Genomic DNA, 144,179 nt, shown 5'->3' with positions numbered 1-144,179 from the left:
CGACAAGTTGTACTAAATTTTTGATGGGCAATTGGTGGGGCTTGTATGGAGACTAATTTTATGACTCATTTTGCATAAGTATCTTAAATTCACTTAACACAGTGTCCACAATTAAAAAAAAACATAAACTATAACAACAATCAAATTTGCAAAATAGTAGAGTGTGGCTATCACAAAAATTTCTTCTTCATTTTTCTTATAATTGTCCATAACTTACAAAAACTAGCTACAATTTAGATTTGGTATTTTAAACTTAATAATTCTGAATACCAGATTGGCGCAATCTACCTTTTTGGAAGAATTCAATCTCAAATAAAATTTAAAATAAAATAGTCCCTTTATTAATAGTTGATCTGCAGCATAAAAAAAAATATTTCCTCATAATAGAAAAATCAATAAGGAGAAATAAAAATTGTTTTTTTTTTGACAGAAAAGTTCCAAAAAGTGCACTGAAACAGAATTATTAGAATTTATTTGGCAACTAAGAGGTAAAACTCGAAGGATAAAATTAAAATCATTAAACCTTTTTTGATCGCCAGCATAAAACTTATAGTGGCCAAACAGTATGCAGAACTATAATTTGTGCCATTGATAGACCTCAGAACAGAGGCGCCGACTTGCAAAAATTACTGAGGGGGCTAGACATCACCGGGTGTTTAGGTGGTTATGCAATTCCACGGAGGTCCCCCCCCCCTCCCAAATAAAGGTCAGATTTTTGTACCTTGAAAATGCCAATTTACATATTTTCTGGTGTTTAATTTAAACAAACAAATGTGACATGGCGTTTTTACCGTAAAACAATCTAAAAAATGGTATACAAATTTTCTAGTTCAATTAGATCATGTCACTTGTCTTAGAAAGACAGTTTTTTTGTTCTTTTCTACGGGGAGCCGTGCAGTGTCGTAGTGAGGCATTGAAAAAGGTAGGGCACTTGACTTGCAAGGAAGGGCATTCCTAGAGAGGTCGACCTAAAAAAAATATTGTGAAGTGCCCGGGGGGGGGGGGGGGGGGGGGGGGGTCTTGCCGCGGGAAATTTTCTAAATTTGAGATCAAAAATAGTGAGCTTCAAAGTTTTTTAAAGCATTCTAAAGTCATTTAATCAACATTAAAACCCCGAAAACTCAACAAGCCTGACACATAATTTTGGCTTTGAAAAAAGGAAATAATAAATACAAACACGCACAGTATTTTTGTAAAAAGGTAATTTAATTAACGCATGTTTTTTAAGACCACTTGTTTTTTCATAAGTGATATTGGCTGACATATTCAAGTGTAAACGCAGTTTCTCAATGTCTAGGTCATTTTTGAAAAACTCACTTGATTTTTTCAAATTTGGTTCACTTTTGTTTAATAAAAGCAAGCACTCTTGTTCAACTGCAATGACCTATGTGAGTCCAGTTGATGTAAAGCACCTAATAATGCAAGATTGTTCCATTTCACAAACCTCAATGTATTGCCTTGTAGTACTTAGGGATTTTGAAAGTGTGCTGTGAGCTGGCTTTGTTGTTTTCATACTTCTTTGGTATACGTCGATTCCGAGGAAGCGAAAGGATCATCATTTTGTGAAGGTTTTCCTTTTAAACACAATTCCCAAAAGCATTCAAAACTATCACGCCTCATATTTAATATACAAATCAAACCCTCATATATTTTTTCTAGATCAGCAACACTTAGAAGAGCGCGCTGCAGCGCTGCCCACTAGCAACAGACTTGACCCGTAAGTTCGCGCACTGGGACAAATTCTTAGTGTGCTTGCAGCAACGTAACACCATCATTATTCACACCACTCATTTTCAGTTAACCTGCTTACTACGATAATAATTATTTGTTTTAACTCATTACTGAATGTATTTTACAAGGTAAAGTATCTTCAAACAAGGAAAATAAAAGATAAATTTATGAGTTTAGAAAGCATAAAATGAGTAATAATTTTCTTGATTTATTAAGGGGGGGGGGGGGGGGCTCTGCCCCCTCAAAAATATTTTTGAGGGGGCTCGGGCCCCCTCACGCTTAATGGAGTCGGTGCCACTGCCTCAGAATCTGTGCCAAAAAGGTCATCCTCACAGATATTTTCCAAAAATGGCCAATACGGATTTAGCACACCTCAAAACAAGCAAATCTGCCAAAATTTGAAAATTTCCTCAAATCCACTGCCCAATTTATTTACAGATATGGCACAGAAGAAAGTAAAAAAACTTTGCAAGAGAAACCAGTGTTTTATCTCCCAAAAAGAGGAAATTCAATTAAAAAAAAAAAAGAGATTACATGACTTAACTAAATTCAGTTCTCATAAAACTTATCAGATCAATACAATATGAAGGTAACTCTGTAAATGCATAAATAAGAATTTTAAGTAAGAAACCTTTCATCACCGATATAAACACTTCCGTAAAATGCTGGTTGAAAAAAAAAAAGTTGACTTATAAATGATTGTTATTTAATTAAATAACTGAATTTTTACTAATGTATTTTGATTTTAAAATAAAATTATTTTACTCGAATGTTTCTGGGGAAAAAAGTTTTTGAAAACAAAAACATAGAGGGACACTCACTCATAAAGAGAGTTTTTAAAAACAAAAGAAACACAACAACCTTTGAATGCAAAATAAAAGTTTATGAATGTCCATCCATGATCACACATTTAAATTAATTAACAGTCAGGTGCATAGAAATTATAGATGAAAAAACTGTGAGTGGATAAAGACCTGCATAAAACAAAAGATGTGAGTACTGAAAATAATAAATGTCAATTTTACCAATAACACAAAAATATGAAGCAAAATGTGACGAAAATAGTGCGATAAATGTTAAGTAGCCTGCATAACAAATATTGACAGCCTATTTGTTAATTCAAACAAACTAGTTTATTTTGTTGCTCTTCGCCACTAGGAAATTTAGCGTAAGACTAATTATTATATTTGATTTTCTGCCTTTTTTTCATTTGAAAATAATCAGATTTTTGAAATGACTAGAATGAATAAAAGTGACCCTTTTTATAGATGATAGGTACAAACAGCTATTTAGAGAAAATGTTGCACAGATATCTATAGATTTTTCCAAACACCAGAAAACCATCTTTGGCAGTAACAGGCAATAAGTAACTTTCAACATAATTGAATATTTTGACCTATTGATAAAACTATAAAAAAAACAGGTGATTTTGTGATCATATTCTTGTGATGCCAATTATATGCAATACATCTCAATTTTAACACTGATAAATCACAGATGAGAAAGGATAAATATCTTTTTAAAAATTAATAATACATTGCACATTCATGACAATATTGGCACATCGGAAAAATAAAAAACTTAATAATTTATTTAAAATCTGAGTTTAATGCTCTTTCCTGTCTTAATATTGGCACATCATTCAACTTTTGTAATTTAGAAGAACAATCGCAATTTTTGGCACTCAAAAATATCAGCAAAAGTAGTATATTTTTAAAAAAATACTGCATGGCTCTTAATACTGTTTAAAACATTGTTTTAAGTCCCACAGCAGAATTTCAGGTTTAAAACTACAGAATAAATATTGAGATACATAATTACAGTTAAATTCATTATAGTTGCATGTAACAAAAAAATTTTAAGTGTAAGAAATACTCAATACATAATTTCATTCAAATTGAATAATTCTGAAAAATAAATAAAATAAAAACAAATTTGTAATAATTCCATTCATTTGTTTAGGTTGAATGAATAACAATCACTTTAGTGAAATCCTCATTTACAGATAAATATTCTTTTTTAAAATGCTTTAACACGCTAACTGTGAATAAACGTTTGGCAGAATTTTGGACAGTAAAGGAATATTTATAGTTAATTTGTTACACTTCACCATACTCAATTTTGGAATTCTAACATTTAGATATTTTTTCTGCAGTTAGCATGTTAAGAATGAAATTTACAATAAATACATAAAAAAAGAAAAACTAAATTAAAAGTAAGTTATATTAATGGTTTAAATTTGAAAGCATAAGTAACAATACAAACTAAACTAAAACTTGTTTAAATAATAAACATAAAAAGAATATCAAAATATAGACTAGCATTTTTGTAAAACTTTACAGTGTATAAGAGATTCTAAAAAATGATTATGAAAAACAAAATTTACGAAGCAATTGTAAACTCAACATAACATTTCTGAAAATAAAAATAAGAGAAGATCATGTACACAAATAACTCAAAAACAAAAAAATACCTTTAAAAAACTTTTCATGCAGAAAAAATGTTGCTTTTTTTATGTGTAGAAAGCAAAAAATAAATGAAATCATTACTTCCAGTTGGTTAACAAGTAAGTTTACAATTTTTCCAAACTTCTCAGAAAATTTAGAAAATAAAAGTTGATTTGTGATAAAACTCATATCTGAAAAACAATAACTTTAATGATTATTCTTTTAATCAGTAAAAATGGAAAGATTGGGTATGCATAACACAAAACTTTTAGACATTTTATGCAATGAAAAATAAAATCACATTGACAGAATAACAGTTTGGATAAACAAAGAAAAAAAAAAAAATATTTCCCAGGATAGCATAACTGAAAAACATTAATTTATAACTAAAATTATTTCTAAACCAAGCACTTTTGTTCCAGGACACAAACATTTAAAAAAAAAAAAAAAAAAAAAACTCATAGGCAAAATTTTTTTTTTTTTAAATTTCAAAAATATACATTTTTACTTTCATGAAATTATACAATTTGTATTTTTGTTTTAAATATATGTTTGGCATGAAGTAAAATTGTTTTGAAAAAAAAAAGCAAACACTTTTGCAAGATATACAAATCGTTAAAACTTTTTTAACAAGATTTTTTTTGGATTTTTTTTTCAAATGAAATATTACGAACTTTTGAGCAGTAGCTTGAACATTTTGTAACCTGTCAGGCTTACAGGAAACTATTTTAAGCAGCTGTGGGAAGCCAAGCTTACTCAATTTAAGTCTCGCACAAGTACAGGAAAATATTTGCTCAGTGCTCTTCAAAGAATCAGTAAAAAGAACACAATTGCCAGAAGAATTTAAAAATATTAATTTAGATTATGCTTTTATAGTCACGAACAAAATATTTTTTAAAATTATCTTCTCATAATTTACAAATAGTTCAAACTTGTACATACGTATTTCCTCAGTATACATTTCCAGCGCACATCTCTATAATAAAAGAAACAACCCTCAGTTAAGAAATAAATCTGACAATTTTTAATGTGCGTTTGTGCATTCTCTCTGTTTCAATTTACTTTTCTTCTTTAAGTTTGTGACCCCTTAGAAAGGATAGAATTTTGAAAAATGTGCATTCTCTCTGTTTCAATTTACTTTTCTTCTTTAAGTTTGTGACCCCTTAGAAAGGATAGAATTTTGAAAAATGTTTCAAAATAAGAACTTGCAAAAAAAAAAAAAAAAAAATCTAGTTGTCAATATTACTTTCAGAAAATTAAATATGCATTGATAAGGAAACAATAATGAAAATCAAGGCCACAACAGATTATAATAGTGAGAATAAAGCTAATTCCGTAATAAACGTTTTTTTACCAATACTTTTTTTTTTAAAGGTAAATATTTCTCATATGTAAATAACTTCATACTGATTGAGCTTTACTTCCCAACTTAACAACACTGATCAAAGATTAATATAACACATAAATAACAATAAACTGCAGCACAGTAAAAAAATTGAATTAGAAACACTAAAATTTACTTAATTACATTCATAGTAAATCTTTACATTAAATTACAGTCAATTTAGGGTAATTTTAAGCAACAATCTCTATTCTAAACTGCCCTTAAGCTGTTAGATACCTATTTTGAGGATTATCCACAAAATTTGCTTCTCCTTGGTTACCCTGTCCCCCTATTCCAAGGCTGATTGGGAGTTCACTGCATTAAAAAAAAAATAACTGATGCAAAGTTCTCCTAAATGACTAATTGTGCTACTTCATGACATATGGACAGCAAGCAGATTTAGGAATCAAAAATAAAGTTGTGGATCAAGTAGTAATTTAAATTTAATTTTATTTTTACATCAAATTTTTACTAAAACTCTTAAAATTTTTCCAAAAAGAGATTTATCAAAATGAAAATCATGCAAAAACACAGTTTTACAAAATAAGTAATAAAAGCATACTTACAATTTTTGACATCTTCTCAAATTCTACTTGATATCTACTCAATGATTGTAAAACATTATTAACATTAATGATGAAAAACACAAGAATTCATGACATATAATGATACATGCACTGGAGCATAAAAGAAACTGAAACATTTTGGAAAAATTAGGTTTTGCTTTCATTAAAAGGTGTTGACATTACTATTATTTTTTGATCTATTTAGTAGTGGAATGCAATTTTTGGTCTTTATTTATTTTGAACATCACTGATACTATAGAGGAACAAACTTTCTTTTACAAAATAATACATTTAGATTAAAAAATTGCAACTTATATATATATATATATATATATGTAATCACAATAATGTCATGCATGCTTCTATACTCATATAACAAGAATTAAAAAAAAAAAAACACACACACACACACACAGATTATTTAGGCATTAACACACTAGCTAACAAATCACAAATCTATATAAAATTTTTAAACCCCAACAATAAAACAAAAAAACCTCCAAAATATTTTATGCTTTTAAATATAAAATTACTTCTTAGAAATTTGTGGGTTAACTGATATTTCAAAATTATGTTTTAAATCATTCTCCAAAAAATTTCTACTTTCTCTTAGTAACAAACTATTTAAGTGTTATTATAGCATTCATTGCTAACAAGGAACAATAGCCACTTACAAAAAAAAAAAAAAAAGATAAAAAGATTTTTTCTTTTAAAATGGGCACTAATTACTTTGTATCTTTCTTTTCTTATTTAAAATGAGGACCTTTAACTGACAAATTTATAACAAATTTTAAGATATAGTATCGTACGTTTACACTTGTTGGCATTTCAAAACATTTTAAACTTGTTAACATCAAACATAAAGATGTTACAAATTCAAATTAGTCAGGTATTCAAAATTATTTATTTTGCATTTTTAACGATTTTTACATAAAATCTTAAGATTATTTACAAATATAACATTCAATATACAATTTTTTTTTGATCATGTTAAAAACATTTTGCACAATGGAAAACTTTCATAATTAACATGTGACACTTAAGAAAATTTATATTTCAGATTAAAAAAACAATCAAATTTTTATTTGAACACTTACTACAAGCAATGAAATTAGCATCTTTAGAACAAAACAAGTTAAAAAATAAAATTGAAATAAAAAGCTTCAATTGTCTTGATTAGTTAAATATTAATTAAATGTATTTTGCATCACATCATTAAGTGTCTACCAGCACTGAAAGAAGAAAATTACGGAGACTTTATAGTAAATAAAGTCCATGACAAAAATTAGAAATAAAACTATATGTCCTAAAATAAAACTATATTTTGTTATATGCTGGACATATGATGTTGTCCTTGCACCTCCAAAACCTAACAAATGTACTTATTATTCAGGAAGAATAAAGAACATTATCACTTTCAATTTTCTCAGTTTGAACTGCTACAAGTTTCTTTTCTTTTTTATACATCGCTGCAATTACGAGCTAGACTCTTGAATGTACGTATTTCCAGGTTTCCAAAATCAAGTATTTTTTTTCTTTATTGGTAAATTTTATTATTTCATTGAAGAGATTTCATTCCAAAATTCTAATCAGGCAAAATGCCTTTGTCTGGGAATTTCCAAGTTTTGATAAAATGTTGGGCCACATATACTTTGTTATAGAGTTTGGAGAAAGGCATTAAAGTTCGGAAGAATGAATTGGGAAGATTGGCAGCAATGTCATAATATAATAACTTTACCTAGTGTACCAGCATAAAAATTAAAATAATTATTCACATTTCATAATCTGATTATATGAAGATTCCAGAGTTCCTTAGGATGAAACTGATATCAATATTAAAAGTTTTACACAGATCAAACTCACAGTTCATGAATATACAAAGCTTAATAATAATAATTAAACTATTGTGCTACTTGATTAAAAAACAATTTTTTTCTGCAGCATACTAGTTTTATTTCCAACATTCATTTCACTGGATTAAACAATTGATAGAATCAGAAATGTAAATTCCTCAGTATTATTGTAATCTAATTAATTACTTAATGACCAAAACATTTTCAAAGAGAGACCAAAACTGTTGAATATAGTTTACTTGCATAGTACTATAAAACCAAACTGTGCAAAGGGTTTAAACGCAGCACTTACTTAAAACTGGGAAAGATTAATAGGTACTTTGGTGATACATTTCACCATGTTGCATGATTTTTAAAGGTTTTGGTAAAAGCTTGCATAAACTCTGTGTGGTATGGTAAATTATTTAGAAACTAAAACAAGGTTAAGATACTCGATAATATAATAATTTATGCACAACAAATTACTATGCTTTGAATCTAGCTCTAAATTTAAAGAAAATCGATCTTCATGAAAATGTTACTCCACGTTCTCATTAGAGTCATTAAAACAAGAAGAGTTTTTTAAATTTCCTTTAGATTTTACTAACATGCTAAATTATAAAATGAGAAAGAATACCAAAAGTAACATTGCTACTGAAAAAACCTCCTCTTACTCTGGATCTCAATGGGAGCAAAGAAATCAAAAGCAGCAATGAAAATAACTCATCTAATGAATTTTCTATTTAAATATTGCATGTGACCAATTCATGCAGTAGAATTGGCAAGCAAATTTATCTCCAAAATTGGTAGTACTTAATCAACAAGAAATACATTCTAATACCCCTAAAAATACATTTTATTTAAAAAAGAAAATAAAAAAACTTTAGGTAAGTATTCTTTTAGTTTGAGTGTTTCTCAAGCTCAATAAATCGACATACATTGAAAAAAAAAAAAATAAAGGAACCTAGTATGCAACAAGCAGGATTCAGATTTAACGAATTGATGAAGATATAGTTTTCAAATGAAAGTATATTATCTCATAAAAACTTAAAGAGACTTTCTTGACTCAGTACAAAATGAAATGTCCTAAGCCATCAAATAGCAAGAACATGATATAAAGTAAAACCATAAAAACACATTTGGTTAGTCCGGACTCCAAACTATTTTGTAATCTTCAAACTTTAAAAGTTGTTTCACTTAATGTTTGCTTGTAAGGTACTACTGCATATGTTAAAAATCTTTTTAAAAAACATTTTTCAGTTCAAAACAACATATTTACTAATCACTTTAACTAAGAATTATTAAATCCTGTCTTCCCTTTAAATGAATTTTGAAAAAAATTCTCTGATATATTTTTTTGAATAAAAATTTACGATCAAGCAGAAAACAGTTTGATAAATTGAACGTACACACATAAAAATATTTAGTTTTCCTTAAATTATATTCTTAGACCCATAAGCAGATAGCTTTTATAATTCATTACTGTTCAGATTTGTGTATCGTTATGAAAGTTGGAAAATATAACAAATGACACAATGCAAATGCAAAAGAAATAAATAAAATTTCAACAAAAGAATGAGCTATGAAATATATTGATCAACGTTTTCATACATAACAATAAAATTACTATGTTTTCTGATCACAGGTATTTCTGATCCCTGCTAATTAAGATTCTAAATTGGGAAAAATGAATTATTTCTAATTTTACTGGAATCATTCAAGTATATTTACTTTATGAACAGCTTGGTGCCTTCTAAATGCACTGGGATCAGAAAACCTTGATGGACATACATCACAAGCATATGGTTTTTCCCCTGTATGAACTCGCAAATGAATTTTATGATGCCATTTTTTGGTAAAAGATTTGCCACAGGTTTCGCAAGTAAAAGGCCTTTCCCCACTATGCTTAATGCTGTGCTTTTTCAGCTGATGGTAATGACTTGCACTGTACGGGCAAAGAGGGCAGTAATAACGTAAACTTTTTTCGTCATTTTCACTGTTCCAGTCAAAATTTACAACACTCAAGGAGCTATCCCTGCTTGTAGAGCTATTGACATAGTTATCACACAGTTCTGAAAAAAAAAAAAAAAGATTTAATGTTTGTGTAGATTTTTATCATAAAAGAAAAATCGCAGTCAAACTTTGTCATATCTTATAATTTTACATTAAATATTAAGAATCAAGGGATGTTTTAAAACATTTAAAATTTAAACTAAAACAAAAAATTTCAAAACATAAAAATTATGAAACTTACAACAGCATTTAAAGTCTGCAGTGTCAAAATTATTAATTTTTTGATTAATAACATAGTAAATAATAAAGTTAATCATGGTGAAGAGATTTTGATATCACTTTCCTACAGTAAATTCAGATTGAAAAAACATACATTCAGAATTATTGGGATGACTAAAGCTTTCATTGGCAAAAAACACATTTAATGAGTTGCTGCCATGATTAATAACTCAAATTTCTGACCATAATCATACACAAAAAAATAGTGGATGAAAAGTACATGTAACTACTAAAAATGTGACTGTAACTATTACTAAAAAATTTCAACTGGTTGGAATTTGGTAAAAAGATAATCATTCTGACTCAATGAATTTTCTAAAATGAATTTTACATGAAAAAAATGTTTCTCTTTTTTTATTACAGGAAGTTCACACAATGTAATAAAACTAAAACTAATACAAAAAATCAGAATTTTAATGAAAACAGAAAACTAATTTAAAAGCAAAGAAAACTTGAAATGAATTCTAGAAAAAATATACAACTAAAAATAAATAAACTAAAAAAATCGAAAAACCTTTGACACAATAAAAAATACTCACATAAACATCTATAAAATAAAATGAAGCAGATACTAGAAGCACAGGGATGTAAGTGCCAAAATTAAAAATTAGAGAACTCAAACAAATTTTAGGAGAAATGTCCATTATTGTACAAAAGTGGCAGAAGTAGCTTTTGGAAAACATGCTTTTAGAAGAATGTGTTAATGAAAGGCTACCTACAGTTTAAACTTTGCATGTAATTTTACGAAACGCTTTAAAAAGTCAACTTGCATCCTTTTGTTTCTGTCTGCCTCATACATATTGCCTCTCTGATTAGTTGCGCTCTGACTTTGAAAATGTTTACCTCTAATTGAGGTAATAGGGAAGGGTAATTGATGCTCAGTTGAATTTGGTTATTTTAATAGCAGTTTTGCAAAAATATTCCTACTTAAAGCGGCATGAAATAACATGTTTCATTTTCAATGAACTCCCCTAAAACAGGTAAACATTGTCAAGGTCATGGCTCAACTACACAGTGCCGCACTATACCATCCACATTTTAAGATATATTGCAAAACAGAATTCAATCAAAATAATCATAAAATTTAACTATTTTATTTGAGCTTTAAATCTGACAATAACTAAATAAATATAAAGCTACTTTAAAATGTTTAATAAATAAAATATCTAAAATGACCAACTTTACAGATTTGAAAGAAAATCTTTTTTAAAAGCATTTTCTCAAAGTATTCATCATTCATTCATTTGTGTAATTGAAAGTTATAAAAAAGAGCATAAGTTACCTTAAAATACAATGCAATCCTATTGCCAGCTAAGATCAAAAACATCAATTACTATATAGTCAAATAAAATTTATCTTAAAAGACATGATCAAAACATAATAAACAACAATTCATCTTGTTATTTCTTTAATGACAATTAACTCTTTACACACATGATGTAACATTTTGATATGATTTCTGATAAAAGAAAGCTGAAAAGTAAAAAAAAAAAAAAAAACTTAAATAGGCAGAAAGTTTGGTTATAAATTTTGCTTTAGGGGGTTCAGACTTTGCTAACGAAAAAATTCTCATTAAGGTTTTTCAATAAACAATTCTTACAAAAATTATTTCCAACCAAAGCAGAAAAAAAGCTAACGTTTCTAACTAGAAATTTGGATACCTGGCTAAATGTACTTAAGATTAATCTTCCATAAACACAAAACAGTTTTCAGTCATCTTTCTCCTCTAGTATAAATTCAAAAATAAACATAAAATATTCATAATTCAAACATTTCCAAGAAACACTTGAAACTGACCCTTATAATAAATAACTAGTGTTATGCCAGAATAGCAACTTTTTTTACTAGCAGTATTATATGCATAGTTGCACAAAACAGAAACCTCTATTCTAACCTACATTTTAAGAAGTTTTTTAAAAATGTGAAACATGGATTTTTTAATTATCAATTTTAAGATAAAATTTTTTTTTGTCAAACAATGTTTGACTTCATGCGCTAAAACTTGACAAGCAAGAATCAAAATAGAAAACAACTTACATAACAAGCAAAATTTAAATGAGAAAGAATCAAATGTTAGAGATGCAGAAAGCTTGTGATGTAGTTCAAAGAAAAAACAAGTGGCAGGTATCTTGAACAGGAACAGGTGTGCAAGCAAGAAGAGAAGCTTGGGAGGACAAGCCATCTCACTTATTGGCCATCCGTCCCGTGCATCTCGTTTTTTGAAGCGACGGACTGTCGACGAAAACACAGTAGGTAGCATTCACATATGGTCGTCGCACATCAATCACATAGCTGAACGCACCCACCAGAGAAAAGAGCGTGCTGCTTGGTGGGTACCAATGAAATGCTGTCCTACTTTTGACGGGCCGTCAGATATCAAGGTTCTTCTGATCAAACCAGTCCCGTCCAATATGGCTAGCTGTCATGGCAACCAGCAAAGAAAACCTGTTTTGGGAGGAAAAAACGTGATGGACGGAATGGACGGCCGATATGTGAACAAAAATTTATAGCTCCACACTGCCCGTAGGCAAACCTGAAATCTATGATCCCTTTTTTTTATTTCGAGGAGAATCAAACTCAGCTTCTCTTTGGAAATACTACTACAGTTAGCTTGGCCTCTTCACGCAACTTTATTTAGGGGCACTTCTACAGCTCATTCATTGTTATTTATGCTTGAAAAGTGTTTTATTTTCATGAGATAAATGAAATTATTCAACATTAGGTTGGACATGTTGGTACAGAAAATAAGTTAAATTTTTGTTTTAAGAACAGCAATAAAAAGCAAAATATTCCAATTCTAAAAACTTCAACCTCCAAGCAGCACCTGCTCTGTTTAAATTGAAAATTCAGTAGTATTTGTGGAACCCCGCATCACAACTAATACCAATTCCAATTAAATTTAATCAGTTCTTCATTAGAATTAAAAAATAGTATTAAAACATGTTTGCAAACAAATAACTTTTCAATTTAGACCAAGAAAAATTACTTTTAGTTAAAAACTTTTAGAAAGCATGAAATTTCAAACAGTTAAATTTTGATACACATTCGCAATAGTAATGAGATGAAAAATCATAAAGAAACACATTGCAACTAGGTGGATTATAGATCATACTTGAATAAAAGCATTAAAATATTTCATGCTTTCTTTGATGCTGCTTCAAATGAGTAAGTCGCACGAACTTTAGAGAGCATTGATTGCAGCTGAAAGGTTTTTCCCCAGTATGAGTATATATGTGATTTTTCAAAGTATCTTTATGGTTAAAAGATCTTCCACAGATTGAACAACGAAATGGACGTAACTGAGTATGAGTTAGTAAATGCCTTTTTAAATGTGCAGTAGATATTGCAGCATATGAACAATTTTGGCACTTGTATCGACGATTTTCTTGATGCTGCGATGAATGTCTTCTTAATAAAAACACAGAGGGGAAATGCTTCCAGCAGACAGGACAGTAACATCCTAACAAAGAGCCTGAAAAAATTATCAAATAAAAAAAGGAGCTGTAGCTTTCTAAATCATACAATATTTAATGAACAATTTGTACATTAGCACCACTTTAATGCATTCATCCAGATCCTGTTAAACAAAATATAGGTTTTAACTTTTCTTTTTTTAAATTTGTTCTCTTATGAGCTTTCTTCCATGAAAAATAGACCTAGAACATCATGTGCACTGCACTGTATTTCAATTTACAGTTCAAAAATTTTAGTTAAAAAGCAAAAACTATAGAAATCTGATCAAGACATTTATATTTTTTACGTCTAGTCCAAGAGTTGTAAGAAAAACCTCAATATGTTATGAAGCTCCACTTTGTGCATGGAATTTTAAGAAGAGATAAGTAGAGGGGGTGGAACCCTATAGTCTTGAAATCACAACCCCCAAGTCACAGGGTAGCATACAAAATTTTGAATGCAAAAGGATTCTTTCGTTAATTTCTCGCAAAACATGTCGACCAAATGTTGTATTAAATCAAAGTAAAATGGGATCCTTGGTTTTTCCTAACTGAAGTATTGGACCTCTAGTTACTGATTCCTGCTTCAAAGTGCAGACCAATTATAAATTTTAGAAAAGAGAATATTAAAAACATCCTACATAACTTTTTAGAAATGCCTACTAAACATGGAAGGGTGAATGGGTTCAGATATGGGGCATTCCAAGGTATTTTTGACATTTATGTAGAGTCCGTAACGTGACCTTTTTCGCCATAACTTTTTAATTTACTGTTTGATTAGCATGTTATTTTATTTTGATCTTTTCCTACCAACACACTAGCTCAAATTAAAATAATTTGCAAATCAAACCGTAAATTAAAAAGTTATGGCAAAAAAAGGTCACGTTACGGATTCTACATAATGTCCAAAATACCTTGGAATGCCCCATATGCTTAACATCAACATTTGAATGAAAACAGAAAATGAAGAAATATTTTAAAAGTTTAATAAGTTATCTATTGCACAGCTTATTTTTCCATTAAAAATGTCAGCAGTAGATTTAACAGTAATTGATATAGAGAAACTGAACTGAAAAAAACAATACTTTAGGGAAGTTATTTGAGATTTGTAATAGACTAAATAAACAAATATTTTTGATAAAAATACACAAATTTAAACTGAAGGGAAATTTTACTTTTGTTCTAAATGTGTTTTTGGGTTCAGTTGGACAACGTAATACTTCTTTTACTATTCACCAATTATAAACCAATTATACTTATGAAACTTTTTTTAGAATGCACTTCATTAAAAAAATATTTCGTGTGAAATAGGACACATTGTAATAAATTAAATACAATTCCAAAGTATAAGTAAGTGAACTAAAATGAGATGTTAACTCATTCTAAAATGTTTTGAAAGTGGTATTTGAATTTAAAGTTAAAAAATAGAATAAAAATGTAACACATTCCATTCCATTAATAAAAGCAAATTTGTTTTGAACAAAATAATAAATACAAATATATTTTAGTATTTTAGATAGAAAAATTATTTTCTTTACAAAATTAAAAATTTTTGTACATTATGCAATATTTTAAAACATTCTTAATTGTATTATTACTCATGAAGCTCACTTAATTCAAATTATTAGACAAAACAGGTCATTATTAATTTTTAACTCTATAACTTGAATATGCAAACTTCAGACAAAATCAAACCAAATGATTTAATAACATTTAGAAAAGGAATGTTTAAATCGCAAATGAATTTTTTTTCCTAATAATGCAATTCACTTCTAAATATTTTCTACAGAAATAATTAAAAAAGGGACTTTTTTAAAAAAGAAATGTTCTCATAAACCAGAATGAAAATTGTAATAATATGCTCCAATATGGTAGAATACTTCTAATAAATAACACTATATTTTAAAATAGCAAAATAGTAAATGATTAATAGGTAAATGAAATACAAAAGTTTATTTACAGAACTATAGTAAAAATAAATAAACAAATAACCTTGAGATTCAAAATAAAATGATAAAAAATAATGTCAAAAAAGCCCAAAATTGGCAAATAATTACATACACATAATTGAAGGTAATAAGGACCTCTCCTCCAAAGCGAACACATGCAGGTTTATGGATGGACCTCCTGTCAGATTTTTCCATCCATAAGTGTAATTCTATCTGCACTGAAAAACTCGTTTCCTAGCAAGCCCAAAATTATATGCATGTAATTGCATGCAAGGTTTGTGCTTTAATAACATTATCATCTGAAAATAATTTTTACAATAGCTGTACTATGTTTAACATAAACAAATATATTATACTATGCTCTAGGGTTAAAAAAAACACTTTTTTTTTTTAAAATTCACTCTTAAAGAAGCCATTTCAAATGCGGTGGTGCTTTGATACAAAATGAGATTTTAAATTAACTTTTTGATTGAAAGCTTTTCCACACACTGGACAGACAAATGGGCGTTCTTGAGTATGTGTTAAAGAATGTCTTTTGATATCTGCAATACGATTTGTTGCGTAATTACACACTTCACATTTATAACGTTGTGAAAGGGTTGATCTTCTTCTGATATGGGTATACTCATTATGCATCTCAAGATGATTAAAATATTCTGCATTCTGAGAAAAAACCTGAGAACAATGCTGACATTTATACACTTCAGACCCTAAAATAAGAAAACTAATTTAAACAAATTGGGTAAAAAACCTTAGAATTGTCGATAAATGCAGAGTTATACAACAATACAGATTCATTATACCAGATTTTCTATGAATTTTCATTTAAACATAGGTAGCATATTTTAGCAAGAAAAACAAAGGATACTTTTGAAATGTTATTAAACTTGTTTGGGAGGGGGGTGGGGCAGAAATTGAGGAACATTGTATTTTTATATGGAGAAAGACTTACAGCCAAATTTTAAACACATACAAATAAGAAAATGCAAAGAAAATGATTTTAAATATATATTTTTTAAATGACTCAGAAATACCACAATTAATAAGAACTTTTATTGGTAATGTTTAGAAATGCAGTGAGTTTTTAAATTTGCTTTCTGGTTAAAAGCTTTCCCACAAACACTACAAACAAAAGGGTATTCTTGAGATGAATAAGTAAAGGCCTTTTTATATTTGATAATCGATCTGTTTTATAATTACAAATTTCACAATAATAATAACGAGATTGGAAATTATCTACAAATTCTCTGTTTTGATTGTTACTGTACTTTAAGATGGCACTTGGACGGCGCAGAACCTAAAAGTAAAACATTCTTTAAACCAGCATAAAAACTATACATTAGAATACATGAGTGCATGATTATGAATAGATTTTCGAAATTCGGTAGAGACAGAAAAAAAAAATTAAAAAAAAAAAAATCTTTTAAAGTTTACATGTTAGAAAGCATTGGTATATGTAGGTTGGGATTTGAGGAAAAACAACAAAAACTCTTCAGTTGGTTGTTTCTGAAAAAGAGAAAAACAGTTGTGTGTGTGTGTGGGGGGGGGGGGCAGTTGAAAGCAAAAAAAAAAAAAGGTGTAGAGCATCTGAGAATGGGGAATAAAATTTAAGGCAACTTTTTAGTTAGAAGAAAAGAAAATAAAAATAAAAATAAATGAATATAAATTTTCAAATCAGGGTGGCGACAGGAACTGCGAAAAAAAATTCCCTGACTTTTCCCCGATTAAGTTCACTGAATTTCTAGGATTTACGTTACCAAAAATAATGGTTTCCTTCCTTTATATTACCTGAAAACCATTGTATATTGAATAAAATACAGTGTTTAAAACATTTTAAGCTGTATTAATACCACTCTTAAAGACATATCTAATTATGATAAAACTAAAAAGTGTATTTGGAAATAATTTTAAACTGAATTTTCAAGCAGTATAATTGTTGCTGCTAGAATAACAAGTAATAGTGAAAGTATAGAGAAGTAATGCAGTTTTATTTACATAAATAATAGAAATATTTATGTAAAACAAATTGAAACCTTTTAAAAACCAGTCATATTGAGCTAAGCTCTAATCAATAACTTAGGTTTTAATGAAGGAATACAGCATTTTAACTATTAAAAAATAGTAAAAATATTTACTTATGTTCACAACTCAATTTCAAATGATTTCATTATTAGTCAATAAAAAATTCTTTTGTAACAAACATTGAAATGCAAAAAACAATTATTAATTTCAGAATTTATAGTACATAACTTGGTTTTAAAATAAAAATTTTTAAGTCGGAAACCCCTACCACCCCCCACCCTTCGTATAATCAGAGGCGACAGCAAATAGTACAATGGCAAAAAACAAAATTGATTTTCATTTAATATCCAATGTTAGCAATTAAATCGAAAATGTCAAGTAATAGCTTTTAAGCTTTTATCAGTATCAATTTATAAAAACAAGGATTCTTTCTTGAAATCGTGATTACAGTATGCTAATAACTTCAAGACAATGAGTAAAAGCAAAGGAGCCAAGTCATTAATGACGGCTTCCTCTTGGCCTATAGGGTTGTTTATTTTACTTAGCAAGGAGAGCATGGCAGAAAAATTCAAGCTACGTAAAACAACTTTGCACACCCACAAGCTTAGGAAGTTCAATCTGTGGTTAATAACTTAAGATTCAATATTTTGACCTTAAAGAAAAAAGAGGCACACATATGCATCATTGTATAAACACACATCACTATTTTTATTTTTTTCAAACAAATAATTGGCAGAAAATGCACAGGAAAAAGTGGTATTTAACTTTGCAAAGCAATAATATAATTTTTTTCTCGTTTTATCAATTTTTTTTGAATTATTATTTTTTCGAAATTCCCTGATTTTTCCCTGATCTGTCGCCACCCTGCACATATACATGAACTCATTTCTTAAACAGTTGTAGCAATCCGATTTTTTTTTCATAAGCTACAGACAGTCCTGTTTATTTTTATTATTTTTTATGGGTGAGAGTTGCTCTTACGATACACCCTCTTTTATCCAGACTAAGCAATAAATAACGGAAAATTCGTGTAGTAGGGCAATAAGCTAAAATAATTCTTAAGTAAACATATTTACTGCTTATTAAACAAAAAACTATGTTTCACAACAAAATTACAAAGAATTGTTTACGAGATATTAAAAACTAAAATGTTCACATTTCTAAACAAAGAACTGGTCTACTGTCCTTCCGTTTCAAGCACATATGGGGTTTGAATGAAGCATGGTTATGCAAACAATTATTAACGATTCAGCTGCAATGGTGCAGGGATGACACTCTAAGTAAGCCATGATGTTAGATTACCATAACTTTTTGTACAATCTATGCAGGAGTTTAATCAATCATGGATAGTGATGTGGATCGGGTAAATACCCAGCGGGTAGGTAAATATTTTTTGGGTATTTACCACGGTATTTACCCAAGGCCTGGGTAAATACCCAAAAACTGGGTATTTTACAAAAAAATGCAAAAAGTGAATGGGATTTTTTTTTTTTAAATCTTAATATGAAATAATTGGTAAAACTGATACATACATATGTATTACACAGTTTATAATATTTTTAATTGAAAGACTTGATGAAATTATGAAAGAAACATATCGTGAACCAAAGAATCTTTCTTTTCAATGTCATAATTGGAGAAGTATAAGCAATTTAATGATGAACTCCAGGATTTCAAAATCACAATCTAGGTTAGTCATATCCAAAATGAAAAAACAAAAGGAAGCATGAGGGATGTTTGGAAGAATAAACAGAGAAGTTATTAAGACTATGTTATTTATTTTATTGCTGTTTAAGTGATAATGTGGCAAATATAGAAACAGTTTTCACATTAATAAGCAAAAAAAAAAAAAAAAAAACATCAAAATATTGCTTTTTGTTGCCTTGCTCATTTGCATTTGCTCCCCCGTACTTCATGATGAAAATTTATTCAAACTATTTTTAATACACCAAATTAGTGATGTAGGGTGGGAAGATAAATTTCTTTTTAGGTATTTATCCAAAGGCAGGGTAAATCCCCTAGAAATTGCGCATTTTGCAAAAAAAATTTAGGTGGTATATCAAAAGGTGTTTTTTTTTAAACATAAATCAAAAAAAGGAATGATTAAAAATATAAAAAATTATGTATTATAATTTTTTAACTAAAGGCTTAGTTAAATCTAAGGCTTAATGAAAAAATGATATGCAGAATACGCCTGAACACTTGAACTAGGTTTGGAGGAAATTTCTGTAAAAGTTATAGATAAATAAATAGTAATAATAAATTGAGCGACATTTCGTCATATTTTGATATCATGCAGGGACAAATTACTGGGTTATAAAAGACTAGGACCTTATTTTTTTTTGTAACCAGTTAAGCTTTTTACTTTTTGTAGAATGGCTTTTTTATATCTGAAATTTGGCTATCAACATTGATTGGACATATCCAACACATTTAATGTGAATATCATATTTGATTGCTAAGTTGTACCACACAATAACTCTTTAAATATGTGATCAAAATACAATTTTTGGGCAAAAATTTATTGTTTTGTATATGGTTGGTTATATATATACATATTGGAATACATATAGAAAACTATTTTAGTTGAATATAAATTTTTTAAATAAATACCCGGTTAAATACCCATTTTGGGTATTTACCCGGGTATATACCCTGGGTATTTATCCCTAAAAATAAATACCCGGGTATTTTACATCACTAATCATGGAGCACATTTAATAAAAACAAAAAGGGAATGTTTGGTATATTTATAGTTAAATTCTTGCTATCATAATTTCAAACTAATATTTTGTGAGTGTAACATTAAAAAAAAAGTCTTCATTCCATTTTGATAGGGATGAAAGGGGGCTGATAAACAAGGTTCAACTGTACTTTCAATTACAGTACTCACTTCCGTGAAATCATTTTCTTACATTGTTTCTTTGCAATGGATTACATTTTCGGGTATGCTACTTCTCTTTTGCCAATTTTAAAAAGATTTTTTGGGGAAGATTTGAATTCAGTAGAATGAATTTTCTTCAAGAATCAAACATAAATTTGAATTCTAAGATTTTATTAAAATGCATTGTATTAAAGGATAAATTTTTTTAAAGACAAAATGAAAGATGGCATGGGAAAGAAGACATGTGTACCATTTTGAGTTTTTGTTTGACATTTTGTGTCTATATATATACAATACATAATAAAAAAAAAAAAACCCCTCCAAATTGCTTTTTTTTTTTTCATTTTTGTTTCCAAAGATGCTGCAATTTTATTTGAAAGTAGCTGCGTCGCCTGGCTTTGTCCGGTCTACTTTGAAAATAACAATTGTGTCAAGTGACGTATATTCAACAATCAGGCTAAAATAAAAGAAAAAAAAAACATCATGCAAAATTTCCCTTCCCAACAATGGCAACAGACATTAAATTTTTTTAAGAATAAAATGAGAAAGATGGATTTACAAAGCGTAACAATGGAGACACAAAACAAAATAAATTTTAAGAGAAAGATGGAAAGAAACAATGGATTCAAAAAGGGTAACCGTGGAAATGCGAAAATAAAATGGTTAACAACTTGAATGCAGATGAGATTTTTTGAACTTGATTTTTTTTAAATCATAAAAGAAATCAAATAGTAAATTTTTTCTTTTGGAGATAGAAGCTTAATTTTTTGATCATAGGTCGAGATAGATCTAGAGTAAAAAATGTCAATTTTTCCAATGGTGACAAAAAGAAAACTCTCTGATAATTTCTTTACTTTTAGCGATATATTTAATGAAGAAAGTAGAGCCTAAATTTCAGCTAAGCCTAAAAAAAATTGAGCTAAAAACGAACATAACTCCTGCTGTAATTAAGGTAGAGGAAACAAATTGCGTAGAATGCGGAAAATTCTAACCTTTCTAATGATAAGTAACATTAATATGTGCAAGTAATTTTTCATCCCCATATTTGAGAATTTATGTGAAAATTGGGCCTAAATTGGAATAAAAAAAGAACTATTCATCAGATTTATTTTGAACTGGTCTGCAAACTCTTCTGGTACTGAAAGAAAATTACTGTGAAAATTTCAGCGAAATCTACGGGATAGTTCTCAAGTTTTGCACGTTCACACAGACGTTTTTTGGAGACTTCATTTTATACTATGTAGAGATGCAAAGCATGAAAATACTCTTGACTAGAGATTTAAAATTTCTCAACTCGAGGCAGTTAAAACAAACCAGTGTTTTCCTGTTTTTATCTAGAAAAATCGATTTTTAACAAATAAAAATGTATTTAATAGCTAAAGTTTCTTACAAGACATAAAAATTGATAAATATTTAAAGATATAGACAAAGTTCATTTTATTTTTTAATTTTTTAAAGAATTTAATGAAAACTTTCACTAATTGAAAAAAGTAGCCAGCAGCTTGCTCTGTTCAAAACACTAAAAACTATCAGAACTAGACAAATCTATATAAATAAAACAAAGAATATGTATGTTTATAGTTCCCTAGAAAAATCCAGCTTACGTCGGATGTCAACCAAATTTGGCAGGGAGATATTTGGGCAGTCGAGAAGGAACATAGTAGTGTTTTTCAAACACTAAAAAAGTTCTGAATTGTTTGAATTTTAGTTTTAGGACTCAGAAATGGCATTAAACAGCTTTCTACCAGAAATATTTATCCAATTTTTTTTTTCAGTTTCATTCGAAAGGCCGCGAAAAATACCCATGAAGTACATTTACTTCCATTGAATTTCATAAAAACCAAGGCTGTAAAATTACTCTGAGAAAAGTTATAAGCATTTTTAAGTAATGGAAACATCAATATTAAATTTGAAAGTTATCCTCTGCCTCGAGCTCAGTTTTAATTAGGGTGAAATAAATCAATGAGAAGAAAGATTGTTTTCCCTTTTTTTTTGACTGTGGACAAATAAATTCTTGCTTTTTGTCGAGGCTTTTCCCCTAATCGGAAGATTTGAAATTTTAGTTTTTTTTCCCTTCAAGGCGGATTGTTGAACAGGCGTCACTTGACATAACTTTAATTTTCAAGGTAGACTGTACAGAGCCAGACGACATGGCTAGTCATTAATAAATCATTAAAATTTTAACCATGATGAGATTTTTCTACATTGTTAAATCAAATGTTTTGACAGAAATTTGGTATTTTTGTGAATTATAAGACAAAAAGTTTCTTTTTGTTTAAGTGTGTTACAAGCATTCTTTATATATATGTGCATACATAAAATGAATTTTACTCAAATAGTTCCCATAATTGATATTGATACACTAATTCTGTTCTGTGTGTAGATTTACAGTGTTAATGAAAAAAGAAGCAAATACTTTGATATACAGCCCTAGCACAAGATGGTTGTTACACTGTGGAAAGAAGAGCCAAAAAAAAGTCAGTTTTGTTAAGGAGCAAAGGACATTAAAATTTCTAGAATTTTGAAAAATTAGCCAAAATGAACATGTAAACGAAGTTTTTAATTTAGAGTGACCAGCCGAAACAAATATTTCAGAAATAACTTTGCGTAGTATAAAAAATGTAAACAAAACAATGACAAGACAAAAACAAGGACATAAGGACGAACACTAAATTAAAGACAAAAGCCAGTCTTCTGACAGGGGAGGGGGAACAATTTTGGATGTGGGGTGTCCCCTAACAGTTCCTTCAAAGATGGATGGAGCTTATTGAAAAATTTAAAATGAACATGATTGAAATTTGGACAAATGGAGAGGATATGCAACACTGTCTGATTGGCATTGCATGTGTTGTATATTGGAGTAGATTCGCGGCAAAAGAGATGCTTGTGGGTGAATCTTGTATGACCAATACAAAGACGGGCTATTACAACTTGTTCTCTTCTGGTGATCTTTGATGACTTGAAACCTTTGGTCGAGGGCTGGATGGAGTGCAATTTATTTTGAGTCTTTCTATTCCAGATCCGCTGTCAATAGTTATCAAGACAATTGCTAATTGAATTTTTAATGTCATCAAAAGGATCAAGATCATCGACCTGGGCACTTGGCCGCCTCAGGATACACCTCAGGACCTAACTAAACATACCAATTTGTTCATGCCGATTATCATTTCGTTTCAATGTTTTGAATGTCTTTGGATGTATTAATGATATTGATATTTTTTTGTTCACTCAAAAGCTTTCAAAAAAAAAAAAAAAAAAATCAAGTAAGCAAGTATTATTCTTACAATGTTTTTCAAAGTGAAATCTCCCCCTTTTTTCCCCCAAAAATATTTTACTCCCTCCATTCTAAAATGTTGGATTAACCCTAAGGCACAGAATCAATTGGATGCAATAAAATGGTTTATTGCAGTGCGAGATCTAGGGGGAACAAGCTCCTACCCTGGGCGGCAACTTCTGGGGGCATCAAAAGTATCCCATTTCAGCGTTTGTTTCATTGAAATTTAGCATAAGAACTTGAAAAATGATAATTTTGGGCAGTAGTTATAAATTTTGCCACACCTCGGGGGGAAAAAAATCGAAGATTCGGCACTGGTTAATTGTAATATCAAAATTCAAATAACTAGAAACAAACAAATGCAATTTTAAATGTTAAACAATTTATTTATGATAAATGTCACATATCTTTAATATGGTGACTGGACTGAATGAATTTATGCAATTAAGCAATAATTGTTTTTGCAGCAATCGTTAGCTATGTTGCAATAAAATTTTTCATGCACTATCAGCCTACACATACTTTTTTTTAACTAGAAAAATAAATGCAAGTTCCCATAACAACATTTGAACAAATCTAAAAGTCTTATTGACAAAACTAAGATATGGATAGATTTTAATGTTAAATAAAAAATTGATTAGCCTGTGCACCTAAATATTTTTTAAATGTTTCTAAAAGGCAAAAATTCATAAAAATGACTTTGCCGAAATTAATTTTCATTTTAACATATTATCAAATGATGATAACAATTTAAAATGCATTATTTTGCTTTCAAATTAAATTTTTGTCCACAATTTTTGATCTTAAGAAGTATCTTAGAGCTTTAAAGCAGGGTCAAATACATCTCTTTCCATCTTAGGAACTCATGCACATTAAAGTTCTCATTTAAAATTTTTATATAATTCAAGAAAAGCGATTAAAGTGTAACTGGCCTTTAAGAAATAAAGACAACTTGAACTCTATACATTAAGTAGCAGAAAACCATAAGTAAAAACACAGTACATATACAGAGAGGCTTCTCCAAAATGTACACATTCTTTGAATGCCAAAACTGCCAAAAATTTTTTTTTCAACTGTGATGGCTTAAAATTAATAATATATCAGTACTAAAATTTTTATAAGAGACAAAACATGTATATACTATCAATTAAATAACAAAAATGAATAAAAGAATATGAACAGCAAAAGAATTTCTTTTAATACTTAAGAAACATATTTGGAATGATTTTTAGGGTGATTCAATCTAATGAATTCAAGAGAAATAAGTTTCATAGAAGTAAAAATTGTAATTACATTCTAATATTAGGTACAGTAAGTCTCATACCTCATCCTTAGCAAAATACGAGGGGGTTTCAGTAAGGTAACAAAACTCAGATGGGTGTGCAGATTCTCTATATGAATAAAAATCATAATGAAGATAACGAAGATGATCAAAACGTTCTAAATGTACCAGAACATTAAATCCAGGTCCAAAGTGATTTCCATCTTTTTGGACCTTAAAAGGAACACTTAAGAGGTCAGAGGTTAAGCAAGCTATCTTGTTATGTTATTGTAAAAAAGTAACGTAACAAAACTCAGATGGGTGTGCAGCTTCTCTGTATGAATAAAAATCACACTGAAGATAACGAAGATGATCAGAACTTTCTAAATGTACCAGTGGATAGAGCTGGGTGTTCACTAACAGGACAAAATGTCAATTAGGAGTTGGCTGCCTTGACAAAAACATGTCCTGCCAATGAAACAAAAAGTGTGATAAGGTTATTTTGTTGGAAGATATTGGATCATCCTCTTTATAGTCCAAACTTAGCACCAAGTGATTTCCATCTCTTTGGACCTTAAAAGGAGCACTTGAGAGGTCAGAGGTTCAACAATCCATCTTGATCTGTTTTTTCATTCTTGACCATGATTTCCTCCATGCTGGACCTTCGAGTGTTTTTTTAAACGTTCAAAGAGATGAAAGTCACTTGGAGTGAGGTTGAGACTATATGAAGGTTGGTCTAATACCTTCCAGCGCCAAAACCTTATCAAACTTCTTGTTTCATTGGCGGGATGTGTTTCTACCATCGCAGCCATCTGCTGACATTTTGTCCTGTTAGTGGATACCCAGTTCCATCTACTGGTAGTGTTTTTGAAAGCTCTGTATTAATTTCAACATTATTTTCATTTATACAGAGAATCTGCACACCCATCAGATCTCTTGCTACCTTACTTGTCCACCATCCCCACATAACTTTAAAGACAAACACTAATCACGAGTTAAGTTTCCTTTAATGAAATGATTCATATCATGATAGCTCGATGACATTAACAAATAACTTTTCAAAAGAACCTAAGTAATAAATGCTCTTAAATTTACAACAAGTAGTTTTGAAATTGAAAAACATTCTAAGAAAAACTCAAGTTGTATTTTGATAATATCAGCTTAAATACAGAATGAAACCAACAGGATTAAAGAAATTCAATTTTAAGACAATATTTATACGAAATTCATTACACAATATTCCATATAATTTCATTTTGCTGTCTCTCAAAAATACTCAAACACACATTGCGCCCAATTTCAAGAAAAATCGAAAAAAATGAGAGACATTCACAGCAGAAATCCTATGCCTCATAATATGTATTCTTAAAATTGATTTCTTTTTGAATTGCATGTCACAGACTTCGCATTTGAAAAAGTTTTTGTTTAAAGGATTTGCAGAATGTATTTTCAAACTTAAAGAATCGGCAAACAAAAATGGGTTATCATGATCATCGAATTTAGCAGAGAGGTTGGATGATAAATTTCGTCTTGAAAATCCAGGTCTATATTTAATTTGATCACCACTTTCACCATTAACTTGAAAATTGTTACCATAGCTCTGCAGGTGACAAGGAAGGGAAATTGATGTTACAAATCTTTCTTCACGTGAAGTGTAGAAAATATCCATTTCAGAATCTGAAATATTTTAAACCATGAGTTACAATGGCAAAATTACATAACTAATTGCCCATTTTTTTAAAGTGTTTAATGGACATAAAAATTAAGATGCTTAACTGGCTAGAATTTGATCACTGTCTAAAGAACTTAATTTATTAATTGGATGCCTCACTTGCAAAATCGATTAACTCCAAAAAAGAAAAGTAGAGAAAAGTTATGAAGAAGATTGTATTATCCATAGGAGTAAATAGGACCTTGTGTTACATTTTCTGCCATCACATGGTCAGAAATGTACTGAACCAAAACCTAAATATAAATTCACATGCTAGGTATTTATTAAGCACTATTAAAGCAGAAAATATGATTTTTTAAAAAGTGGAGTTAATTGCTTTGGTAACTGAGGCATTCAATTATCACTTGCAACATAAATCCTAAAATTTGACTTAAAATAACTGCAACAAAACAATTAAATAAAGAGTACATAAAAAAACATGAAATTGATCAAGAGTTTTAATAATATACACTTAAGAGATTTAATTACATATAACAGAATTGAAAAATTTTTCAGAAGTATTGTAAAATAAATACCTATCAGGGTTTCTGCTACAATCGCAATTTTTGCAATATGCTAAAATACTATTTAAATTATGAAAACCAAGAGGGGAAGCGAGTCTGATAATAGTGAACTTAATCTGACTATGAATTTTTGCCGATATGTTTAAACTACAATTAAATTCAACAATACCTTCGTCTTAATGGTTATTATGTCTTCCAGAATAAAAGCATTATTGCCGCTTTTAAATCAAACTTGCATTATCTCAGTTTAAATTTTTTATAAAAATATTAGCTGCTGTCTATTCTTTCTTTAAAGATGTTTTGGTCAAATTTAAAATTTCACTTTCAACTGGTGATGAAATACATAAAGGCAGTTTACAAAGATATATAGACATTTTAGCATTTTGCAAAATCTTTTTTCCCAATTTTCGCATTTTTGCTGAAGAGCTTTTGAACTCTGCTTAAACCCTGATACGTATGAAAGTAATACATTTTCATGGTTAAATTATAATGAAATTCATAAGGATAGATGGAACTATATTTTCCTCTAATACGGGGGCTAAAAAACAGGACCGGATGGTGGGATTCTTTCCAAAAATTTTCAGATTCTCGTCTTGAAAAATTGTGCGTGGAAAAACACAAGTTTGGAGAGGAGTCCACCACTTCAAAATATAAAATTAATAACTTGGATTTTAGCCCCTGTTGTACAAAGTACATAGTTAAGATAACTAAGATGAAATATTCTACACTTAATTTTCCAAAATACAAAAACTCCTTGAGAAACAGAAAAAGTTGCATTTACAAAACAAAAATTTCAATTTTAAATCCCATAAAAACCAAATACTGATAAAAAGCATATGCTGCAGTTTAAATCTATATAAAATGTACAATAATTCGAACGCAAAGTATTCAAATTTAAAATTTGACTATTATTTCAATATGAGCCAGAAATATTGAGAAAAGGAGAAAGAAAGAAAACCTAATATTTAAAAATTTTTCATTAACAGAAACATTTATATAGCATTCATTTTCATTCAGGTTTGGCATTGCATAATTGCATCCAAAAACTTCAGAGCAGGAAGAAATTCTAAAAAAGAAAAATATTTTGAATGAAAACAATAAAGATGTGAAAAATTAGTTATATTAAATAGGTAAGAAGAAATCCTTTAAAACTTTATGATTGTTTCATTATAGTTAGTGTTTTTCTTTTTTTTTGAAAAGTTATATTCAACGCACTAAAAAATAACTGCAGTTAAACATGGACATAAGTAAATGATAGTAAATATTTCTGCTACCTTATTTTGTAGTATTTTAAGAGAAATACTTTTTTCTCTGTAAAAACCCTACCAGTCTGCGAGTCAGAAGAGGTTGAGAAATGCTGGTTAGGGTCAGTCTTTCACTAAGACAATACGGGCTCAATCCAAGGAATAGAAATGAACCTGTCTTTTGCTATGAGGCAATCCCAGGCTTTATATTAAAAGGTAGGGAGTTAATGGATGCATCTAAAGAGGAAAAAATAAAATAGAAAGTTTGCTTCTGCTCTAAAGGCTCCATGAGAAAAATTATTCCTTCCTTAGTCAAAGAGACTTGACCATTTGAAATATCCAATCATTACAGGCACTTTTTACACCAAATATTTAAATGTTAATTTGCAAGATGGGGTACTAATTTCAATATATAAAATAATGGATTGCATTGAACTCTTTCTCTGGACGTATTGAAAACCATGATTGATGTAATAAGATAAACTGTAAACTAGAAGAGGAGAGGGGAGTATTCCCCTTTCCTTCCTACTTTGAAAAATTGAGATTTTTACATAAGAGCTTGTGGCTTTTGGCGTTGTTCCGTGAAATTTGCATTGGGTACACACTTTATGCCCTTTCTGGATAAATTCAAAAAGACAGGCCAGCATCTAAACTTTTACTTTGATGCCTAAAAAACCTACATGAGACATCATTCTGACTTAAACATAAATTTTTATTGCTAACTCTGATCTTGATAAATTCAAAGCGCACAGAATATGATTTGAATAAGCATTGATAAAGCTCTATAAAAACCTTTGGAATGTAAATTAAAGTTAAAAAATGTTTTTAACTAGCTAAAACTCAAATTTTTAAAAGGAGAGGAGAAGTGTTAAAAATGAGTGGTTGTTACATACATTTTATGACCAAATTTTTGATTCAACACCTAGATTTCTAAACCTGGGAGTCAAATTAGAAGTCTAAAGTTTTGGATTGCATTGAAACTTTTCAGGACAAGAACATTGTCAAGACTGGTTCTTGCCTTCGGCACAATATAAACTCTATCATTCCCTGTGCACTTTGTTACACACAATGGTAAATTTGTTAGAATAATAAAATAAATCAATTTTTTCCTTAAAAAGCATTTTCTTCCACATATTTTATTGATGCTACTTGCAATGTGTATAAAAATTTCTATTAAATAGGTAGAGATTTTTTTTTTACATTATGATATGTACATCCCTATTTAACTTGAAAGACTTCTATTTTTGCTAGTCCTAGATGCATAATTCCATTTGTAATGGTGAAAATAAGGTGCAGAGTTAAGGTTGTTGAAAGTTTGAAAATGAAAAGAAAATTAGTGAAAAAATAAGAAATATAACTTTTTACACGGCTCCTGGGTCCCCTAACCTCTTTGCACATATATAATTTCAAACCCTTGTTTGTTACTAGATTCCTCTCCAATAAGTTAAGATTGCGAGTGTAAAGTGGTGTAAGTCATAAAACACTTAAGTTTAAAAATATCTGTGAAACTTTTAGTGTCTGAGTTGTTTTTTCATGCTTTTGATTTCCTTAAATGCAATGTAGAGGATTTGGAGACCGTATAAAAAGTTAGATTTCTTATTTTTTTTTGCATCGTACTTTACATTTCTTAATTTGCATCTTATTTGACCATCTTTGCAATTGCAAGTATACATCTAGGACTAACCATTGCAAAAATAGAGGTCTGGCCGGTTAAATGAGGACACATTGTATATTTGAATTTGTTAAAAAAGCAACCGTGATGGCTCATTCTGATGCCTAGAAATTTACGGCAGGCATCATTAAAATTAAATCCTTATTTCTAACACTAGAGAGAAGATTTCCCACAGGGGTGAATGCCTTAACTTTCAAAGACTGCAAAAACTCTGGAGACTGAAATCTGTCAACTAAAAAGGGGTGTAAGTCCCAAATTCAATCTTTATGAAATTCAATAATTAAATACGAAATTGTACACTTAGGAAATAAAAACTTTCTATGAGAAGTGTTGTTCAGAAATAGAAAATAAAGCTAAATAAATTGAAAAATTATTACTTAAGACACAAACTTAAAGCAAGTTACCTCACTTCGTAAAGAATAATTTTTCTTCATAATTAGCAAATTTGTAGATTTCTCTTTAATTAGCAATGCAAACACACATGGATAAAGGGAAAAGGAAGCACAATCATAAAAATTTATCGCAATCAATAAATAAACAAATAAATAATGTGGGTCATTGTATGTACATAAAAGAAAGTGATTAAAAATAGGTTTCTAAATGTAAAACGAAATATGGTCTCCATCTCTTATTAAAATGAAATAGACTAGGCTAATTCATGCAGACTTGAAATATTCAAGGAAAATTGGTGTTTACCAGCTATAAACTTTCTATTTATTAGGAGCTCTAAAGGAGTGGTCTGAATTTCCCCACACTTAAAAGTATTTTCTACTACATACGCGATCAACAATTAAAATGGAATAAGTTAAACATTACTAAAATTTAGAAGTTCAAAACTTATACATTAACTTGAGAGGGCGTTCAACTCTTGTCATAATCCACGACACTCGGACGAGGAAAGACTTTTTCGTTGAAACGAATTTTTCTAAACCCGAAATAATGTTTTTCCCTTATTTTCATAGAATATTATGACATGTACGTTATTAGAGCAGTTGACAACAAGCAGATTAATTTTTGAATTTGATATAATTACAAAACGATTTTCTTTCTCATAATTATAACAAAAAAAAAAAAACAATCAAGCAATTATTTACGGGCAAATGAAAAAACTTTCCAAAATGCATTTGTTTTCAAACCTGTGATTTACTTCAATGTTTTTAAAAAGAAAAACTTCGCCCCAGAAAAGGGAAATCGTACTCACGGATTCCATGCAAATAACACATCGCCAATGAAAAGTTGCCACAAAAGCCTGTTAAATAATTCATAAGCTTTATAATTCATACATGAAAAGTTTTCTCGGCATTAAATTGGAAAGAAAGAAAGATTTTTTAAAGAAACATCATTGCTAAGTTTATATCTAAACGAACTTCCAAATAAATATGTTTTTTTTACATATCACCCCCCCCCTCCAACTGTAAACTATTTTAAATTTAATAACTAAATAAAAAGAGTTACCAAAAAAGGGGAGAAAAACTGGTTTCAATAATTTAACTAATTATTGACTTGTAGTTTTTTCTGCCACAGAATGCAGTATTTAATATTTTTGAGGTAAAGCCTTGCAGAGAGCTTGGGAAGAAAACTGAAGTTGTTTTTTGTTGCAGTATGAAGTTGATGCTGATGGTGCGAAAGACCCAGAAAGACCGTTTATGTTGAAAATGACTAGTTGGAAATAATTTTATGATGAAGTTTAAAGATTGAAAGTTGTGTTAACAATTGTTGGGTGTTTACATTGAATAAAAGTTCTGAAGCACTGACTTTGAAAACTCTTTAGCCGGTGCTGTGCGTTACAAAATGCGAGAGAACATGGCTCTGGCATGGCAGCCTCAAGAGGAAGGTTTAAGGGAAATTTTAAAACTTTTGAAAGAGTCTCAGTCTCCTGATACTGCGACACAGAGAGCTGTTCAACAAGTATCCTTTTATCATAATTCAAACCTTAGTTCATAAAAAAGGAAATGTTTCCGTATTTAATCTGTTAAGCCTATTTGTGTTGCGTTGCTAATTATCACCTTATCAATAAAGAAATGGAGGTTTTTAAGTCTTATGAATCCATCTTTTTTCGAAGTAAATAAAAGTTTTGAATAAGCTACATACAAAATTCTTTTGTTCTAAACAACGATTCGAAGCATATATTTTTTAAGCTGCTTATCTTAGTTGCGTAGTGAACCGAAAATCTAGTGAGTAGGGTATTTGTTATTTACGCAGAAAGAAGAAAAGCTCCTCACACTCTAAGTAGCATGGAATTTATTTTATGCTAAGTTTTTTATTATGATTATTATGAAAAACAAATGATCTAAGTATACAGCTAGTAATCTTGATTCCAAATGCGTTGTGTTCATAATTTTAAATTGTAAATTTGCTCGGATTTAGTTAATAGACTTGCATGTGTGTACTGTGTAATGATTTTGTAGGCGTGTTTCAGTTAGTTCAGACAGTTTTGTACAAGCATTTAAAAAAAAATTGTCATGAAAAAATATCAGCACAATTTAATAAAAATGGACATTTTACAGTTGATAAAGCTGCATTTGCTATCTGGTAACTATCCTTCCTGATGGACAGATTTTTAAATCTTTTACATTTGATTCAGCCACAGCACCAGATATCCATCATGTTGAATCGAATTTCCAGTAGCGTAATTGGAAAAGAATCGCAAACTTAACAAAATCTTAGACCAACTGATCATGTGGCCCGTTGTAATGTTTATAGTTAATTCTAGAATAGGTGTTTCCATTGCCCCACCTCAAGAGCAATGGTGACTCCCCCCCCCCCCAATACTCAAAGAGCCCACGAAATAAAAATTCTTTCAAAACACCTTTCCGCTAAAAGTTTCAATGACATAGTCTGTGCCATGACCCCCCCTCCCTAGGTGGATACGATACCCGTCTAAAAATATATTCTGTAGTCTTTTAAAATAACCTATGACGATTATTTGGTATGAATGTTGCAGATTTAAAGCAAAGTTGCAGACTTTGATGGAAAATGACAGAATTGGACTCCAAACCTAACACTTAAAATTTTAAACCTTCGCCTCTTGAGTCCAGACTCGGATTCCTTTACCCCCAAAACTCATACTCTACAGTCCTGGTAAAATTCCCCTCTTTGATGTTGTTGTTGTTGTCGTGTCCAAAGAAGTGCAGAGTGCGAAAGGTTTAAATGGCTCCAAAAGTCTTAAAAACAAGATCCGCTAATTCTGGAGCCCGATGACTGTAAAGGATTTCATGTGGTGGTGTTCCAAGTTGGAGGAGGGAGCGAATAATGGCCTGGCAATTAAAGACATGGTCCGGGGTTAGTTGTGGAAAGGGACAGTGCTTGCAGATGGGATAGGATTTAATATTATTTGGTAGAATCTTCATGCCCTTGAAATGTCCAGTACGTAGCCTAGCTATTGTAGAAGAGAGGTTTCTTGGGCAGTGGAGGTCAGGGATTGTTGCCTTGCTGAAAAGCTGATTATAGATCCTTCGCCTGGCTGCAGCATTAACGTTTTTGAAGGTGACTGTTAGTGGTTGGTCTTGGTCACGTGCCTCCTTTGCAAGGGCATTTGCACACTCATTTCCCTCGATTCCGACATGAGCTGGGATCCACTGGAGAATGCAGGTTGTCTTGAGTGAGTGGAGAAAAAAATTAATTTCTTGTGTCAGTCTTGTCATACCGTTACGTATGGCTTCAAGTGCTGATTTTGAGTCGGAAAAAATCACGATTTCTTCTATTAGGTCTTCAGGAGTAGGGGAAGAAAGACAATGAGCAAGAGCCTCTTTAATAGCAACAAGTTCGCTAGTAGAGTTTGAGGCGATTTGGCCAGTGGGTATTTTAAGCTTGACATTATTTTCTGAGGGATAAATGATGGAGATTCCTGCACCACCTCTATTACAGTCAATGTCAGAGGAACCATCTGTGTAGATTAATACACTGTTTTCTTTTGCAAGTGAACGAATAGTATCTTCGCCTTTCTGTAATAACATTTGATTTGGTTCCGTCTTAGAGCATGGTTCAAGTAGGTAGGTATTGATTTTAATACTCTTAGGAGGTCTAAAAGTAGAGAGTGGTTCTTGAGTTATGTCCAGGGAGGAATGGGCAAGACCAATGGCTCTTCTGATATCCCTGTCTAACTGCAGCGTTGATGATCTCTGAAGCCTTGATGTGCCTGTCCAAGCGTTGAAGGCTCTGTGGGCAATGTGATCTTTATTGTGGCTTCTGATTTTATTTGTGAACTTTACAGTAGCAAGTTTCCGTCTGTTCTCGAGGGAAACAAGACCACTTTCGAGTTCAGCCTTGGTGTTATTAGCAGAGGATACTGCACCAATGATGATTTTGGAAGCTCTATATTGGACTGAGTCTAAAGTTTCTTTGGCAGATTCGGATGCATGTGCCCAAATGGGGCAACAGTACTAGAGTACTGGCCTGATGACGGTGCAGTAGGTACTTTTTAACGTTGATGATCTTGAGCCCCAGTTGGTGCCGCAGAGTTTGCAGAGGATGTTCAATTTCTTTAGACTTTTGTTTGCTGTGATTTTCGTATGTTTTGTAAATCTCAGTTCTGGATCTAGAAACACCCCTCTTTGATATATATATTGTGTGAAGGACTTTCATGTTGCTGTCGCTTAAAGATTCAGGGGTGCACACCTCATCCCTAAATATTGCAGAAAACTCCAAAAGCAAGACTTCCTCCCGGGGTTGTCTTATTTTGTCCACCCCGGAAAAAACCGTCCCGGACAAAAGGTCATTTTGTCCACTTTATCAGTAAACTAGAAGTTTTTAGTTAAAAATTTGAAGTTTGAAAACAAATAATTATATAAATTTTTTCCATTCAATTAATATTTAAATATAAAAATAACATACATGAACATGTGTATAAACAATTGATTGTAAACTAGTTTAAAGTATAAATTAAAAAGTAAGATCAGTTGAAGTTTATGTACAAACGCTTAACTGAATTCAAATTTAAAGTCCAATATTTTTTCATATCATTCCTGTGTCTTTATAAATGAAACCCTAGTTTTTTCAAAATATTGACAGATCTTCTATATGAAATATATTATGTTAATAATTTGTAAAGTAATTATTATCCACAAAGTTTTGAAGATTAAAAAAAAAAAATAAAAAAAATCTGAGTTAAATAAAAAATTCAACTTTTGATTTCTTAAAAAAATTTAAAAAATCACGAACCCTGATACACTATGACTAATATAGTTGAGAAAAGTTCTACAAAAAAAAAAAAAAAAAAATTCTAGAACAAAAGAAAATTGTTCAATATGTTATTTTACACTAACAACGTACGTGATGATGGAAACCTTTCCTTTAATCAAAGCATAAAACAATATCACATCTTGTTAAAGCATTATAACATACTTATAAATCTTTAAAATTTTACTGAATAATTAAAAGATTTTTCTTAATTTTAAATGTAAGCTGAATGGATTTATTTATTGTATTAAATACTGTGTTTATAAAGGTAAAGTAATATCTACACATTTTTGAAGATTTAAAAAAAAATCTTATTTAAATAAAAAAAATCAGATTTAAATCAAAAAATAATAAAAAAATTAAACTTTTTTTATTTAAAAAAAATTTAAAAAATCACAAAACCTGGTTTAAAATTTTACGTTAGGCATCATCACGAGGGCTGACCCTGATGAACTTCTACACTGATGAATGCAAATCCTCCTTCAAAATTTTTATTTATAAAATTTGAATTCCTGTTGATAACTTAAATATTGTAATGTACTATTTTGATTTACTTCTGATTTATGTCCAGAGAAAATTATTTAGTTATATCACTTTTAGCGAAGGACAATTATTAATGTTGCAATAATTTGTACTTTTAATGTGATGAAATTATGTTAAATATACTGTAGTAATATTACATTTCTTTGGTCATTGTTCTATTTTAACCTTAACATATTGCAGAAACTGGAAGAACTCAATAAATATCCGGACTTCAACAATTATCTGATATTTGTATTAACAAAGCTAACTTCAGAAGGTATTTTACTTTACATTATTTAAGCATTATGCAATTAAAATAATTTGCTTGTGTTTGCAAAACATTATTTTAAAACAGAATCGACTACAGGGCTCTTATGCTCTTTACAAACTCCTTATAAACTCTTGCTTTTTAAGAAGAAGGCCCTTAAAACTCATGAATTTTGCTATAATCTCTTTAAAAATTTCTTATTTTTTATTCTGTAAATTCATTCCCTTAAGTTTTCTTTTACTGCTGATCCTAAAGATTGATCTGTTTTCCCTGGTCAGTGAAACAAATTCATCAATTTTTTTTGAAAGAATTTGTGCAGAAAAATGGATCTTCCCATTCTAATAGCTTATAATTAAAATTACCCCTTCAAGATTTGGATGTTCCTTGATTTCCATGTGTGTAGGCCTATCTCAGTCAGTAGATCAAAGAAACCTTTCAAGTACCCTAACAAGATGCTAAAAACTGACAAAATGATTGACACTGAATGCTCGAATCACCATTCTCCCAATTTTGTCAAGAAACTCCTGCTTTTCAGACGAATCCTCCATTCTACCACTTAAAAGTTCATTCTTATGGAGTTTTTAATATCTTTTTAAAAATAAATTTTCCAATTTTTAAGTGCAAATAATTTTTTTTAAAAATATGTTTTCAAAAAATATATCTTTCAACTAAAAAGCAAACTTCTTAAAAATTGAAAAAATACCCAGCAAAACTCATTACTTTTAATTTTCAAAATAAAAAAACGTATAATAGGTATACGCCAATGTGTATTAGACTCTGCACGGACCAATTTGAAACACGTATAATTGATAAAAACGTATAAAACGGTGCTCTACTATATTTAGTTTTTATGATATGTGAATGAACGAGCTGATGTGTGCCTCACATGACTTCCTTTTACTCTAATTTAAAGATCATTTTCCCAATATTGGTAATTTTAATGTGATTCAATAGTTTACTCTCAAAATATCACCAACAGTGACCAAATTGAAACCAGATTTAAAAAAAAAAAATTGCCAAGTTAGCGACAAAACTTGGCGACCAAAAGACTGGCGATATATCGTCAAGTGTGCACCAAATTGTAACACCACTTGAGTTTACATCGAAACTAACAATGATTTCCCCCAAAAAAGGGGTATGCTACTCATACAAAAAGAGCCAGCTCTGCGCTTGATGAACCACAAAGGTTTCTGGGAGGAAATGAGGTAATATTGACATGCACATTAATGATAGAAATAATGATTGAATTTTAACAGAAATATTAAATAGTTATAACTAATATACAATAATACATAAAGTAATTTAAAAATCCAATAAGTTTTTTCACTGCTTCAAAATTTCTGAAAACTACATTCCAATTTCTTTATTTCTAGGCCATGAAAGAAAATGTATTTGCATTGCATTTTTAAACAATAAAATTTTTCTTTTCTTCCAGATGAACCAACTCGCTCATTGAGTGGGTTGATACTGAAAAATAATGTCAAAGCACATTTTCATCAATTTCCTCCTGAAGTGACAGAGTTTATAAAGTCGGAGTGCTTGAATAGTGTCGGTGATCCGTCTCCTCTTATACGAGCTACTATTGGAATTCTTATTACTACTATAGCATCAAAAGGCGAGCTTACAAATTGGGTCGATTTACTGCCACGTTTATGCCATTTACTCGACTCTGAAGACTACAATGTTTGTGAGGTAACTTTTATCCCTGCTCAGTTTATTTCTAATTCTATTTGTGCTGTTTGGTTTTAAACATTTTTAAAGCGAAAACAGTCTACTTTGTTACTTTTTTGGAAGTATTCTAGTGTAAACTTATACATTTTGTTTTCAATAGTATCTAAAAAACATGAAAGGCAAGACATTGGTTTTTAATGTTACAAATTTGTAATTGATATTACGCATTGAAGTTGGAGTAAAAGTTTACTGAAAAAAGTGTATTCCTAAAAGTAATCTGAAAAGAAAATCATAAGGTATATCAACTAAGATAATGCATACAGGGTTGCCACACCACCGGGAAACCTGAAAAAAACCCGGGAAAATATAGGAAATTTAAAAATCGTCTAAAAAACAGGGAAAATGCATGGAATTTTGAAATTCTTCTCAAAAACCGGAAGTATAGGGGTTTTTTTTTCAATGTAAAAATTGCCTATCATCACATAGAGTTTGAGACAACAGTCACAGCTCCATCCATCGCAGTCGTGACTTACTGCTTGCAGTTGCTCATCCCTATTGTATTCACTCCCCTTTTCTGAAAGGATTTTTCTGCCCATCTCTCAGCAATCTTTCTGCTATTTCTCCCCGTTTCACTTCTTGATTGAAACTGCATTGCGTTTGTTCAAATATGAGCTTTGAGTAGAGATAGGATGGAGCGATGAAAAGACACAAAAGAAAGAGTTTTAGCAATTATAAATTATTTGATAGATAGCAGACTTGGATAGCAGATAAAATTATTATTATTTTTGTACTTTGTGTGCTTATGGCATTGATTTTGTATTTGTCCTCTAACAATTGATAATAGATTAATATGATATACTGTATTTTTGTATCAATATTTGTTTTTCTTACATTTGAATTCATATAATTTACTGCTTCTTTAAAAATATTTGTTTTGGTTTGTAATTCATTTATTCTTATTTCAGGGTTCTTTTGGAGCTCTTCAAAAAATTTGTGAAGATTCTGCTGAATTCTTGGACTCAGATGCTTTAAATAGGCCTTTAAATATTTTAATACCAAAGTTTTTACAATTTTTTAGGCATACTAGTCCTAAAATTCGTTCTCATGCTATAGCTTGTGTTAATCAATTTATTATAAATAGGACACAAGTACTGATGCTGCATATTGATGCATTTTTAGAGGTATTTGAAATTTAATTTATTATATGATATATTAAATTTAGTAAATACTAAGTATAATTTTTGATATATTTAATTAAGTTTAGCAAATAAATTTATAATCACGTACATATTTTTGTGATTTTTCATAATTGTCAAAAGCAAAAGATTATAGAAATTAGAAATTTAACTAAGCTAAACAATGTGCCTCACATTTAGAAAAAACATGCATTTTAGCTGCCTCTCTTAGACACTTTTAGATTGGAGAATTCCTATTGCTAATGTGAAGGAACATTTTAAAAGGAGAATTTAAAGAGCAATGTTTTATTCTGTACTAGTTAGTGTTAAAAGTACTTTTTCATATTTACAGTATTTAAAACTGCGTAAACATTTTATATGCAACTGTAACTTTACCTCTTGTTCGAAATAATTTTGACTTAAAAAAAAAATAATAAATAAATAAAAATACTGATGCATTTTTTCTTCATAATTCAGAATTTATTTCATTTGGCTTCTGATGAAGATCCAGAGGTTCGAAAAAATGTTTGCCGAGCTCTTGTTATGCTATTGGAAGTTCGAATGGACAGATTGATACCACATATGCATCATATTATAGAAGTAAGCAAAAATAAGTTTTGAAAACTGATTATCCTGTTATTTATTTGCGTAGTATTATTTACATTTTTACAAGAAATATTACTTAAAATGATTTTTGGGCACTAGGAAACTTAAATGCAGAAATGTCTAAAAAAGACTTTTTCACTAGTGCTTCTTCTTTTTAGAAGTTTTCGTTGCTGATGTCAAAAAAACACTAGAGATTTATTTTACACTCATTTTTAAGTTAGTTTCAACTGTATGAACATGATTTGTTAATTATTAATTTATTTTCTTTACTATTTTTTTAGTAGGAGGAAAATGTCCACTTCTGACAAATTTCAGGTCACCCGGGTGACTAAAAGAATATTTTAGGGCTAACTTGAAGGCTAGTTCTTTTTCTTTCTGAACAAATTTTTTTAAAAGCAATGTTTCACTGAATTTTCCTTTAAAACTGAGAAATAATTTGGTCCTGCACATAAAATATTTTCCTGGCGCATAAGATTTCTCATTTTTCATCAGTGTCTGGTACAACCATGTTGTCAACCATAACCTTAAAGAATTCAAATAAAGATCCCTTTTTTTGGACCACGTTTTTAAGACTTCAGGTCATTTATGTCCCTTAGGAACAAGCTAAAAATATTTTTGAATGTGTTTTAAAATGATTGTTTATAGGTTTACTATATTCCAAATAAGTGGCTAACTTAGTGTTTTGCTACAGATTTTGTTGAAAACATGTATGTTTTGATTTCAGAAACTGTATGTAATTGATTTATTTCATTTGTTTATCAAAATAAAGTTTTTCAAAAATGTTGTGCTAAACAACTCCTTCATCTCGCCTTTCACTTTTTCTTAAAAGTTTCAAATATTTTTTTTCACTTACTTGGCGATATTTTAGATATTGTCTGTTATATATTGATTATAATTATTTTATTTATTTTGAACAGTATATGTTAATGAGAACACAAGACTTAGATGAAGGCGTTGCATTGGAAGCCTGTGAGTTCTGGTTGTCGTTAGCGGATGAACCTATCTGTAAAGAAGCCTTGTCTCCTCATTTGCAAAGACTCATTCCAACCTTAGTGAGAGGCATGAAATACTCTGAGCTTGACATTATTTTGCTCAAAGTAAGTTTTGCATGACTTTTCCATTCAGAATCAATTTTCATTTAAGTTTTCTGTAATCTCTCCCCCCCCCCCCCCCCCCGTTCAGAGGTTAATCTTGTATAAATTTTTGTATTTAATGTTAAACAATCATTCTCAAGTTAGTTGAATTAGCAATTCTTATTGATTAAATGTTTTGAAGTATTTGATTTGAAATGTTTTTATTCAAATTGTCTGTACAATTTTCAACTAGGGTGATGTGGAGCAGGATGAAATGATTCCAGACAGAGAAGAAGACATACGACCAAGGTTTCATAAATCAAAAACGCATAGTCAAAAGCATATGGATGATAATGCAGAGGTAAGAATTTACCTATACTGTCATCCCTACTGAATTGAGTAACAAATAATTGAGTTTATAACTTATAAGAATATAATTCTATAGAACAGCGGTTCCCTACCTTTTTAGTTGTGCGGCCCACCAGTTTTGTAGAAAACCCTATTGAAGCTCACTAAGTACTATCTGTTACTTGCACAGTCAAAATTTACTTTCGGGATGTGGGGGGGGGGGAGGCTTTGCTTATAACTTCCTTTAAGTAAATAATATACCGTATTAGGATTGAAAGTGTTAAAAGTAAAGTTCTACAGATGTTAAATCCCCTTCTCTCCTCATGCTGCACCACTGATATAGATATACTGTTCAAGGACAGTTTTCAAAATAATTTTTAAGAAAGAGAATAACTTAATTGCATTCATTCATGATATATATTTGCGAACCCTGACTCTTGGTATCTTTATGATGTCTGAAGTTAACAAAATAAAAAAACATGTGACATCTGGTTATCAAAATATCATGATATTTTCAAAATAAATATTGGATATATATCATGAGATATATCATGATATATATCGGCGAACCCTTACTCTTGGTATCATTATGATTTCTATAGTTAGCAAAATAAGACATGTGACATCTGGTGGTGTTGAGACTGTAATATAGAGCTTAACGTTCTCTTAAAAGCTGAACCTTCACAGTTTATCCCTTCATGTTATTGCCTTCTCGAATAAATCTGTGCTGGTTTGGGCGCTATGGGACAAAGGTCATAACATAAACTGAACTTTGGTACCGAAGTAGTGTGTGCTACTGTTGTTAAATAGTGAATGCAACTGACTAATTAATTCTTAAACTTGAACTGTGTTACCTGCAAAAATACTGTTAGTGCAAACGTTTGCTGGCAGATATCTTTTTTCTTTCTTACAAGTCTATCTCATATTTTCGGCACTTTGATCTTGTTTCAAAATTTAGAAATTGAATAGTATATTTCTACTCTAAAAATTTAAAGGACAGTATCTGCTAATGTTTTTTTTTTTTTTTTTTGCATTTTTGCCATCTATTCCAGAATGCCTGCCTTTAAGTATCTCGAACCCATTTCTGCATATACTGTCTTTTACCTTTCCGTATACCAATACTAAAACATTTGCGTCCATTCATATTATCATTTTACCACATGTTTAATTAAAGATGAAACAAATGCTGCATTTTAATTTGGCAAACATTTACAATTTTTAATTTTTTTTTTAAATATAGAATGACACTGAGTCAGATGATGGACTGGATGATGATTCATCTTTATCTGATTGGAATTTGAGTAAGTTTTTTACTCTAGTAATCTGTTTCGAGTGGTTTTGAAATGTAGAAAAATATCTCGCCTGATTAAATATTTTAGATACTTTGTTTATTCACTTGTTGTCGTTTGATAATTGTGAGTAAATAAACTAATAATTTAAAGCTTAATGAATACCTTTATTTTCATTTATAAAACAATGTCTTATAGATATTTAGGAACTATTTTTCAAATAGCATTAGTCCAAATCAAGACAATAAAATAGTTACCAAATTAACATAAGTTTGAAGAAAAACTAATGTTCAATCATTTCTGCAAAATAAAATTAAAATTTAAAATCAGTTTTAAATGTAAATCATTGTAAACCAAATTTTTGTATTTAGATTTCAGAGTAGGAATTCCTGAGCCATTAGCAATTTTGTGTCTTGTTTGAGCCTAATTTTAGTTCATTTTCTATCAAAAACTGAAAAATATACTTTTGCTTTAAATGTGTTATTTGAAGATTATATTTTTTTTACCCGGCCAATTTTCCTTGTAATGAGTCGTATACTCAAGTCAAAATACCATTTGAATTTTTAAGTTATTGATTGTTCCTTCCGATGTAATAATTTGAATTAATCAGTAATGGACGGTGTAGTTGCTTGAAGTGAAATTAAAAAAAAAAGAAAAATTGAAAAAGTGCTTGATTTTTTTTTTCGTATAGGAAAGTGTTCTGCTGCTGCTTTAGATGTACTAGCTAGTGTATTCCATGAGGATCTACTTGTAGTTTTGTTACCTATATTGAAAGAAACTTTATTCCATCAGGATTGGGAGATTAAAGAATCAGGCATATTAGCATTAGGTGCTATAGCTGAAGGTTTGTAAGATTTGTTGTTTAAATTTTTTATTTTTGGATACATTTTTTTTTCCTGCACGAAATTTTTCTATTAGTAAAATACAAGCTAAAAGTAATAAAGTCAAACCTCTTTATCACACCACACTTCAAACTTTCCCAAGGTGGTCATTCACTCTAAAAACTGAAGAGAATTTTAAGTTTCTTAAGGCTATCTTGGAATACTACTGGATAACTGGAAAAACTTGGGGAAATTCATGATAGATTCAGGAAAATTACTATTGGCATATTGGCAATGTATCGGCTATTACCGTAAGCACGGCCACATGATTTTCCACAAATAGGCCATTTGAGTGCGAAAAGTTTGTATTATTTTAATTACTTAAATATCAGATATACTCTTGTAAATGTCTTATCCTTCTGCTTTCAGAGAAAAAATCGGAAACTCGTGGAGGTCCACTCCATACTTTCAGAAAAAGGTGAAATAATTTGCCGAGTTTTTTTTTGGGGGGGAATTAAATGTTATAAAAAAAAAAAAAAAAAAACGAAAATAAAATATTTAAAACAGAATATGATTCCCCCCGCACCCTCCCAATTAGATCTTTGTTATGTAGGTTTTGATTTTAGATGGAGAATTTTGATAAACTGCTAGTGTTTGCAGTTACCATTTTTGTTACTTGCATTCTGAATTAATATCGATTAAATTTTGCTTTAATTTTTTGTAGCCATTTTGCAGTCATTATTTCAAAAATGAGTTCTAAGTTTTGCACAATCAATTATATGAAAAATGAGAGTCCGGCATTTCCCCCTGTCTGTGATAGTTAGTATTAAAAACATTATTCCTTCAGCATAAAATTAAATCCGACGGTGTCAATATTTGTTTAAAGTATATTTTATTAATAAGGGGGAAGCAAATTAGAAAACTTTTTTTTTTTTTGAGAGAGATTTCGAGGATTTTTTTTTTGTTGAAATTTTGCCTTGCTAATATTTGTTAAATTTTCGTTTAGTTATTGAATTGTTGACGAAAATTGTTGATGAGAAATACTGACTTGCATGTAGATAAAAACTATTTTTTTTTGTAACATATAACACATGTGTAACATATAACATTGTGGAAAGTTTGTTTCATTTTTTCAAGATTTCAGTCCTTTTGCATCCTGTTAATATCTTAATTACTTTAAAGTTTGAAAGTTTTTTTAACATAATCTACCGAACGTTATTTAATTCTCTTATTTGAATGATATATTTTTCTGTAAATGAACATTTCTTCCGTTTTTTTTTTTTTTTTTGTGAGCAAATAAAACAAAATGAATAAACTTTTAAAAAGCTAGTGTTATTTGTTTATGACATTGAAGATTCGTTCTGTATTTTTCGCTATCTACCGAAAGCCTTTCTTTAGCAAATTTATATTTTTTTACTAGTTTCAAATTTAAATTGTTACAACGTTCATAGTTACAAAGTACAGTCGAGTCCCGACTTACGCGAGGGATGCGTTGCAAGACTCCTTGCGTAAGTCGGAATTTCGCGTTGTTGAAAAATTTATGCATACAAATTTTTTAAGGCATACCAAATACTTATAAACACTCCTCAAACTGCTCTAAAGAATTCCTCAACTATACACTACAGTTTCTTGCATAAAGAACTGAACTTTTACTGTATTTAAAAAATAAAAACTATAATTCAACATGGAATACTTTAAGATGAACAAAATGAATGAAGAATGGGAATGAAAGACGTAAAATTAAAATGAAAAACTATAATATTACAGTAGATACAATACAATATTTAAGAGTCAAAAAATGAAGATAGTGATGATTTATGCTCCATGATCAGATCGTTATTCTTATCTAATTATACATTTTTAAATACGTTTGCTTCGCCTTTACAATGTTTCAATATGTGGCAACATCTCCTCTTCCTGATCTCTTTATTAATCCACAATACAAGAGCAGCTTCCATTTTCAAAATATTTACTTTTCAAGACTGCTCTGCAAGCTTCAACATTGAAACTAAGTTCTGAACTTTTACGGATATCTTTTAATTTTGACTTCTAATTGTACGTATGGAAGATTCACTCATACTTTTTCTTGCGCTACCATCGGAGTTTGTAGTTGTTCAAGCATATCGAGAATTTTAGCATTTTTTATTTTTTATCAGACACCTTCTTTTTCTTAACTTCACAAACTTTAGATGAAGGTGACACTAAGGTGCCATTTATATTTTAACAACTTTTGTTTTTAAAATGAAAAAAAAATAAATGAAAGATGCTGAGTGGTTTTTTAATGCACTAGACTAGTGTTCACTCTAGGAAAAAAAAAGGGCAGGGTGCTGGCCTTTGAAAGGGGCACTTTTTAAAAAAAAGGGCACTATTTCAACGCGGTGTCACGCAACCAAGACCAATGATGCATCACTCAAAAAGTACTGAACGCCCCCCCCCCATACCCCCAAAAAAATTAAGAGGAGAAATAACACTTAAAACACCTTGCAAAAATTGAAACAGTCTAGTCTGCACCATGACCCCCCCCCCCCCCTCCACCACCCTTGATCGCCGTCACCACTGACTTTAGTATTAAATATGGTTTCATCCAAAAAACGCACTTGTCTTCAGAATAGGGATAGCTCACCCCCCCCACACACACAAATGCCAACTAAGCTAAGCTTCCACACTCCATAGGAACATTTAGCTAATGCTAAAACTTGGCTTTGGGTGTTTTTCAACACTTTTCAGGCCATAATTTTAAATACCTATAAGAGTAAAAAAAATTCTAGGCATTTCAAAACCCTTTGAATTTCAATTTAAGAACAGTATTTAATTACTGATCTCCCCTTCCTACAAAAGAAACTGCTTAGTAATGGCATTGTGCCATTAAGTATTTTAGTAGACATCAAAATCGTGATGAGTGTAAATTCTCCTTTTTTAAATATTACATTTCAAATAGAATAAATAACTTAAAATACTGTATGCAGTGCTTCAAAAATGTAGTGGTAGCAAGTTGCAAGAACTCCCTGTCAATGCAATATGTTTCCATTTCAAACGGTTTTTTTAGATGGGGAGGGCGCTGGGGATGGGGGTTAAAAATCCAAGATATTAAAAAAATACCCTTGCATTTTAGCCCAGTGAGCTTTGTACTATGCTCTTCTTAGGAAACAATCAGAAAGTTAACTTCCCAGAAACAGATGTGAAAAGATTGTTACACAATCACTACCAATGCGCTAAAATTAGCTAAGCCTAATTTCCACGTGCAAACGAAAAACGGGCACAAAGGGCTGAAATGTTAGGAAAATGTCCTATTCCCTCTCTCATTGTTGATTCTCAGAAGATCAAGGATGGGAAGGAATGAAACAAAGATCTCTCTTTTCCCAGAGGACCCTACTCCTTCCCACAACCTTTCAAAAACCCACCCTCAGTAGAAGGAAGAACATGTCTTTGTTTCCTACTGATAAGCCTGTTTGAATTCTGAGAATCTCATCCCCTCTTTGCCTAGGTATTTGCTTCTTTTGTTTATGGGGCCGTTTTCATGGTGAAATTCTGGGAACAAGACTAAGGCATGGGCGTTTTTGCAGCCGATCGCTTTACAAATAAAATTGCCCCGATATCGTGGCAGGTCGAAACGATGGTTGAGGCATCTTTTTAAAAACACAGACTAATTTTTGAACAACAAAAACTTATTTTTGAAAAGGGCGGGGCGCATTTCGCAATCTAAAAGAAAGGCAGGGCGCGTTCTGCTGATATGGAAATGGGCAGGGCGCTGCGCCCTTCAAAAACGGCCTAGCGGGAACACTACACTAGACTAGTTTGGTGTGGGAACTTTGACTGTCAGTGATGCTGAAAGGAATGCAATAACATTCACGAAATCAGTATTTAGTCGCCAATAACGGAGCTGATACTTCCTTCCAAAATAATTCGTGTTGTGGGCAAAAAATTAAAGTTAGCTCTAAAATTTGTTACTCGTGAAAAATTCGCGTTATAGACATTTCGCGTAAGTCGGATCGCGTTGTAGCGGGAGTCGACTGTACTCGGTTTTATTTTTATTTTCACGCTTTTTAACTTTATTCAATTATGAAAATTAACTTTTTTTGAGGGAATATATTAAATTTTTAACTAAATTTTTCAAATATTTCTTTGAAATATTTTTTGTTTTTCCATTTAGAAACTTAATACAGTGAAACCTGTGTAAGTTGACCACTCGCGGTGCAGTACTTTGGCAGTCAACTTAGACAGGTGTTCAACTTATAAAGGGCGGTAATGTTTTTTTTAAATTTTTTGTCATTTCTTGCACCACGTATTCATTTTTTTTTTTTTTGAGGAATTCACCTTTCTGTTCAACTGCACTTTATTTGTTTAACATTATTGAAAGTGAAACAATAATTAAAAATACTATTCAAATACTTTTGTTATTTTTTGTTTTTAACTATATTAGACACTGTAGTTTTAGAAATTCCGTATATGCCAGCTAATTTTCTGGCTTTCTCCATTTTCAATTACTTTTAATATTCCATACTTTTTATTAATCTCAAGTTCCACTAACTTTCTTTTTAAAGCCTTTTTATGTAAAACTTATAGCACAAAAAGCAACTAGCTCGACTCTCCCATTTCATAAAGGCGAAATTAAAATGTCCCATCTCTTAATCCCTTGCACCAGAAACATGTAACTTTACTCATTACTCATTAGCAGGCCCAAATCTGCGTACCCGCAGTGCAAGGAGCCCGCGTCCTTAAAGGAGCTAACGGCTCTAGAAATTGAAGAAAAAAAAAAAAAACTAGCACTAAGGCTTATTCGTTTTACAAATAGACACTGCTGGTCACAAGGGAGGGGAACTACATATTTTGTTGCAGGGGGGGCGCAAAATGTATAGATCAGGGCCTGCTCTTTTTAGCAGAATTCCTGTGTTGCCACAACATATTGCAACTGAAAGAAAAGACTGAACTTTTCTACTGACACCTGTTTTCATAGAACAGAGTACAAAAAGCTATCTCAAATAGAACAACAAATGAAAAACAAGTTTGGAGAATAAAGAGCAGCATAAGCTTTATGCTGCTGTTTAGTTAGTAAAATGCTAGTATGTCATCAAAGCATTAAAAACATTCTTTGAAAGTTATCAAAAAAAAAAAAATTATTATAACAAACAAATAAATAAATAATAAAATAAAATAATATGCTGAAGAAAGTTTAAAAAAATAAACCAAGTGGTCAACTTACAAAGGGTTTTTTACAATACTCCAGACAAAATTTGGCGTACATTAGTGGTCAAAATAGACAGGTGATCAAGATGGAGAGGTGGTCAAGTTACAGAGGTTTTCCTTCATTATATGAGATTGGGCTAGTTCTGTTCCTGACAAAAGCGGTCAACATAGACAGGTGGTCAACTTACAAGGGTGGTCAACTTTACAGGTTTTACTGTATATGCATTTGAGCAAGGGTAGTCGATAGTTTTAAGAGGGCCATTGGTCTTCACTGTGGATTGTAAATTGACTAGGACCAGTCTAACTGGGCCCAGAGCCTGTTGCTGGTCGTCACTTTTGTATTTGTATTTATTTTCATTTCTCTTTAAAAAAAAAAAAACTATTTTATGGAGTGGGGATGAAAATATATGCTATTATAGTGGTGTAATTGTGTTTTAAAAACAACCACATTAAAATATCAAAATTGCATTTTGTGGTGTCTGGAATTTCAGAAATTTTAATGTAAAAAACCTGGAAATCTCAAAGAATTTGAATTTCTCTGGAAAGTGGTCACCTTAATTGCTTTCTCTCTATCACTTGGTTTCGTAAATATCTTGTGTGCACACTGCTGTAATACTTTTATTTTCATAGATTAGAGCTCAAATTTAAACTTTTAATTTTTTAAATCTAATTATCTTTTGCTTTTCAGGCTGTATGAATGGAATGATACCTCATCTTCCTGAACTTATTCCATATTTAATAACATGCTTGTCAGACAAGAAAGCACTTGTTCGTTCTATCACTTGTTGGACATTAAGTCGTTATTCCCACTGGGTTGTTGGACAGTCTCATGATTCTTACCTGAAACCACTTATGACTGAGGTAATATTTCAAACATGTTTTCTTCTAGGAATACAGAATTGGTTAAATCATTTAACTGTTGCATTGCATATTGTGGCCAATTCATGAAAATCCTGATTCTTTGATAAATTAAGGTTTTTAACTTATGCTTTTTGCACTGTATCTTTTAATGTAAATCACTCCTTTATGGTGAATGATACTCATCATTGCTTCAGTTTTCAAATAAATTTTTAACAATTTTCTTAACTGTAGCTTCTGAAGCGAGTTTTGGATGCCAATAAAAGAGTTCAAGAAGCTGCATGTAGTGCTTTTGCTACATTAGAAGAGGAAGCATGCACAGAGCTTGTGCCATACCTTGCATTTATCCTAGAAACACTTGTCTTTGCTTTCAGCAAGTATCAGGTAAGCTTTAAAAAAATGATTTTAATGTTTCAAACACTAAAAAAATAAAAATTCAAACAGGTAATATTTCCCAATTTTTTTTTTTTCAGCACAAAAATCTTCTAATATTATATGATGCTATCGGTACTTTAGCAGATTCGGTTGGACATCATTTGAACAAGCAAGTAAGTTTATTGCTGGAGTAAACATTTTGTAATGAAATTAACAATTTTTTGAAATGAAATCAACAACATTGAAAATTTAATTCAGGAACTAAATCTCCATAAAATGGTAGGGTTCGACCGATGGCATTTTTTGACCAATGCCGATTGTTCAAAGATGACTGATGGCCGATTGTTTTCTCCCAATGGCTGATGGCAAAAAAAAACATATTATCAGGGATTTAAAGGATCCTTCCCCCTCTCTTTCTTACCACCATTTTCCTGATGGTAAAAAAAAGAAAAGTTTTTGTTTTATTAGGAGGTTTTCAAGAAAATCTCTTATAAAGTGTTAACTTTTTCTTATAACGAAATGTAGGAAAACTTCATTGTTTTCTTCCTCGAGTTAACTTCTACATTAGAAAAAACATTGGTTCCATGATTTTCCTCTGCCTTCCCCCAGTGGCGTAGCTACGGTTCTTGCCACCCCGCGGCGGTTCCTCAATTTGCCGCTATTTAGTTGGGTGCCCACCTAGGAAGGATCATGCCGCAGATGGCGCCATTGAAACTTTTAGGGTGGAGGGGAGTTTGATGGGTATTTTTCTGTTTTTAAGGGGGGACTCTTGCTTTTGGGAGGGGGTCTTCATGATATTTAGAGGAGGTCACCTTTGTTCTTACGGGGGATTGGCACTCCTGCTTTGCATTTATTTCTGTATTTTTTTTAGAAGAAAAGGAGTTTATGACCGCACCCAACATTTCAAAGTTCAAGTCTGAAATCCCAATTTTAGGTAACATTAGCATCGTGAATGTAAAAGCATTTCTGCATGTACTTTGATGTTTTTTCCCCATAAAATACATTGAGTACATACCCTAACCCTTCCCCCCTTCCCCTGGAAAAGTTTGAAATGACTGGCCACATTAAGAGTCAGGAGCTACTCAAGGACATTTTACACTGGGGTAAATTTGCCGCCCCTAAAAAAGTGCCCTCCTGGGCAAACTGCACGCTCCACCTTACCCTAACTACGCCACTACTCTCACGTATTCCCCCCCCCCCCCCATCACCTCAACTATATTTGGTCAATACATGTATAGTGTAATCGGAGAACCGGGATTTAAAACTGAAGCAGACTATTGAGTGAAAGTATAGTAAGTTGGTAAGCAAAATGTGTATATATATATATATATATATATATATATATATATATATATATATATATATATATATATGTGTGTGTATGTATTACTACACATAACTTTATTTTGAGTGTGTTATTATTAGAACTCATTAAATCAAAGAAGCAAAAAAATAATTCACATTAATTTGAGGAAATCTATGATCTAAGCGAGATTGGCTTATAAGACCAGCTACATTGGTGGGAGGGCTGCCATTGTTTGTGATTGATAAATTTCTGAATGTTAGGTTGTAATTTTAACACAGTTCATCAGATTACTTTCAGTACCTTCTTCGATGCTTCGACTTTGTATGTGGTGCTAATGCTGAAAATTCAGATTCACTCAAACGTGGATGAAAATTACACCAACAACCTAGAAAAGGCGATAATGTCGAAAATATTCACATGTGACCACAAAGTTGAGCAAATTAAACTTTTACTTTTTCATTTTATTTTTTCTAAACATGCACACGTCCCAGGACACTCTTCTTCGCCCATTAGGGAAGTGTGCACCTCCCCTGCCTCAGTTTGAGAATCCCTGCCTTAGAGCAAGCAGAAAAACCCTTTTAAAACTTGCAGCCCAGTTTGTTTTGACGTGCAGTGGCAGATTTAAAATATCGCAAATGTTGCAATTGCGTGAGAGGCCCCATGGCCATAGGGGCCCCCGTAGGAGTTACAAAAATGCTTGATAATTGTTGTACAAGTTCCATGACAGAGAAAGAGAGTCTTAAAATGCATTTCGACCTGCTCCAAACTTGTAACGCCGCCAAAACAATACAAAAGAGACTGCATTACTGTTATTCATGTTACAAATATTGAAATATTAAAAATTACCATTGGTTCAACGGGAATCTAACAAAATGTCACAAAAAACGGTTTCGCCATCTCATATTTTTTTCCAAGTTGGTCTTCAATTCGGCAATATATCACCTAATGATTAGTCTTAGACGCTATATTAGTTTTGCAATGAAATAAGTAATTAGTAGTTACAAAAAAAATGAGTAAATATTCTTTTTAGAACACCCGATTGAAAACAGAAAGGTAAGTGCATAACTAGAACGTACTGGGACCCCACATACGAAATTTTAATCTTCTACAGCTTACCATTTTTGAGTTATGACTTATGAGAGATACATACGTACATCCAGCGAGAAAACAACGCAATAGTTTACTTGTTTGTACCTGAATGCAGTATTAAAAATTCTTTCAGGGGTGACTAAAATAGAAATTCGTACTGAAATTCAAGCAAAAAATTTTATATGAAAACAATAACTCCCGCTACTTTGCATTAAAAAGTAAAACAGCGAAAAGGTCCCTTTTTTTTCGAAAACATCGGCCAATTCCATCGGTTTTGCAATGTTTTTTAAAGTTGATGGGTGGATGTTTCCTCCAAGTTAGCATCGGCCGCCAATGCTGATGGCTAAATTGATAAACCATCGGCGCGATGCATCGGTCAAGTCCTATAAAATGGATGGAATTTAGAGTGCTTCAAAATATTTGGTTTTAATCTGCAACTAGTTTTGTTTTAGGACTTAAATATGATAAGATTTATGGTAATCTTAAATTCCTAATTTTTATTTATAGTTTACGTAATAGCTCTTTAAACACTCGCTTTATGATTTTAAAAGGATTTTTGTAACGAAAAATTATAGAAAGTTGCAATTTTGTTTTACTCATTAGGTAAATTGAATTTCCAACACATAAGTTAGTTTTATGTACATATCTTTTACTTTATCCCATTGTTAAGCAATAAACGAATTACGCTTCACTCTCACTTGATGTTCCTTTGATTTTTGAAATGTGTGTCTGTGAGCACTACTGTCCATGCAGGTATTGGATAACTCCTAGTCCTATGCCTCCTCCAACAGCACCATATATTGGCCTCGGCTACTCTTAGGCAAGGGCGCACATATAGGGAGAGCAAGGGGGCTCAGCACCCCTTTGAAATTAAAACTTCTTGCTTTTAGTACTTTTTTCTTTGCAAAAGTGAAAAAACATTTCTTCTCCAGCCATTAATGAATAAGTTATTAAAAATGTCAAATTTTAATGACTAATCTGTCCTGAAATCAGTTTCCACGGGGAAAATATTCAGCTAAACCACCGGGAATATATTTGAGCCCTTCTTGCAACTTTGCATATGAGCACCCATGCTCCTAGGCTGTTACTTCCATGTCCTAGACACAGCTATATGCACAGAAATGCCTACACTCGCATACTCTTACACCAGAGCTTCCCCCAGGGTTAAGAAAAGGCAGGGTGCTGTTTTTTAAGGGCACTTTTTCGAAACTAAAAGGCATGTTATTATATATTGTTATTCCTGGGTTCAAATGTCTTACTGTCGCAACAATAAAAACTTCGAAACATTCATGAATTACTTCCCAGGACATTTGAATAGTTAATAATCATTTTAAAAAAATTATGATTACTAATTCTTTCAGCTGTTACTAGCTGTAACTTAAGACGTTTAAATCCAAAAATAATAATTTCTCTTGGAGTTGACCACCACCATAAGGAAACAAACAGCAATAAACAGCGCCAGTTTGAAAGCATTTAGTATTTATTTTCAATAGTTAAGTCATTTGTTTTCAATTGAAATGTCCAAAATTACCCACATTTGGCTTTTACATGCTGAAATCTTTGTATTTTTGTCATATTTTTGTGCTTCTCTGATGCTACGTGTCACGCGAAATATTAGCGTTTTTGCTGTTAATCTGCAGCAGTCTTTTAGCATCTGCTTTCACTTTTTGATATTTCTTATTTTTTCAGTAGTACAGAATATGAAGAAAATTGAGCAAAAATACAAACATATTTTTCGGACCGAAAATTGCTCGGCATGCGTATAATGCATAATCGTAAAACAGAAGGTTTTTTCAGCTGAAACAACTGTTTCAGCTAATAACCTCAATTTATATTATTTTAGACTGAAATAAGATTAAATTCACTGCACAAAATAAAAAAAAAAGGAAAAAAAAAGACTAATTTTAGGTCGGATTTTTGGCGCTTCACTGCACTTGCTTAGTTATTATTCAAAATGTAAAAGCACTATTAAAAATATGAATTTGAATGCAAGATAATAAAATGCAGGGCTAACTTAATGTTTATCTGGCTGGAAGAGAAGAGTTAATTATCTTAAAACACATGTCAATTGAACAGAGTTAATTATCTTAAAACACATGTCAATTGAACAAAGAAACACTTCCCTTGTCATGAAGCGATAAGGAGGAAGTATGACAGCCAGTATTCTTTGCTGGAAACTAGTGTACCCCCCCCCCACTCCCATTATTAAAAAAAGGGGATTCAAACCCTGAAGCAAGGAGTAAGGAAGGGATTCTCGGAATTCAGCAGTGGCTTATCAGTAGTGTTCCCAAAGTGAAAGCTCCTTGGAAGAGCATTGTTTAGTCTCTTCAATGCCCAGGGCACTTTTTATCCCTTGTGGTAACTGATAATGGAAGGCCTGCTTTTCTAATAGTCAGCTGAATGGCCATCCAAGTTGGGAGAAGAGGGGGAGGGGCAGATGTGTACTATTTTCACTTAGAAGAAAGTCATTGTAGGAAAACAGGGGGAGGGTACACTGGCTCCCATCTTTTTCCTAATAAAAATCTTAAATCCAAAGGGTGCCAGTTTATGAACAAAAAGGCAATCAGGGTGCTCTTTTACATATAAAACGGCAAGTTGGGCGAGTTCTAAGAATCAAAGGGCAAGTTGGGTGCAGTGCCCTTGCCCAAGCCTGTGGGAGAGTCTGCTTACACACACATGCCACCACCCAGGAAGAGGGACATGTTCGCAAAGATTTGTTGTGTTCTGGATGCTGTATTTGTCTACGGAGGATTGTGTCAAGTTGAGGATAAGGCAGCGGTTCTCAACCTTTTTAGTTGTGCGGCCCACTATTTTTGTAAAAAAACACTATTGCGGCCCACTAACTACTATACATTACTTGCACAGCCTAAATTGACTTTCTGGGAGGGGGGGTATCATCTGCTCACAACTGTCCTTAAGTGTAAATAATTAACTGTACTAGGACTGAAAGTGTGTTAAAAATGCACCGGAGAGCTCTGGAGAAGTTAATCCCCTTCTCCACCGATTCTGCACCACTGATATATAGATATGATGTACAAGAAGAATATTCAAAATAACTTTTAAGAAAGAAAAAAAACGTTTTTGCATTCACTTAGCTGGTATAGCTGTAAGAAAACTCAAAAACAAATCATCGAAATTAAATCTCCGTGGGATTTTTGATGCTGTTTTTCCTGTACGAGGGAGTTGATATCTGGATCGAAACTGGATAGTTTTAGTCTCAAATATCCATCACAACATTCGATGTATTTCTATGTAATTTTTTTTTAAAGACTGCAATTGAGTAGGTATCTTGTGGAAACGCCCCTCAAGTGTCTCAATTCACTGCTTAGTCTTGTCAATTCCACAAAAGAGAAGCATTTTTAACTTGATGCTAATACTAGTTTCTTTGGCAATTTTCTTCAACGAAGTTTCAGATTCATTAGTGAACTTCGACGAAGTTCAGATTCGTCGTGACATCTTTTTTTAAGCGACGGTACATCTAACAAGTGAATTTTCGCAAAAAACGGAAGACCCTAACAGTGTTCGCGCTCAACTATCCGTAACCTGAGTCCCAGGGACCCATTAATGAAACAGATTTGGGTTCTTTGGTGGAAAAAATGAGTCCCTTAAATTTTAAACAGAAAATCTTACCATATAAATGAATAATATAAAAAGGTTAATGCTTGGGAAAAAAACTATCCACATAGTGATTTAAAAAAGTTACGAAATAAACTAAATTGGTTTTATTTTTTATGATTATCATTGTAAAATTATTTTCAAATAATACACTTGCAAGACTTAGTTATGTGAGAAACTATTTGGTCAGTTACAATGAGATAATCACACTCAAAATTTACTTTAAAAAAATTAAAGTTGGATTTTACCATAAAATACTAAACAAGTCCTCTGATTGATCAAGCAGAAAGCACTTCCTTTACCTTTATTTTCCTGGAATTTTTTCTAGATGAAAATACCAAAAAGCCCCCTCCCCCCTATCCAGCATGAACTATCATCAAGTATCATTGGGAATGACACAGAAATAGAAGAAAAAAAATCGCAAGCGAATGAACCCAACGCAAAAATCGCGATCGCAAAAACCGAACCATTCTCTCACATGAGTGTGAAAACTGCTCATCTTAAATCAGTACATTTGACTTAATTTTGACTCTTTCAAAATATCTGTTTTGACTTCCGTACTATTTTTAAAATCGCGCCATTTTCAGAATGGCGCCGTCGATTAATACCTGACTTTTGCAAGTCCAAATAAAAAAACCCATCAGAAAGAGATGAATTACTAGAAAGAGGACAAGCTTAAAGTGCTTTTGTATAACGTTCAAGTATTCATAAGCAATTTAAGAAGAAAAATGTGTGAAGTTCAGAACTTTGTGTTCAGCGCGATGGGGAAAATGTTCGCCATTTTTTTTCTCCTATCCTGTTTTTGGGGATGCATGATTTTCAAAAAATAATTCTGGTTACATGAGTGCCAAATAGATATATGCTTTTACTGTACAGTTGTCTTGTATTAACCCTGAAGGTTACATTGAAACCACACTCTTACTTTTAGTCTTGATTGCTGTTTTCAGGAAAGATAAAAGTTGAGGGAGAGCTTGTACAGTTTACAGTACAATGGACTATTTATGAATCTGCAATATTTTGCTCCCTGAGCTCAGCCCAGGAGGTCACTGTAAGTTCCAGTCTTATCACTAATAAAACTCCATTGACTGGTCAACAATAGGGGTGTGTTTTGAATAGTTGATAAAGAGATAGGGTCATTTTAATTCCTTTCTGTTGATTCTCCTGGCATGGGTGCAAGACCTTCCGTCTCAGGACGGATTTCCGTCTTGACAAAATTTCCGAGACGGAGGTCGGGACGGAAAGAAATTCGATGACTTTCTTTTAGTTTTTTAATGAAAAAAGAAAAATTGAGCGTTTGAAAAATATGCTTTAATATTACTGGACCGTTCCATAACCACGAATTTACATCGACATTCTCTCGGTTTTCCGCCATGGGCTCGTTTTGTTTCCAACGTGCTTTTGGAGGAGTGGCTTTTCGACTCGTGCCGTTTGACTTTTTTTAGGTGTAGCTCTGTTATTTCCAATTCACTGCATTGACCAAAGATTTGCTTGCTATTCTCCCTGATTTTCGAAGCAATCGGTTCTAATTGAAAATTTAGCCTTTTCTCATGCTATTTTCGATCATCCATTCGTTTTTTTCATTTACGGTTTTTTTTTTGCAAACTTTACACGCATAAATGAAAATTATGTACGCTCTTAAAATGTCTTAAGAGTTGAGATCCATCACCGATTGAGTGCGATTGCTGACAAGATGCAATATTTTCGCCACATCAAAGGCGGTCCACATACCAAGTAAAACGGAAACTATCAAGGATTTTGGAGATTACAATAAAAATGTAAATTTTGGAAATAATCGGGGGGGGGGGGGGGATTTCAAGCTGGTTGGAAACACCGATGGGCAACCATTCCTGCATTTTTGACGAAGACTTGAGGAAACACTAAATTCTGTCATTGAATCTAACACTCGCTAGAATGGGAATATGGGAGGGGGGGAGAGAAAGGAAAGAAGAAAAATAACGGAGCACGAGTTTGCGAAAAAACGCTGCTCTTGCAAAGAGAAGAGGGTTATCTGTTCGCAAATTAACCTGCGATACTGAGGTCTTAAAACGTTGATATCTTGGACAATCTGATGCGGGATGGGGGGGGGGGGGGGGTTACTCACGGGTTATAGTATAAAATATCGAGAAACTGAATTGAAAATATTTTTGAAGCTAGGAGTGGTTTGATATTTCTCCTCTGCAAACCCTTAAAAATTTATAAGTCAAAGTTTTGGGATGTCTTTAAAAATGTAAAAGTGGGGAGGGGGAAGTTTTAAAAAAAATCGAAGACTGGAGACTTAAAAACACTAATTTAGGCAATCTTTGGTGAATTTATGAGAGATGGTTTTGGTGTTCTAACATGAACATGTTTTGTAGCTGATGTATTAAAAACTATTTGAGGCTATACGTAAATGACTTAAGTTTAAGGCATTTGCGACCCTCTTCCGAAAAGTGTATGTAATTGAAGTCTTAAAACTTTTATGCTGTCTTTGGCACTGTCAAGAGGGAGTGAGGGGTCTCTCTTTAGGCGAAATTCCGAAGCTGGAGTCTTAACAGCGCAACTTTAGACCATCTTGGGGTTCGGGGTTCTCCTTTCCTAAAAAATATTCAAAGCTGAAATACTCAGCTTTAGGTAATCTTTGAAAGACTTAAGAGGGAATTCGAAGGCTTTCTCTCAATACGTTTTAGAATTTAAATTCTTAAATCTTCGGTGATGAAAAGGGGGAAACCGCAAATTTAAGTAAAATTTAGTACTTAGAGGAAAGAGTTCGGGGGGGGGGGGGGGGGATGGGTCTCTAACCCCGAAGTATTGAAATGCTATTTTAGCTATTTTTGAGTGAGTTAAGAGTTAGGGAATTGGGGGGTCTTTCTCGAAACGTTTTCGAAATTGAAGTCTTAAAACTTTGGGTTGTCATTGGCGATGTGTGAAAGGGAGTTGCTCTCTCAACAGAAAAATAGTGATGTGCCGGATCGTTAAAAAAGTAGATCCGCGGATCCGGATCATTAGTGTCAAGATCCGCGGATACGGATACGGATCTCAATTTTTTTTTTAAAACCCAAATCAACTATCCAAGCGTAAAATTTGTTACGGAAGGTATTCCTGTCCGAATAAAGGCAGTTTCTTCAAAAAATGTTAATTGCGGCAAAAATATAATCAAGACTATGATTTACTCTTAAAAGAAATCTCTGTTAAAATTGAGGGAGAGTTGGAAGGAATGGGTTAGCGCTGCATTAATGCTTAGATGGAATGTGAAAAATTATTTCTAGCTAACTCGATAGATGTAGGATACAAGAGCAAGAGTGTAAAGCTACTACTGAACAGACTAGAAATAGTTTTTCGCATTTTATTTCAGCATAAATGCAGCGCTGACCCATTCCACCGAACTTACTCCGACCGACGAAATACAAAGCCGGAACACCTTTACAAACAGTAAATAGAGAATTTAGTCTCATTTTTTTTGAAGGATGCCGAGAAAAAAAAAAATGAAGAATAACAGAAACCCCAAATCAATAAAAACTAATATTAAATTAAAAATTTAAAAAACAAAACATATCCCAGAGAGCCGACCTCATATTAAGATGAATTTCGCGGGTCAGATTACTCATTTGTGAACAAACATGAACTGACAGCAGGTAAAAATTTTTAATCATTGAGCTTTTTCTCCTTATCTTCCTACTATGACTTCTCTTTATCTTCCGACAAGATTATAGCTCCTTCTGTATATAACTTGGAAGTTTCAAATAAATATCAAACGCAGAAAACTTCGTTCTTTCAATTAGGGCCAACATATTTTTAACGTACGGGTAAATTTTTACTACCATAATTGTGAAAAATGTTAAGTCGGTTTTTAATTAATATCTCTCGGTAATTAAAGTTCTACAAAAACGAGGTCAAGCTAAGAACACTTTCAATCAAGTCAACTTTTGAACGAAAAATGAACTATCATAATCGGTTTATCTGTTTAGGAGCTACGGTGCACAAAAAGACACACTGATACACACTTTTAAAACTTAATTCCCCTTCCTTTTTGCAACGGGGGGGGGGGGGGGGGGATACAAATTGGCTTCTGAAATGATACCTTATAATTTAAATAGGGAATAAAACCTAATTTAAACGGAATTTAAGAATCTTTTATTCAAATATTTAGAAATTTTTAGAATCGAAATGATCCGTATAAGATCCGTCAAAAAAGTAACGGATACGGATACAGATCTTTATTTTTCCCTCGGATATCCGCGGATACGGATATACGGAACATCACTATAGAAAAAATAATTTTAAACAAAAACTTACACTGCATTTAGTAAACACAATGAGAGGGGGGGGGGGTATTCCGCACCCCATCCCGAAACATTTTCGTTTCTCAAATTTTTAGATCTTTGTTTTGGGCTATCTTTGGATGACTTAAGGGGGAAGGATGTAGGAAGATTCTTTCAAAAAGTTTCCAAAATTAAAGTATTAAGACTTTTATGTGGTCATAAGTCATGTTTTTAGGTAACATGGTTAGTTAGGTTTTAGGTAGGTTTCCTACAAAACAATTTAGAAACTGAAGCCTTAAAAATTGAAATTTAGGACATTTGTGGTGAATTCAGACGAAGGGTTTCGGGAGTTCTCTTCCGAAAATTCTTTGATGCTGAAATATTTAAAGCGCCACTTTAGACTATATTTGAGTGCCTTAAGAGGGATGTGATTCGGGAACTCTGCCTGGGGTTAGGATTCAGTTCCCATATTTCTTTTTTTAATTAACGAATGTTGGAAAGGGTACCTTGTTTAAAAAATATATCTACTTCACTGAAGCGATTTTTCATTGCTAATTTCACCACCTGCAATCTTATAAAAGAATTCTTTTTCAAATGAAGACTGTGTGGGGGAATGGTGACAGTTCATTATCATTAGTCGGCCTTACCCTTCCCTTCTTTTCTAGTTTGTTGGCGCTACCTTGGGTAGACTTTCCGATCAGAACTGATTTATGTTGCAAAAGTGAAAATCTTATGTCCTAAGCGATTTTATTGCTACAATAAAAATGTTTACGATCGGCAAAAAACTAATGGTGGGGTGCTGCATACGCTTTTACCCCTTACATTATCCAACATCGTCTAAAATTGCGTTTTTGAAACTTCAATTTCGAAATGTTACCGAAGGTGGGTTCCTGAACTCCATCCCTTCAATAATGCATTCAAAAAGCGTATAAACGTTATGAAATTTAAATTACAATTTCATTTTTAAATCTTCAATTTCAGGAAAAGCCCATAGCGTCCCCCCCCTTTCTCTAATATTCTTTGAAGTTTGCCCAATATTGCGATTTTGGGACTATTAGTTTGAAATAATTGATGTAAGAGTCCCTGAACCCCTCCTTTCCCTGAACTTTACCGAAATGGCCTACCATAGCGTTTTTTGGACTTCAATTTGAAAAAAATTCTGGGGGAGACCCCCAGACCCCCCCCTTTTTATTGCCGGATTTTAGATTTTTTCGGATTGTGATGTCAAATCACTTAAATATTACAATTTTAAGGCTTAAAATTTAAATCTAACAGATTCCAAAACTGGCATTGTTAAAATCTATAACATTTATACATACAAATTTTTCCTTAAGCCCGCGGGGGGGGGGGGGGGGGGGGGGGCTGAAAATATTTTCCGTCTTGAACACATCACCAAACTTGCACCCATGTCTCCTGGTTATTGAAGCTTAAAAGCAATTACTAAATGGATCTTCAGCATTTTCCACAATTTTTTTTTCTTATTTTTTGGATTTTCTGGGTCCCTAGGACCCGAATTTTCGCGGAAGTTGCGTCCCCTTTCCGCGAATTTGCGTAAAAAACCCGCTATAGCGCGTAAACGCGAACCCTGCCCTAAGATTTTTTTTATTCAGATTTTCGACCAGTGTCCCCGGCCCAGTTACACGCTGTTCGCGGCCCACTTGAATGCCGCGGCCCATGGGTTGGGAACCGCTGGGATAAGGTATAAATGAAGTAGATTCCGGGATATAGGAACGCAAGGAGACGACTTATTGCGACTTGTTATTGTGAAAAAAAAATAATTTTAATTTAAGATGCTAAAATGAATTTTTTTCTAACTCAAACCCTTATTTTACGTTGAACTTGTCTTTTTCAAACTTTATCTTGTTATAAATGAATTAAATTAATACAATTTGAAGGATTTGTTATGAAAAATGTATGCTTGAATTTTACAGGAGTATATTGGGATGCTAATGCCACCTCTGATTGAAAAATGGAATTACTTGAAGGATGATGACAAGGATCTTTTTCCATTGTTGGAGGTATAATTGCTTTCAGTATTAAATGCTTTGTATATGCAACTTCTTATGCTCCATCCAGCAATTCATATCAATCTTTTGTTTTTACCATTTTTAATTTTTCTTATGCATTTTAAAATGCATTATTTTACACTGTCACTTGGATTTTTTTTTTTGCATTTAAAATGCAAATTCCATATCTGAAATGTAACGCCTTAGACCCTGCAGGGGATAAAACTGGTCAGTTAAAGTCGGTATTTTAAAAATGGGTCAGTATTTACAGAATTTAGTCAGTAAAGTCAGCTCTTTTTTTTTTTTTTTTGCAAATTTACCAAATAATTTTAAGATAATCTCTACTGTCAATTTTGTTTTCATTTTCTGATAAACTTAAAAAAATGCGAAAAAAGCAATCAATTGTTAACATAGCAGCCCAATTTCACCAACCTGGTAGTCTGTTTTCCTTGGTAGTGAAGGGGCTGTTGCCTCCCTTTTCCTCCCATACAAGTAGCCTATGCTTTTCAATTTGTAAATGATATTTAAGGTTGAGAAACACAGTTTACAAATGTTAGTATGAATTTGATTCTGTTACCCTTAATTACATCAAACACAGGGTTTTCCATCAAAAGTATCAAGTTTTACATTTCACAAGTTATCGCATTTGTTGGGGGGTCTTCATTGTGGTACCATGCTTGGTCTATAGCATCTTAAGTCAATACTTATTCTCCATCTTGCCCGTCTACAAAAAAAAAAAAACTTTTTTCAGTCTCTTCTTAAATCATGGCAGTAAAATTTTTATTCATCTGGTCCATCCAAGTTCCTTTTTTTCTCAGTACTAAATATTGAACAGCTATTTGTCACCATAAGACGTCATTTTCTTCGCCCGGTTTAAAAATAGGGTTTGTTGTGGTATTCAATTTAATTGTCAAACATTTTTAGCGATTTGTAACAAGAAAATGAGCTTTCTTGACTGTAAGCTCATTTTCTTGTTACAAATCGCTTGTTACAATTAGCAGATCATCTTATTTAATACAGAATTTGCTGGGCAGATCAAACTATTTCAGCAAGACAAAACATCTACTAATGCATCCAACTCAGAACAAATCTGTAGTTCAACATGAATAATGTCATGGAATGGCTATTGCTCAGTCCAAATTTAAATACAATGGAAAACGTGTGGAAACAGCGGGCACCAAAATTATATGAAACTCGAAGCCAATGTTTTTCAATACAGAAATAACTTGATACTTACGATGGAAAACCATGTGTCTGAAGTAACTAGAGGTAATGGAAACACAATTTCATATTTACACTTGTAACCTGGGACTGATTTACGGCAGGTCATTCGGGGCCCGGGGCACCAAAAGAAAGGGGGACCAAATTTCTGTCATGAATTTTTTTTTTAGGAACCAGCGTTCGGGGTCTCTAACTAAAGGAAACAAAAAAATTTTGTCATTTGACAATTTTTTTTATTAAATGAAAGCATATTAGCTAATTGTTGTGAAAACCGATCCTTTTCGCTATTGAAAAGAATTAAGTGTCCTTTACGTACTCTCATTTCTGATGGTAAATTATCTTTATTAGCTCTGTTATCAATCAAAGGAAGTTTGACCTAAAACTTGATTATGAGGACATTATAGATGAATTTACAAGAAAACAAAATATATAAAGAATCATTGAGGCGCAGAAAACACATTATGATTTACCTTTACCATTTGTATCACAGTTTTTCCATCTGCGACTGTAAAAAAAATTCTAACATGGAAACCATAAAATTATTTTAGATTTATATTAAATGATTTCTTTCCAAAACATCTTAATAATTAACTTTTTTCGTATGAAATCGATGTTTTAAAGTTTTCTTTCTATCAAAATAATATCCAACACTTACCTTCATATTTTTTTTGTGTGTGTGTGTGGGGGGGGGGGGTATCATATCTGTCAGTGCCTGGGGCACTCAAGTGTGTAAATCGGTCCCTGCTTGTAACTGTGTTTCTCAACCCAAAATATAATTCATATATTAAAAAGTCTAATTATGGGACACCCAATTTTCTAGTTTTCATAATAAATTCAACACATTGTGTTTTTAAAATAAATTTCCCTAACTTGTGTTCTCATTATACACATATGCGATATAAATCCTTTCATTCATATTTTTACTGTGGAATTGTATTTTTGGGGCAGGGTGTAGTTTTTGTGCATGCAAAATATTTGCTTATTAGTAATTAAAACAATCTTCTAAATGTGTTCTGAGTTATATACTAAAAGAGGTTTTTAATTAAAAATTAACAGGGTTAAGTGTATAATTTTTGTATTTTTTTTCTTTGTATTTCCCGATTTCAGAATTTTTCTGAAAGCTATTTTCTGCTGCGTTTTGAAAGAAAAAAAATGTGAAAGAAAAACTGCTCTCAATCACTTAATAATATTTTAAACAGTTGCAAGATCTTTTAATTTATTTTTCTTTTAGTTTCAGAAGAGTTTTATTCATTATGCAATAAATGAATGAATCAAACTAAACTTTCTGTCGAAATTTGTACCAAATTAGTAGTACATCATGTTGCTCCACATTACAAACAAAGCTAGTATTTGTTTCACTAAGTATGATACTCCTTTTTATTATGCGAAAGTTTGTTGATATTTAAAATTTAGACAGTATTGGTCAGTATGTTATAAATTTTGGTCAGTAAAGTCAGTACTTTTGACCCTCCAAACAGTTTTACCCCCTGACCCTGGTACTAAAACAATGTTGCCAAATGTCGAAGATCTGGTCATCCCTATGGGTCAGCGAGTATTGCAAGAAGCTTATGTTCTGAACCTGTTAATTTTAGATTTTACCATGAACTAACATTCTAGTTGGAATGGCAGAATTCTCACCAAAATACCTCTGATAATCTCCTTAAATTCTTTCACAAAAGAAAAAAATATTAAATTTAAATTTTAGCCCCTGTAATCTTAATAAAAATATATTATGTTATGTTTAAAAATTGGATTATTACTGTTTTTGTGTTCAACTGACAGAGCTTAAATCCATTATGTAACAGTTGAGCATAGTTTTTGCCATGAAATTGAAAATTATGTCCAGAGATTTTCGCTTTTGCTTTTACTACCCCTAGTGTTTCTTTCTTAGTTATTCTAAAATTATATTTTGGTGTTTTACATTTTGTAATGTTGTTGTTATCCAGTTATAGTTTTAGGTTCTCAAAATACCATTCATTCAAATGTTTTGTGAAAGTAATGCTTCTAAAAATGATTTTTTGGTAATTTGCAGTGCTTATCAAGTGTGGCTACAGCTTTGCAGTCTGGTTTTCTTCCTTATTGCGAACCAGTTTTCCGACGATGTCTTAGTTTAGTTGAGCAAACTTTAAATCAAACTATGGTTAGTTGATTTTTTTGTGATTTATTATTAAGCTGTACCAATGTAAATATATTTATACAACTTATAAAATTGTGAATGATTGCCAGGGATGAAAAATTTCCGTCTTTTTATGAAAATATTAGAAACGGAGTAAGACGGAATTAGATAAAAATTGAAGGTGAAATAATCAGTGAATGAATTAAATTTGGGAAGTTGAAAACCCTATTTTTTTTATACATTGTATCTTTTGATCATATTTAAGAGAACTGATACTCATCTAAAGATGAAAAGAAAAAAATCTTAAGTGAATATATTTTTTTCATTTCTTTTAGCAAAGTATAAAGTGTTGTATTCTGTCATTTTAAATTGGAACACATCTTGTTTCTATTTGAAAAATTTCAGTCTTGAGAATTTTCACAACTTTCACCCCTGGTAATCGCATAAACTGTTTCATATTTTGATGTATACCACTCATATCAGGTGATAGTTTGAGTTTTCCTTTCAGTTTTTAAATATACATTCAGAATTATTTAAATTGCGACTCTTATAGTTATAGATAGTTTGCATAATCTAATTTGATTACTTATAATGTAATAAAAATTCTTAATAAAATTTTTTTATTAACATGATTTTGTGTTTTGAAAAATGAATAAATTTTCTAGTTTTTAACTGGAAAATGGCCAATGCAGACATGCCGATCGCTACGGATTATCCGTAGTTACTACGTAAAAAATTTTAAAAAGTAAGTTAACTACGAATTACGGAAAAGGCCCTTTTTTCTACGGAAAATTTTTGTGACATCAACAAACGCTAAATGCGATGAAAAAAAAAAAAGGCGATCGCCAAAGCGAGCGAGTACTGACGATTATGGAAGTCTGCAGTCGCAGACAATGGGAGATGGAGAAATGGCGACGGTAGAAAGCAAAAGAATCCGGTTCTAACCGGAAATTCTCCCCACCACGTTGGGTGATATTTGCAGCAACCCTGTTCGTTCGCTTGCTCCTTGCTTCGCACGTGTGTTTTTAATCTCTGGTGTTTCTTTTCTCTGATTTGTTTATTTTCTTTAATGGATGGAAACACTCGATCGACGTCCCCTCTTCCCGAGAGTCAGGCTAAAAAAAAAAGTTGTCAGAAATTCACAGACGTTTCTTTATACCAATGAGTTTCCTTGCTTGGAAAAATCTATAATATCGGAAAATATGGCGTTTTGTACGATTTGTACAAAAAACTTCAGTTTGGCGCACGGCGGCCGCGACGATTGTCGGCGGCACGTTTCAGCGAAGTCGCATGTTGAAAACTCCAAGGCGGTGCAGAACGCTAAAGAAGTCTCCACTTTCTTCAGAAAAAAAGATGAAAACTTGGAAGTCATCAAAGCAGAGTGTCTTTTCACTCGTTTTTTGATTGAGCATAATTTGCCCATTGCTACTGCAGACCATTCTAAACAGCTGTTTAAGGAAATGTTCCCAGACTTTTTTTTCTTTTTTCTTCAAGTTGTTTAAATTTTTAAGAATGATTTTTGTTGGAAAAAAAAAAAAAAAACAACCGAAGGAGGAATTAGTCAGCACAGCATGTTTAACTATCTTCTGTTTGGCTTGCAACAGATTTCTAGAATTCATGGACTCAGATTAAAAAGTTCAATTATTTCATCTTTTTTTTTTCCTTTAAAGACTTTGCTTTAAATGTGTTTTAAAATAAGCTGTATATAAGTAACAGTCATCCTCATGTGAAAAAGGTATGTCATTTAAAAAATTTATATTAACTTTTGTTATTAGTTCTGTACATATGAATAAATATTTTGAAAATTGCTTTAAGCTTTTCTGCCATAGCACACAAAATTATTTAAGTGTATTCATAGTATTTAATATTAGATTCATGAATGCTCTTGATACAAAAAGGAAATCATACTTGCATTAAGCAGTGAAGAAATTCAAATTATTATCCAGTGTGTATTTAATTCCATATTTCCTCTTATAATCTTGATGAACAAGTTTACTTGGTATAATACATATAACCTTTTAATTTTCGACGTCGCTATATGTTTGACTTTCGACTTTTGTGTTAGCGTTTGTCGGGCATTGTTAACTACTGATAAGCACTGAAAACTACTGAAAATTTTTTAAACTTCTACTGAAAGCTTGAATAAGAGAGTGGCATCTCTGCTAATGCTATTTGTCAGTATAATAAGGTTACTTTAAACTGACTTCAGGTATACTTTGTATACCCAGTTATAACTTATAAAATCTTTCATGTCGTTTTAGATTTTTTTTTGCGTGGCATGTTCATTGTTCCCTGATAAATTTTTGAATTATTATTCTGGTTATTGATTATTTTTCTTGAAGTCTAAATGTCTGTGAATCAAAAATCCTTTTTACTCCTTAAATATTAAAAACTGTCAGTCTTAACATAAATTAATAACATTTGTCCAAAAATTTTTACTTGGTTTTTTTTTCATAAAATCTTATGAAGTAAAGCAATTTCATTTCATGTTAACTTCTAATGTGAAAACAAAAACATTAAAGAACTTGTTTGCACAAAAATGCAAATAATTGACAATAACCTAGTTTGATAATCCTCTAATTATAAGAAAGCATTATATTAAAGCTTTGAAGTTTCTAATATTAAAGGAAAGTTTAGCCAAGCTTTTATGTATCATTACAATTTTTCTGTTCTCATTTTTTGCAGCAATCACAAATTTTTTGAAGTATTTTGTTAGGTGCTCAATATGCTTCAGATCCGCATGTTAACTGTAAATTAAACATATTTGTCATGAAAGCATTTAGTGTGACACTTGATGTCTTAAATGTGTTTTTGATTCTTGCATTGACATTTCTGAAATTGTAAAGGCAGAATTTATATTAATTTCTTTAGGCAAACGTTTCAAATCCGGAGCAATTTGAAGCTCCAGATAAAGACTTCATGATTGTTGCACTGGATTTGCTTAGTGGTTTAGCTGAAGGACTAAATGGCCACATAGAAGCGCTAGTCATGTCAAGTAATATAATGCAACTTTTGTACCAGTGCATGCAGGTATTTACTTTTTAATCATGTATAGTTAATTAATTGAGGTTGTACTCTTTTTGAAAAAAAAAAAAAATGTAAAACTGTAGAAGTTTGTGTCTACATGTTATAAATTTTTTTAATTACATCTAAATTTTTTGGGGGAAAAAATATGTTCTTAAAAAATAATGTTAGCATTAAAAATCAGCATTAATAGTGGCACAGTACAACACCTGTGCAACAAAATTTAGAAACTCTGTACAGTGATCTTTATCAATAAATCTCACTGCGTTAAGAGACATTATAAAAAGACGATTTGTCTGTTTTAGTATACTTGTAACTTTTTGTATATTTGTAATGTACCCGAATTTAAATACCGAATGCTGAAACTTAATCTCTCTCTTTCGCTCCTGTAAACTTGATTTGAAGAAATCTATTCCAAAGAGTACAGAGCTCAAAGCCTTTCTTGTTTTCAAGGGAAAAAAAAGTAGGACACACTTATGATTTCTTTGTATACCAATTAAATAATCAATTTTTTAATAATGAAAAATAGTGTTCATGTACTCATGTGCATTCAAAGTTATACTTTTAATGCATATTTTTTTACAATTAATTCTTAAATTGCAAACCCCATTAAAACGTGGTAAATAAAAGTATAGGTTCAAAAATAAATTTGTTTTTGTTGCTATCTGAAATTGCTATATCTAAACCTAAATGGAATTCTTGAACGCAGCAAAAGTACTATATAAAACTGCCTGATAAGAACATTTAAAATTTTTAACTCCTTACTTTGTTGCAAGCCAGTGCAGAAACAAGTTTTAGATACTACATTAGCAGTGAATGAGTTTTTTCTTTAAAGTCACCAAAAATTCAATCTGTATATAAGTATGCACCAGAAAAAGTTCCATCTTGTCATGAGAGTAAAAGCATCGCCAAGCTGGTGAAAGAGATTGTAATCTTTTCCATTCAAATAGCTGATTAGTTAAAAGTTGCTATAATAAAACAATTTTTCTTCCTACTTGCTCTTGATGATGCCTACTGTGCCTGCAATTGGATAATATTCTACTTTCAGAGTATTTAAATTTCACAAATGTTTTTTCTTAATCGTAAAATTTTTGCTCTCATCAAATAAAATTGCCTTACTTTTGGGGTATTTTTCTAACTTATTTAAGAATGTTTGCAACAATGTTCATATGTTTTGCCTATTAATTTTTGCATGAAGGTCCCTTTTCCCTTGAGTGAGAATTCCTAAAGTATGTACTGAAAGTTTTAAAGTTTTAAAAAATGTTATAAGAAATATTAAGAAATAAAAGTATATGAATGGACAAAGTGGTGTGCACTTAATGTTGTATCTCACAGCAAGGCCAAAGTATGTACTGAAATGCAAGGCTAAGGATGTTGCAAAGTGTCCATGGTCAGGCCCATATTTTGCATGATTGGGGAAGGGGGGGGGGGTCAATTGATTTCAGAAACATAATGAAATGATGGATTTTTGAACATATTCCACCCTCCCCCCTTGTATAAAATGTATTGAACACTCAGAAAAGTTTGAAATGACGGCCTATCTATGGTATCAATATGTATAGAAACTTTTCCAATTCACTGCACTTTTTGAAGACTTGAAATTTTCTCACTGCACCATAATCCATCTCTATCATGCTATCATGTCCATGATTTATTGATACCATGGACACTTACGGCAACCTTCATCTCTCCTTTCGAGTACCCACTTAGGGGAATCCTTACTCTTGAGCATTGTTACCCTGATTGTATGGAAAATGGTTTGAAATATGTCAACTTTTAATCAAATCTAAAGAATGTTAATATTAACAGTACATTTTTATGCTTTTAATGTTTTGAATTCTAAAGTATTAAGTCACAAAACTCTTAAAGTGTAGAAATGTTTTCTTTTCTCTTCTAAATGGGAGTATCTAATATTTACTGTCAGAATTTGTACTTTATATTGTACTATCTTGTATAGGATCCAATGCCAGAGGTGCGACAAAGCTCATTTGCTTTATTGGGCGATCTAACAAAAGCGTGCTTTCAGCATGTTAGTCCTTGTATACGTAAGTACAATGTCTTTGTATTTTGTAAAATCTAAACTATTTTACTAAATTGATTTCTAACACAGTTTAATTCTGTAGTTATAAAAAATGTAAAAGTTTCAGAATGTGCATTAGCTCAGGGGTCTCCAACCTTTTTCACTCGCGGGCCACATTGTGAAATTTTGGAGATGAGGCGGGCCGGTGCAACAATATTTTAGCTCAGGTGGTCTATTTAGTGCTGCCTCCCCTCCACCCATACATCCCGAATATATATATATATTTAATTAAGCGCTCAGTGGTGGTTTTTGAAAATTTCTGGGCTTGCTTGTAAGTTGCTATATTTCCTTATACATATTTGCTGTTAGCTTAATTAAATTACATTTTAAGTGCCTGTGAATCTCTAATAATATAACGATAGGGAGTCTTGTAAAATTAAAAATAGTACAGACAACTGAAATAAAAAGTATTCTTTGTCGCAAAATAAAATGATTTTTTAAAAAAAAGGCAAATGAGAGTGATACAAGACAAAAATATTGCAATGTACTACAAATTCATTTTATTGAATTAATGATGATTAAAAACTTGGAAATAAATGAGAACACAACATGTGCAAAGCTTTAAAATATTTTAAAAAGTTAAAATTATTTTTAAGTAAAATTAATGAGAAGATAGCATTTGTTTACCGCTAAAAATTTCAGTCCACTCAGGGACAAACTTTGTAGTTCTGATTATTAGAAGGGATTTTAAATGCTCGTCTGATAAAGAAGATCTATTTTTTTAAGTTCTTAAAGTCTTTTTCTGGTAGATAATTGTAAAATGGAAGTAGGTTTTTTCCTTGTGGCATTTCTGGAAAACTTTCTTGAGTAAAGTATTAAGTGTTAACTCAATGACTTCCAGTTGCATTTTAGAAGGCACCTTGTCAATCTCAAACTCAAAAGGGTTTTGAAGGAGTTGAATTTCGTCTGATGCACGGTCAAAGTCTTCAAAGCGGTTTTCAAACTCATGTCGTAGCCGAGACTTGACTTCCAAAACTTAATCCTCGGGAAAGTTAGCAGTGTTTAGTGCTCTTAAGTTTTTACATGTTTCAAAGTGGTCTAAGTTCATAGATCCTAAATGCTTTCAAAAAGTATGAGTTTTTTTCTTAAAGCTTTGACATGGAAGTATAAGTCACAAACTGAAGAGTTTTCACCTTGCACTTTCAAATTCAGAAAATTAATATGCAATGTGAGATCAACTACGTAAGCCAATTTTAATACAAATACACTGTCTGAAAGTTCAGGTACAGGAGAATGCTGTTCTGTTCCAAAAAAAAAAAAACACTGCAATACTTTATCTCTGCTCAAACCAGCAAACTTCACAATGGTACCAAATATCTGAGTAAACACTCAATTTCAACCAGAAAATGTTTGAATCGACAGTGTTTCAGAGAACTTGATCTAATGAAGTTAACTGTTTTGTCAACTACGTTCATTACTTCAGCTACTTTCAAGTGTTTCCCACACAAGACTTGTTGATAAATAATGCAGTAAAAAACATGAGTTGAACACCTACAACTGTTTTTATAAAATTGGAAACATTTCCAATTACTCGGATTTTGGTACAACACATATTTTTTCCACCATCTGTAGTAACACCTTTCAGGTTATTGAAATCAAGCCCAAGATAAGAAATGTTTTCATGTATTTTTCCAAAAATTTTGTCTCTGGTCACATTCCTCTCCATTGAGTGCACATCACAAAATTCTGTGATTTTTAATTCACTGTTCACACCACAAACAAATGAAAGAACTTGAGCCGAGTCAGTAACATCAGTTGATTTATCCAGAGCGATTGAGAACCGTTTGGAGTCCTTGCATGCTTCTTTCAGCTGATGAACAACATTACTTCCAATATCTTCTGCACGTCTTGCTACTGTGTTTGCCGACAAACTTATAGCATTGAACAATGAAAGTTTATCAGGGCATATTTCTTCCACAGTCCAGTCACCCAGATGCAGTCTTTCACCAATTGACCATACGTAAAAGGTTTACCAGCTTTAATCAAAATATGGCTGACTTTGAAGCTGGCTTTTACAGCAATTTCATTTTGTTGAGATTACTTCGTAAAGATTTGTTTCTGAGTTGAAAGGTAATTTTTAAAAGAATCAATTTATTCTCTTGTAGTTTACCAGTTAAATTGTAAAATATGCTGTTGTGTTTTGTATCATAATGTATGTTTATTGAAAGTACGGCACTCAAAATCAACTTTCCGTTTTTTAAAAGAAGTCACTGTAATACGGAATTACACTATAAAAATAAAAGACACTGTTCACGATTGCTACGCATTTTGTGAGGCATGTGAAACATCAATCTACGTATCTTCACCAGGTTTGATACATAAAAAATTTAGGAAAAAGAGCCAAACCGCTTCGTATTAGTAGAAAAAAAGCCAACCTAAGCGAAAACCGTCCTCTCTTCTAGATTTTAAGGTGTTGGGAATCCACTTTCCCATATTTCTAAGCTAAATAAAAAGTCATGTATGCAAAAAGGAACAAAACTATGAAAATGAAAAACGAAGAGATAAATATACAATGGTTGATGTTCTGCTTGTGAGAGACGTTAAATTTGTTATCAAGTTTTTTCGCAAAATTCAGAATCTAGCATTAAAGTTTGGCAATAAACATTTAAATCTGATGTCAGACTGCCTCTCAGGTTCAGCTGACCACTAATTAAACACAGGTGAAGACAGGAGTGAGCACATTTCCCTGGCTCCAAGAAATGCCAAGGGACTAAGGGGGAAATGTGTCGCGTAGAAAAGAGATTTGTTCTCAGAAAGAGCAAAAAGAGACTTGGGTGCTGAAATCATAGTTAACGGTAATAAATGATTAAAAAACAATTAAAATTAACGGTAAAGATTTTAAATTATTTGTAATTAAAAATGTCTCAACTATATTTTCAACGAGACTGTCTCTCTCTGTTCTGAAAAAAAAAGTTCGGAAACTTCCCACATGCCGGATCCAGCTCACGGGCCGTAGGTTGGAGAGCCCTGCATTAGCTCTTATTTTTAAATTCAATGAATGAAGAAATAAGTAAAAATAATAAATACAATAAAAATTAACAAATGTCTCGTAATTCTCTCTAATAATTATTCAAGGTTTTTGATTTTTAAAAAGCTTCCACATAGTTTTCAAAAATTTTACATTGTGTTCAGAAAATTTTACTTGAGTCCACTATCACCACTGGAAACAAGCCTACCTACATCTAGCGAAGTGCTTTATTTAGAAAGGCATCCCAGGCGTGGAATTTCATTCTTTTTGCACCCTTGTATTTTACTTTTTTTTTGACAAAATCAAAGTTATTTTCTGTTTTAATTGGTTTATTTTTTATTTTAATATTTATTTTAGCTTTAAACTTGCTTTTAGTTTTTTCGCATTTTTACATAGTTGCTTGTTTTAGGCAGAATTCTAAATTTTGTACAAATAATCTTAATCATTCATTTCTTTTCGAAATAAATATTTTTATAAAGTTTTTTCCCTTATATTAAATTGATTCTTATATATATATATTAAAAATTCAAGGAGTTAGCATTTATTATGGAAGGGGAGACATTGAAAAAGCAACTGAAGAGAAGATGAAAGAAATTGAAATGTATATAGTAAAAGTTAGTAAAACTTTGCAGTTCAGAAGTATTTAATGGAGCTATTTGGATTTGAGGATAAACTCAATGCTGTTAAATGTCTTTTCCCGATGTTTCTCTTTTCGAAAATAGGTACACGTAAATTGTATCATCAAGTTGATTTTATTTTGACTACCACTGTAATTGGGGTAAACTTAACCTGGCAGCATCGTAATGCTGTGATAAGGATCTGGTTAACCTTCATAATGCTGCAAAGTTAGGTTAGTGTATTTTGTGCAGAACTATATAATTTTAGATCAGGGGCCTGGCCATAGGATATTTGTGTTCGTTAATGGACCCTTCACAAAAATTCGATCAACCAAAACGGACCTTTCACAAAATCCCGATCAACCAAAACTGACCTTTCACAAAATCCCAATCAACCAAAACGGACCCTTCACAAATTCTGACAAACAAGAACGGATCTTTCACAAATTGTTTATTGAAAGAGCGAATCTGAAAGCAAAATAACGCATATTTCCGTGCATAAAACCGATAATTTTTGGCACCTTTTTTTGAAGTCAAATTAGAGGGATCAGCTTTTAAAAAATTTGCTAATTTTGCAAAAAAAAAAAAAAAAATCTTTGTTCTTTTTTCAAGCTACCTTCGCTTTATTAGGATTCAAATAAATAAAAGTCTCTTTATTTTTGTTAACTCTCATTTCAAGTTTTTAAAGCAAAATTCCATTTTCTTTTCCGAGTCGAAAATTAAAATGCTGAATTGATGGTTTAATTTTTTTTTGCTTCAACTGTGTCCACAGATATTAATGATATGTTTATCATAGGGCAATTGCAATTTTCAAATTTTATGAAAAATATTTCTTTTACAAGCCATTTTTATACTTTTGATGCCTACACTTTGAGAATTGAGATCTCTTTGCATCCAGTATGGGAATCCTATTTTTCGGATTTTTGATGTTCAGTACTCTTTATTAAGAGGTAAACAAATAAAATCTCTTTTTATTTTTGTTAAGATCACGGAATTTGTAAGTTTTAAAAGAAATTCTGTGCTTTTTAAGAGTGCCTTAGGTCAAAAAGTTAAATGCTGAAGCGCCTTGTCTGATTTTTTTTTGTTACAATTATTTTAAATACGGTACAGAAATATATCTATACTTTGTTTCACGTTAAGTTGGCACTGAAGGGAAAGCTAGGCGAGCCGAATTGCAGCCGTTGTCAAGGTAAAGAGGTTAATGTACGTAGGGCGCGTACCAGTCAGCGGCGCGACTTGCCGAATTTGGCGAGGGAAAAAAATAATTTAAAATACCAAAAACGAAACAACTATCCTTGAAGTTTTCAAAGAAATTAGATTTGTCTCAAATATATTTCATCATATTTTTATCACAAATGCAAGGGGATTTCATTTTACAGCAGCGGAGAGCTATCGGTCACAAAGTAATAAACAAATAATTCCGAATGATTAAAAAATTAGCAGGAAAAAAAAAGTAATAATTAAAAGAAGAGAATATGCTCTGAAAGACACATACTTTGTCTCTGGTGATTTCTTCGTTCACTGATAAAAAGCATGTTCCTTCTCGTCAAAATATTGGCCATCCAATATATATATATCATCTATTTCAAAAAAAAATAAGACGACCGAAGTTTATATATGTAAGGAGAACGTTAACACACAGCTGTAAACATTTACTCACGGTAATAATGGGTACCAAACGCATCGAAAAGAACCGCGTTCTTTTCAGAAGTATAACAAATGGAAAAACTATCAGGCATGTTCTCCAAAGCGCATCTTGGTTTTTCTACTGCAGGTTAAAGTTCATCAACAAGCCTTTAGCGAAAAAAGAAATGTAAATCTTCTATCCTTGCCTTCAATTCTATTGGTTTGTTAAGAAGTGGATCTTTTACTCTGCCTCTGACATGGAAATAGTATTCCATATGTGCCTCCTCTTATCCATATCTTATGTGTACATAAATCTACAGCTTCTTTACAACTTGTGCTTTCAGAAAAAATGACTAAATTAAACTGAAATTGATATTTAAAAATAAAACTTAGCTTTCGGGACAAAATTGATTGCATATTTGAAATAATCTGCAACCTTTGTTACCCCCCACATCCTTTATTTCTGTTTTGAATAACTTCTCTTTAATTTTTCATATGCACTCGATTTGCTCTCTAGAATTGAGAAATGCGTCCTAAGTTCGTTTAAATCTTTGCAACAAAAAAGGAACACTTAATATTTATAGATTATTTTCCATAATCCCCACTGATTTAAAAATCCAACTGTGCCAATGCCAACCATTTCTTCGGAATTTAGAAAAGGTGCCATTGTGTCTTTTTATACATATGTATATAAATTAAAAAAGTACCTTTGTGCAGAAAAGTAAAAGAAAATGTAACAATGTTAAATCGTTCAAAAGAGAACTACAGACACCTGTTTTGAGGTTTCAAGGAGCCCCTTTTCCATCGGGGAAAAAAATTGTGCTCACTTTTCTGCATTAAAACTGGGTGTTCTTGAAACCCCAAAACACGTGTCTCGGCAAATTTGTGTAACTCAACGTTGTTTTATTACCTAAAATAATATACTTCAACCCTGTATAGGCGTTTTCCTTTTATACACTCTAGTAATAACGGTAAAGATCAAAGATTAAATAACCAGTTTTGGAAAAAAAAAAAAAAAAGATTGCCCTTTTTAAAAAAATTCTATTCATATAAAAAACTTAGAAACTTCATAGAAACAATTAGCTATTATTGCATTCCGGAGCTTAGAGAATATATTAATTTTGAATTTTTCAAAAAAAGGTCGGTTTTAAGCTCAATTTATTTTATGAAAAAAGTTAAAAATAATAAACGAAAATGCATCGAGGTTTACGCAAATAGAAAAGTTATGACTCTCAACTTGTGTAAAAGTGACTGTAAAAGTATCTGATTAACCACGAAACTCAATTTATTAAAAATTATTTTACTTACCTTAGCGTAGTTAATGTAGCCTACTTTATAGGTATATTTTGGGAGTGAGTAAATTTACTTCCTATAAAAAATTAATTTAAGACAGGGGGTTCTAAACCTGGAGGGGGTGGAGCGAATTAATTTCATATTTCGAGGGAGCTGTGTATGTTTCAAATTTAAAATGAAAAAGTAAAACTTCTTCATCCAGCAGTTCATCGGTGTAAATTTGTAATAGTGTATCTGTACATACGTGATAACATTATTGGTTTTTTTTCCTCCATAAATTTTTCAAACGATCCAAAAGAAAAAAAAAGACTTTTGCCATAGTATGGATTTGTACACAACAAGTATTCGTTACAGTCAAGCAAAATTCGGGTTTCTTTCATTTTTTCACAATAATTTTCTTGAAGTTTGGGCTTATTATGTAAGAAACGAAAGCTATTTAAAACTACCAAGTAAAATAAATCTTGAATTCAAAGAAAAAAAATCCCGGTGTATTTGTAATTGCAGCAAGTAAATAATTAAAAATTAATATTTTCATTTCATTTTTTATTTCTTACTCACGAAAACTGTTTTTAAAAATGTATTCAATTGCTTGGAAATAACGATGGAAAGCATAAATAAGAAAACAGACCAGGCGGAAATGCTTTGACTACAATGTGGAGAGTTCTTTCAAGAGTCATAATGACAATCAGATGTTTTTCCTTGGGTGATGCGAAGTGGGGAGAAACGAGTTCTGGGGGGTTTGACGGTCCACAGGAAATCCGCCAAGGTTAATCTTGAAAACTCGAGTCTTCGCCAAGACAGAAGTCGAGTTACGGCGCTTTGATTTTCCTTTTGTAATCAAATTCTTACAAATTAAGCATATTTAACACACAAAAACTTAACTATGTGTCTCAGCCACATACATTCTCTATTTTTTTCACATCATTTATGAATTTACACCCGTTTAAACTTCCAAATTTACTAGAACTACTTCTCATCGCGGAGTAGCACATCTCGTACCTTTCCCTTCAGTGCCAACTTAGATTGGAACATACTATGGTACAATTTACCATAATGTAGAATGGTAGATAATTGATACTTGAGAGAGTAATGCTGCCCCTCCCCCCACCAAATAGTAGAAAAACACCCCAGAATGATATTTTCAACATATAAGAGAAAAACACTCAACTTTAAGCTTAAATGATGAAGTTTAATAGTCTAAATTCTAAAATTTCGTTTTAACAAAAAAAAAAATCCCCCGAAATTATTTGGTATTTTACAAAATTAATTCATTTTTCACAAAATTATTTGATTTTTAACGAAAAACAGACCCTGTGAAAAATCCTGGACAGACCCCTGTAGATTAAAAGAAAAAAAGATAGCATATTTCTTTAATGGCATTAGCCTTGGTTACGACATGTTCAACCTTGATTCCGACATGGACATGTTTATTTAGAACAGAAACTCAGATGAAGTTTTGATACATAGGGATACCTTGTTATCCCCATGTATCTTCTCAAATGCCTGCCATCTTACCAGTTAGCTTAAGCTAGCATTCATTATTTTATGTTGAAAATTATGGTTTGTTACTCATTTAGAAATTAAAATGATCTTTGTTTTTGATTTTTAGAGGACTTTTTACCAATATTGGGCCAGAATTTAAATCCAGATTTTATCTCAGTTTGTAATAATGCAACTTGGGCAATAGGAGAAATATCTGTGAAGTTGGGTAAGCAAGGTATTGTTGTGTTGGAGCAGAACTTTTCTCTTCTTCTGACTGTTTGCTGTAGTGGTACTTTTAATTTTTTTGTGAATGTTTTTTACATGCTTTTTTAAGTTCTATTTATGGAATTAACTACCAATAAGAGTCTCTAAAATTGAATGAAAACCTATTGCATGTTTTAATTTTTTCAAATTTCGTTTAACAAATTTCTGTTTTTTTTTTTAACGTAAAATACATTTTTTGTTTTGCTTTTTCAAACTTGGTCATTGAAGTTAATTTTTTAATGTCACATAAAATGTTAATTATAAAAATGTGCTGAAAAAAAAAAAAAAAACGCTAGCTGCTTTAACAAATCAACTGCTTCAAATAGTGCAATGTTGTGCTACTCAATTACTCATAGTAATAGATATCACTTTAGTCTGGCCCTGTGCTTTTGTGATGTCGCTGCAGTCTTTTAAGCCCGGGTAGCAGAAACAATGTGATGGTTGTCACAGACTGTTGAGAAATTCTGCAGACTATTTAATATTTGTGAGAGGGAAAAAACCCCACAATTTTTAAAGAAGTCTTAAGTTTCAGTTTATGAAGATTTATACCATATTTTCTGGGATATGATCCACAGGTAGCATGTGCATTAGCCTCTTACTTTTAAGCATTTCTCAATGCTGATTCAGATTTTATAATGTCAGTTTTGCAGTTTTTCCAAATTTTTGATTTGCGTCTTGACTGCTGAAAAAAAATTCTGCTTCTGGAGGTTTAAGAATGTTATTTTCAATTCTAATGATAAAAAAGATGAAGGTGTAAATGAAGTCTTAAGTCTTCGATGATAATATGCTTACATTAAATGTATTCTACGTCTTAATCTAGTAGTCATGTTCCGACACAGCTTGTTCCTTTTTTTTTTCTTTTACTAGTGATACAGTGAAACCTGTGTAAGTTGACCACTTGTTGACCACTACTTTTGTGGTCATCTTAAAAAGGAGGTCAACTTAGAGGTTGAATAATATGATATAGGTCTAATTCTGTGCCTGAAAATAGCGGTCAACTTAGACAGGTGGTCAACTGACAAAGGTGGTCAACTTTACAGGTTTTACTGTATAATGAAATCATTTTTAAATTTATATTATAAAAATAATATTTTTGCACTGTGGATGCTGCTTTACGTAATCTGTTAATGTTACCTGTTTAATGTAGTCAAAATCACTTAAGTCCCCCTCACCATTTTAGTTTAAAATTTTACAAATTCATCTTTTGCAATCACGATTCTGTTTATTGTGATCAATTAACTTTTTTTTTTAATTGGCCAAAGAAAGGAAAAAAGTTTTTTTTTTTCAATTAAAATTTTTTTTTCTGTCTTGGGAAACATACAAGACACTTTTGGTCGAGTAAGTTCTTTGATCAGAGTGAAGCTGGTTGTAAATTCCTATCCTCTTCCTTGCTTCCTCTAAGTTATGTATCAACGAGATGAATTCCGAACTCTTTCTAGTGGATAATCGCTTTTTGCAATAGTTTAAGGGGAAAAGCTGCTTTTGTTTTTATGATGGAAAGAAAACAGACTTATTTCTTAAACGAAACAGTTGACATTTCAAATCTGCACTATATGTCCCCTCCCTCCTTTACATTACAATTATTTTATTGTTGGCAATGTATGCTTTTAAAATCAGTCATGCAGGTTAAACAATATGGTGTAAAGCAGTTAAGATAAAATGAATGAGCAGAAAATTTTACCCCTGTACCAATATGAAATTTGAAGATTAAGAAACTTCGATACAGATGGACAAGAAAATTATAAGTTGAACTACATTAACCAAGCATGTTATGTAGTTATGTTATGAAACTGCAACTAAAGATCAAATTTCAATGCTCTGAGAATGAAGAACCGAAAATTGATGGAGCATATTCCCACCGCTGCTCAGAAGAGGAGAAAGTGCCTTGAATCTTGTGTTGAGGTGTGCAGAAAAGCAGATGCCATAGTCTCAAGAGCTAGATAATTCTGAACATTTTATTAATGATTTGCTTTGTCATTGCATTGCAAAAATAGTAGACAATCATCAGTTTAAATTCAGTTATTTAGTAATTACTTATGGATTTTATTTTAATTTTTGTTACCACAATTTTTTCCAATAAGTACATTCCTTACTTTTCAGCAACAGATAAATTAATATTGCTTTCAGAAACCAGCAGTGTTTTCATTGCTTAATGTTTAAGATTAGCTAAAGATGAAGATTGTTAAAGAAGCCTTCACCAGCTTTATTATGATTAAATGCCATCAAATCATTTTCTTCCGAATGTGCTTATATTCACTATATTATGATTATCAAAAATTTTTCCAATTGTAAGTTTTCTATCTTTATTTAAATTATGTATGTGTTTCTCCCTCAATATTTTTAACTAGTTATTTTAGTGTTTTTGCACTCATTTGTTAACAAAAAGTTATTTCACAGGGCAAGATATGAAGCCATATATACCAATGGTGTTAACGCAATTGATAAGTATCATTAATCGCCCTAACACTCCAAAAACATTACTTGAAAATACAGGTAAGCAGAATAAAACTAATTAAATTAATTGCAGGTTTTTTATACATCAATTTTTTTTTTTTTTTTTTTTTAAGCTGGCATAAGTTTAAAATTGATAAGTTCCAAAAATGTATTTTACATTTTGATTTTGCAAGTTAAATATTTCATCATATTTTTGCATTCTATGCTGAATCTTGTGGAGAAAAAAAAACTTTTAAATGAGTAATTTACAACCATACTAATTTTGTTTTAGCTTGATGTTTTATTTAGAAGCATTTAGTAATCTGAAACTATTGAGCCTGTAAAACAGCATGAGTGTTTAGTCTTCAAAAATATTTTAAAATTCAGTTATGTTTATTTAATGTTTTTAATTTGAACATTAGCTTTATTAAAATGTTGCTTTAATATTTATATAATTTTTGTGTGTGTATTAGTAGTCATATTTAACTGTGCACCCTTTACAAATAGTTTTCTTTTTTGACTAATTTCCATGAAAGAACAAAAAACACTTTCTTCTTTTCGTAGAGTTTTTAAAGTTGAAAACATATTACCAAAATTTCAATTAGTTTGTTCCAAAAAGATATAAAATTCTTAATATTCTGAAATTTTTATTGAGAAAAAAACTGAAATTGTATCGTATAACCTCATTTATCTGAACAAACCAGAACCAAAGGCAGTCTAGATAAGGGAAGAATGTTTGAATTAAAGTTGTTTGCAAGACAGTAAAAGATATAAAAATCTTTCATATCGTTTCTTAACGAAGAATAGGTTCTAAGTCTTCTGTTTCGAACACAAGTGGCTTTTGAATGAAATACGGTGACGCCAACTCATCAGTGATGGATCAAAGTAGCAATAGATTTTTATCTTATCTGTAGGTGCATTCTTAAAAATTATAATTTTTTGTAAACACAGGATTAGAAAAAAAAAAACCCCTTTAAATTTGATTTGGATAAAAAAGGTTCCACTGTAAATTTAACCTTTTCCTTATGGCTGGAAAGATTTTGACTTAAAAATGTATGACTGGGATTTGTTTATCCCAGCTACTTCCTCTTTCCTTCGTGACACAACAAGTGTTCTTTCTAAACAATGTGAAAGTTGGAATTAACTGATTTAGTTACCCTTTGAGAGAAACAGGCAAAAGCTCTCATCCGGCCTGGGCAGAATTTGCTATTTATAGTTTTCTGATGAGCCCTAATTCTTCCTCCCAGGCTGAAGGATTTCCATTATGTAGCACTAGCACCATACTTTCAAAGGGGAAGCATTCTTGTATCATGCCCCATATGAAAAGGCTAGTCTAATATCTTCTGCTGCAATTAAAAAGATTAAGTCAAGCAAAGGGTTCGGTTTCATTCACTTTCAAATATGTGCACTTAATTAATAAAATTAAAAAATATGTAAAAATAATGAATACTGATGAAAAATAAAACACTAAACAAAGTTCATACCCATCGGGGGAATGCATAGGAAGCCTAGAATTGTCTGGGAATTGTTTTTGATCAAAAAAGTTGAGTAAAGAGATTATTATACTATTTTCAGTAAGTTACCCTTATGAAAGTTATTGGAACTTGGTCATTGCTAATTCAAAATTAGCTACCAGTTTGTTTGGCACTCTTGGCTTCCTTAAGAGGTTTTCCACCTCCAGCTCAGTCACTTCCTGTGCCAGGCTGATGAGTGCTAATAAGCACCAAATCACAGTCCTCGGCTGAAATGACTGTTAGCGGTGTATTTCATGTATAGGTTATTATACTATTTATCAATTTATCCTAGATGACTTCTAAGAGGACTTCATAATTTGGAATGGAAGTGGACTGACAAAAACTTATCATCCCTAGTGGACTAGCTGTATTGAAGCAGTTTACATGATCCACTTAAAACTCATTGTCATTTGTGCTGTTAAAAGCATTTAATTTAATCAGCAGACAAGCTACCAACAGATACAAAATGAGAGCTAAGTACCAGCTAACATTAAGTTCTATATTTTCTTGAATCTTTAATTAGACCTCTTAACTTTTGATCAGCATCACAAGTCTTCTAAAGCAACATGAAAATGTAAAAATACGCATCGCCTGATAAGATTTCAAGATGCTAGCCAAACATTAACACAAAATATAATCAAGTTTCTAATAAAGTTTTTCTAAAATAAGTAATAGAATATTTCCCTGAAGAGAAATAAAAATAATGCAGTGTTCATATTTTTGTTGGGTGCATGGTTAAAATATCCATTCATTTATTTTGTATTAATATTATTAATGCTCTTATCCATATTTTTTGCCTTGTACGTTTGTTTATATGAGTTGTTCTTCGCTTCTCTCCCTTTTTTGCACCCCGTCTCGTCTTGTTCTGCATCCTTGGTACATAGCCATAACAATTGGGCGCCTTGGTTATGTATGCCCTGAAGAAGTTGCCCCTATGTTACAGCAGTTTATTCGCCCCTGGTGTGTAAATGTTCTTTTTTATTTATTCTTTCTAATATTTTTTCTTGGATTATGATGTTTATTTTATTTACGTGCTTTGCTGTTTAGAAAACCCTGTATGTCATTTAATTCATTTAAAAACTTTATTGTTATTATTTTTTTGGTTTTTGAGTTTTTATTCTTTAAAAACATTCTTGAAACAAGCAAGATGAGATTTGTTTCTGCACCTGTAATTCATGCTTTGTGTAGGCGATGAAAACTAACATGTACCTTCAACTACGCTTACACTTGAGAATTTTTTTATTAAAGATAAAAAAAAAAGAATCTCCAAAGAAGCAGTGGTTTGGAACCAATTAACATTACATTTGTATTATTTTTACAGTAAGAAACTAGATGTTTCATATGACAATATACAGCCTTGGCAGAGAGAGTTTAACTTGCTTAGTCAGAAGAAGAGAAAAAAGTTCCTTTGTCCTGGTCTCCAGGCAGGAATGAATATAAATCAGCTGCTGATGCAATTGTTCTTTGCAATTTATAATATTTAAAGGTTTTGTTTCTTACTTGAAGGAAAAAGTGGCTCAATTCCTCTAATCACAGTGACTATTTCGAGTTAGCTTTACTCTATTTTGCACTTATGTCAAGCTTTTCGGATGGTCCCTAATTGCTGTGAATGTTTTATAATAAAAATATCTTCTCAGTAAGTCCTACGTCCATTCCTCTTAACTTGGAAGTTTCAAACAGCCATGTAACATGTAATATCCTGATTTTTGCTTGTTTGATTTTTAATAGTGAAACCAACCAATCACTTGACCTTCAAATGTTTGAGAAAATTCTTGCAGCAATTTTCATCTTCTGTTACTTTAGGTCTTTACGACATTGAGTGCGAGGGTTTAATTGATAGGACACCATCTCTTTTGATACAAGAAAGTTCTGTAATGCAATTCTTGCTATATTCAACATTTTCTTAGTCATTATTGAGAGATAAGTTCTTTTCAGGCACTCTATTAGAACTAGTACAAAAGGAGAGAGAATTAGAGGGGAAGGGGGGGGGGCAGAATTAGCAATACAAAAGGTTCCCGGGACTGATACTCTTCACCTGTCCAGTAAGTAGAAATTGTTGACAATGTCATGTCAAGCCCTTTCCTCTTTGTCGGCCAGTTATTTGTCCACTCCACCTAGTGACCGCTTCGGCCGGGCTCTCTTTGGAGTTGCAAAAAAATCCTATCTTCCTCTATTTTGATTAACTGAAGTGCAGCAACATGTGCAATATCGAATAAATTATTTACATTACTCACAAATTCTTGTTGGCGCTGCTTGAATACTTCTTGCAGTTTCTTTTCTTTATTTTTGTAACTTTCTCCAAATTACAGGTTTTTATGTTTATTCACACAATATGGCAACGATTTGGTAGGAATGCGTGCCTTTTTCCAAAAGATGATACATTCCCGAATAGCGTGATTTGCACTTTCACTGATGGTTAAATTTACTTCTCAAATGTTATAAAACAAAAAAGACGGAACTTGTTCGTTGGAGGGAAGTTTTGAGCCTGTAATTTGATGTTTCACGACTTCTATTAAAAATCTCTTTTTTCGAACTACGTAATTTCACTGCCATGTTTCGTTCACTATGGAAGAACTATGAGGGGGACCCAAAAATAACCGGACTTTTGTTCTAAAATATACTTTCATATTACTTTATTCACAAAATTTATTTAGTCTCCTTCAAAATGTTCACCCTTAGATGCAATACACTTGTAAATTCTTTTTTTCCACTGTTAGAAGCTCCGCTGGAACTCTTGAGCCCGTTGAGAAACAGATTTTCATCAAAACACTTCACTTTCAGAATTGTTTTCATCCTCTGAAACAGAAAAAGATCACAGGCGTCTAGGTCTGATGAATACAGGGGATACTGGTCACCCTTGAGAGGTCAAGTAGCGGTTAGTAGTGAAGACTGTGACAGGAGCGTTTTCATGGTAAAGGAACCATTCTTCCGATCGCCCGCAGCGAGCTCCGATTGACTCGTTTTTTCTGAAGTTTTCTCAATCCTAAAACAAAGACTTTTGATTTTTGGCGAATTTTTTCCTTTTTTTCATTTTGAGACATTGAAGGGCGCTCAGAGTGAGCATGATCTTCAACATTCATGCTACCACGTTTAAAGCACCCAAACCACTTGAAAACTTGTGAACGGCTCATAGCATTGTTCTTGAAAGCTTGTTGAAGCATTTGGTAAGCTATTCCGTTGCCAACTTTTCAAGCAGGAAACAGAGGCCCTATTGGCCATATTGGTTCCAGTTTTTTTTTTTTTTTTTTTCAAATTTTCTTTCCTACTTGTTCAACATTTCTATTGCTAATAACATGTATATATATATAATTCAAAGAAACTAATTGTTATCAATTTAATTATAAGAATTTCATGAGGATAATATTATAAGAATAAAAATAATTATAATTCTTTCCATTTTTTATTTTAAATATGAAAATGTTATTTTTGATGGGATAAACTAATTAGTCAATGATAAAGAATTTAGTATCTTTACTACTGCTAAGATTTTAGAACAAAACTTCCTTTTTCTTAATTATTTAAGTTTTTTCAGTATGGTTTCAGCCTATTTTCTTAAAGTATACATTGGTAGAAATTGTGTTCTCTTCTTGTCCTGAAGATATTGAAGATTTTTTTGAATGTTTATATATATATATTCTGATCAGAATCTTGTGTGTGCCCCCCTCCCCTTTTCCAAATAAAATCCTAGATACCTCAAAGAATTTTCACCCTTGAATGAATATTCAAATTAATTTTAATAATTAATTTAATGCTTTTATTTGAAACTACGCATTTAATTTTTCTGTACTATTCAGGGTTTTTTAAACAGCAACAATTCTTTTTAGATTGATTTTTCTGGATGTTCATTTAGTTTTCAGTATTCTAATTGTACTTTATGAATGCCATTACTAATAGTTATATTATAAAACATATTTTTTCATTATGTTTTTCTTCATAATATTAACATACTTACAATTTTTGTTTATTATGATACTGCCTCTCTTTTTTCATTTTCTGATTTTATTTTGTACTTTTTTTGAATGAATGTTTCCCTTGCCCATTGCATTGCTCTTGAAATCGTCATTTACTGTAAAATGAAACAAATATATTTTGCAACTGAAAAAGTAGAATTGTCACAATATCTTGTCAGAAAAAAATGCCTTTGAAACTAACAATTGACAGCAGTTATTTTGAAGTTTATAACAACTGTCATTGTGTGATTCTTAAATATGGTTTAAAATGTGAAGGAATGTAGAAATTTTTTTAAAGCTGTCCATTACTTTGAATTACATGCAAATAAAAGTTACAGGAACATGTAAGTTGCTGTATTTAAGTGTATTTTATTCTTCAAGTTGAACATGATAAGTAAATTACTTTTAATATCTCTACAATGTAATATTAGCTCGTGTAAATAGCTACACATTTATTGTATGTCAGTAGTATTAGGTCTCTCTTTAAAAAGTAGCTGGTCTTGTAGATGAGTACGCATGACTGTATGGGCAATTCTCAAGAAATGCAATTTCTTGCAGACCCCGGAGAGTTCCTACTTTTTAGAGCTTTCTCCTTATTTTCCTACTTTTTCCTTTTTTCCTACTTTTTCTTTCTTTAATATGGCACTTCTAATTGTGCATTGATTCTGATTTTTGCAATGCCGCACCGATAATTTTCTGCATGTTTCAATTTTGAAAAGCAAAAGGAACAAACGGATCCTGATCTTTTCATTGACTGACTACAGTAATTTCTTTAAGGAACGCCTCGACTTCTGCGTGTTTTGAAAAATTAAATTTTTGTGACTTTTTTGCCGTTGCAGTATTTATGATCAACTTTTCTTTTTATCGCCCAATCTTCAGTCCTACTGTTTTAACGAAACATTTAAGAAATAGATACTGGCACATTCTGATGCAACTATATATTATTTAACCATCAATTAGAAGCTTTACTTAAAGTAAACGGCCGACTGTCCAAAAAGTGCAGGATTTCCTGTTCGCCAATTTTTTGTATAGTTGATTACAAGCGAAATGGAGCTCTATTTAAACAGAAAGGCAATGTAAACCTTAAAAGGAACATAAGGAAGCAAAACAAATGAAAAACCTGTACAATGTGCATATTTTATTGATGTTAGTACAAAATAAAAGCGACCGATAACAGAAATTCGCAAAAAAACGGACCACTTCAAAAATAATTTATTCTAAATCCTAAACATGATTATAAAATTTCATTTTCTTTCCTTGCAAAGAAAATGTTGCAAAAAAAAAAAAAAAAAAAAACACAGCAAAACTTTCCAGATTTTTTGCAGAAAAATTGGAAATCAAGTTAAATGCGAGATTCCGTTTTTATTTCTTCACATTTAAGTTGGGGGATAGAGCCACAAGCAAATATGTACTGTATTTTTTTTCTTTTTAATGGGTATTTTCTACTCTGATATATCATCAATATTGAGGTGTTGCTTATTTTTATGTGCTGCATTTATGACAATGCGGTATTTCTGAACATTTAAAATTTTTTAAAGACTCTTGCTCTTTTCGGAGTGCAGCAATTATACTGATGCGGTGCATCCAGGACCGTCGCCATAGGGGGGGTGAGGGGGGTGTCTCACCCTCCCAGTGATTTCATCCAGTCTGCAAAATCAGTTCATAAGTCGGCATTTTCAATGTTTCGGAATTTCAAAGCTTAAATTGACAGAAATTAAAAAAAAAAAAAAGTTATCATATTCATACAAAGTTATACATCTAACCTTTTCATACTTTGCGCAAGAGAAAATAATGAATGGTGTCTCCGTTTACATTCAGTTTTACATTGCTCACACTATGCCGATTGCTTAGTTTGCGAATGCTCATTTTGCTGAGACAATAAGCGTCCACTCAGAAAATTCAGCTAGAGTTGGCATTTTTTCTTTTTCAGTTGATTCTGTATTCTAAATCTTTGAGCAAAGTAGTATGTAGCTTGACCATGTGCACGTTTTCACCTTTTATTGAAAAAGGAAAAACCAAAACACATGTAAATTTTGCGTACTGACGACTATTCATCTGAAAGCCCACTTGAAAGACATAATCAATTCGCCGACTGCTAATTGCACAGTATTCTCAATTTACTGACATTTACTTGAACAAAGTATTATTTTGTGGACACTATATATCCAGGGACACCCCAAACTTAAATTCTTGGGGATAATCCTCAATTTTCCGAATAATAAAATACGGATATGCAACGCACACATGAGAAGGGACATTCAGGAATTTTTAAAAATGCAATAATGTTTTAAAATTTGGCCGAATAAGGACTTTTATGGAGGCCACTGGGACCTCCCAATGGGCGCCGCCTTCCTGTAATCAGTCGGCAATTTCAGCTAGAATCAGCAATTTTTACTTTTAGAGAGAATTCAAAGTTCAATATATCTTTGATAAAAGTTAAATGGAAGTGCATTTTTACATTTTCTCATTTTAACAAACTTACAATGCAAATCAGGAGTTCTAATGAGTGTTTATGGTGTAAATTTTAAAAAGATTATTCAATCTTAAAATATTATTTAGAAATACCTGGGAAGCTGTATCACACATTAAGATTACAAATGAATGTTTTTTTTTTTTTTTTTTTTTGCTGTAAAATTTCAGAAGAAAATGCAATCTTAAAATATTATTTAGGAACATTCGAACATGTACATCATTAAAATTACCATTTACCAAACCAAAGACAGCTGAAATACGTTTCAAATATTTTTTTAACCAATAGAGAAAATAAATAGCCAAAGCGTTATAGAATTACATAACAAGTTTCAATTAAAAAATAAACATGATAGCTTCTTAGGACACACCCGTACAAAAATAAAGAAAATATGTTTCAAATAGAGGAAAAGATTCAAACTCTTGTATAGAAAAGTCACACCAGTAACTCTAATGAGTGTTTAAAAAATGAGTTATAAAAAATTTACGTACAATGAAAGTTATCAAGAGATTCAGGATTCCTGATATTTAAATAAAGTAAAAAAGTTATCTTATTAGGTATCACTAAAAAATACCACCTGTATTCAAAACGTTAAACGTTTAACCCTTCCTCAATTTAAAATATAAAAGCTTTAAATTATCTTAGTCTGTAAGTTCAAAATGTTAACAGATTGTTTTAAGATTGCATAATTTTGTACTTTAAACAATTAAAAACATTAGAGTGAAAATTGAAAATTTCGTCGTGAAAAACTAAAACAGCTAAAATGTTTTTTAAAAAGAAAATCTGGAGGAGGATCTCCTACCTTTATTTCTTTTAATAAATAAAATGATTTAGGGAAGTAGCTTAGGAGAGAGGGACGGAGGAATGGCAGAACCTAACCATTTTCTTTTATCTTATGGTAATGAAATGTAATCTAAATTGCGTTTTTAAAAACTTACTGCAGGAGGGCCCTATGACATCAGCGAAGATCATCTGAAACGTCTTTTTTTTTTATTCAATTTCAGAAAGTTGTCGAGAGAGAGAGCTTCTGAACCTCGTTTACCACAAATGGCCTACAATGGCACTTTTAAGACCTCAATTTTCAAAAAAATTTCGAGCAAAATCACTTTGCCATCACCTTCTCTTAAAATCACCAATAGTCGTTTAACGTTTAAAACTATATGTTTAGAACTACAATTCAAAAAACGCTTGGGGAAACACTCCCATCCTCCTTTCTTAAATCCTGTGGTGTAGCAAAGATTCTGTTTCGGAAGAGGCCCAGGTTCTTAGGTTCTTACCTCAAGGAGATTATCACATTAATTATTTTTCATTGAATTGCTAAATTGGTTTCATTATAGATTATGCTAATTATTTATATCTGCTTATTATTAATTAATAGTTGTTTAAAACTCCAATACACTCCTATTTGTTAAGTCTGGGTATTTTAAAAAAGTGATAAAAAACCTCAAAATTTATTCATGAGTCATATGCTTAACTAGAGGACAGAAATGCTGACATGTTTTCTCCTTCAGTATTTCTGAATGTGGTGTTTGGGAACTGACTCTGCAAAGGCTATGTTTTGCTAAGTTGGATGAGGGGGAGGAGTGGAAGGTCTTACCTAAAATTGTTTAAAACTTAAAACCAGAAAAACGCATTTTTGAAAACATTACGGAAGTGCTTGGTAATCGGGGGGGGGGGGGGGGGGGGGGGGGGGGGGGGCTCGCCCCCGAAAATCTTCCGAAATTAAAAGCCGAAAAACAAGGTTTTAGGCTCTCTTTGATATCCAAGAAGGGTTATGCCCTCAGCTCCTCTCCCTGGGCGCTAGGCCCCTCTCCTGGCTACGCCGCTACCCAAATCTATCAAAGTTGTCTAGAGTTTTTTTTTTTTCAAGACTTACGTTCTTAAAATTTTTCCGTGGGGCAGCCCCTGAACATCATCGCAGAGATCGCGTAAAAATACATTTTTCGAACATCATTTGCAGAAAATTTACGGGGAGAGTCTATGAAACCCACTCTTTTCCCCACAACACTAGAAATATGTCATTCCCCTCTCCTTTCCTTAATATCACCAACGGTGGTCTATGATTGCTTTTCTGGAACTTGAATTTCACAAAATTGCCTAGGGAATGCCCCTGAGCCCCAGCGGAACGAAACATGACTTACTATCACCTGTTTAAGTCTTCAGTTTCGAAAAATTTCCTGAGCCTGCTCTCCCTCTAACATCGTCAAAGACTGTCTAAAGTTTCATTTTTATAATCTTCAGGGGCAGAAACCTCTCCGAACACCACTTTTTCTAGCCTAACATTACTAGGATGATATAACTTATTTTGCAAACTATTTCTCTCATACAAAGCAATTCTTCTGATTTGTATACTTAAAATCCCTATTTGTGCGCCATGGAAATGTTCAATCAGAATCAAAGTACTCAAAGATACCAAAACGAATGATTACCATGAGGGTGCTCCCTCCCCTTCAAAAAATGATGTACAACATAATTAATTCACCATTATATTATAAAACTTTTCGAGTAGAAAATGTTCTTATGTGTTAAATTTTATATGGATAAAATACGTTTTCTTTTTCTTTTTTTCGAATTTCCTCAAAACGTCTCCTCCAAAATTCCTTGTAATTCCTCATTGCCGTTTTCTCTAGCTAATCTGCCACTGTTCACTGGACATCTGTAAATGCCTACCCTTAGTGCTGGATTTAAAGGGAGGAGGAGACGGGGGTTGCCAAGGGCGGCTACTTCTAGAAGGCGGCAAATTCACACTGTTTTTGTTTTTTTCGTTGAAACTCAATTTTAAAACTTAAAAGATGGATAGGGGCGGCAGTTTCGATATTTGCCCCGCCTCGGAAAAAAATGTAGATCCGTCACTGCCTAAACTCTCCCCTAAAGTATCCTTAAATAGCCTAAAACTGTTTTCAAACCTTTAATTTCGAAAAACTTTCGGGGAAGGGCCCCCGAGCCCCCTATCCCTTTCCTTCGCGTCAATAAAGATGGCATAAAATCTTTGTTTTCAGAAATTTCTATGGAAAAACTCCCGAAAACCACCTTTTCTAGAAAAAAAAAAAAAAACCCCATATTGACTCCAGCGAAAACGATGAGAATGACTCCACGATCCTCTTGCTCCTTATATAAACCAAGCCTAAAATCATGATTTTAGTATGCCAATTTCGGAAATTTTCCAGAGGACAGCAGTCTATCTTGACTTGAATCGAAATTAATGCACCCCTTAGTATCAGTGAAGCAGTATCACTGAAGCACCGAAGCTTGTCGTCTACAATTGCATATTTCATATTTCAGACTGCTATATAAAATCAATTCTGGTCAGAGGCCCTGAATTATTATATATATATATATATATATATATATATATATATATATATATATATATATATATATATATATATATATATATATATATATATATATATATATATATACATATATATATATATATATATATATATATATATATATATATATATACATATATATATATATATATACATATATACATATATATATATACATACATATATATATATATATATACATACATATATATATATATATATATATATATATATATATATATATATATATATATATATATATATATATATATATATAATGTGTGTACGTATGTATCTATCGGGTCGGCAAAATCTGTTTCAACGCCCCCCCAAATGAATGTACTTAGCGACGGCCCTGGGTGCATCTACTGTAAGTTATTGTACTCATGGTGCCTGATCAATGGGGGCGAGGGAGGGGGGAGAAATAGATATATGCAGGCATTTGATGCCAGGTGCTCCCCCTTCACTCAATTTCGTGAACAATTTCTGAATGAATATTTTTATTGTATGGTGAGGATTGCGAGAAACTACATGCCTTCCCTTTTATGCACAGAGAAACATTAGTAACTGATCTTTGTCTTTGATAAAAATATTTTGTTTACCATGCATGGATTTTTCCTTTTTTTTTTCTGTGTGCAAAAATTTTGGAACAAGGTGGTAAAAAATCATCAAACCAATTAAACAGTATTCGTTTTTATTGCTTAGTTAAAATTAAAACAGGCTCGTCCTTTTGATTTTTCCCCCTAGGTTGACTAGCGAAGGATGTATTCTAAATGCAAATTTTATCTGAAAACAACAAAAACCGCTCAAACTTGTATAGTTAAGCATTTATTTTCCATAGCCAGGGAGGGGAGAAATTTACTTCACTTACCCCTATAAATGACGTACCTGAAACAAAAATTTATGTTGAATGCTATAAATACATAACACAATACAAACCCTTTAGTTTACTTATTTCATTATTTATTTAGTTTAATTATTTTATTATAAATTTTATGTCCCATATTTAAGAAAAAATTTATTTTAGTTCTGCATTTTCAGTCTTTTTCTTTTTTTTCTTTCAAATTCAAACATCTGCCCCTGTTTATGCAAGAATACATGTCAGCTGCTATTTATTTTTAACTAAAACTAATTTAATATTTGCTTTGCTTTCTGTATCATAGTTTATGACAACAGGAGCTGAAAGTGTTAGTATTTTCAACTGATAAATGGATGCTCTCGAAGGAATGTTTTCGTTTTTGTCAAAACATATTTTTATCAAAAATTGTTTCATTGCACCATTTTTTTTTTTTTTTTGGCGATCGCTATGTTGTATTTTATTCTTTCACACTTAAAAATTTTAACTGTATTGTTGAAAGGTGTTTCTTTGTCATATTTTGTAATTAATATCTTTGTTTCCAAAAGTTTATTTTTCATACTGATGATTTCTTTCGTTTTGTTTTTGCAACTCGGTCTTTCATTAAATCCCTTTAATACTTCAAGAGTACTGTTAATTTATTTTTGGGACAGTTTTAAATCCAAAATACTGTTAGTTTATTTTACATTAGAAATAAAATTTACGTGAAATTTGTTTCCTCTTGATGTGTGTGTAGTCCTATCTCTTCCTATTTTTTCCTACTTTTTAAATTTTTAATTCCTTATTTCCTACTTTTTTTCTCTCAAAAAACCACTTTGGGGTCTTCTTGTCCCAGGCTCCTAGCAACTTAAGGAAAGTGTTTCGCATTTCCATTATTTTTTTCCTTCACTTTCTAAGGAACAAAATGAGATGTATTCAACAGTGTTAAATAAATCTAAATTATGTGGAGGCTTAGGTGCAAAAATGTCGAGATCATCCATCATTCTCCCCAATCCGAATTTTTGTCTTTAATAATCTACCTAGGCAGCAAAAAATAAGTAAAATGTATCTCTAAAATAGATATTTTTACAATGTTTCAAGTATCCTAATTTGAACTAAAGTTTCTTTTTGCTTGATTGCATACATTAATATGTTTCTTGCGTAGTTAAAGCAAAAAATAGTTAAAGTTCTCAGCATTTTGGGTTGTTACCATCGAATAGATTTTGCTGGCTTTCATGACCATTACCAGGGGTCTGGCCAGAGGATATTTGGGTCCGTTAACGGACCCTTCAAAAATCCGATCAACCAAAACAGACCTTTCACAAAATCCCGATCAAACAAAACGGACCTTTCACAAAATCCCGATCAAACAAAACGGACCCTTCACAAAATTCTGATAAACAAGATCGGATCTTTCACAAATTGTTAATTGAAAGAGCAAATCTGAAAGCAAAACAATGCATATTTCTGTGTATAAACTGATAATTTTTGGAACCTTTTTTGAAGTCGAATTAGAGGGATCAGCTTATACAAAATCGGCTAATTTTGAAAGAAAAAAATCGGCACTCTTGCGATGCTCCTGCAAGTGATAAATAATTGCTACTGCCAAATAAATATAATGGTTGTTTGTTTGTTTTATCACAGCTAATTAGCAGCGGTGTTGTTGTAAACTTTTCTGAAAAGGCATTGGTGAGCACTTTTCTTCTTTTCTCTGCTCATGATTTAATAAACAATAATAATATATATCTGCAAAATAAACTTAGAACTGCAAAAGGATAGTAAGGGTGGGGAAAAAATATGATCGCTTCAGATAGGGTTACCAACTTCAAAATTATCACCACTTAGCATCTGGCATTGAACCTTTATAATGACTTGATTAGAAAATATTCTCATTTTAGTAGCTTGTCAATATTTGCGTTTCTACAGTGTGGTGCGATGTTTAATTGTTATTTTGGGAGAAAATTATATGGGTTTTGATTTTTCGATGCTAACAAGGATGATTAACTTTAAATAAACTCTTTTAATTACCTTTTTTTTTCTTTAGATGTCTACATTTTGAAAAATGCAATCCTTTAAATCTGATATGAGAGTCATATTTTGTTCTTTTTTCGAGCTAACTTCGATTTATTAGGATGCAAATAAATGAAAAGTCTCTTTATTTCTGTTAAAACTCTCATTTCAAGTTTTTAAAGCAAAATTCTATTTTCTGTTATGAGTCAAAAATTAAAATGCTGAATAGATGGTTTATTTTATTTCATTTATTTATTTATTTTTTTGCTTCAACTGTGTCCACAGATGTTAATGAAATGTTTATCATAGGACTCTAAAATGCAATTTTAAAATAATTTTATCAAAAATATTTCTTTTACAAGTCGTTTTTATACTTTTGATGCCTTCACTTTGAGAATTGCGATCTCTTTGCATCCGCTATCGGAATCCGATTTTTCGAATTTTTGATGTTTATTACGCTTTGTTAAGAGGTAAACAATTAAAATAACTTTTTATTTTCGTTAAAATCACGAAATTTATACGTTTTAAACGAAATTCTGTGCTTTTTAAGAGTGTCTTGGGTCACAAAGTTAAATGCTGAACCCTATTCTAAATTTTATTTATTTATTTTTTTGTTACAATTATTTTAAATACTGGACAGAAATATTTGTAGTATAATTTAACAAAATGTAGAATGGTAGATAAATATTGATACTTGAGAGAGCGATGCCCCCCCCCCCCCCCCCCCCCCGCCAAATATCAGAAAAACACTCCAGAATGATATTCTCGACATAGAAGAGGAAAACACTCAACTTTAAGTTTAATTGATGCAGTTTGTGCCATCTCTAAATTATAAAATTTCGTTTTAACAAAAAAATTTTTTTTCTGCGAAATTAATTATTTTTCACAAAAAACGGACCCTGTGAAAAATCCTGGACAGACCCATGATTACATGCTCCTCTCAACTAAAATAACTTTCTTTTTTAGTAGCAGCCATCATCATTTCGTTAATAAAATATGAGTTTGTCTAGAAATTTCTCAACTTCCTGATTAGGTGTATTTATTATCAAAGTATTAAGAAAAAAAAATAAAAACATCATTACCCTGGTTGCCAACTACTAAGTTATATGGAGAACTCCCAAATTTCGATGCCTTCTCCCGAACTTCCCGATGTGTCCCAAATTTTTATCAAAACAACAATATTCCCCAAGAAAAGAAATTTTTCAGTGGTTAAAGTTACAAGGAAAATCCCTACAGTAAATCAATCGTTAAAAACCAAATTTTTTTTTAATTCACACATATGAAAATTGAAAAAGCCTGATCATGTTTTAAACATGTTTATTTCATTTTCCTTTTTAAAACTTTTATTTTTCACAAATGCTGTGAAATGTCAGTGTTTTCTGTAACTTCCTAAATTTTTACTTTCTGCATGGGATGGTTATTATTACTTAAAAGAGAAGAAAAATGGGTGTATCTTTTTAAACTGTTTTTAATTTTCAATCCTTAAAACTGTAGATTTATTGCTGTAGGTACATTGTAAATAATATATCCTTTTTTTTTTTTTTTTTTAATTTTTCATTCAAAAGATTATTAGTAATGTAACAATTTTAATTCATATTAAATAATCACTGGTCAGAAAAAGGTCTTATGACTGCTCTCCCGACTCATGCATATTTTTTTATTTGTAAAGCATATTACTGTAAAAGTAGCTAACAGAAGAAAAATTAGTAAAACAGCTAATGCTAAATTAACAGCCGTTAAAATTGAAAAAAAAAAAGTCAAATGAAACAATAGATACAAACAATGAAAGAAACCTCAATTTTATGCCTAAATATTGTCATAACAATGTAAGAAAATAAAAAGGGATTTGAGAATGCCTTCACTATTTTGAAGACTTTAGTTTGATGATTAAAATATCAGTTATGTCAGGGTGATGACAGATCAGGGAGATCAGGGAAAAGTCAGGGAATTTTATTAATCAGAGAAAAGTCAGGGAAATATCGGGGAATTTTGAAAAAATAACAAAAAATCAGGGAAAATTGATTTTTTGAAGAAAAAAATTTTTTTTTTGGTTTACAAAATTAAGTATTCTTAATTCCCTGCGCATTTTCCGCCAATTATCTGTTAAAAAAAAAAAGTAAAATTAATGAGGTGCGATTATACACTGCCGTATATTTGTGCATCTTTTTTCCTCAACATCAAAGTATTGAATCTTACTTATTAACCACAGAATGAACTTCCTAAGATTGCTTTTGTGTCTGTTGGGTTGTTTATTTTACCTAGCTTAAAATTTCCTTTTACGCTTTCAATGCTGCATAAAATAAACAACCATACAGGCAAAGAGGAAGCCTTCAATTATGCCTTAGCTCCTTTGCCTTTATTCCATTGTCTCGAAGTAATTAGCGTACTATAATCACGATTTCAAGAAAAAATCTTTGGTTTTTGAATTAATACTATAAAAGCTTAAAAGTTATTACTTCTTCGCGTTTTTAATTTAATTGTTAAAATTGAACTTTCAATTAAAAAACTTTGTTTTTTGCCGTTATATTATTTGTTGTCACCGCAGATTATAAAGGTTTTCTTTTCTTCAGACTTTAGTGATTCTTTAATTTTATAACCAAGTTGTATTCTTCTTTTATATATTTTGAAATTAATTAATTGCTTTTTTTCCCCTTGCATTCCAAAGTTGTTTGTTACAAAAGCAATCCAAGGTTTTTCCTTGTTACATACTGAAATCATTTGAAAGAGTTAACTTGTGTACTTAAGAAAATATCTTTATTTTTTAATTGTTAAAATGCTGTATTCATTCATTAAAACATGTTCTTGATTCGACAAAAGCTCCCTATGAATGGTTGTCAAATGGTTTCATCTGTTTTGCATAAATATGTCAATTATATAAGAATAACTACATTACTTCTATTCTTTCACTATTACTTGTTATTCTTGCAACAATTATTATACTGTTTGAAAACTTAGAACTAAAAAGTAATTGAAATTATTTTGAACTATCATAAATACACATGTTTTTAAAAGTAATTTTGATAGTTTCTTAAATTCTTATGCTAAGTGGTTTCTGGAAGTAAAGTTTTTTTTTTTTTTTTAATTTTCTATAATCTTTCCATTGTATAAAAATTTAATATACTGTTTTGTAGGTCATTCCCCCCCCCTCCCCCAAAAATTTTCTTGTGGTTTTTTTTAAAACCATTTTATTAAAAAAAGTAGCATCTTTTTAAAATATATCTTTGGTTCAACAACTTTACATAACTTAAAACGTTTAAAATACTGCACTTTATACAAACATACAATGGATTTCAAGTAAAGCAAAGAAAGAAAACCATTATCATTTGTAACGTAAATCAGGGAAATTTGCTGAACTTAATCAGGGTAATCAGGGAAAAGTCAGGGAACTTTTTTTCACAGTTCCTGTTGCCACCCTGTATCAGGGTTTCCGCTACGGTCGCATTTTTCGCAAAATGCGAAAACACTATCTAAATTGCGAAAATTAAGCAATGCATTTTCTCTTTTTTGCTCAAATAAAAAATAAATTAGTTTTTTAAATAAAGAAGAAATGTATGATCCTAGAGAGGAAGCGTGCATGGGGATAATCAACTTAATTTTTTTAAAATCTTAGCTAAGATGTTTAAGCTACAATTAAGTTCAATAACTATTAGTCTTATCCAGCATTATGTCCCCCCAAAAACTGCTTTATTAGGAAGAGGGGACTGCAACGTTCTAAACACCAATCCTGTTTTCTTTTTTTATTTTATGTTTTAAAAAAATTGCTGTTGTACTTATTTCTTCAAGGATGTCACAAATGAAATATGAATTTTATTTTCAACTGGAGATGAAACATACTGAGGCATATATAAATATATGAGAATGTGTAGCATTTTGCTAACATTTTCCCATCAATTTTAGCTTTTATGCTAAAGAACTTTTGAACCCAGCTTAAACCCTGCCCTGTATGTGTCAAAATATTCGATATGTATCATAATATCGGAAACAATGTACTCTCCATAACTCGAACTTCGATATCTCGAAAACCTTGATATGACGAAGAGTTATTTTCCCCCTCGATTTTGAGTATTTACCTAATGGTATTTTCTATTATATCAAAGAGTTTTTAATCAAAACCTTGTTTTGTCAAATATTTTTCATAGTCAAATGTAATTTTTCCGGAAAAACTGCAGCTTGTTGTCTTGAAGCAACTCGAGGAATGTTTCCAAAAATTTCCCAAACGCTTCATAATTTCTCTCGGGTTAGTTATGATTCGAAGAAGCTTATCTACTGTCACTTTCATTCTAGAGCTGGGGGTATCAGAAAATGTTCTGAGAAGCCCAAAAAATCTACCTAAGACTTTTCATCCCCTTCTGAGGCCATTTCGTTAGACCTTTTGACTCGATTTCCACCTCCGTAAGAAAGGGATATGATGAACAGGAAACCCTTTTAGAGACACAGGGAATAGTGCAATCCTTTGACCAACTTCTTTTATTCCGGGGTGCTCGAAACTTGTTTAAAACCGTTCTGTAACTTTGGTAATCCAAATCTTTGATAAGTTTAGTTGTGGTAAATCCTTCATTTTGCTACTTTACTACAGCATTCTTTTGTACTTTTTTTTCTCTATTATTTTTGGCTAATTTTAAAAATTAAAATTTTTGTAATTCAGACTTTTTTCCAACTTTCATTACATGTTTACACTTATTTTAACTATCGTGGCTAATTTTTAGAGTATTTTATTATGATTATGACTTTGTTATTTCAAAAACTCGATTATCTCGAATCGATATCTCGAATTTTTTTAACTGTCCCTTCGACTTCATGATATTGAGAATATGCTGTAGGGGAGAGTGATGTACCTTAGGACACTGCTAATTTCTAACAAACTTTTTAGCAGCTATGTTTTTGTAATCTCTAATAGTAACCTTCACCACTAAATGGTGCCATAGTGAAAATCGGCATCAAATGAGTAAAATTGAGGATTTTTTAAGAGAGCAATAATTTCATGACTTTAAAGTAAATACTTTCTTCATTTTTATTTCATTTTCTGTCTTGGTACTTGTGAAAATATTTAACTGAATTTTATTTTGTTATAAAAAGAAGTACTTTAAATATTTTGGTTGTGAGAAAATAATGATAGTGCATTTAGATTGACCACAATTTTGGTTTTTCTTAAACCACTTAGTGATTAAGAAAAACCTTTGGGACATTCAAACATATTGTACCTTTGGACATGTTCCAAGGTACAACATATGCATGGTTCTTAATAATTAAGATATGTTTAGGAACATGGAACAATTTTCTAATCCTTTGTTGTCTTTTAAACACAATTAATCTTAATATATAAAAATCAATGTCCTGAGATAACATATATATATATATATATACATATCAATGCACAGCCAAAACCACTGAAGCTTCAGACTTGAAATTTGGCAGGCATGTCCGCATGATTACGAAAGTAACCACTAAGAAAGGATTTTTCGAAATATCAATTAGTTTGGGAGAAATTAATTAAAACACATTAATTTCTGCAAAATTAAAACCTGTCATTGAAATTCAAATCCCTTATTTTCGAAGGCTTTCCTCCATTCAAATCATTATTCAATACTTCATCTCAACTTTTGGTCGATAGCGAACTATAAATTTGATATTGTTTTTGTTTCTCACGCGAGTCTTCGAGGCTTTTCTCAAGTCAAATCATAATGTTTCTGTCTATTGCTTTCATTTTTTCAAAACTAGAAACGAAGTTTTTAAGAACATCATCACAGGCGGACTATTTTTTTGAATTTTAGAAGAGTGCAGTTTCCTGTTAAAGTTTGCTTTGCAATAACCATTAATAAGTCACAAGGACAGACATTAAAGGGACCGATTTAAGAGAAGACTTTTCTTCACACGGTCAATGTTATGTAGCTTGTTCCAAAGTCAGTTCATCAAGCAGCTTAATAATTTTAGCACCAGAAAAAAAAACTAAAAATTATGTATACAAAGTTTTTGCTTAAACATAGGTATATCAATAAAATGTGGATGGCCTGTGTTTGCAAAGATAATCAATACTTTAAAAGGATCGTTAATAACAGTTAAAGATCGGTTAAGGACAAGGGCATATATGTAAGGAGTCCAGGGGCTCCGGGATCCTCCCCAAATTAGAAAAAGTTATAGGTAATAAGTAATTATTATAGGGGATTTTCGAACTAGGTGCACCAAGCATTGTTAATTCCTGCTAATTCCATTACCCGAGCAATGCCGGGTACGGGAATGCTAGTGTTATATAATAATTCATTATTCATTTTCGTAATTTATTTCATTACCGTAATTTTTTTTTGTCACTTGGTGTAAAATTGGTTCAAGTATATGGCTGTTTCCTGAATCATGAAGTCTTTCCCATAGTACAACAGGATGTGTCCTAAGGTACAATAGGATGTTGTACCTGAGGACAGCTTAGAATTCTTACTTTAAATGACTGGCAATATTTTATTTTCAAACTGTCTGAATTTTAAAAAATATATTGCATAGAAATATGTTGGTATTGAAATGTGACTTTTGGATTTTAAATTTGATTAAAATAATTGACGTTAAAAATTAAAATATGGAAAGGGTCCCAAGGTACAACACTCTCCCCTATTATGGATATTTTCGAACCTTGTAAAAAATAGATGGAAACTTCGTATCAATAAAATTTGCATGTACTAATGATAATAACAGTTCTTGGTTAAATTTGCTTTTCTTTCCCAAGTTTTATCATGTTATCTATAAAGAAAAAGATTTAAATAGATTTTAACTTTATATGGGTTCTGGCTCTCAAGATTCTGCTTACCGTGAGGTGCGCTCATTTTGTAAAAAAATGGTTGCACACCATTGTCTTAGAGGGACATACTTTTTGCCATCAATAGAGGGATTTCACTATTCATGTGTTGATATCTGTCCTTGCAAATATCCCTGCATCTGATCCATTGGCATTAGGCAAGTTGTTGTCTTTGCGGCATATGGTTTTCAATCTTTGCTTAAATTTCTTGAAATGAGATTCAGAAGCACTTTTTTGCATTCGTGTGACATTGATACAATACATGGAGAATTCAGGGAATTTTTGCTTAAAATTTGAATGCGAGTCTTGATACAGTAAGAGCAAACTATTTTTATGGCATAAGTACTTTTTTCAACTGAATTGTTTTGCATGAACTTTTTCTAATGTTTGCATGTTTACATTAATATTTTCTCCAAATAACATTGATTTCAAAATTTGTTTTATCTGTTATTTCCCACTTTCTTTCATTTGTAAAATTGTGGTACTATGTTGAAAGCTTCTGTAGAAATGGATCAACCTACTGTCAGGACTTCATCTGCACATTGATTTTGTGATTGTTTAAATTCCAAATTTTTCTCAGAAATCTGTTTTTCCCTTCATTAGTTTCTCAAGTGCAATATACAGTTTCACATTCTCTCATATGTTGCTGAACAAAGGAATTTGTAGATTTAGCTTAGTTGTTCTCTAGAGAGTGATCTATTGGAAATATAGATTAAAGCAGGAGGTAGAAATTTAGAAAAATAAGTCATTGATCCAATGGACAATTAACTACTAAATTTCACTGGTATACATATTAAGAGGACCATTCCTGTGTCCTGGTTTTAAATAATGAAAATTTAAGAAAAAGACAAACGTGTAAATAAAACGTAACATTGAAAAAAAGGTGCAAAAAACTTTCTCTCATCATTAAAAAAAAAATGATACTAAATTTTTTCTGAAAGAAAAATATAAATAAAACTACTGATTGCACGGACCACTGAAATTTATATTCTGCTGGTCCGATAGATGTTTTTTTGGGCTTGGATCTTAGAGCAGGAACTAAAATGGAGGGAGCAAGTGTCTAATCATTGGCTTATCAAAAGCTGACCCAAAGACTCCAAGTCACATGACTCGACAACGAATGGTTGGCAAGTTTTGCCTGTTCCGCTTAAAGTGATCATGGTTTATGTTATCAATTGCTTATTGTTATCGAAATCCAGGGTTGGTATAAAAAAGTTTTTTTGAAAAAAATCCAAAAAAAAAACCTGATTTATTTTGGTTTAAACCTGGTTCATTAGGAAAATCATGAAGATTTTAAGAATTGATTGTTATAAGGAATGTTTAATATTCATATTTGTACCAAATTTCTACGTAATTAACTAAATAAGAGTAAAATCTCATAATTTCATTTTCTCATGTGTAGAGATTTCTATAGGAGAATATTGTTTGAAAATCTTCAACTAAAAAAATACAATACGTAAATGGTTCTTGGTATAAATAATCAAAAAAATAATTTACTATGATAGTTCAAACATTATTAATTACAAATAACCAAGAACAAATTCTTGTAAATTTTTAATTTCCTCCTAATCATAGCTATCTCTACTATACATAAAAACACAAAATTAAAATCACGCATTCTTAAACATGGAAAGTATTTTGCAGTATCTACAAATGAATCATTAAGTCTGATGTACATTACACAGCTTTAAAAATAAAAAAAATCAACGAATATTTTGTTTAAAGATTTAAAAAAAAGTTACTAATCATGTAATTTACCTAATGTATCGGTGACAACAATTATGGAACTGGACAAGTAGTTTTTAAGAAAATCATTGTTTTCCATTGTAGACATTATTTCTCCTGGTTTAATGCATTTAGAACAAGTTTTTTTAATTAAAAAAAAATCATTATTAAAAGCCTCAGTACAAACTTAAATGAAAATACTCTTAACATTTTAATAATGAATACTGTCATAGAAATTAATGTTTAATTCTTTCACCATTCATACATATTTCTTTTATTATATTGGGAGTAAAAAAGTTCTTTGAAAGGGTGAAAATTTGACAAGTTTTTTTGTAAGAGCACAGAGTTACACGGATATTTTCTGTGTTGATAATTTTATATGTATTTTTATCTTGCTCTGACTGCATCGTCTATCGTGGATGCAAAAAGTATGCAGGTATACGCGCAATTTTATGCCTACTCTAAGTGTTCTTGGGCTTCTTTAGGTATTCTTTTTTCTTCCCTTATTTAAATATTCTAGTGTTGAGATATATATTTACTATGCATTGCTTCAATGGTACATAATCTATCTCAATAAACCTTAAGTAATTAAGCAAATTAGGTAGTAAATGAAGTTTTGGTTGAAATATGCTTTTTGGACTATTTTGAAATGCATAAGAAAAATAATGATAAATGAAAAATTAAAGAGCTACTTGGATTTTTTTCCCGTGCAATTTTAGAAAAACTTAGTTTGTCAGCCTTGTATATGTACCTAATAGGAAAGCTGCATAGATTAAAAAAATAAAAAATAAATATTATTTGACAAACTTGCATTACCTTCAAAAATATGTTTCTATTAAGTTTTGCTAGTTACCTTTTGTTAATTAGATTTTACTTTTTGCAATAATATCAAATTTATGAAATCATTTGGGGGAAAACCATCAATTAAAAAAAAATTAAAAAAAAACCACATTAAAAAAAAATCCCACTTGGTTTAAAACAACGTGGTTTAAACCAAACAACCCTGTCAAAATCACTGTCCCATTTTTTTCTGTATTCATTTGCATGTTAAAATTGTCACTTTATGTGATCATTACATCTTTTAATGTTATCAGTTTCCAAATCAAGGATTGAGTTTCTGTTGAAACAATTAGAAATTTCTTTACCTTCTCAAGGTTTGCAAAAACTATTGACCAAGGGACAATGACAGCAAATTCTTGAGATATGACAATTTAAGAGCTCAAGTCATAGATTGAAATTGATCAAAATATTCATGTAGCTTCCACATTAACATAATCAGAAGTTTGCCAGATTGTTATGGGGAAGGAGACGGATGATGGAATTGATGTGTTGAATGAAGAATGCCTCCTTGTTGGGCCTAAACCTGAAAAATCCTGAAATGAAGGAAGAGTTGAAACGGGGAGTACAAGACTGCTCTGATGACTTAAAAAATGTTGATTTTGAGCAAAATTTGTAAATGATTTTCTGAAAATTTGTAGGCAATCAACACTTGATTTTTTTTTTTAAAGTTTTTTATATTTGAATGTAAATACACATGACAAATGTAATAACTTTTTCATTTTATTTTGAAGCTTAGTATATGTGACTTTAATTGGTAAATTTATCTAATTTTTCGATTCACTTAATGTTATTAATTGCTTATTGTAGTCGAAATCATTGTGTCCCTACTGTGTAACTACTCTGGCAGTGGTGCGACATCATAGTCAATTCATAATAATTTAAAATGTTTCAATCGATATAATAAAAATACGTTTTACCTGCTGGCAAATGCAGTTGAAAAGTCTCGTTTTGTTTTCCACGGTCATGTTCAAGATTTGAAATTTAACTTTGTTAATTCTCATGTAATTGTTCAAATTCAAGTTTTAAAAAGTAATTTTGTGTTTGAAGAATATTTATTTTTAACAAACTAATTTCAGTTGAGATTTTCTACTTTTTTTAAATAAAAAAAGAGAGTTTTTTTTTCAGGCTTTAACTGTTGTGCAAGAAGAATTGTTTTTTAAATTGCTATAGCGGTCATTTAAGTAATTCATCGGGAATTTTTTCTCTTCCCGGAGTTAAAGCTATATTGACACATTTTGTTTCTCCGGTTGGGTGTAAGACAAATATTTATTTCAATTAATATGTAAACAAATGCTACCAGAGCTCTCCTATCACAAGGAAAAGGCTTATTTTTTTTGCTCTTGAACTCAAACTAAAACATTAAAACTAATTATGGTGTTATGGTGAAGCATTTAAAGTTCTTCATTAGAAAAAAAAAATTCTGGTTTCCTATCCAAGTATGCATTTTTTCTAAGTACATCTGAGTATTTGTTCTAGTATTGTTATTTTCTTGTTTTTCAGTAAAAAAATTAATAGTTCTGCATATATAATGTAGAAAGAATTGCTTGTGTTTTTCCAAACAAATAAAAGTTAAACAAATTTTTTAATAGGTGTCAGTCTCTTCGTAATATTCGTGACAATGAAGAAAAAGATTCCGCATTTCGGGGTATCTGCAGTATGATAAGTGTGAATCCTGGTGGAGTTGTTACAGATTTCATTTTCTTTTGTGATGCTGTTGCTTCTTGGGTTAGTCCTAAGCCGGACTTGAAACATATGTTTCATGAGGTAACATTTAGAATTAAAACTTTTATTGTTTTAGACTGCTATACTGGACTGCAATGTTTCTTGACAATAGAGAAATAAGCCGATTCCAAGCGCAGAAAGTAGTGCTCAGCTTGGTTACTGAATTTTAAGTGAATTATTAATTTCATTTTAGAAATATACTAGCAGTACCCGCACAGCGATGCCAGTGCTAAAAATTTAAAGAAAATCGGTTGAATTAAAGAAAAACGAATTACATCAAAATTACATTTGCAGTAGCTTTCAAATGTAAAAAACTCCATAATTCATCGCCAAATTCGCCAAGCGACTTTCTAATTAAAAAGGAAATCAATTAACATGCGCACAATGAATTCAAAATTTATAACAGTAAAATATTCATAAGCAACAAAGGCAACTTCCTCCAAAATGTTTAAAAAGAAAGTAATTGAAAAATTGTCTGGAAAATGGACCTAGTGTTATAGTTGAAAATTGTCTGGAAAGTAGACCTAGTGTTACAGCTTTTTCTCGAATGAGAGCCCTTGAAAATTGGCTCAATTAGAATCGCTTATATCTCCGGTTCTAATTGAGAGAAATGGAACACACACCTTCTTATTCAGAAAAAAAAAAAACCTTTCCAACGATATATAATGTTAGGGGGTGGGGGGATTTTTTCAACTACCAATTTGGCAAAACATGTGAATTTTTAGCTTAATTAGAAAAGAACTAATTTGAGATTCTTAATTGAGACTTCGAGGTGCAGACCCCCAGGGTACGTTCGAATTTTGTGCCAAGTTTCAGGGCTGTAGGTGCTATAGAGGCTTCTGGCAATCGGGTACAAACAAAGAAACACTGTCACCTTTATATATATAGAAGTAGTTCATTTAACCTATGCATATATACAATAGTTAAAATTTTCAATTTTGAGAGCAGCGCAGCATAGAGTAGTACATTCATTTTGAATTGCGTGCCAGCCAATGAAGGTTCGCAGACAATTGGATATCCCATCTAATTCACCAAGTAGGTAGCTAGTAAATGGGACATTTCATCTGTTATCTCTGTTTTCCTAATTTTTTTGTTGGTGCGTTTAAGGTCATTGTCAAGAAATATTTCAAACAAGTATAGGAGAATACAGTACAATTGAGGAGTTAGACATTAGAATGGAAACAAGTGATAAAAATTAAGTTTTACATGAGAAAAAACTATTAAGAGTCTTTAAAACATTTAGATGACCTTAAAATAGTTGCTAAAACCACTTATGAATTTTTTATTTTCAAATCAAACCATTCATTGACATTGTGCTATTATAAAGTGTATTTTCATATGTTGTCTTGCCCATGTGTTATTTCTGTTCAATAGAGTTCCTTTTATCAGGAGCGATTATGTTCCGTATTTTACCAGCTTTCCGGTATTTTCATCTAAACTACAGGATCTCTGGTACATTCAGAAAAACCTAATTTTCTAACGTTTAAGATAATTGAATATGATATTGTGAAGTAATCTGTTCTGTTTTCAATATTATGTATTTGGGACAATGATCTTTTTCAACTTGTGCAAACTGAGTAGAGTAAGCTATATACGCTTAAACCCTGCCAGTGAGTGGAATCAGTGCCTTGTCAATTCAATGCTATGCTCAAATCTGAAAGACATGTTACAAAATATTGAAATCAAGGGTGTTCCTCGAAGTACTCAACAACACATTTTAAAATTTTATGCAGAAGCAACAAATGTGTGCAGTTTGCGCCATAATACTTAAAAGGTTTAAGAATTTTTTATAGCATCGTAAAAGATAACAAAAAAAGATGTATTTATTAAGTAATTGCAGTATCATCACAGTTGGAAAAACAAACATAATGTTAGCTGTTTTATCATATTATTAAACAAAATGCAATTCCTTTCATTACCGCAGTTCAGTATGTGTACCATATGTTGCTTGAACTGCACCTCAAGTCAGGGGCGGCGAATAGGGAGGTCGAGAGGGAGCAATTACACTCCCAAATTTTTTGATAGGAATGATAAAAAATGAGCAATTCAATTAATGTAAATTGCAAATCAATGTTTAAGAAAAACTATTGCTGGTTCTCCGTGGTTGATGAAACTCTATACATTTCCAGACATGAGAAATTATTTTCCGTTTTTTAAGTTATTAGAAATGTATCAAGCCTTTACTGGCCTTTTAAGAACAGAAAAAACTGATGAAGAATCATGATTAATTTTAACGAAAGACATAATTTCCTCATATAGGCTAAATATCTCATTCTTGTGTGCTGTCTAACGATGGTTATGAGAGGCCCGTGCAGTGGTGTGGCTGCATGATTTTCAGAGGAAAATGCCTTATTTTTTACATTCATTGTTACGATCATATTTTAAGTGTGTCTTTAATGAGTGTTCCTCACTTTCTTCTTATAGAAACACATTTCAGCTGCTCAAAGCATAGTATGCTTTTATAGATACTTTTTAAAAATGCTACATTGGAAAAAAATATCTCACATCAACAAATCTTTTTTCTGGGGGCTATTTAACTACAAGATCTCCTCCCGTATCATGATTACTTGCTGTTAGCCAATATGTGTTTTTTTCCATACTGAGGTAATTCATATTTAAGAAACTCAACCCCCAATGAAATGCTGAAATGCCGCCCCTGCCTCCAAGTTCATAACTTGTCCACAAGCGGTTCACAAATTGAACTCTGGTAATGAAAGGTATTGTTTTATGTTTAATAAAATGAAACACCTCGCATAACGTTTTTTTTAGTGTGACTTCACAGTAGGATTAGTGTAGTTATAAGTTACACAACAGAGTTTGTACGCTCTGGGAAAATTCAGGCAATTTTCCATTTTTGCCCCCAAATTTTTTTTTCCAATTTTTCACAGGTAAGTTTGTAACATGAGATCTAATCTTCGTTTTTGTCGATGTTTCCTGAAAAAAATTGTAAAGTTTTTGAGGCAAAATGTGTTTTTTTCCTCAAGTTTTTGAGGCAAAATGACACTTGGAATAAAAAAGTGAACCCAGCAAAACTTCCACAGTCGCCATTTTTGGCGCTCAATAGTTTCCAAGAAAAAAAATTTGTCGGGTGAACTGGAATTATGTACAAACTTAACAGGGGAGAAGACGAATTACTGCTTTGAAAGCACAAGCTCGAGGATGGGAGGGTTGATCGAAGAAAATCGTTTTTTGATCGCGAAGTCTTTTCAGCTAAGTGTGAAACGTAGTCGCCATTTTTGGTCATTCACTAGCTGGAAGTAGGCACCATGCTTAAATGTCTAAGTTTCCAAAAATCAAGCAGAATTAGATGTTTTCTTTAACTGCAAACTAATGAAAATGACTCAAAATGTGCAGTAAATTGTTTCTTTTTTTTTCTCATTATTATTTTAAATAATTTTCTTGAGAAATGAAAAATTTTGTTCTTAAAACTTAATCTTATCCTCATTACCTTGGACGCAAATTTCTAAAAAATTTTCAACTGAATTATAGTTTCATGAAGATTAGTTATTTTAAAATTGTTTTGATGCTGCAAATTCAAAAAAGTATTTCTTATTTTTTGGCGTACCCGCCATATTTGGTCATTCCCAAGATGGAAGTACACAAGACTTTTTAAGTGCCTTAAGTTTCAGAAAACAGCATTGAATGTCTATTGCAATGCAAACTGTTGAAAACACCACAGTGTTCCCCTTTTTTATCGGATAATTTGTAAATATTTTCTAGAAAAATGCAAAATTTTATCTTTAGAACATTTTTTTTTATTCTGATTGATTTTAGACGCTTATGTGCCGAAAACTGACTATTTTGTCTTAATTGTAGTTTTTTAAGGATTATTAATTACTTATAACTACTTTTATGCTACAAATTCAAAAATCTACTTATTATCTTAAATTTTTCACTTAGTCACCATATTTGATCGTTTGCACATTGGAAGTAGACGCAAATTTCCAAAAATAGAATTGGATGTTTATTTCAATGTAAACTATTGAAAATAACATAAAATGTGCAAAAAATTATAAATTTTAAAAATTAATTATTTTTTAGAAAAGAAAAATTTTAATGTAAGTATCCTTAATGCAAAAGAAAACGAGCTGATTTGTGCATCACATGACTTCCTTTTCCCCAATTTAATGATAATAGTGCCTTGGAGTAAGCAAAGAAACTTTAAATGTTTTAAACCCAAGTTTGTTGTGAACTGAAGCAAAAAAATATTTTATACTAATAATTTTTCTCAATATTGGAGATTTTAATGTGGTTCAATGGTTAACTCACTAAATATTGCCAATAGTGACCAAAATGAAACCAAATAAAAAAAAAACCTCCAAATTTGGTGCCAAGTTGCCGAAAAAACTTGCCAACCAAAAGCTTGGCGATATATTGCCAAGTGTTTGCCAAATTATAACACCACTTGAGTTTATATTGAAATTAAAAAGGTCCCCCCCCAAAAAAAAAAGGTTTAAAAGACTCCTTTTGGAACATCTGACTACATCCAAAAGGGGAGGTGCACAACTAGACCCCACTAGGAGTCTAACTACCAAATTTAAACTTTCTAGGACATACCGTTTTTGAGTTATGCAAGATACATATACACATACCTAGGTACATACAGATGTCCTGAGATAATAGTAGGGGGGCATACTACATTCCGTGGGAAATTTCGTGAGGAAATTGTGAGACCAATTTTTTTATATTCCTTATGGCCTGTATAACTATGCCTCACCGGGTGTTTTGCTTGAATTTGTGTCAGACGGCCTGTATGACGTCATCAATCCAAGATGGCGGCTTTGAGTTTTTGCAATTATGAGTTAATTTTTGGGTATTTTCTGATAATTTTCTGGTGAATTTACTTGATTAATATTCAATTCATCTTCTTACTATAAATTAAAAGCAAAATATTTGATTTATTTGTCTATTAACTTACTTTTAAAAAAAATTCTGATAAATCTTCTGTTTTCACTTTGACTCTCAGAATTAGCTGCTTTTAAAGTACCTCGAATGAGATTTCGCGGTTAAAAATACCTTTAATTTTCAGGCTAAGATCACGAAACATTAGTACAGTCGAGCCTCGTTAATTCGAACACGATCACAACGAACTACTGCTAACGCGAACTACATTTGCAATCCCCGTCCTTCTATTTAAAATCAATTAACACACCTAAAACTATTGTTTTTCGGATAAAACGAGTTGCTATTTAGACAAATTCACTTTGAAGGTCCCTTTGAGTTTGTTTTAACGAGGTTCGACTGTTTAACAGGATTGTAATGTTTAGTGACCAAATATGAATATCGTACATCGGGGTGCTCTTAAGGAATTTGTAGGGAGAGTAGAAGAGAAAGCTTCCGAGTAGAGGAAGTATTGTTTGCCTGGTCATTGGTGAATAGTCAGCAAATCTACAAATACGGTTATTTTTTCCTTAACTTATCACTGCTATTTTATTCACGATGTCTTCTCTCCCAGACACTCATTTACAGTTTCTTTGCCTCCGTTTACAAAAAAATCAAGGCTGCAATTTAATTATAAACTATGTATTTTTTTGTAAGATTAAGAGGAAGTGCCCATTAATTAAACCCATTGGTTATGATAAAGTGTTAGAATGTATGAAGAAGAAAGTAGAATGGAATGACAAAGAGTATATACATTACTTACTGATAGATTAACGAATGCGTGACCGTAGAAGAATTGAAAAATGAAAAACTCATCATGGCATGCAGAATGCTACAAGAAGTGCACTCATAAAGCAAGCCTTAACAGAAGTAAGGGATTACACGCAATAGATAAGAATAAACCATCTTGTTCTACTTTCTACAACATTGTCTTCATATTCATGTCTTCATGAATATGAAGACAATGTTGTAGGCTGCACACAACGAGATTCAAAATTGTCGTTATTGACAAAAAAAAAATTTTTTTCTGCCTCGGAAAAGGCGGTGTAAGAAAACCATTGGTGGCAATAAAAACAGATTCTGCAGGTCAGCAGTTAAGATATTGAAATTTCCAAAAATGAAACTTTCAAGATTAAACTCTGACTGTATAGATCCAGGAGACCCTCATGCAAAGAACATTTTATACCTTGGAAAAAACATGTGAACTATCTTAAAGCAAATATTTTACGCAAAGCAGTTTTATCTGATCAGAAATGGACATTTACAGGATCTTTTGAACAGAATCAGATAGTTGATGTCGTTCCAACTGAAGTTGATCAGTTTTTTCAGTGGTGCTGCAACGGAAAATTCGAAATTAATTCTATTTCTGCGGTGCAGCACAATATCATGCTGAATAATGCTAAAAGACTGCTACACATAATCATGTATAAAATACTGTCTCCGTACCAAGCTTCGAAAGAAACTGTTCATTGACAAGCTCGAAATATGCCTTTGGAGTTGGTTTTGGCCTTACTATGCACTCTGCTACCCAAAGCAAATATATAATTGATTTTTTACATTAAATAGGTGTTTCGATTGATTATGCTAAAGTTCTACGTTTGGAAACACATATAGCGAATAAGGTAATAAGGCGCATGGATGAGAGTGGCGGGATCTATATTCCTCCTGATTTTATAAAGAAAAGATTTTTATTTTGTGCTGCAGATAACATTGATATTCTTAAAGACACATCTTATGGGAAGGGTACTTTGCATGATATTGTAATGGTACTTTATCAAAAAATAATTAAAAAAAAAAAAAGACTCGGATAGACAAATTCCACTTTCTCTTACAACACCATCAGCAGCCCGTTCCCTTTTGACATTACCTCAGTCCCTGATTGAAATAACGTCCTATAAAATTGCAATGACAAGAAAACCCAAATTGTTCAGCATTTGGGGAAGTATTGAAAGATAAGAAAACTGAAGATGAGATATTAAAGAAATTACGACCGCATTAGAGGACCAGAAAAAACTAAAGGAATATTAGGACTCCATGCTCTATCAGGATGTGATACAACAGGTTGACTTGCTAAGAAGGGAAACCATCTTTTTTGAAAATAAGACAGCAGACAAAAATACTCTTGATGCTTTGAGTCATCTGGGGTGAACCGAAGAATTTAGTGCAAATGATAAAGTTGCTATTGAAGGATTTATTTGCTCCGTGTATGTGCTGCTGATCAAGATTTCAGATATTGGAGAATTTCGTTGGTTCATGTTTTCCAAGCAGTAGGCTCAAAATGAAATTTTGCCTCCTACAAGAGCATCTTTTCGCCACACATTTTGAGAGCGCATTATCAGGTATTAGAGTGGCGTATAGCTGACCAGCAGCACCCTAATTCACCATCACCGTTAGACATAGGATGGGAAAAGAAAGACAACTTCTATGCTTCAGTTATGTGTATACTTCCTTCATAGGCGGATTTAGGACTGAGTTCTTGGGGGGGGGGGGGCAGGATTTTTTTTTTTTTTTGGAGCAACATTTTTAATTGCCCTCCCCCCCCTTCCCATGTTTTTGTCTGTTTTCTGTGATGCGTAAGGCCATTCTTTACTTTTTTATGTGTCGTTTTCATTACTGTGTGTAATCATGCTGTCCTTTTTAAATTGACCTTAAAAGAGAGGAGGCTGGTATTAAGAGAGTAACGCAGTGCTCCCTTTTTAGTCGGATATAAAATATCTTCAGTTTTAGGGGGCCCGGGGGTTACTCCCCCGGAGGGAATTATCTAAAATGGATTTAAAATTCTGCATTTTGAAGTCTTAAGGGTTAATTAGAAATAATAGGCAATTTTTTTTTTTTTTTTTTTTTTTTTAAGTTTTACGCTTTAAAAGTGCTTTGTGATGCAAGTTAATACTTTAAAAGAAATGGTGCACAGATTTAGAGAATAGGTATCAAGAGAGTAACATACTACCCATTTGAACAATTCTTAATTTATACACTTGATAAGAAATAAAATTGAAGCATACTTTGCTTAGGAGTTTCAAAGACTTGTCTAATCATTTTCAAGGTTTGGTTGGTTAGATTGGGTTTTTGGTTCAAGAGACCTTGTAGGCTATACTGCGCCAATCTTTTCAATGATTTTAGAACCTATCAATAATTTGAACTTTCCAGCCTCTGAAATTGAGTAGTAGATTATACACTTGTACAGTATTGTTCAAACTTTGTAAGAAACGGCTCTATTTTAAGTTTAAAAGAAAAAATGAACTTTAATTTCCTATTCAAAAAAGAAAAAATCATGATTTTTTTTTTTTTTTGTTATAAGATTTTGCAAGATAAGATGTTACTATGTAAACTCCTCCCAAAACTGGGGAGCATTGTCCCCTTTGCCCCCCCCCCCTATAAATCCACCCATGCTCTTCTGAACTATTCAAAAACGAAAAAATGTTTTTTTTTTTTAATTTTTGAAGATGTGTTGTTACTACATAAAGTCCTCCCAAAACTGGGGGGGGGGGCACTGCCCCCCTCTGACCTCCCATAAATCCGCCCATGACTTCCTTGTGCACCTGAATCCATCTCGAAACTGGTTCGATGCACTGTGTAAAAGGCAAATGCATTGTTTCATGCAAATGCAAATCTCAAAACATTTCATGCACTGAACTTTATGTGTGTGGAGGTGATGGGACTTATGTGAAAAGCATCCCCCCCCCCAGCCAGCAAAGCGATATGGATGACACTTCAGATGAATAACTTTAAGTGAGGACTGTTTGTTTATTTCTAAATCTATATTTTTGCATTAAAATAAGAGTTTAAATAAATTATTCATTATTTAGAGTACATAAAATGTAAAAAATAAAATTGTCATTGCTTCCGATATTAAGTAACGGAAGTTGTAAATTTTTTCTACATTAAAAAAAAAGCTTCTTATAACCCCAAAACACGTGTATGTAAATAATTTTACAGGTTTCTTTGGAATAATAAATTTGATTTAATCGTACAAGCTTTCCAAAATATTTTTTAACTGCTATTGGTTACTATAAAAGTTCATAAAATCTGTATCAAAAATCAAAAATAGCAAAATAAATAACTTTTTTTATATAAACAATTTCTTTTTAAATTTGAAATGTAATAGTATTAAAGTGTTAAATATGTAATATAAGTTAAAAACATTTCATAATATGCCTCAAAAATGAGTTAAAACCGAAAATTTTCATCAACATCTAGTGCAGCCGCCATCTTGGATTAATGACGTCACACAGGTGATCTGACACAAATTCAAGCAAAACACCCGGTGAGGCATAGTTACATAGGTCATAAGGAATGCGTTAAAATTGGTCTCACAATTTCCTCACGAAATTTCCCACGGAATGTCTTTTTCCTTAAGTATGCAACTGGACTATAACTCGTTGTGGTTAATTCAGGGATCATCGAAATTGATATTTCGGGTGTTTATATGTTCTTAGACATATATCGACGTGTGGTCAGGTTTAAAAAAAACTATATTCAAATGGGGGCGAGCATAATGGAAATTAAGGCTGATTTTTGGGTGAAATTTTTTTCGCAAATACAATATTTCCTTTACTTCGTAAAAGGAAGTCAAAAAAAGCTGATTATTGGCACTGGCCTATGATTGGCGAATGTTGATTTTTGTTATTATGCATTATATAGTGTGCCGATCAATGCAACAAGTTATACTTTGTTTTCAACGTGTAGTAAATGAATTAAAATGATTTTGAACAAAGTGCTTTAAAAAAACTTAAAATTATGAGGGAGGAAAAAAAGAGAGGATTTTTCTTTTTTTTTTTTTAAATCTAAGGGGAAAAGTTTCAGTTATCCGCATTGCTACTTTAAACAATTTTAATTATTTTGAAAATATTGTTATTTAAACTCAATTTTGAGTGAAGTGAGTCGCCTGGAATTTTCTAAAAAACAAACGTGGAAAAGTCAGGGAATTTTTTTTTTTTAGCCACAAGTGTATGAACCCTGTTATTATAAAAATTATTTTGTTTATATTTCAAATATGTACTTCATTTTTCTGATTCTTCAAAAGAACGAAATGTATTGCAAAATTTTCGTTCAGGATTTAAATGGATTTTTAAAGGTATTGGTTGTAACAGGATTGTTAATGTTTTTTTGCATGCCACTGCATAATGTTTAATGATTTGATTTTTCCCTCCAGATTTTGCATGGGTTTAAGAATCAAGTTGGTGATGAAAATTGGACTAGATTTTCTGATCAGTTTCCTCCTCCTTTAAAAGAACGTTTAAGTGTTAGCTATGGCGTTTGAGAGAAGTCTAGACTTTGGTATGATTGTCTTTTTTTAACATTTTTATTTTGCAAATGCCACATACTAAAAATCGCCGTTATGACATTAGTGCTCCAATGGTGTTCAATATCTGAACTAAAATCACTCATTGTAGTGCATCTGTCCAAGTGATCAGCATTCAAAGCATGACTGTAATCACAGAGTGCATTAAGCAAAACCAGCGGCTCCAATTTTGTAGGGCAAGGGACCTCAGACAGTCATGCCCTGTTAAGTCTAAATACAGCTGTCTTTCTTTAGGCTTAAGCGACACAAGAAGGAATCTCGTTCACAATTGCCCAGGTCTGGCTTTTTGCGATCTTCAAAGCTTCCTGTTTGAAATTAAATTTATTGCTGGTAAAAAGTTTTTGTGAGTTAAGTCAAAATTTTATTTGATATTTGGGCCACGAGGGCTCCTTTCTTAGCAAGCAGGTCAGCATGTTCATTCCCAGCCATGTCGCAGTGTGCCAGAATTAACCAGAATGAGATCCTGAGGGAAAAATATTTCTTCAATGATCCGCAATCCAAAATTCTTTGTGAATCACATCGGAAATTTTGTAATGCATGCAATGTTAATTGAATGTTTGAAAAGATTAAGATTCTGTCGAAGTCAGATCTTCTTAATCATAGCTACTCAACAGCTACTGCAATAGTTTTTATCTCACTACTGGTAGGTAGAAGCTGAGGCTCCTCATAGTTTCTGAAAATTTCACACTGTTTTCAGAAAATTTTACTTGAGTCCACTATCATCCTTGCTGTACGTTAATGCTTGGATTTGTAAATGGTGCAGTGTCTGCATCGGTTTAGAAAAAAAATTCTAAACAGGTTAATAGTGATGTGTGATGTGCACAATTTTTTTGCGATGCATTGAACAACACTAGTTCCAGCTGTGTATTTGAATAAACCTAAAAAAGCAGAGTTAATGCTATTGCTACTAAAAATTTCTTTTCTGACACCTGAAAAATTCCTTTAAAACCTGCAAGAGTACAAGCCCCATATTTTTGGAATATTTTTTTTTATTGTGATGTGGATTGTAAGCTTGCAACTTTATTTAGCTTTTCTAAATAACATTTTGTTTGTTTTAATATTACAGAGCTTGCATTCACATCTTGAATGTTGACAAAATCTAAGAGAAGGAGAGAAAATTCTTTTGGGAGAATGGACTTCTTTGTTTGACCCTGGTATCAAATATCTTGATATGCTCTCCATCTGTTAAGAATAATGACATAGAAATTGTACAATATTTTTACTGCCTAATTGTTCAGCATTTGTTGTTGGAATCTAAGAAGGACATGTTTGAAGTTATGTGCTACATTGCCATTTTCCCCAAAGCTCGTTTCTGTGAGGATATTTTTTTGAAGGAGAATTGATTTCGGGAAAATTTGGCTGCTGCAATTATGTAATCGGAGAAATTGTAATTACCCGATATTGCAGAAATGTTTAATATAATTATCATATTTAATATATTTTTTGCTCTAAATGTTTTTGCTGAAAATATGTGCAGTAGAAACATGCCAGAAGAAAAATAATTTGACTCTTATCTTTTGGTACTCTTTATAATCTGCCAACTCTTTGTTCCAGTTCAGTTATTAAAAAGTACATATTTGAGATCTGCAAGTTAAAGTGCATCCATCACTAAACACTAAGTTTTTTAATTTATGTATCTGGTTTTAATTAGAAGTTTCTATGTTGTAGTTGGTAAACGTTCAACTGAAGAACTAAAGAAATTTTTTTGATCATTTTTTTATCATTTGAAATGTGTGACATGTACACTGAATGAGAAGAAAAAAGCCCAATACTGTTTCCTTTCCTTTTTTCTGTGTGAATCCTATATTTGTGAGAGTTGTAAAAGTGCCTTATTGTTACCCTTTAAACTTCCCAAAGTTTCAGGTAAGAAAAACAAAAATGGGAGGGTTTTGGGGTTGGGAGTTTTGCGATAAACTATTTTTAAAGTGGAATGTATGAAACAATCCAATGATATTCATCATGAAACTTCTTAGGAGTACAAAAGTGATATTAGTCTTTCATTGGTCATATTAAACTTCATCATCAAGAGTCAAACATTGCGTAATACCTCGCGAGGCAGCTTTCAAAAAGCATAGCTTGTACTTATAATGTAAAGTAATTGAACACACGGGTTGTAGAATAATCACTGTTCCTGCCTTTTCAGATTTAACTTGTATTATAGCAGCATTTTCTATTGCGACGTGTTAATATTAAAATTATAAACTGTGAAGGAACAGTGAAAAGCTGCTGAGAAGGAAATTTTTAACTTTTTAAAAGAATTGTTATAAATTTATTTTATTTCATTTTTATTTTTCATTCTTGTATTAAATCATGTTTGTATTTAGAAGTTATTAGTTTTTCTAAGAATCAGTGTATATAGCCATAAAAGTTAAATGTTAAAATGCATTGGTTATTTTATCTATTCTCAGCAGCTGCTAATTTATTATAGTTGTTAATTTTTAAAGCTGAACGGAGAAAAAGAGGGAATAATGTTTTTTATTGTTAAGGAATAAGAATTTGTGATAATATTCTGAATTTCTGTACTCTTAAATGTATCTATTTGTAAAAGTGATAGGACGCGTGGGAGGGCCAGAATGTAGGGTGGGTATTAACTCATTAACTTGATAAAGGTGACCCTTGTGTGTTGTGTTTTGCTTGTGTGGTTGTATGTATGGAGATCTTTATTGTAGGTGTGTATGCTATCTTTCACATTTAAACAGATAATTCAATCTTGTTTTTTTTCTTTCTATGTTAATGTTAAACCTTCTCTTCATGTTTTGTTCTTGAGTGTTGCAATCCAACAATGTAACGATAGACTTAATTTGAATTCCAAATTGTTACTTCTGATGTGCATTTTAGATTATTGTAACTTAAATGTTTTGTTCGATATCTCATGAAAAGCAAGTTCAATGTAAATGCCATAGAATGTATATTTGACAAAGAAATACAGCATAAATTTTGTTAAATATAAATGCTCTTAAAAATTGTTTTTTGCGAGTTACTTTTTTGTAAAATGTTATAAAATTTTATTGTAACATGTAGTAATATGTTTAAAAAATGTTCTAAATATGTGTGTCTTTTTTTTTTTTTTTTTGTTTTTTGTTTTATTTTGTTCTAATTAAAATCTAAAATGTATATATATGTTAAAAAATGATATTTTTATTTTATTTTTTTATACACTATTTTTGAATTTTTGCTCAAAAAATATTTAATTTAATAGGAATTCTGGTTCAAATTTCATTCTAGTTGCGTTTTGTGTTCGAAGATCTGATTTAATGCATTACTTGCCAATTTTTACTCTGATCACAGAGAAATTGTTAAGATATCGTAACACAATAGCATATCAGTTGTGAATTGTCTATTCAAAAATAAATTGGGTGATCAGTGAAAAAATAACTGCATGGTGTTACAGGATTCGTACAACCTCTTTGTTTTTAGGGAGAAAATTTAGACTCTTTCAATTTTTGAATTCGCAGAAACCCTTGGTGTCACAGTTAGCATATTTTCATTAACGAATAGAGTTTAATACTGTGTAAAATGTTATTTTAGCTTAATCACTATCATGAAGAAAAGGCTCTTTCTACCATTATGTCTGAAGGTTAAATAAAATACTCTGTCCTAGTAAATGAAGACCATTTAAAAATTCATCTTTGACATTTGTTCAGTGTTTTGAAGTTTCACTGCATTTGTAGAAAGATGCATTGAAGCATCTTAGTATTTGTGGGTGATACATATTTTATCTTACTGAATGATTTATGCAAGATTTGTCGTACTCATTTTAATGTGTTTCAGTTTGGTTTGCTCTGAGTCGAATTTTTGAAATTAGCTCACAAATTTTCACTGCGTCAATTGTTTGAGAATTTGCATATCTGCAATTTGGCATTTCTAGCACATTCCATGCAGTCTAGCTTTTACTGTAAATGAAACCAAAAATTAACCATTAGATACTATGAATTGCATCAGTTTATGTACTTTTTCCCCTTTTGAATTTGGTGAATTGAACTGAAATCAGGGAATAGTACAAATTTCATCTACTGTTTATAATTTTTTATTTTTGGGTTTGCCTGTGGTATAAATCAATTCTCTGTTCATACATTTCAAATTTTTAATACAAAATTTCCCAATGCATAAGCATATACCACATTTTCAACTTTTATTTTTGTCACTTTAGAACTTGGTTTTTATCTCTGCGAATAAGTACGAATCCTGTATTAGTCGCAGGCGATATTCAACTTTTCTTTTTCATCCTGTAATGAATCACTTTGTGTTTTAATCCAAAATTAAGAATAATTAATATGTTGTTTAGATAATTTAGGAAAATATTTAAAACAAATTTCATTACATATAAATAATTTATTTCCAAAATATCTTTCTATAAAATTATATACTTTTCACCTGTAAAAGTGCACTCATAGTTCAAATTAGTTTATATGACACTAGTTTAAATTTTTCTGTTTTTTTCTTCAAAAATTGAATTGTTTTAAAATAGATTGATTTTTCCAAGCAATACATTATTGCTTGCATATACAATTTGCAGCATATGCATTTTAATGGTAGTGACAGAAGAGATATGTCTTTACATTTTGCTAGGAATGAAGTTTGAAATATTAAAACTAAAATGAAACACCTTAGCAGCTTTATATATACATTTGTGTATATAAGTTTTTTTTTTGATCTTATTCTATGCTTTGAACTTACTTTCTCACTCTTAAAATTAAACAATTCAGTTAATTTTTAAATGAACATTATTTTCATCCATTTAAAAAGAAAATGCATTTTATAGTTAGCTTGAAAGTATGAAACTAAACTTCATAGTACATTTACTTGAAGGTTTTAAAAAACATATATTTACCCCATTGTTTTTTCCTCCCTAAGCAATACTAATGTGCTAGCAATGTTTTTGCAAATAACTAATAGCTTTTATACATGTTCCAGTCACCTAGCAGGTATAAAAAGGTACTTACAGTATGATTAAAGTTCCTTTATTTATGTTAAATTATTTCTGAATCTGTTTTCCACCTTGTGTTGTTTTTCCTTCACTTGTTAAGTGCAATTTTTTTTTCTTTTTTGCGTTAAGTCATTAACTATGATTAAGTTAAAGTGAACATGAAATGACTTTTAATTGTAAAGATTTTTTATATATAGAATTATCATTCACACATTATTTTTTTATCATTTTTTAAAGCTGTGATTTTTCTTAACTTTTTGTACAATTGTGTATTGTTTTATTTTTTTAATTTAGTAGTTTTCGCGTTGTTGATTTCTGTGTAGACAAAGATTCATGTTAGGTGAAGATTGCATCATGGTCTGACAAAAGAATTATTTTTATGTGGTGCCAAATTATAATTCATTTTAAAGCTTTAAATTTAGAGAAGTTAAACTTTTTTTCTTTTTCTCTTGTGGATAAATTATAATTCCAGACTGTAACACAATGGTAGCATTCTTCTTTTGTGTCAGGTGATACACATTTTGGTGCATTATTTAGGTCCTAGTCAGATTTTTATTTAACTATTACTGCCACAAATGATTAAGTTTAATGCACTTGTAAAGTGATATGAAATGAAATTTTTTTTTTAGTAGAAAATTCGTAGTGAAGTTATATAAAAAAATCCTAGTTGTTATACCCAATAGTGAGTTTCTTAAATCTGTTTTGTTTTGTAACAACTGTCGTCAAAATGTGCAGTACTTAATGTAAGAATAATTTTTAAGAAATGATGTTTGATTGTATACTTGTATTAGTCTCAATATCGACATGCTTTTAACTTTGTACCTTTGGTAAATTTAAATTGCTCAAACATTTTGATGTCTCAGAATCTTGAACTTTGCTTAGCTTAATGTAATTTTTTTTTCCCTGCCATATTGATGTGTAGTGCTGTTGATTAACTGTTCATTCTATGATTTGATTAAATCCCATAAAAATTCCTTTACATATAAAAACCAGTAATTTGTGCCATTTGTTTTTTAATTTCTCTAATTTCTGATACAACTTCAAAGCCAAGTATTGGGATCATATATTTTCATTCCCCTTTGAAAACTATTCCCCTCCCCCATATTTTCAGTTACTTCAGTGGGTAAAAATTTGTATCTTTTTGCTCATTTATGCTGAATAAATCTGGTGCACGAGGCTTGCATTTTCTTATTTAATTATTGTGTAACTTTTAATTTCTTCTAAATGCAGGATTTTAATGATTTTGAAACACATCTACCATTTAATGGTAGATGTGTTTCAAAAACAATGATTGTCAACTAAAAATCTCTTTGTTAATCTTTTTTTTTTTTTTTTGCATCTCTGTTTGAATACTAGGAAAAGTAGTGAAACTTTTTCAATAACTAGCCTTAATTTGTCATACAGATTCTTTAAAAAACGTCGCTCAGAGGGCCGGTTGTCAAGTTTTTATATCCTGACTTACAGGAAAAGTTTCTGATGTGTATGAAATACCATTTTGGTTCAGAAGGTTCAATTGAATTCTTCTCCTTTTTTAATGAGCTGAAATAACTTTTTTTAAAAATAGGTTGCTTGGCAATGTTGGCTAAAACAAATAACTGCATTGTTACTTAAAAACAAGAATTTCCTCTGTACTGAAAATATAAATGATGAAAACTTTTAAAAGCAGGAAACTTGCAAAAGAAAGCTTGACACGTACTGGTTGTCCTCACCTGGAAAGTCATAAATTTCGAATGTGATCAAAGAATGGAAAATCATGATTTTCAACAAAGAATGCTCAAAAATCATGGAAACTGACAACTGGTCATGGATTTTCAGTTTAAGAACATGCATATTTATCTAATTCATGGGTGCAAGACCTTCCGTCTTTGACAAAATTTCCAAGACTGAGGATGGGACGGAAAGAAATTTGATGACTTTCCTTCAGTTTTTACTCAAAAAAGAAAAATAGAGTATTTGAAATCGAGTTGCTTTAATATTACTGGACCGTTCCATTACCATGAATTTACATCGACACTCTCGAGTTTCCCCCATGGGCTTGTTTTGTTTGCAACATAGTTTTGGTGGAGCAGCTTTTATGACTGCGCCATTTGACTTTTTTTAGGTTGCTCTGTTATTTCCAACTCACTGCATTGCAAACTGCAGATTTGCTCTCTATTCTCCCTGATTTATCGAATTAATCATTTCTATTTGAAAATTTAGCCTTTTTTCTTTCTATTAAATAGCATCCTTTCGGTTTTTTCCCATTTGCGTTTTTTTTTTTTGCAAACTTTACACGCATAAATGAAAATTATGTGCGCTCTTAAAATGTCTTTGAGTTGAATCTGAATCACTGATTGAGAGTGATTGCTGACAGGATGAAATGTTTACGCCACAGCAAAGCGCGTCCACATACCAGGCAAAACGGGAACTATCAAGGACTATAAAGATCGTAATGAAAATTGGAATTTTGGAAAGAATTTGTGGAAAATTTCAAGCTGGTTTGAAACACCGATGGATAACTGTTCCTGCATTTTTGACATGTTTCTGGTAAAATATTCTAAGACTTGAGGAATTACAAAATTCCGATGTCTTTCAATCTAACACTCGCTAGAATGGAAATATGGTGGGGGGGGGGGAGAAGGAAACGAGAAAAATAACGGCAGCATGAATTTGCGAAAAAAAGCTGCTCTTGCAAAGTGGGTAAGTTCACAAATTAACCCACGATACTTAGGTCTTAAAACGTTTGTATCTTGGACAATCTAAGAGGGGGAGGGGGCTACTCCAGGGCTCCAGAATAAAATATCGAGAAACTGAATTGAGAGTCATTTTTGAAGCTAAGAGTGGTTTGGGATTTTTCCTCTGCAAACTCTTAAAATTTAAAAGTCAAAAAATGTTTAGGCTGTCATTAATGATGTAAAAGTGGGGGAAGGGGAGGTTTTTAAAAAAATGAAAAGTGGAGTCTTAAAAACAAGTTTAGTCAATCTTTGGTGAATTGATGAGAGATGAATTGGTGTTCTAACCTGAAAATGTTTTGTAGCTTATGTATTAAAAACTATTTGAGGCTATACTTAAATTTCTTAAGAGAAAGGGAATTTGGGACCCTGTCTCGATAAGTGTTTGTCATTGAAGTCAACTTTTAGGCTGTCTTTGGCAATGTTAAGGGGGGGGGGCGGCTCTCTTTAGGTGAAAATCCGAAACTGGAGTCTTAAAAGAGCAACTTAAGACCGCCTTGGGGTTCGGGTCCCTCTTCCCCGAAAAATATTCAAGCTGAAGTATTTACAACTCAGCTTTAGGTAATCTCTCTGTAACTCTCTAAATATCACCAACAATGGCCTGTTGAAACCAGAATTAAAAAAATAAATAAAAAAAGTCGCCAAATTTGTCGCCAAGTTGGCAACAAAACTTGGCGATCAAAAGACTGGCGATATATCGCCAAGTGTCTGCCAAATTATAACACCACTTGAGTTTGCATCGAAATTAACAATGAATTCCCTCCAAAAAGGTGCAAAAGACCCCTTTAGAAACACCCGAATGCAACCAAAAGGGAAGGTGCACAACTAGATCCCACTAGCAGACTACGTACCAAATTTCAACTTTCTAGGATATGCCGTTCTTGAGTTATGCGACATACATTCACTCATACGTGCATACAGACGTCACGAGAAAACTCGTAATTAACTCGGGAAACTTCAAAATGGATATTTCGGGCGTCTATACATTCTTAGGTACATATGTAAGTGTGGTCGGGTCAAAAAAAAACTCAATTATCATTTGGGGGTGAGCAAAATGGAAATGAAGGCCTATTTTTGAGTGAAAATTTTTTCGCGAATACAATACTTCCTTTTTCGTAAAAGGAAGTAAAAAGCACTAATAACAAGAAAGTTCTCATAAGCCCCCCACTTGCCCCCTATATGGGCGCCCTTGTCTTAAATTGATGAAGATTTTGGAAATGAAATTGCTGTAAAGAGTTAATTAAGGAGGCTTAGAACATTTATAGAATACAGAAATAAGGGAATTTTCAATGGTAAAACTTTTCAAGTCCCAAAATGTTGCAAAAATCAAATTTGGAAATATTTTTAAATGTTTGTAACCTTGCCTTAAGTTTTGGCGGCAATATGTCTGGTAATGTCCGGTAAAGTAATTATGTTTAACTTTAATTTATATATATTTTTCTGATTATTTATTTTAAACTTATTTTAGTAATGTCAAAAACATTGCTAGTCACAGATTATTCAGAAAACTACTAGCTTTAAAAATAATAATGATAGTAATGGAGTTTTAGATTCATTACTTATTTATAAAATAAAATATTTGTTTAAAAAATTCAAAATAAAAGAAATAAAAATCAAGCTTAACTGTTTGCTTTTCACCAGTAGTTTTTCATAATTCTGCATATTCGAAGCTTCTTTTATTTTCAGAATCATTTTGCAATTAAAATGTTTTTTGAATATTTTTAATGATTGAAAAATTGTGTATCATATCGGATTTTTCACAGGAAAAATAAGTTTTACAGTAGGTGTATGAAATTGAAAGCCTTTTTTTTAATATCAAATTTGTCTTAAATACAGGTGCTTCTGCCCCAGAAAGTTTTAAGGATTTGTAGTCTTGAAAATGCATTTTTGACGATCTTTGGTAATGTTAGAGGCAGAAGAGGCATGAGGGTAATTGCAAAACTGCAATTGTTATATCTCTAATTATATTAATAAAAGGGCGGTTCGGGAGCTCGCTAACGAATTTTTTAAAAATTGTAGCGCTAAAAACGGAGTTTTAGGAGATTTTTGGCGATGTTAAAGGATGGAGAGATTCCAGGTCCTTTGTGTGTGACACCGCAAATTTTCTTAATTTGTAGTTTTAAAAATGCATTTTCGACAACTTTTGGTAGTGTAAAGAGAGGTTCAGTGGCACTCCCCTGGTCCTTTTTTGAAATTGAATCTTTTAAAATGCAATTGTGTGTGTATATCACCTATTACGCTACAAGATCACCTATTACGCTTCGGGGCTCTCCCCCCGAAAACTTTCGAAATTACAGTTGCAAAAACGCAGTTTTAAACGATCTTTGGTAATGTTAGGGAAAAAAGAGATTGTGTCAAAATCCCTGGGAAATTTTTTGAAACTGAAATCTTCAGAATACAATAGTAAGACCATCTTTGGTAGCGTTAAAAGGACCAGCAATCTTTCCCAATTGAAGCTCTAAAAATGTAATTTTGGTTGACTTTCAATGATGTTAAGGGGAGGAGTTTTCGTAAGCTTTCCTCAAGAAAATTTTAGAAATTTTTAAGCCATGAAAACTAAATTGAAGACTCTTTATTGATTTCGGCGAGACGGGGGGGAGGGGACATTCTCCCAAAATTTTTTGAAGTTACCTTCAAAATGCAGGTTTTAGAACATCTTCGATAATGTTAGTGTGAAGAGGGATTTGGAAGCTCTTCAACGGAAATTTTTTCGAAATTGAAGCCCTTAAAATGAAAGTTTAAACGATCTTTGATATTGGGGGGGGGGGGGGGTAGGGAATCTTGAATATTTCCTGATTGAAGTGCGAAAGACAATTTTTGACAGCTTTTTTTTATAGCATTCAAAATTTTAGAAATTTCGAGCCCCCCCCCCCCCCCCCCCCCCTCTGGCTATGGCCTAGTCTGCACATATTTGAGGATTGCAACTACCCCTTCTTTCGATGCAAACAAACGGAGCGTACGGGCAAAAAATCATCCAACAAAAGTCAAGAGTGCTTCTTTTTCAATCTGTAAATTAATTTTTTTCTTGCGTTGAAAACTCTTGGTAATTCTAGAACTAGAGAACTTGCAACAGCTCCCTCGTAGTTTCCAAAAAACAATTTCGATCTTCAGAAAAAAAAAATCGAGTTTATTATCACCCCTGCAATGAAAATGAGTTATTTCCATTTTCTGCGACCAAAAATTACCTATTATGCTCCAATTCTTTAAAAGTAAGGAAAAAGGGAACTGAGTTGTTTGTATCGTTGGGGTTTAAGGATCTTTAACCTTCAAAATTTTCGATTTTCTGGAAAAAATATACGCTATGCATATGTTAATTCCCGAACAATCAGATACCTTATTTATTACCATGCGCCAAAAACTTTTCAAGTTATCGTAAACATGTGTAAACTTTCCCCATAGAGATTTATGTTAACAGCAGCTGTTTAGGCTTCTTTTTCTCATGTGCCGGTTTCTTCGGTTTTCTCGTTTTGTGCGCATGATATCTCAGAAAGTTTGATATATATTTCCGTAAAACTTTTCATGCATGTTTGTGTAGTTTATTTTTATGATTTTAACCTAAATTTTAACTAAAAATGAAAGTTAATAAAAAAAAATATTTTTGCCCAACATTTTATAAATTTTCGATATTAATTTATAAAATTTCAAAAAAAAAATAAATAACTAATTTTTAGAAAAATAACTAAACTTAGGTTCAGGTCATAAATATAAACCAGATAAACATACATTAAAAATTTTACGGAAATATATAAGAAACTTTATGAGAAATCATGCGCGCAAAACGAGAAACCCGAAGAAACCGGCACCTGAGCTGTTAACATAAATATCTACGGGGAGAGGTTACGCATTTTTATGATAACTTGAAAAGTTTTTTGCGTTTCGTAATAAATAAGGTATCAAATTGTTCAGAATTAAAATATGCGTGACATATATTTTTTCCAGAAGTCAGAGAGTGCTGGGGCTCTCTCCAGAAAAGTTTCGACTTTGAGGGTCAAAAAGCACTTTCAGGCTATCATTAGTTATATTAGGGAGGAATGGGGATGTCTTGGTAATATTTCAAAATTAAAACCTCGGAGACGCAGTTTTAGACTATCTTCAGTGACGTTAGTGGATCCAGCAGCTTCTCTCCGGAAATTAATCAACATTGAAGTCTTAAAAATTCAATCGTAAGGAAGCTTTGGTGATGCTTTTGAGCTATAAGGTCAGAAAGGGAGAGGGTTAGTTGACTGAAATTGAAGTCCTAAAAACGCTATTTTAGGTTATGTTTTGTCAAGTTAGAGGAGAAGCTACGGGTAAGCGGCTCTCCTCCGGATATTTTTCGAAGTTTAAGTTCTATAGGGCAACTTTAAGTTATCTTTGCTATCATTAAAAAAGGGCGTATAGATCGGGGACTCTCCCCCTAATATTTTTTGAAATTAGTGGTCTAAAAACAATTTTAGGCTCTTTTTGGTCTCATCAAGGAGGTTATAGCCACATTTTGAATCTACGCTTTGGTGCCACTTGAATTTGCCGCCAACCCAGAAGCTGTCGCCCGATGCAAGGGTGGCTACTTCTGATCCGGATCTATAGGCTTGCCTGGGATCCGGCAATACTCACTGTATGGTCCATAAAGTCTCTGCTAAAAGAGTGCGAGAAGTTTATGCTCGATTATTTTATGCTCAACGGAGGCGCCTGCATTGCTTCTTATAGCAAGAAGGGCACACATGTTCTTATGCAGGCGAGCCAGTTCGAGCCTGCCTTTACATAGGAAAGGAATCGTAAAAAAAGTTTTTCCTCCCAATTTTGGCCTAAATTTTTATATTACTTACTCTCCCGAATCAATATTGCCAGGATCAACGATCCACCATTCTTATATCATACTTCAACTCGCATCCAAACATATTTTGATTTTATCGACTGTCAGAAACAAAAAACTTTTTAAAAATTATTGAATAGCTACTTAGCATTAGTTAATAAAATAAAATTATCAATAACAAATACTGAATTAAAATACCGGAAAGCACAAGAATGAATGCATTTACTTTTTCTCATAATTAAGAATAAAAGCAGCGATTTTTCCATTTATTAAATCTGAAATTATTGTTACATTAGCTTGGAATTATATTACGTACTACATACATAGGATTTTAGTCAATCAAAAAAACACTTATAGCAGCTTTCTGAAGAAAATTATGGTATGGCAGAAACTTACTGAATCAAAGTATTTTTTTTTTTTACACGTTTTTTTTTTATAAGTTTGTAAAATTTCTTGCTCTTTGGAAAGTAGAAAGCAAAGAATGCAGTAAAAAAGATTTTATGCTTTTCAAGTTCTGTAACGAATAGCAAGAGGCGCTGTTTCTACATAATTTCTGAAGTCATCAAGATAATTTTTTCTCGAAGCTCGTGTAACCAATGCATGTTAATACATTTTTCTTTGAATGTAAATATTTTTTATTCAAACACGTTTTGTTAATTAAAAGTGGTCGGAAATAAATAAGTTATGTTTGCTAAAGCACTTTGACGGAAAAATCATTTTCGTCAGAAGTTCACATTATTTGCAGTGAATTTCATTCAAGGGGTTATGTCTCATGATCTGCTTTGACTTCAAAAATGACAATTGTTCTCATAATAATGCTCAAAAAAAGTTAAAAGTGACCTGAAATACATCTCGCATCAGTCAAACATCTCTCGGAAGTCATATCTAATGCCGAGAATTTCTTTTCTAAGCGTACTTTCGTTAAGACACGTATTTCGATGGAATATGATGTAACTTGTATATTTTCTCCTAAAGTGATGCCTAACGGATGGTGGCAGCTGCATTAAAAGCTTTTCGAGTAGAAAATTTTAATCTTGAAATCTGATTTAATAAACTGACAGTTTAAGCTTTTATACAGACTTGGGGAATTATTTCTTTACTGTGCTGCTCCTATTAGATGACAGGGTTCTATAGATGCATAAGTAGAAATAAAAAATTTGTAAGCTCAGTTTTTTTTTTCAATCTTATAGTGCAGCTTAAAAGTTTGCCATGTAATGTTCTATCAACAGTAAAAAATATCCAAAGTAAAAACTATTTTAAAGGTTTTTTTTTTGAGTAATCACGATTGCTTATTGTCCTCACTTGACCGTCTTTGTCCGGTTCCTTTTACAGCTTGGACCAGGGGCCTCTGCAGCACCACCGCCCACCGTCCTCTGCAGGCGCGGCTCCTGCGGTCCTGAGCTATCCACTTCTGCTGGTCGGAGGCGTCCATGTCCTACACACACACTCACACATGCCTACATGCACGCACACAAGCCTACACACACACACACACACAACTATGCACACGTAACCGCCCAGGAGGAGGGGCTGGCTTGGGGGGACAGGAGCCGTTTCTAGAAACAATAACTCCAATGAGTAGGGTCCTGTCGCAGTTCGTGATTGCGAAAAATATAATTTGAATTCAAGATTTCAGAATTTAAATTAATTTTCTTTTTTTATTCATTTAAGTTACATAGACTAAACTTATACAAATATTTTAGCGGAACAGATGCAAAATGTGTAACACCTACTTTGCAATTTAAAATGCTCAGTAAATAATTCAAATATCAGAAGAGCCTTTTTTTTTTAAACACAAGAAAGCAATTGTCACGCAAAAGTAGAATACTTTTCAAATTTCGCTCATTTGTATTTGAGATCTCATGTACTTCCGTCTAATGAGAAACTGAGCGTCAAAATTGTCAAATGTTAATGGCAATCCACCGACAGAGATGCCAAATGAAAGAGTGCATACCAGTCAGGGGGCACTAGGTCTGCACATTGTGAAAAGCTAATAGGCATCCTCAATTTGAAAAAATGAGCATCCAGCATTCATTTAAATTTTGATGTTTTGATTTCAAATTATGTTTTTCCTCAATCACGAACTGCGATAGGACCTTACTCGTTGGGTTTCACATTTCTACAAATGGAATGGAAATGACCAAGAAATGTGCACCCGTCAGATTGTGATTGGTAATTTTCTAGGATGGGTAATACGAGGCATATCCATAAAAAAAGAAATTGTGAGTAGGACGCGGTAATAAAGATTTTATGGTCGATATCCACCATTACACTTATCATCAAGATTTTGTACAGCGTTTAACGTAATATATTTTTAATTCTTCTTAATCTTAAATGATGGGAACTAGCAAACTGGAAATTTTGTATTCGGCTGAAGGATTGCTCTTTTAGTTCACCTATATACGTTTTTTTTTTCCTGAAAAAAAAAAAAAAAAAGTTTTTGTAATGTTAAGTCTGCATGAGTTAAGCCCTGAAATAATATGAATAAAACCAAAACGCAGACAATGAGGCCGAGCTTCCCTAATTTCATAGGTTAATCGGGCCCTGACAAGAAGTCGCACTATAAATTTAGCTCAAGTGCGCTCTTACGACGATATTATCTTTGTTTTGGAAAAGAAAATGGGTCATTCCATGTCGAGCGATCCAACGTGTTTCAGGAAGTTCATACCAGCTCATTTCAAGCATAGTCATGTTTACTTACTATTTACTAGACCATCACCAGTAAGTAATGTAACCCCATGTTTAAATAAATTCGCAACTCCAGCAAATTATAGGGGGCACTGCAGCCACGGTCTAAAGGCGGATGAAAAAGGTAAAACAAGCACATGCCGTATCGTAGAAAATGCTAATAAGCCTAGTAATTGTTTTTTGTAGGGATGATTTTTTTGCTTCATTCTTTTTAAATTAATTTTTTAAGTCTTGTGGACATTCTGACCTACGTAGAAAGAAATGAGAATCCAAGAAGCATTACTAAACGTCATAAATTAATGCAAAATACGTAGCTCGTAGTTCTAAGCAGCCATTTCCACAATGTTGAATTCGATATTTATCAATTCTTGATGGAACTACATTTTCAGTGCGGCCATAAGACTGACAAGAATAACAATTAATGCTAGATGATTTAATTATATGACATTAAGAATTATTATCAAAAGAAGATGATACTTCTTTGCCCTGCTTGGCTAGCGTTAATGGTTTTGCATTTGTAGCTGAGTTACTTTTCTCAAATTGCCGAATCAGTTAAATTAAAATTTTTCTGTTTCGTATGTTTCTAATTTCTGAATTATGATTTAACTCTGTCATGCTATGCGAATCATCAACAAAATTCTCACGGATATATGGTGGTAGTTTTCTTTTTAATTGATCTATGTACTATTATTTCTTTTAACTTTTCGAATTCTGTAATCTTTCTACAATTTTATTCAACTCATGATAAAAAATAAAAATTGTTTCACTGACATGCGAAATCTCGCCAAAAGTTCTTTGCTTGCACAATACTCAAACTATAACCCTAAACAAATTTTGGTGTAACTCTTCAGCTGAGAATGAAAGCAATAAAGCATAGACTAATAATAAGAGTAGACCGAGCTATGGCAACCCTTTTGCTGCTCATAAACCAAACCATGTGACTGGTGGATATCCTAGCAACAGCGGGCGTTGATCGTAGCAGACGATCAACGTCCGCGAGAAATAAGATAAATGGAATTGATGGAACACGGAAAAATGATCTTTTATGGAGTCCGAGTTGTAAATTTGTTATTCTAAGTTGTACATATTTTGTTAAAATAGTGAGTTTTTCGTTTAGATTGTATTGTGCATTTTCATTAGTCAATTTCAATAACTCTATGAGCAATTAAAGATGCAAACGCCCAAAAAGAATCAGCAAAGGGTAAGATTTTCACTTAAAATTTCAATTTAAGATACCGATTAGTGCATTTTTGCGTTAACGCAAAACGTTTACGCCATTACGTTCACGCCAACGCCGACGTAGCAGTTCCAAATGAAATAAAAGTTACTGAAAACTGTGATCAAAAACTAATGCCAAAATAATGGATAACTAAAAGAAAAACAGTTCAATCTCTGGACCTGGGAAAAAAAATTATAATGAAAATACATTACGTCTTAAAATACATGTCGAGTGCCAAACTATAGATAATGTTGCCATCTAGCAACCATGCCACCAAAGTTTTCGCCAAGCCTTCCACCAGTCACATGATGTATCCATGAACCAATTTTTTCATCAGCAAGTCTGGGAAAGCTCGGTCTACTCTTATTATTAGTCCATGCAATAAAGTAAAGTTGGCACACTATTTTGGCGATGAAAGTTCTCCACTTTTGTTTTTGCTTCAAATTTCTTTCTTGGTTAATCATTTCTCATTTCATTCTGCGATAATTTATTCAAGAAAATATTTTGCATACTGTCCTCTTCTAACTAAATGCTGCAGTAAAATAAGTTTAGTTAAATTAATTATTTTTAAAATGGGCGGAGATGAAAGCCCAAGTTCTTCCGCTAATGTTATTAAATCTTTCTTTAGAGATTAAGGGGGGGGGGGGAACCATATTCATACAAATTCACGCAAAACCATAAAAAATTTTTATCTGGTATACTCTTTCAAAAAAAAGAAAAAAAGCTTCGAACAGCATATTTGTTTTCAATTTCATTCAAATGCGTGTTAATCCAGAGTTTTCTTGTGTTTAGAATTTCGCCATTTACGACAGTCAACTCACATGTTAAAGGAAAATAATGAAAACTAACATTCTTTTGAGAAGTTCGAGAATGCCATTACGGAAGGAAGCAATTTCTGTTGCTGAAAGCAATCTAAGACACATCGAATGCGTAAATAAATACTCATAAACAAACTGCTTATGTTTACCAACAGACACACGTGGAACGCAATGTTTTACCTTTTTTTAAATTTTATAAATCACCGCAAGGTAGCGTATTCGAGCGCTGGAGTTGCGACATTCGCAACTCCAACGAATTATAGGGGACACTGTAGCCACTTTCTAATGGCGGACGAAAAAGGTAAAACAAACGCACGTGGTAACGAAGAAAATGCTAATAAGCCTAGTAAATTTTGTTCGTATGCATGATTTTTTCGCTTTATTCTTTTTAAATGAATTTTCAAAGACTTATTGATATTCTGGCCCACGTAGAAAGAAATGGGAATTCAAGGAGCATTACTAAACGTCAAAAATTAATGCAAATTACGTAGTTCGTAGTTCTAAGCAGCCATTTCCACGATGTTGAATTCGATATTTATCGATTCTTGATAAAACTAAATAATAATTGTGGCCTGACTAGAATAAATTAATGCTAGATAATTTAATTATATGACATTACGAATTATTATCAAAAGAAGATGATACTTCTTTGTCTTGCTTGACTAGCGCTAATTGTTTTGCATTAGTAGCTGAGTTATTTTTCTCAAATTGCCGAATCGGTTAATTAAAAAGTTTTCTGTTTCGTATTTTTCTAATTTCTGCGTTATGATTTAATTATGTCATGACATGCAAATCATCAACAAAATTCTCACGGATATATGGTGGTAGTTTTCTTTTCAATTGATCTAACATTATTTCTTTTAAATTTTCGAATTCTGTAATATTTCTACCATTTTATTCCACTCATGATAAAAAATAAATATGGTTTAACTAATACTAAAACTATAACTCTAAACTATAATCCCACTAGTTTGGCGAGGAAAATTCTCAACGTTAAACATTTTTCATTTCGTTCTACGATAATATATTCAAGAAAATATTTTGCATACTGCCCATTCCAACTAAATGCTGCAGTAAATTAGGTTCGTTTAATTAATTATTTTTAAATTAGGCGGAGGTGAAAGCCCTAATTCTTCTGCTAATGTTCTCAAATCCTTCTTTCGAACTTAAGATTAAAAAATTCGCACAATCTTACAAATTACAAATAAATTCTTACAAATTCACACAAAACAGTTAAAAAACAACTTACTCGGTATACCATTATCCTCTTTTTTTTAAAAAAAAAAAGGAAAATGCATCGAACAGAGCAAATGCGAAGTTTGTTAACCCAGAGTTTTCTTTGTTTACGCTTTCGCCATTTACGACAATCATCACACATTTTAGAGGGAAATAATGAAATATAACGTTATTTTGAGAAGATCGAGAATACCATTAAGGGACGAAACAGTTTCTGTTGCTGAAAGCAATCTAAGACACATCGAATGCGTTAATAAATACTCCTAACAAACTGCCTGTGTTTACGTCAACGGAAACATGGAACTCAATGTGCCAATGTTTTAGTTTTTTCGGCAGTTTTGTAAATCACCGCAAGGTAGCGTATTCGAGCGCTGGAGTTGCGAATTACGTTCACGCCAACGCTGACGTAGCAGTTCCAAATAAAATAAAAAAAGAAAATTAATTTGAATTCTGAAATTTTGAATTCAAATTATATTTTTCGCAATCACGAACTGCGACAGGACCCTACTCATTGGAGTTATTGTTTCTAGAAACGGCTCCTGTCCCCCCCAAGCCTGCCTCTCCTCCTGGGCGGTTACGTGTGTATAGTTGTGTGTGTAAGTGTGTAGGCTTGTGTGTGTGCCTAGACCTGTGTGTATGCACGTAGGCGTGTGTGAGTGTATGTGTGTAAAATCATGTGTGTGTATTTGTGTGAGTGTGTGTGTGTGTAGGACATGGACGCCTCCGACCAAGAGAAGCGGATAGCTCAGGACCGGAGCAGCCGCGCCGCCTGCAGAGGACGGTGGACGGTGGTACTGCAGATGCACCTGGTCCAAGCTGAAAAAGGAACCAGACGCCAAAGACGGTCAAGTGAGGACAATAAGCAATCGTGATTGCTCAAAAAGTTACTGAAAACTGTGATCAAAAACTAATTACTAATGTCAAAATAATGCATAACTAAAAGAAAAACAGTTCAATCACTGCACCTGGAAAAAAATTATAATGAAAACACATTACGTCTTAAAATACATGTCGAGTGCTAAACTATGGATAATCTTGTCTTCTAGCAACCATGCTGCCAAAGTTTTCGCCAAACCTCCTACCAGTCACATGATGTATCCATGAACCAATTTTTTCATCAGCAAGTCTGGGAGAGCTCGGTCTACTCTTATTATTAGTCTATGCAAAAAACCGCATAGCGATTGAGCATTTTTTACCAAAGTTACGATTGCTTAAAGAAGACGTAAGCAAAAGCAGGAAAAGTTAAATTTTAATAACCTCTCGTATTATTTTAATTAAAATACTAGCTCCGTGCCCGGCGTTGCACGGGCTACTTAAAAAATGAAAGAGATGTCCAATCGATGTTTTTGTATTACTCTGACATCAGTTTCTAAAGCGCTAAGGAGTAAATAAATACGCGTAATGCAAGGTTTGCAAAACACCAGTAGAGCATATTTTTGTCAAAAATCTCTAACGTTAATCATAGTTAGCAATGATACAAGTTATGAGTATTTTCAATTAGCACAAAAGATGAAAATATATGCATTATCAACTATAATCTGTGCTCACGTTAAAATGAAATACATCTGATAGACTACAGTGGCTCCCAAAAGTGTTCGTACACCTACGATTTTCAATGAAATAGGCCATTATCCATTGGTTAGAATTAATATTTCGGAATAGGTATTTTATTATAAGATCTATGATCTATATTTAACACTAGTGGCACCCGCACGGCTTCGCCCGTAATAGAAAAATTAAAGGTCTTTTGGTTCGCTTGTATATTTACAAATAATGTATGGTGAATTTTCTCGCGAATTGGCTTGTACCGACGTTACAGTTCCACGTAATGATAATTTCGTATCTCGCCAATTGGCTTGTGCCCATGTTACGGTTCCACGTTATGATAATTTCGTAATTTATGATAGTTTTTTTTCTTAAAATTGGAATAAAAAAATAACCACATCGAATTTTCGAAAAATCGCTTCGAGGTGCACACCCCCATGCTACATACTAACTTCGTGCTAAATTTCATGAAAATCGGCCGAACGGTTTAGGCGCTATGCGCGTCACAGACATCCTACAGACATCCTACAGATATCCTACAGACATCCAGACTTCCTCCGGACAGAGAGACATTCTGCTTTTTATTATTAGTAACTAGTGGCACCCGCACGGCTTCGCCCGTAATAGAAAAATTAAAGGTCTTTTGGTTCGCTTGTATATTTACAAATGATGTATGGTGAATTTTCTCGCCAATTGGCTTGTACCGACGTTACAGTTCCACGTTATGATAATTTCGTATCTCGCCAATTGGCTTGTGCCCACGTTACGATTCCACGTTATGATAATTTCGTAATTTATGATAGTTTTTTTTTCTTAAAATTTGAATAAAAAAAGAACCACATCGAATTTTCGAAAAATCGCTTCGAGGTGCACACCCCCATGCTAGATACTAACTTTGTGCCAAATTTCATGAAAATCGGCCGAACGGTTTAAGCGCTATGCGCGTCACAGACATCCTACGGACATCCTACAGACATCCTCCGGACAGAGAGACTTACTGCTTTATTATTAGTAAAGAAAACCACATGAAAATTTTTAATAAAACATTAAAACATAATTTTAAAAAAATCAAAAACCAAAAATTACCGGAAATTTTATCTCACAAAAGTCTTCGTACACTTTGAAAAAATGTCAAAAAATTAGTGAATAATCTAACTTTTTACAAAGTTATTATTTAGTAGAACATCATGCAGTATCATCAACAAGAGCTTTTAAACGTCTGGGAATAGATTTCATTGTTTTTTCTTTCTTTTTTTACGTAATTTCTGAGAAAGTGTTCAACCCCAGTTTGAGTCTTACTGTTTCTAGCTCTATTTTCATTTCAAAGCTGTATTTTCGTAATCTAGCCCCCAGATATCTCTAAATATGTTACATTAAGTTCAAATCGGGAGATTGAGGGGGTATTTCTAAGCTTAAGGACAATTTTTGAGGCACCAAACGCAAACGTGTGCTTCTTATCGTTATCTCGATAAAAAACAAAGTTGTTTCCGATTACCAAATTTTGAGCTAATAGTTTAAAATTGCTTTTTAAAATATTTAAATGAACAGCATGATTCATTATTTAATCAAAAAATTCCAAATTTCCAAGTCCTGAGGCTGTAATGCACCCTCACACTAAAACACTTTCACCATCCTGATTAACTGATCCAACTAAGTTCTTCAGATTAAATTCCTCATTTTTTCTTTTATTTACAGTTATACAACAATTTAACCCAAAATGTTAAATTTATTTTCATCTATAAGTAAGACGTTGTTCCAAAACGTTTTGAGCTTATTTATCATTGATTTTGCGACGGAAAGCGTAAGCTTACTGTTATTCGCACGAACAAGAAAATTTCTGCAGGAAGAGGTCCCATTTAATCCAGTTAATCAGAAAACTTGGCGAACAATTTTAGGTGAAAATTAAACGTAAAATGTTTCATTCAATTCTGCAGAAATTATTTCAGCACTCAAATGTGTATTTTTCATAATTTTTTTAACTGTAAACCTCCGATCACGCATTGTTAACTTTGCCAGTTGACCTTTTCTTACCGTGTTTTCGATCCTATTCTTGTCTTTAAAGCATTTTATCAAGCACTTCACTATAGAATGGTATAAATTACCTAATTTAGAGACATTTCAAACCAATTTACCGCTACTGTGAGTAAACAATTCAAATTTCGATTGGTGTTTGTGGTGTTTTTCAAATACCAGTCATTTTAAAGTAATAAGCACAATATTAAGGAATAAATAAACAAAAAGTTAAAGCCAAATGACTTTTAAGGGTCAACACAATGCAAAAATAATAAAAAAATGACATATGATAGTTTTAATCATGAATTTATTCGAAAAAATTTGAGTGTACGACGACTTTTGTGGCGTATTATTTCTCCGTCTCTTCATTTTTTGACAAATTTCAAAAATAAAATCTGGCAATATTTTAAAAAAAAATTACTGAGTTTTATTCAGAATGGCATAAGAATGGCGTGAAAAAAAAATGGACTTCACATTCAAATTCAGTTTTGCGTTATTTTGGTTTTACTACAAAATTTCAAGGTGTACGAACACTTTTGTGAGCCACTGTATATCTGAACTGTTTATGTAGAATTACAATCAGCTTTTTACATAAAATGACACACACTTTTTTGTTGATTACGTGAAACTAAAGAACCAAGACTTATTAAATACCAATAAGCATTAATTTAATACCAAGTCATCAGATTCCAATTTAGATTTAGTTAAAATCCTTAAAAACAATCGTTTTTGTTCAACTCTGTTTCACAAAGAATTCCAAACAATCTTAATTTAACATGTTCTTTTAACGATATAAACTGTATTTTAAAAATAGAAACAGGAAGGAAAAAGAGAGTTATTACAATTCGAAAACTCACCCATGTGACAGGAAAAAGTACAACAAAATAAACATAATTAGTCACACATCCTAAGTGTACCAAAATATGAGGCCGGTGAATGATAAACTTACTCTACAATCAATAAACATAGTTAAAGAAACAATTTTCATATGCTGAAAAGAGTTAAGAACGTTGAATGTAAAAAATAAAAAAAAGTCAGACGATAAAATAAAGGCTATGTCCGAATAGGGCAACCAATTTTAAACTAATTTTAAATGAAATTCTAGATGGAAACGTTGTTTTAAGATTTGGACATCAGCCAAAAAAAATTCTTTTAAAACAATTATTAGAATTTTACTTGCTCACGCATATGCAAAATGGCAACAGGAAAGAAATAAAAATTCCTGAATAACGTTATGTTAATTAACGTTTTAATTAATATTTCCGCTAATTAAAGTCGCACAATTACGAGATTGGTCCTATTGTTTTCTTTGGAAAATTTCGAATTGATCGGTATCTAGTTTGACTCTCGATTCGCAGCGGTTCTCGAGAAGATCGATCTTCAGACAGACAGACGGACGCGAACAGATTTTAATATTATAGTGGATTGTTATTCGCAACTCCAACGAACTATAGGGGGCACTGCTGTCACTGTCTAATGGCGGACGAAAAAACTAAAACACGCACGTGGTAACGAAGAAAATGTTAATAAGCCTAGTAAATTTAGTTCGTATACATGATTTTTTCGCTTTATTCTTTTAAAATTAATTTTCAAAGTCTTGTTGATATTCTGGCCCACGTGGAAAGAAATGAAAGTTCAAGAAGCATTACTAAACGTCAAACATCAATGCAAACTACGTAGTTCGTAGTTCTAAGCAGCCTTTTCCACGATGTTGAATTCGATATTTATCAATTCTTGATAAAACTAAATAATAATTGTGGCCTGACAAGAATAACAATTAATGTTAGAAAATTTAATATGACATTACATATTATTATCAAAAGAAGATGATACTTCTTTGCCTTGCTTGGCTACCGCTTATTGTTTTGCATTTGTAGCTGAGTTATTTCTCTCAAATTCCCGAATCGGTTAAATTAAATTTTTTTTGTTTCGATGTTTCTAATTTCTGAGTTACGATTTAATTATGTCATGTTATGCAAATCATCAACAAAATTCTCAGGTATATGGTAGTAGTTTTCTTTTCAGTTGATTGACCATTATTTCTTTTTACTTATCGAATTCTATAATCTTACTACCATTTTATTCCACTCATGATAAAAATTAAAAATGGTTTAACTAAAAACGCGAAATCTCGCCAAGGCTACTTTGCTCGCACAATACTAAAACTATAACCCTAAACAAATTTGGCGAAACCTTTCAGCTGAGAATAAAAGGAATAAAGTAAATTCTTTCTCGGTTAAACATTTTTCATTTTGTTCTACGATAATATATTCAAGAAAATATTTTTCATACCGTCCATTCGAACTGAATGCTGCTGTAAAATATGGTTAGTTAAACTAATTTAAGATTTAAAAAAAAACCATATTCTTACAAATTCATACAAAACAATAAAAATTTTTACCTTGCATAACGTTATCCAAGTTTGTTAATCCAGAGTTTTCGCTTTGACCATTTCTCAATCAACTCACATTTTAGAAGGAACTAAGGAAAGCTAACAATTCTAATCTGTCATTCATAAATCTCTGTCTGGATATCTTTCTGTCCAGACCCCTCTCTGTCTGTCAGGTTCACTGTGACGCGCATAGCGCCTAGACCGTTCGGCTGATTTTCATGACATTTGGCACAGATTTAGTATGTAGCATGGGAGTGTGCACCTCGAAGCGATTTTTCGAAAATTCGATTTTGTTCTTTTTCTATTCCAACTTTAAGAAAATTTCCTCAGCCAAATTATTATAAGATGGAAGCGTAAATCACCAAGTTATCATAACGTGGAACCGTAACATGGGCAAGCCAAGAAAATAGAAATTCACCATACATTATTTGTAAATATACAGGCGAACCAAAAGACCTTTTAATATTCGACTACGGGCAAAACCATGTGGGTACCACTAGTAAAAAAAATAAAAGAGATAAAAATTTGGACTTTTGAATACCTCGACAGGTACAATTGATGAGCCAAATTTCAAAGAAATGCAAAAATGTGAGGGAAAATCTTTGGATAATTTGACATGAACTGGCTGGAGGGTAGTTATAAATAATGTTTCTTTGAATCATATCCATTTTCAGAGCTTCTTTGCACAAAAAGTTTTAGTTGATTCATTTAGAACGTGTAAGACATTTTCATTTTTATCCGCTGAAAATTCTGTTTTTTCAGTAGTACAACGGTGTTGTTTCCATCAGTCGAAAGTACTGCTTTTAATAACTAAAGTTGATAGAATGAGCAAAAAAAAAAAAAAAAAAAAAAAAAAATCAATTTGAATTTTGACATCTTGAATTCAAATAATGTTTTTCGCAATCTCGAGTGTGTGTGTGTGTATGTAGGCGTCTGTGTTTGTGTTAGTATGGGGGATCGTTGTATGTGTGGGGGGGGAGGTATCTGTATGTGTGTTTTTGTGTGTGCTTGTGTCTGTGTGCAGGCATGAGTGTGTGGGTAGTTGTGTTTATGTGCGTTTTGTGTGTGTAGGCATGTGTGTTTTTGTCTGTGTGAAGGCATGAGTGTGTGGGTAGTTGTGTGTGTGTGTGTAGGTGTGTGTTTGTGTATGTGTTTGTGTGTGTGTGTATGTGTAGGTGTCTGTATGTATGCGTGTGTCTGCTTGTGTGGGTTTGTGTGTGTATGTGTAGGTGTCTGAATGTATGCTTGTGTGTGTAGGTGCGTGTATGTATGCGTATGTGTGTGTGGGATATGGACGCAACCTGGAGACACTTTTCGCTAGAGGAGCAGCATCGTGAGGCGGCCGGTCATATCATAGGATGCCAAAAACAGTCAAATGAGAACAATAAACAATGTGATTGCTCAAAAAAAAAAAAAAAAAAAAAACTTGATAAGAATGAATATGAAGGTTTATTTACAGAGAAAAGTGGGAGGGTTCGATAAGGTTTTTTAATGCGAACGTGATATTTCCTTCAGAACACAAATCAGCAAAAATGCTGCCAGTTCCTTTTACTAGGGAACAGTATGCGACATTGAAAGAAGTACATTCTTCATACTCTCCACCTCATAGACCTTTGAAATTTACATGGAGCTCCTCTCAATTTTCACGGGACCCAGATAGCTTAGATCACGTGACAAAGACGATAAATCGTTTGAGGCCGAAAAAAAAACTGCTGGAGCACGTGCCGCTTATTCCGGTAGCAGTAAAGATGTTGGTATTTCAGGTCTTGTGCTGGAATAGACACCGTCTTTTTTCTTTTGTACCTCAATCTTCTTTACCAAGACCAAGAAATGGTTGAAATAAGAAATATAACCCGTAGTGAAACATTTAAAAAACAATAGTTTTCCTGCTAACATCCTTATTTTTGTAATAGATATTTAAATCCGAAGGGATTTTTTAAAAACTTTATTACTCCTACTGTCCATTCTACTAAGCGGCAGTTTTTCAACGTTTTCGTACTCGTTCCTACATAGAAGTGGCTACTTTTATTAACCAGTGACTTTATTAAGCAGCAGATACTGCATATATTTTATGCATGGGCTTTCATCCATTACTGCGTTTCATCAGTTTCGTGCTGAAAGGAAAAAAAAAAAAGAAGAAATACTTTTGGAACAAATGCGGAGATCTTAAAAAGAATTCGGTACTATAAATTGCCGATTACCACTGCAATCGAGACTTGGCCATTTGCATCTAAGTTAGAGCTAAACCTGCTTCCCAATGCATGCAAACTGGCCGCTAAAAGGAATGTGACTGTTTGCTAGCGGGGCGTAACAGCAAGCTATAAGAATTGTGACTCTCTTTTCAGATTTTTATTTCGGAACACGAACTTTCTTATCTTTTGCATTTGGTATAATGAACAATAGTTAAACGAAGTGTACGCTTTCAGGAAATGGTATAATAGAAGCTTTGTGCAATAAAAACGAGTGAATTGTAAGTTTTTTTTATTTATTTTTTTTTTTTTTTAGCGCTATGAATTCGGAAGCTCTTTTTTTACTTTCTTCTATATCTAATATATAGAAGAAAGTATTGGATTCGTGCAAATTTTCGAATTTCGAATTTTGACGGATTCGAACGTTTTGAGGTGCGCTAAGTTCATTTCGACTATTTTTGGAAAATGTCTGTCTGTCTGTGTGTGTGTATGTATGTGTGTGTGTGTGTGTATGTGTGTGTGTATGTGTGTGTGTGACCAGTTTTTTTGTGGCCGCTCTACAGCAAAAACTACCGCATGAAATCGAACGAAATTTGGTACACATATGTGCCCCTATGTGAACTTGTGCCCATTGGTTTTTGGCGCGAATCCCTCCAAGGGGGGTGGAGCAATGGGACGTTTTATGAGTTACGCGTGATTGCTATTCCTCAGGAAGTAACTGGCGGAATCAAACAAAATTTGGTCCATATGTTGCCAGTAACAGGAACAGGTGCTGATTCAATTTTGGGGTCAATAACTCAAACGGGGGTTGAGCTATAGAACGTTTTTTGTCGTCAATTGTGACTGCTGTATCTCAAGAAATAATGAACGGAATGAAAAAAAAAAATTATCGGCAAGTAGCCTTTAGTGGGTATAAAAGCTGATTTTATTTTGGTGTCAACAGCTAAAAAGGGGGGTAGCGCAATCGCCCGTTCTTTTTACTTTCTTCTATATCTAATATATAGAAGAAAGTATTGGATTCGTGCAAATTTTCGAATTTCGAATTTTGACGGATTCGAACGTTTTGAGGTGTGCTGAGTCCATTTCGACTATTTTTGGAAAATGTCTGTCTGTCTGTGTGTGTGTGTGTATGTATGTATGTGTGTGTGTGTGTGTGTGTGTGTGTGTATGTATGTGTGTCACGTCTGTGTGTGACCAGTTTTTTGTGGCCGCTCTACAGCAAAAACTACCGCATGAAATCGAACGAAATTTGGTACACATATGTGCCCGTATGTGAACTTGTGCCCATTGGTT

The 144,179-nt window shown here is 31.9% G+C and overlaps 1 protein-coding gene across 2 annotated transcripts; it reads left to right on the top strand.

Annotated features, from left to right (window-relative positions):
• The first annotated feature begins 31,842 nt into the window (after nt 1-31,842).
• Nucleotides 31,843-122,458, top strand: LOC129227945 (transportin-1-like). 2 transcript variants are annotated; one of them, XM_054862571.1, is made up of 22 exons: nt 31,843-32,153; nt 36,147-36,222; nt 37,649-37,905; nt 38,850-39,065; nt 39,537-39,659; nt 40,583-40,762; nt 40,992-41,099; nt 42,327-42,387; nt 43,067-43,219; nt 49,069-49,241; nt 49,473-49,622; nt 49,712-49,786; nt 61,793-61,879; nt 65,121-65,228; nt 68,076-68,234; nt 70,186-70,273; nt 78,422-78,529; nt 80,956-81,051; nt 83,390-83,465; nt 106,041-106,215; nt 116,207-116,331; nt 117,423-122,458. In XM_054862571.1, the coding sequence occupies exons 1-21, from the start codon at nt 32,037-32,039 to the stop codon at nt 116,312-116,314; spliced, it is 2,694 nt and encodes an 897-aa protein (XP_054718546.1). In that variant the 5' UTR covers nt 31,843-32,036; the 3' UTR covers nt 116,315-116,331; nt 117,423-122,458. The 2 variants fall into 2 exon arrangements, with proteins under 2 accessions (XP_054718546.1, XP_054718552.1); XM_054862577.1 differs by having other exon boundaries at nt 31,868-32,153; nt 78,422-78,520.
• The last annotated feature ends 21,721 nt before the right edge of the window (nt 122,459-144,179 follow it).

Source organism: Uloborus diversus, chromosome 1 (genome assembly GCF_026930045.1).
Source record: "Uloborus diversus isolate 005 chromosome 1, Udiv.v.3.1, whole genome shotgun sequence".
Classification (NCBI taxonomy): domain Eukaryota; kingdom Metazoa; phylum Arthropoda; class Arachnida; order Araneae; family Uloboridae; genus Uloborus; species Uloborus diversus.
Note: the sequence above shows the minus strand (reverse complement) of the source record. Positions and strands in the feature narration are given on the sequence as shown.

Excerpts from the sequence above, each read along its gene's own strand:
- LOC129227945 (XM_054862571.1), top strand. The coding sequence starts at position 32,037 with ATGCGAGAGAACATGGCTCTGGCATGGCAGCCTCAAGAGGAAGGTTTA. Across the intron at positions 41,100-42,326 it reads ATATGGATGATAATGCAGAG|AATGACACTGAGTCAGATGA; the intron begins GTAAGAATTTAC and ends TTTTAAATATAG. Across the intron at positions 70,274-78,421 it reads GCATGTTAGTCCTTGTATAC|AGGACTTTTTACCAATATTG; the intron begins GTAAGTACAATG and ends TTTGATTTTTAG.